General features: G+C 39.4%; 4 protein-coding genes across 11 annotated transcripts; 2 read left to right on the top strand and 2 right to left on the bottom strand.

Annotated features, from left to right (window-relative positions):
• Positions 1–23,685: 23,685 nt before the first annotated feature.
• NSUN3 (NOP2/Sun RNA methyltransferase 3) lies at positions 23,686–43,253 on the bottom strand. The gene is made up of 6 exons (XM_075169497.1): positions 43,152–43,253; positions 41,602–41,711; positions 39,667–40,010; positions 37,872–38,026; positions 37,220–37,341; positions 23,686–23,956 (listed from the first exon to the last, which is right to left on the bottom strand). Exons 1-6 carry the CDS (start codon positions 43,251–43,253, stop codon positions 23,695–23,697), a joined length of 1,095 nt encoding a protein of 364 aa, XP_075025598.1. The 3' UTR covers positions 23,686–23,694.
• A 6,479-nt stretch (positions 43,254–49,732) lies between these two features.
• ARL13B (ARF like GTPase 13B) lies at positions 49,733–102,483 on the bottom strand. Of its 7 annotated transcripts, XM_075169420.1 has the most exons (12): positions 102,235–102,483; positions 96,469–96,643; positions 94,644–94,714; positions 91,132–91,381; positions 65,622–65,727; positions 62,131–62,333; positions 59,640–59,739; positions 58,162–58,393; positions 57,565–57,681; positions 57,034–57,102; positions 55,317–55,360; positions 49,737–52,083 (listed from the first exon to the last, which is right to left on the bottom strand). In XM_075169420.1, the coding sequence occupies exons 2-11, from the start codon at positions 96,525–96,527 to the stop codon at positions 55,353–55,355; spliced, it is 1,215 nt and encodes a 404-aa protein (XP_075025521.1). In that variant the 5' UTR covers positions 96,528–96,643; positions 102,235–102,483; the 3' UTR covers positions 49,737–52,083; positions 55,317–55,352. The 7 variants fall into 7 exon arrangements, with proteins under 7 accessions (XP_075025512.1, XP_075025549.1, XP_075025559.1 ...); XM_075169411.1 differs by lacking the exon at positions 55,317–55,360 and having other exon boundaries at positions 49,733–52,083; XM_075169448.1 differs by lacking the exons at positions 55,317–55,360; positions 102,235–102,483 and adding an exon at positions 96,264–96,320 and having other exon boundaries at positions 49,734–52,083; positions 96,469–96,557.
• On the top strand, positions 69,006–82,191 carry STX19 (syntaxin 19). Its single transcript, XM_075169483.1, has 2 exons — positions 69,006–69,264; positions 79,400–82,191. Exon 2 carries the CDS (start codon positions 79,473–79,475, stop codon positions 80,349–80,351), a length of 879 nt encoding a protein of 292 aa, XP_075025584.1. The 5' UTR covers positions 69,006–69,264; positions 79,400–79,472; the 3' UTR covers positions 80,352–82,191.
• Positions 102,484–103,135: 652 nt separating the features above from the next.
• PROS1 (protein S) lies at positions 103,136–137,414 on the top strand. Of its 2 annotated transcripts, none has more exons than XM_075169399.1 (15): positions 103,136–103,309; positions 107,936–108,093; positions 109,142–109,166; positions 109,497–109,583; positions 111,994–112,116; positions 112,276–112,398; positions 114,300–114,425; positions 121,789–121,910; positions 124,428–124,546; positions 126,650–126,839; positions 127,827–127,994; positions 129,075–129,243; positions 130,934–131,082; positions 131,903–132,116; positions 134,980–137,414. In XM_075169399.1, exons 1-15 carry the CDS (start codon positions 103,231–103,233, stop codon positions 135,123–135,125), a joined length of 1,998 nt encoding a protein of 665 aa, XP_075025500.1. In that variant the 5' UTR covers positions 103,136–103,230; the 3' UTR covers positions 135,126–137,414. The 2 variants fall into 2 exon arrangements, with proteins under 2 accessions (XP_075025500.1, XP_075025492.1); XM_075169391.1 differs by lacking the exon at positions 103,136–103,309 and adding an exon at positions 103,329–103,607.
• The last annotated feature ends 6,765 nt before the right edge of the window (positions 137,415–144,179 follow it).

Genomic DNA, 144,179 nt, shown 5'->3' with positions numbered 1-144,179 from the left:
CAGGAATGAGAGCCTAATGGATCCTTTGTCATAAGGGTGAAAAGAGTAGGAAAATTATTAAACTACATACTAATTTTAAAGTGGATACAGACTGAAAATGAAAACAATACAAAAGAAGAAATATATATAAAAAACAGGAGTAGAGAATATCCAGAGAAAAGCTAATAGGAAAACTACCTGTTTGGGTAGAAATCTTCCCTCATTTCAGCAACCAGGTTTCAAGAACCATCTGGCATCTACAAATGGGAACCTCTCCAACCACAGAGTTTCAAGGACAAAGAAGTATAAGGACAAAAAATCATGATGCCAAACCTGTCTTTTATTATCTTAATAATATCCAATATCTTAAGACACCTAAGATAATCAGATATGAACACACAACCTTATATTGATCCACACAAGGCAAAATTTATGTTTATTGGCTACCTGGCTGACAAGCTCTTTCTTCTGACTTTTTTGTTCATGTAAAGGTACAACTGTCTCTCACGTCCAGTATTTCCTCATCCTGCAACTTCCACATAGCCTACAGATAAATTGATTTAAGATGCCTAAAACAGTTGCTTATAGCTACCAAGCCACTACTTATAATCTTATGCCTTCTCTTCCCCCTGAAAGAGTTAGGATTATATGGGGGAAGTCATTGATGTTAAATAAGTTTCTCTTTACCAGGTTGGAGATTATAAACTGCATGGAACCCTTTCAAAGCAATCTGTCAGAGTGCAATAGGCACAGGTTTTACTTCCCTCCAGCAAGTACTTGCTGTACTTACAGCCATCTGTCTTACATTCCTTGCAGAAGCAATTTCCCCATTCTGCCTTTGAAAACGGTATAGGGAGCTCATGTCAGCATTGGGGTGACACTGTCCTATGGCTTGAGACAAGCAGCTTTTCTGCAGTTATTGCTTTGAGCAGAGTGTGCAGTCTCACACTGCACTAAGACTTTGTACAGGAAAAGTGAGGAAGCATGGAAAACCAGCGGATGTCAATGGGAAGAAAGGGTTAAATAAGAGTGGCAGTGAGTGTGAGGTTTAGGAAAGGAGCAATGAGTAATTTGGGAAAGAACATCGTAAGTGTTGGTGAGGGATGTAGCCACATGAGCTTGAAGGAGAAGAAGGTAAATTTTCCACAGGTGACCATAAGAGAAGACAAGGTCACAGACACGAGAAGGAAGAGCACTGGGAAGACTGCTAAGCTGTGTAATGCCCATGGTAATTCCTCTAGTCCGGGTTCTGCCCTTGGGCATCTTTTTCAGAGCAGAGCTGTAGCCAGCAGGGGAAGAGAGAAGGACATCATGTTGCTCCCTTCTCACAGGCTCCGGGAGGCAATTACTTGGTACTTGGTATTCCAATTAGTATTAAAGTGAATCTATTTTAGTGCAAGTGAGACTACTATCTCCCAAATTGGATTTAGTCCAATGTTTCTAAGACAGAAAGCAGATGGTTTTTAGCTTAATTCTCTGACAAAAGCAGAACCTTTAAAATGATGCTGCGTAAGAGTCCTGTAAGACATTTTTTTATAAGCACTTTCCTAAATAGCACCGCTTATTATTTGAAGAAAACAGCATTTTTGCACTGTTCTCACCTTTCAAAGATAGGGCATCTGCTGCAGTCAAGATTCTTATTATTATTGTTTCATTATTTCTGCAGACATAGGACAAAACATTGACTAGTAGACTATGAAGCATCATAAATAATTAATGATATGCTATCACCGACAAAAAAGAGAAGGAGTATATTTACTGAAGTGGTAGCCATCCTTGTAAAATGATTTACTTGCTAGTGCACAAAATTCATTAGTGTACAAGTTTTTTTCATTCACTACTGCAAATTAGCAAAGACTTACTGTTCTGATGAAGAGAATGAAAATCATAGAGTACCAAAAGACAAAGGAAAAGTTTTTACTTTCAAAAGTGCCAAACCCCCACATTTACACATCAAAGTAGATGCCTAAAGTCAATGTAGTTGTTTTCTTGATTCAGCCCTTTCTGGATCACACATTATGTGTTTGATTTTCCGAAAGGCAAAGCACATATGTTTAATCATAGATTGTACATGTAGCATATAAATATGTAGATAAAAAATGAAGTGAAGATCTTCAGCTCAGACGGAAATCATATCTCAAATTCTGGTCTTTATATCTGATGTAACACATTCAAAATACAGTTAATTATACAGAATAACTAGTTATAAAAATTCATGAAGTAAGATTCTATAACCTGTATTGCAAATTCTTATATTAAAGGATGATTCCTTCAGTGATAGACTTTTCTACCATTTAGAATGTTTCCATTTACACATTTATGTTCATGAGTTTTAAAAGCAGGACGTGCATACATATCTTTTGTTAGACATACATGACTGCTCTCATTGTCTTTTGACTTCTTGGCTTCAATTTACAAGTTTTCTGACGAGACGTTTCAGTAGTAAAATCTTACTCTAGTTTAGCAAATGAATTATCCATTATCACACTTGAGTACAGCAGACTGAGATCGAAAATACTTAACAGCCTGTAAGCAACTCTTCCTCAAAACTAATTATCCTGTTTCCTAATTTGGTTTTTCATGGTTAGTTCAGAATACGGTAGAAAATTACATGAAAACAGATCTTGATGTGGGCAATAGCTGTCCATTTCATGCCATGGACACTATACTAAAAATCTGTGTTCGTAAGCTTTTGTGAACAGTTGGCAAAATTGATGCCTCAGGGAAAAGTGACAGCTATTCTAAGTGATCACACAGAACACCATTTTCCACAGTTCTTGTTATAAAATATAGACCAGGAGGCCTCTTTGTCTTCTCCCTCACATCGGGGTGGATCAGGAACAATGTACTGTAAACTGTTGGATTACCTTGACGTAGAATTAGTGGAAACGCTGAGCTGAGCCAAGGGACATTAATGACTACACAGCATTAAATATCTTCCAAAATCAGTTACCAAGACACATAAGGTTTCATAGTTGAAATGAATTTTGCAGTATCTCCATATTCTTTAGTTAGTGGTACATGTAACAACCCAACAGACTCAGGTGGTTCAGGGCAGTTGGCAGCCCCAGAAAGAGGATGGGATTCTTGCTGGAAATGTTCTTTAAGGGATTGTATATTTATGTATGTTCCAATTTAAGTTACCCTTTGGGTTTTCTAAAGTCTGCTCTCCTTAAAAAAGACAAAACAAAACAACAGCTAAAGAAGTAAAACAGCCTCACAGACTCCATGTTTATGCCAATTACCAGAAATGTCACCCATCCTTCATTGACAATGTGCCTAAGCATCGGTTTTCAAGAGCATGTGCAGTAAGCTGCGGAACAGAAGTATATTCATCATACAGCTATTAAACTTTAATCTGTTACCTATGTAAAATCAATTGCTCAAATCTCTAGGAGGTGTGTGAGGAGGGAAAAAAGGTTAATTCTTTCTATGCCCTTACTTAAAAGGCTTCCCTGTATTTAGAGAACAACCATTTAGCTAACTACTTTAATCATCTTAAACTTGAAGGATTAGAGATCCACAGAAAATGCTAGTGGAATTTGTATTAATATAACTGCAGCGTAAAGCTTGAAAACATGAACGCTGAAGATCTGAAAATCCACTAAGAAACCAATATTCAAATGTTTTTTAAAAAAACATGTAAGAAGGCTTAAGTCTCTCTTTTCTTTTTGAAGTCCAACTAACTCAAAATACTGACAGCTTGAGGCTAAGGGTGGGAGCAAAGGGCAGGCAGAACTGAACTGAGATTGCACAGCTGGGAGGACCAGGCAGTCTCCCTACCACCTAGCAGAGTTTAGCAGTGCTAAACTCATCCAGCATGGGATGGCTTTCCATTAAATAGAAGGAGGATCACACAACAGCTCTCTTTCTCGGACGCTTGGTTCCCTGTGTGTTCACAGGGTAGGTATGAAATGCATGTACATCAGTATTTTGCTTTGGATCTGGATTGCACTTTTGGAGCAACTCTGTCTCACCACGCTTCTGGTTCACATTATGGGGTAGTTTTGGAGTGCGAAAACTAGAATCCACCTAATGTTCTCCAGCCACCAACAGCCACCGAGTTCACAGCAACAAGCTACAGTTGACCCAGAGTAAGCTGTTGAAATACACAGAGCTGGGTCCTCAGCCCCAACTGTTCTACTGCACACATCTGCTTCTGTTTAACAGTACTATTTGGTAATACAGACGTAGCCATGACCCTGCTTCATTGAGACCTAGGTGCTTTAAGTGGTCTATGTCTTCTGAGCAAGCCTCTTCCAGCTACAACCATGCACTACTATTTCAACCTTCAGTGTGAGAACATGTTGCTAATGCAATCAATTAACACTGCTGCATTCTGCTGTAGCTCCATAGTGGACTGGAATCCATCCACCCACCCAACCATATTTATGATGCCAAAGGTTCAAAGCCTTTGCATCAGCACAGAACTCTAGTTTCCTGGAATACTTCAAGTTTTCTTTTCCCTGACACACAGAAGTGCTGCACTGCATCATATAATAGCTTGAGACCATCTGGCCTGCTAAGTCACAAAATCTGTAGAAGAGTCTTGCACTATGCCACAAAAGCCTAAGACGTGATCCTACCTCAGGGGAATGTAGAGTGCAGCCATTTGCATGAGTTTCTCCGAAAACAGTGTCTCTTTCCCAAGAAGATTTTACCTTATGGTCTTGACTTATGATAGGACAGGCTACTTGAATAAAAATGGTGGGGAAGGTAAGGTGAGGTGGAGAAAAATATGCTGTTTCTAGGAATAAGCTGGAGATACCAGTTTGAAGCCTGCCTATTTCTGTTAAGCCTTGGATAATCAACAACAAGCTCAATGACAATGTGTCAACCCATGTATACAACAGGTTTGGCTTACGGCTAACAGCTGTAAAAAGGACAAGGATATTTAATCAAAGCTGTAAATGTGCAGAACTGGGCATGGGAGAAACTTTATCCTTTAAAATGCAGAATGGACAGTCTTGCAGATAAATATTTCTTTAGCATGACAAATTATACACCTTAGTCTGCATTTTTCCATTTTTGAGTCATAATCTGTATTAGGTCATTCTCTCAAGATTAAAATTCTACTTGCTTTTGGCTCTCTTAAATGGAAATTCTCATCTTTCTTTCCTTGTTTATCCTCTTGCTGCTCAAAACTCTTCCCTACTTCTCACAGTAGCTTTGAACTCCAAGGTCATCTCTTTCTTGTCTCAATCCTAATGGCTGGACTCCAAACTCTCCTGTTTTGTACTCCTTGCTGAAGCTCCTTTCTAACACCTTTTGCACTTGCTTGACATAGACAAAATATTTAAAATGGAAACAACAAATCCAATATTCATGAAACTGTGTGTTACTTCAAGTGTTGGCAAATGGCCTTTGTTGTGTGTCTCTCTGGCCTTTGAATGTAGGAGAAAACTCTTGGTTCTTTCCTACTCACCCATGTAATTAAGGAGAGCATCAATCAGCAACTTATACATATAGAGGGCCTGGTGTTCAACGGAGGCCAAGTTTCTGGCTGTCCTGAATTCAGAGATATGCCTAGGAGAAAGCATGACTAAGCCACATCAAAAAATAACTTTATTAAAAAAATAACTTTATGAAATCACACTTTGCTTTGAGATTCAAAACCTTTTTCATATATTCAGAATTTCAAATCTTGGAAGGCTCTCCTTTCCTTTAGCAAAAATAATAGCATCACCTTTGAAAAGAAAGGGAAATCTTCTATTAGACTGATAGTTGCCATGGTATGAAAAATTGCCTTGTCTAACTGAAATCTGATTCAAATGGCTTGGATACCAGGATGCAGTATCTTGCATTCTTAACTACAGGCATAAAGATTTTTTCTACACAAATTCATCTGAGCAATGTGATTATTTAGGTGCAGATACAAGAAAAAAAATGAAGCCGATTACAGCAATGCTCACCTAACTGCACATTATCATGAATCTATGACGTGTATTTCACTACACGTATATTTCACAATATATATTTAGGAGTGTAGCTGTGGACCAGAACCCGATGATGTCAGACCTTGCAGAAACACAAGAAAAGGAGGACAGGATAGTTATCGCCCTGGAAAGCTCTCTGTGTAAATACAGTAAAAGGTTTGATCTTCAAAACCTGCTCTCTTAGAGTATGCGACTGTACTAGGTATGAAGACTTTCAGGTACCACAGCCTCCCATGGAAATGTCAAGGCCGCTACCCTTTTGTGTGGAGAAAGCAGAATGGTTTTCCTCAACACTCCTCAATCCAGACTGTCCTACGGGCTGCACTGGCTTCACTTTGTGCTCTGTAGTTTTATCCTGTGCAGTCTTCGATGCCATAATCTAGGCTCCAGAATGCCCCTCCCCTACCCTGCTTGGATTGCTTGCCTGGTCAACCTGAGACAGGATGGAAGACGGAAATCTGTAGCCATTTTGGGGTCAGTCAGGACAGCAAGAGAATGAGAGCAATGAAATACAGCTCAGGAAATAAGGCGGATAAACCACACCTGAATGCTTGGGTTTTCCCCCACACCATCACCTTCAACTCTCCTCCATGTCTCTGTTACATGTTCATACATCAGAGAACTTGCATTAAACCGGAAACGAGATGACCTGGGACTGAGGCTGAACATGTTTCCGTATTTGGTTGATGTTTCCCTTTTGGCTTAGATTTATTGACAGCCCCTTTGCTGCAAAATTCTTGGATGAAGGTAAATAAAGCTATAATTCAAAATATTCTGTGCAGCAATCTGCTGTGAAAAAAAATTTGTGGATTTCTGGTAGTGAAGAGTGAATGTACTAATAAAGATTTTTGGTTTTTTATTCATATCCAGAATGCATAATTTTTAATAACTTTAGTGAACAGAAGTCACAAACATGAGAGGATAAAAAAGAGACTACAGAAATTCAGCACCAATAGCAATTTTGTATTAAAATGGAGACTGTTATACCTTAACCACTAAGCTAGAAAAAATCCAGTTCACACATCTCAGCCTAGTCAAAAGAAATAAACACCAACAATAAGCAGCACATCTCTGACCCTCTCGACCTTTCGGATTTCTCTAACTAGTGCCATTTTATACCAATCAATATATTGGTAATATTTGACAAGCAGGCCTACTAATTACAGAAAAAAACCTGTGCCACCAAAAATACTACATCACTGAATATTCACAAGCGAGTGTAAATACCAGTTCAAGCACTGCTTATATTACATTGGCTAATCATTACTGGAGGAATCTATTAAAAACACGCTGTCAGTCCCAGAGATTCGATTTGGCCAAGTGAATCAGAATCACACATCATTTCACCTGTTTGAAATAAGCAAACAAACAAATAATAAAAAATAAATTGACCGGGTCAACAAATAAACCTTGTGGTCAACAAATAAAAGAGCCAGTAGCAAGTCATCTGGTCTGCTGTCCCCTCCAGAGCCCATTACCCACCTTTCCTTCCACAGCAGATGGAAAGAAAAAACCCAAGAAATGGTGTTGAAATTTTATGGTCAAGAAAGAGGTCAACTCTTCAGAAAAATTGCTCTCTTGCCAGTAACTTCTGAAGCCAGTATTCACAGACGTAATGCGGTGAGTAATGTCACCATCACTGGAAAACCCCTCAAGACCTTGTGGCCATGTGAATGATGAAGTGTACCAGAAGGGCCCCGGACTAGTGAGAACAGAAATGGAGCAAAACGAAGTGGAGATAACGCAATGCCCCAAGATCTGTCAACTCTCCCACTGGCCCCTGCTCCTCTAAAAATAGACAGAAGAGTGAAAGAAGAAGAAAAAGATTTGTGAATTAGCTGCAGTAGTCTCACTAAAAAGAACTCACAGCACTCATCGACTTTCCCCATCGCTCCATTTCACCATGCTTTCTTTTTTGAAGCTCAAACCTACTAGTAGGCTGTACATCATTACCCTCTTGATGTTTGTAGTGACAGACCAGGAAAGGCATTCAATATGCACATACCATAACCAATAGAAGAGCTTTCTTGAACTAATATGCACAAGTGATCTTTTCAGTTAATCAACAATGCTCAATAAACACAGATCTGTTCTGGTCAAGAGCCTATTACTTTTGCATTTTATACCACAGGTTGCTCTAGGACTTTAGCAAACCACAAGTAGAAGGCACTGTACTTCTTTATGGGAAGGTTTTGTGCAACCTAAAAAAAAGAATAATTGAAACAATAAAACGCCATAGAAATGCCATGGATTTATATAGAAATTATTGTGAAAACCTGTGGAATTTTTTAGCTAAAATCTTGTTTTAAAATTGTGTTAAAGTATCCTATAGAAATTAATGTCACAGATAATATTTTTATTAAACACTACAGTCCAATTTAAGATTGGAGCTTTTCCATTAATAAGACTTCTCCAGAAGACTTACTTGCAGTTGTCCTAGACCATATGCATGCCATATGCAATACTATCTATGTTTTTTACTTATGTAATATATATTATAATTTCATATTATATATATGCACTAAATAATGTATATATTTCTATTCCCACATTTTGGGCTGTTTTACAATGCAACATCCAACAGCAACTACCAGTACGCAAACAGCTTTATATCAGAAAGACAATAGGTAATTAAACTCTTACCTACAGTGGAACAGTCATAAATTTTGGCTGATTCAAAACACACTAAAAAAAAAAAAGGAATCCCTATTCTATGAAAAGCTACAGCAATTTGAGGTTCCAGTCTGTGATGCAGATTGACATCCAGAGACCAGCAGGAAGGTGGAAAGGAGGTAAGAGAGATGAACATTATCATCAATGGCAGAGAACAAACAGCAACAGTAAAGCATTGAATTTTATGTGAAGATATGAATCAAAACCTCTTAAATAGCAATGAAAAAATACAGAAATACAATATTAGAATTTAAACAAAGTCATTTATAAGAGAATATTTGTTGTATATTTCCAACCTACTGCAGTAGGAAAATTCATGAATAATATTAGTGGCATTTATGTGATTCACTTTCTTCCTGTACAGTGTTTGTCTAATGTAATGAGATCTGGATTGGCTGAATATAGTACAAATTTTAGACTGTTATACCTGAAACTGATCATGCATGTTAGCAGGACAAAAAAAAAAAAAAAAAAAAGGCAAATGGAGCATTTTTAATGCATATAATATCACGTGTTAATATTGACACTCAGCTGCACTAATATAGGAGGTTATTGCTACTGAATTAACAATTCTCACAAATTAACAGCCCTAGAAGCCCTACAGATTACACAGGCATCTTCATATAATTTTTTTTTTTTTTAATTCTTGTTTCTATTCAGGTCAAGGCCACAACATTCTAATTTCATTTGAACAATTCAAATCCCATTCTCTGAGGCAGACAATGTGGGAGAAGTATGACCGAAAGAAGATGGATTTGCTTTATTCTCTGAAATTGAAGTGAAAATTACTTTTGTGTCACTATATTTTAATACACTCTTCCCATGAATATACATACCAGTATACATATCTCTCTCTATATATATATATAGATGCAACTCATTACCATTCTAGACACTAAAAGTTGAGTAAGTCTCATTTACAGCTCCAGGAATTCAAATAGGACTAGACAAAAAACTTTCACTTTTCTTTGCAAGCACTGCGTAAACTATGGATAGTAGTTTTCACCAAGCAGACAGTATGCAAGTCTCTTCTACTCTGAGAATAAAGCCAGAAAATTTTAGGTAGGATAGGACTGAGCTTGCCGACAGTGTAAGTTAGAGAGAACTCTATGTTTAAAAAGGGAAGCCAGTCAGTAGCTTGTTAATTGTGGTCTTGTGTCTCTCTTCCCTTCATTGAGCCCTGTTTTCCAGGTTCTTACTCTTTGTGTACTACCACTTCAGCCACTTTTTGAATAGCCAGACAAATCCCTAGTAGCTACAAGCACGTTCATGTCTTCAGAAAGTTTATGTTTGTGGGGGAAACCAAGGGACACCATTCCCTTTCCTCTGAGAAGGAAGTGACCTTCAGAGGTTTTTTTTTTTTGCTCAAAGCACACTTCTTACACTTGATTAGGCTTGTATCCCCAGCCCATCTAGGGATTATAGTCCTAAACTAATTGCTAAGCCAAGGCGATGTGAAAGCCTGGATCTTGCAAGTGAAAACTTCCAGAAAGCCTTTCTCTCTCAAAGGATGGAGCAGATTCCCAGCCGGTATTGGCTACCACCGCTCCGCTGAAACTGCGGGAATTTATGCCAGTGGAGCATCTGTCCCCAGAGAGAATTTATACCTAATTAAAGATTTGCTCCAGAGTTTTGCTGCCTTGTTACGGTGCCAGTAGCTACAATCCCAGGAAGGCTTGTCTCGCTTAACATATAAACGAGCTACGTATTTTCCTCCATTTTTCAAGCACTCCCTTTATGCCTTCTCCTTTGTAACTGGAAAACTGCAGCTGACGTGTTATATTTGCCTCAGACACAAGGGTCTCAAGATAATTCGTTAACAAATCCTCGATTAGCTTGCGAGCATACCTGCCTACCTTGATAGGGGAAATATGGTGTGCAAAGTACAACGGGTCTGTAGGGAAAGAATACAGAGCAAAGGACCTCCTGACATCATAGACAGGAGATAACGTTTTCAGCGTGTAGACTCAGAACAACAGGGACTGCTACAAGGTAAGAGCAGTTAGGAAGTCTTCAAGTCTAACATATGTATTAACATCCTTTAATGGACTAGGTTTGTGAGATAAATGTGTTATAATGTTGGTCCTGGGAAATAGCTACGAGTTGAAATGAGTTGACAGGCCTGTATGCAAGGCTCAACAGACTCATCCTTCCTGGAAACAGGGAAGTGGAACTAAGCCAGATTAGATATCCAAATATGATAACAGCCAAGACAGTTCTTCTACAGTAGAGGTTGCAATAGCTCAGATCCAATATAAATTAAGCCAACGAACTGATGCCAAACTTCACTTTGCATGGATTCTTGAAAGAAAACCACCACTTAACTGTTACTGTTTTCCCATCCTCCGGTAAACTTACTAGGTTGGCATGCAAAATAGACTTTGCACTTTAGTGTAAGCATAATCATACCTTTTGGGAGAGGTGAGAAAATCAGTTATTCAACTGAATAATATTTAGATATTATAGAACAGAAAAATACTGCCAGCTGAAGTCTCTGAGAGACAAAATGTTAACGTCGGTTATGCACATCCTGATCTGAGTATGAGCGCAAAAGTTCAAAGAAGTCATCATAAACTTGCCGTTACAGAATATGAGTTAAAGACAGAAAGGGGAAAGAATGGGATCTCACTCTCACGTCATTAGGCTCACTGAACAAAACATACTTCATAAAACGTAAGCGATATTCTAATATTCTAACACAGTGATATTCTAATATCATTTGTACATTTGCTCACTTCTTCCTCCAGGATAGGCCACTGCCAAACTGGCTTTTTCAGATTTATCAATGCTCTAAAACAATGATTTTCAAAAGGGGAGTACACCAAAGAAAGAAGAGCAAAGATCAGGTGTACATTTTGCTGATTTGGAAGTACCATTGCCATTTTGAAGGAAAATCTTCACCCTTACTTCTTACCCACAGAAAATTGAAAACCAAAAGCAGCCTGGGATCATGATATTACTATAAATTCAATACGAAGAATAATTTTTCAGGATAATTTCATTTCCTTTAAATGTTGCCTTTTTTTTAGGGGAGAAGCATGTAAAGTGAGCCATCCCACTGTGAGAACTCCTAAAAACAGCCATATGTCATTGACCAGACATAGCTATGCAATACCTTGCCCCCCCCTTACAGCACAAAATGACTGCTGGGAGAGAAAATGCAAGAGAGTGCCACTTAATATGCTTTCCAGCTTCCCTAAAATCATAGAAGTAACCCTCGCCTCTGCTTCTGATCAAATGAATTTATTCTGGACGCTAATGTAACTGCTTTAAGCACTCGTTCTCTTCCCTCTCCCACCAAACCAACCTGCTCACCTCCATCCAGAGTTGCATTTGCCTCTCCTACAGTTCTTAAAGGTTTTCTTTTCACTTCCCCTAAAACTTCGGGTAGAAAGAAACAAATCAGCTCTCTTCACAAACGCAGAGGGTGCTGCACAAGCGCAATGTGCTGCAGAGAGTAAGAAGCAGCAGCAAGGTGACTCAGGACGGCTGAGCTTCCCCGTGTGCTGACTCCCGGGAGAGCAGTGGAGAAGCCCTGGAGGAGCGAGTGGCCATTCTGCTGGGCTGCACTTCCCTTGGCAGTGGAGCACGAGGAGGAAGTTGCTATCCAAAGGGATGGAGCTTTTCTTATGGATCTTACATTCTTTTGAAGGTGAAACCTATTTGTGCACTTATATGGGCTTAGCTGTACCCAGGCTTAAACTTTCATCTTCTTGGGGAGTGGGCTGTCAGGGTCCAAATACATGTTGGAGCCTGACTGCAGACATCAGCTGGACTCTTTGAAACATACTTCGCCCAAGCAACAATTTGCAGTCCGAAATTATCTTTGTTACACCAAAATCAGGCATTTGCATGCTGTCCTCTCATCCTAAAAGGATCCTCTTTGCAATGCCCTGTCACATAATTTGAGATAAACACGGACATAGAGGCTGGTAGAGACGAGCTGGTATGACGGCATTTCTAAGTTCTGCCTGCACCACCATTGGTATGGCAAAATTTCACACCCATTCATGCCTGGTCCTGCTTTATTCATCAACAATGATCAATTAAATAGTGTAAACCAGTTGCAGGTATTCCAACAAAACTTTATCTTTTCTTTTCCAAAACAAGGCTACACAATGTTTTAATTAAAATCCCCTACGGCAGATCAAATGCATTTTCCCATTCACCATCAGCAATAGCAGTTGTGTACCTGAAGTAACCAAGATAGCAGGAGGAAGAGCTGCCTATTAGAACTAACTGAAACTCTGCCCATTTTGAGCTTGAAGTTAACATTTTCAAAGTGCTGAAACGATTTTGAAAGCCTAAGTCTCCAAGGAAGTGAATATGACTTTGACACATAGGTCACTTAGCCACTGTTAACCGTACTCCATTTCAGACAGACTGAAGGTATCATGTAAAGAATGAAAGAGAGTTCTCGTTTTTCTTTTAAGGTAGGATTCAACAGAGGATGTGCTTTCTTAGAAAGCGTTTTATATTCTCCTTGTTTTATAGCCTATTTCAGAAACAGCAATTTTGCCACCTTCTTTTCTTTAACAAAAAAAAAAAAAAAGAAAAAGAAGAAACTTTGGAAGGCTTAAGATTTTTAAGATCTTTCTCCCTAGCATAGGTTTTTTTTTCCTTCCAATGTTCTGCTTATTCAAAATATATAAAAGAAATCAATAACTCAACAGGTTCAATAAAACAAAAAAACCCAAAACACACCCCAATGCATTTAATCAGCTTTCACTTCCATATCTCTGATCCCATGAACCTAATCACACTCTAGCTATTTGTAAGCATCTTTCAGGCAGAAGAGTCCAAGCTAAGAGGCTCTGCGTGTGTGTACAGGTGTGTGTAGTGGGAAGCTTTTTTGTTTGTTTTTTTTTTTTGTTTAAATACTGTTTGGACCATTTTTCACAGAAACACAGGTATTTCCTTCTGGCGTCAAACAAAGCCTATATAGTCCAATCTCGTCCGATCTTGAATGTCTGCAGAGTCACTGTCAAACACTTCAGAGGAAAATGTGGGTCCATTCAGTAGAGCTGGCAAAAAGCAACTCTGCTGTGTCGTCTTCCATGTAGTCCTCCAAGAGACTGCCCAATGCATAAGCTTAAAACAACTCATCCAAAGCTGGTCACCAGTAAGGATAACTCTGTCTATTCTGAGTCACAGCTTATTACGCCCTCATTCTCAGAAACATCTTCTGAAAACGAGCTTCCCGTTGAAACGCAGGGATTGCATTTCAACTTCCTGAATTTGGGAGTTTCCCAAGTTTTAATGATAAAGATCTTGCTGCTTGCATAGTATGAGAAGCTCCACATCTACGAATTTAGGCAAATTAGATGGTAGAAAGGGGACAAACCCAGCAGTTCAGAGTTCTGTTTTGTTCCTGAGACTCTTTTTTTCACTTTAAGCCAGTGATTCAAGTTTTCTGTCAAGATTTCTGTTTTCTTGAAAACACCTGGAAATAACTGACAAATTGGTATTCCAGACATTATGATCATTATCTTAATTTTCTTTTCACTCGTTCTTCCAAATAGTTGGTGTACTCTACAGTATTTTGGTTCCAGCATGGGAAATTTGGGGCTCAAAATCCGTCTCATGCATATTTTTCTATTTACCAGTATGTGTAATATGCATTCCAATCATAGCCCCTGCGTACTTCTTCAACTATAGTAATAAAATCTAGCATAAAGCCCGATAACTTTATTTTTCTCTTTAGTTCAACACATCTCTTCTCCTGTTCCTCCTCAGACATCCCTTCTTGTCAGAACTAGTATCTGTTTCCCCCTTCCAAAAAAACACTTCTGCTGCAAATCAACTCCAAAAGCCACAAAATGTTGCGTTCCTTTAAGCAGCGGAGTAGCCTTCAGAGAGTGAGCTTTGATAATGTCCCCTTTTGACATCCCCTGCCTCTGCAACCCAACAACTGTAAATGCTTTTCCAAAACACTTTCTCTTCTGCATTGGGAGCCAATTTGTATGATGCAACTTCAAGAAAAATAAAACATGCCCTTTGTGTTTCTTGGCTCAAGTATCAATAATTTAAAAAAGCAGCAGCAGCAAATCTCTGACTAAAGCAAAGCTGAGTTTAGAAGTTAGAGCACTTTGTATTCTGCAAAAAGAAAATGTAAGGGAGACAGGCTTTTTTCAGAAGCCCAGACATTTATGGGTTTTTTGTCTAAGAAAGAACATTTTGTATCTTTTTTGTTTAACTACTTTCACTTATTTTAATCTTTGACATCTCTGGAGTTCACAGGATACTGCCAACTGCCACTGTGACATCTACTAGAGAGGGCAGAAATAATTTGCAGGCTACTGACAGCTGCTGTGGGTTGCAAGACTCTGTCTTTTAAGAGGGGACATGGGAAGAAAATTTGTGGCAAAAAGCTTTCCTCATCCCCACCCTCTGCTATTAAAGCATTGTACATTCTCAGGAAAAATAATGAATCCTCTCATTAAAAAGTAGCCTCATACTTTAAAAAATAAATTCCCAGGTTAGTCAGCTTCTGGAAGTTGGTGGAGTCAGTCAGACCTTTACAAAGTAAACAAATGCTACTGGGCCAAGCTTGGCATTTGTTGCTCCAAGGACTGTGTGGCTCACGCGTACCTGTGAATTTATCCTCGCATCATTTCTATGAGTCAAACACATAACTCTCAGTAGACAGATGGAAAAATGAGACCTGGAGATTTTGAGGACAAAACACCAAATGTGCTTCAATAAGTCTTAACTCTGTTTTCAGATAAGTCAATAGGATTTTTTGATTTTGATAGCAGAGTTAGGCCTACACTAAGTGCTTCTAAAAATCACATCAGAAGCCATTTGCTCAACAGAAATCAATAGAAAAACTAGGAACGGAACTCTGACCTCCTGAACTTCAGGCTAGTGCTATAGCCACAACGCCAACCCCTCCACAAAGCCATAGTGGTGGTTTATAGGTGCTTTACAATGAATGGTGTTATGGTGCACTTGAGACATAGTTCTACGTGAAACTGTTTTCATTACTTGAATTCAAGGTCTGCATTCTCTTGAGAACTACATAAGAATATAAACCCCAGCCTAACAGTTCAAGTCAACTTTGTATCCATAACTTTTAAAAAAGACTACTTATATATTCAAAAAAACCCAAACAAACCTCTGAAAATACCAAGATGATGAAAACCAGCCAACCAAAAGCAGTTAATTCATGTGTGTCTTAGATAACTACTGTTTTCCAAGAGTGGCTGTAAGGGACTGGATGCAAGTGGACTGCTTGTACGTTTAGATGATGCTAATGTCCTTCAGAATGGTGGTGCTTGTCTGTTCAATTACTGTGTCACCCCAACACAGCACAGCTACTTAAATCAACACATTCATAACGAGACACTCTTCAATGTCATGGCGCTAACTAAAGGCAAGTGTACTTGGACAAGCTGGATATACTCTTGCATACGTCCAGTCAAGGAACGAGTTCGTAAATCTTTGCATAATCCAATTCCAGGACCTGTGGCCGCAGCAAGCACTGAGTGGAGGAGTGTATTGTACAATAAGGCTCGGTGATCCGTCACCTGCAGTGCAGTCTGCTGAATTATTCAGTCTCTACTGGTACATAACTCACAACTAAGAGTTTTAGTTAAACTGCAAACTTCCCATCTGAGTCCTCTACAAACCCTGTTCTCTCATTAAGCTGGGAATGCGACTGCTCTCCAACATACGTTATGGTGAAGAAAGGAAGCTTCTCGAGTGAAGACATCAGCCTGTCAAGCAATTCCATTTCCAGTATGCACATGCTGAATGCTGCTATGAATCCAGATCTTTCAATGCATAACCAGCAGGGTTTACAGCTACTAAAATATGGCTCATACATCGTACATTTTCTTTAAATAGGGTCAAGGATGATGGGTTCTGGAGGGAACAGACACCTTACCACTGTTTAAAATGTTTCTCAGTAAGAACACTAGCTAAAATATCCAAAGAATCAATAATTAAATTTTTTTTTTTTGGTTTGTACCTTGCTAATTGAGTGAGTCGCTACCCAAACAGATGCTTTCCAAAAAGGACCTTCCTTAGCCTCTGGTGCTGCAGACTGCTGTGTAATGTACTAACCCACTGATCCATGCTGCCTTCAACTTTCTTTGATGCTTCCTATTTTTCAAACGCTGAAGCATGTTAACCTTGCAAGCGTAACGTCTATTTCTAACATAGTTACCTCCTGCAATTTATATGGGCAAATTTTCCAAAGACAGTATTTTACACATAGAGACCTTCTACGTGCATACCGTGCCTAAAATAAATAAATAAATAGATAGATAGATAAATAAATGTCAACCTTTAAATCTCGTTTTGAAGACAGATCACGTTATCTTATCAGCTGGAGACTACATCAATGGTTGTGACTTAGCTGCTTTATAAAACATTCTCCGAACCTCAGATGAGAGGCACGTTATACACGAAAAATAGTGTGTGCAGGAAATATACATTGTATATCTACAAAATGGGCCATATCCCACTGCCATTAAAATTGATGGGAGCTTTGCCATTCACTTCAATGGGATCAGCAGCAGTATATAAAGATGAATTGGCTATAAGCGCACACACTGGCGCTTTATGGGCGTGACAATATAAAAGCCCTGTGTGAAGTAATGAAATGAATTATAACAGTGCTGGGTATGTCAATCTTCCTTCTTCTACTTTCAGTTACTGTATCAGGAACATTAAACATTTCCCTGGTTAGCCATAGAATCATAAAAATTACAGATAAAAAAGTACTATTAAGTCTACTTCCTGCCAACACAAAATCATTTCTCCCTGTACCTTTTCTAATCCTCTGTGCAGTCTAGTTTTACACCACGCAAATGTTCTGGCATCTTCTCCTCCCTGCAAAGAATTATTCCATTAGCCGCTTAAGCACACACTCAGCCAAGCTAGATTCTTCCTAGAAAATAAATCAACAAAGCAAAAAAACCCTACCAAAACCCATGATATATCACTCTGAATTTCCTCTTATCATCTTATTTCACTTTGGGACAATTAGAAAAATACTTTTTGAGTACTCTATTAGTTACATATTTCCCTGTTTTTCATAGCCCACCACATCCAAATGCAGGCAGTAGTAGCTGTTCATTTGTTACCGGTGCGATGGTGAACACCAGAAGCAGGCAGGGAGTTGAACTGCTCATTTAGTTCTCTGACTTTTGAGTAACATAACTCCAGAACTGCGTTCCGGTGGAGACAAGAAACCTGAAATCTTTGAGGTAAAGATTGAGCAGTTTATGGCAGGCATATCGGAGACTTACCAAAGCAGGGAACTGGCGATATGGGAGACCTCTTTTCAACAATACGCTCATAAGGCACACACAACGCCAAATCCCTTGATACAGGCAGTCCTTATTTTGTCAGCCAGATTGAATGAGGAGTTTGGGGCCACAGTTATTTCTGGGCAAAATCTAATGAAATGTTCAGTCTAGAAACCACCATTTAATTCTTAGTAACACACACTTGCTTGTCTTACAGTTCTCAATAAGGCTGAAATCATTAACCATGGAGCTATCCCTCTGTTGTCACTTTCATGTTGCCCCTTGCCCATCCGCTCCCTACTGCCTTATCACACTCCTGGGCTTTACCCTGTTTTAGTTAGGGCAGAGCGCGCCAGCCTCCTTCCTCTTGTAGGGTAGGATGTTTAATAAGCACTGAGTATATTTAAAAAAGGGAAAAAGTGCACCTAAAATCTATGCCACCTTTTTATATGCTTTCAAATCAAGGGACCTCGAGGAGGTTAAGATGCTACAAGAACACCTATTCAGAGACGGGAGTTTTGCCTTGTTAGTCTGTGCCATGCTGAAGTACATCAAAAGATGGTTTGAAAGCCATTCATTCACAGAGGCTCACTGAAGCAAGACACGCGCCTCTAGAGATCTCCCCAGTAGCAAAGAAAGTTACTCGACACAAGGGGAGAATCAGGAGGAGTCGTGTCAGGGCCCATCCCCGACGCAGGCGCTGCTGTACAAGCAGTACACCAGAACAGCGCGGGTGACCGAGACGCAGCAACAGGTAACCCAAATCTCTTTTGGATCGCTGAGAGCGCTACTCTGATGCTGCATGTAAATGAGCCGCTGCCTATTTTGACTGCTTTATTTGATTAGCCTTGTCAGAAGAAAGGTCAGGCCAAACTGTTATGGTCATTAAAGATGAAAGCCATACATCAGGGAAATCACTTTGTAAAGAACAAGGTAAGGATGTCACTAACCAGCTGAAGTGCTAGCCTCATTCAAATTTGGGTAGCTGTGCTGCCTTCTAGTGCTTCTATCTTCTTTAACAAAAGACTTAGTTCTGCAACATCTTTTGGAGCACTTCTTACTATAGAATTGATTATTACCTGTGGTTTTAGGGTAGCAGATCCGTTTCCTTTTCCTCTGTGACCATGAAGGGTTACTTACATCACCATGACACGCTGATAAGTCACCACGGTACCGCCACGTCCATGCTGCCACACTATCACAAAGTGAAACAGCGAGGAAACATTTATGTAAGTGACCACCCTAAACACAGCTGTAGGGAGTGGAAATTCTTCACTGAAATACAAAGACTGGCACAAAACCTAGGTTTATGTTCCATCCCTTTCTCTCAAGAGTAGTTGTGACTTTTTGATCGAGGCATTTTATTTTGGTACCACCTGAAACACGTTTTAAATGGAGCCATGGGAGCTTTGTGATGCTTGCCCCTGTTGAAAAGTATGTACAACTACTAAAAAAATAAAACCTTCCAAGACCATTAGGCCTTGACCTCAAATCTTAGGAGGCAGCCAGGAAAATCAGCCAATGAAAGCATTTTCTGACAAATGTTTCACAATTGCTATGATCTGTCTCATAAAAACCTATCTTTAGTAAAAAATGATGTGGTGGGGACACAGCAGCCCTGTCTAAAAGCTAAGACTAGTGACTGCGTATGCCCTGTGCTTTCTGATCCAAGTTTGACAAACTGATAACTGAGAGCTTAAAGTTTCACTTCTACCTGAGTTTTTACCTGGAAGTTAAGAGACTATACCAACATGTGCTGTTCAAGTTTCCCCTGGAAGAAAGAGTCACATTTATAGCCAATATTGCATAAAGTTCAATCAGCTTACCAGCAGGCCATATTCCATGACAGAACAGACTATTTAAGCCAGATCAGATTCTCAAAATTTCCTCCCACCAAATCAATTTTTCCAATAGGAACACTGCACTAATACAGCCTTTCATTTTGCAAGAAACAGGTAGCCACGCTCTATTTAAGTGCTCATAGCTAATTTAAATACTCTGCAAACTTAAAGCAAGCCCCCTGCAGTTTTCATGATTGATGTCCTCAGAAGACATTTTTCTCCTAAGACAGCCAAATGAACTAAGAGGATGCTCCCCACCCCAGCACAGGTAACTGTGGCTCCCACTGTCCCCCAAAGGGACCCTCCTCTCCCCACCAGCCATACGCTCACAGCTGCGCAGGGTGCAGCATTACTGCCTTTCCATGCTAAAAGCCATGGCATCTCTTCTCCAGTGTTTCATATTTTCCTTCTACTGCTGTATTCTTGATCTTTTCATTTTACCCCTCCTTCAGTGTGCTTCACCTTCTTTTTGCACGCCTTAGTAAGAAAGTCAAGAGTTTGCTAGTCCCCTCGTTGATTGTAACAGTCCACAGCCATTTGTGTATAATCTGTTTTTCCACTCTATTCCACAGTGGAGAATGCTTTTGACAAGCCGTAATTGAATTGCGTCAGATGTCACTGAATAAAGGATAGAATTTGGCAAATTCATATAAGGCCTTCATTTCTTATTGTGCCAACCCCGCCGAAACTAGTAGGGAAATGACTTTCTGTATGTTTGAAAAGTGAATGGCAAAAAAGCATGATAGTATTTGAGGTCCAGTTGTCTCTGCTGTCTCTGAGGTATACTGGCCCTGATGTGTGCTATGCATAACATGATTGTGAGTACAACCACTCTCTTAATTGCCTTCATTAGAGATCATGCAGATTTCTCTGGCTACTCGACCATCCAACAGAAATGGTCGTTTTCTTGCCCTCTGCTTGCTCACCTGCCTTTTCCCTGGGGCTGCAACTTCCTCTAAGTTAGAGCCTGACTTGTTTGCTACCCCATTTCCATCAGAGTTGCTTGTGAAAGAGGAGGCAGGATGTAGCAGAGGAATTAAATTACAATTCTCTGAGAAAAAGGTGTAAAAATGGAAAATGTTGCAGCCTTGTCCTGAAGGTGAGCAGAAGTCATCTTAGGACATCAGAAGTATCTAAGAGGCACCTGAATGGACACGAAAGCTTTTCAGGTACCCTTGAGTGGACGCTGCTTCCCCACATGTGCAAACCTTGCCCCTTACCTCCACAGCATCCTCCCACCCTTTCTGCCGTTCCCTTCTCACCCCCTCTCCCTCCATAGGTGCTTACCAAATCCCTGTCACCAGCCAGAACTGATTAGAACAGAACAAAAAACCCCCGCAGCACTCTGGACTAGCATTCATCTGCTACAAACCAAAATAAGCAGCACTTATTAATTAGCCTCGTTTTTTCCTGCCTTTTTGGTGTACTTTTAGACTAGTTGAAGAGAAACTCCAGGAGATCAGCAAAGGGTTATGCAGAATTCAGTGCAGCTTTGCTGCATAATTTAGGTCTAATGCAGTGCAGTTCACAGGGACTCGCCCATATGCTGAGAGTGAGCAAAGTTCCATAAAGGATCCCTTTATTCTTTCTGTGATTACCTAGCCCACCTTCTCCTCAACCATTCAGTTTAACCACATATTTTAATTCCATCCCTGAGTAAGTTACATTCTTGGCTTTCCATTTCAATTTCCACCGGGCAAATAAAACTGATGGAAAGCGTTTTGACAAGGGCATTGTTATTGCATCCAGTAGCCTGAGATGACTCCAAATCTGGATATTACATTTAATGTTTCTGGGACAGATGCTGTTAGGTCTTTTCATAGGAACACAATATCATCTGCATACATTAGTAACTTCTGTGCCTCAAGTTGCATACACTTTATATCCTCTAAAGTTTTCAGAGACACTGCTGACAATTTAATACTACAGGGGCACCTCAAATATTTTTTATCACAAAGTAAGGGAAAGGATAACCGTGGAAGTTCATGCACCAAAGGGGCAGAGTACCTTATGGTTTTATTTCCTTCAGCAAAAGGTGCAGCAGCGAGAAAAACTGCCCAACCCATCCTCCTCTTAGCCACAGAAACCTAAAGAAGCAAAGCTACTGCTCACAATCAGCATCTGCTTTCAGGCAACTAAGATTTTCTTCAGTTCAGGTGCTGTGCTTCTGAGTTCTGCCTTCTTACTGCTCTAGATACTAGGCACAGGAGCTTCCCAGCAGCCACAACACTCAGAGCAGGGACAAATGTTGAGTGCTCCGTGACCACGGGTGTACTGACAGAGAACTGGTGTGAACACAGAGTCAAGGCTCACCAGCGTAACAAGGTGAGCAGAGAATAAAGGCAGTGAAAAGTCAACTGAATTTTTCAGACAGAAGGCAGGTCAGTCACAGTTGTAACAAGTACTTCTGAGCTTACAGCAACAGAATCACTGGAGAATTTCATGTAGAACTACTGCATTTCCAGCGTGGTTACACAGCGCTCCTTATAGAAGACCTCAGGCAATCAACTTTATTCCTGCCGTTGTTAACGAGGTGCAGAATCACCAATTTGGTAGTTTTTCCGGTATTTACAAGTTGATATTCTTTTGTATTCAGAAAAAAAATCAGATCTGCATTAACGAGTCATGGTTGCGATTGCAAAAAACATAATTATATATATACACAGAGATGTACACATAAAACATACAAAATATATAAATGTACACAGTCTCACACACACACACATTTCCACACAAGGAACTCATCTACCAGAAAAAAATCTGTTCTTTAAAACACCATTCCTTAAAAGCAATTACTATAAGCTTCAATCAGGGAAAGGACCCCTCTTTGCTTGGAGAGGGATGAAAGGGCTCCATTCTACTTCAAGACAAGCATTCAACCTAATATATACACCTCTATACATACATGTATATACACGATCCACTCATAGGCATAATTCAAGCACTACTGGATCAGAAGTTTTTACACCTAACCCACAGGCAGTACATAGAAAAACACAGTTTGCATGTGCATACACATGAACATACACGTGCACATATGTCTATACATTTATCCATAGCATTGTGTAGCAGAATTGAGGGAACCTAAAAACAACATCAGTTCATGTTCTCACTGGGACCCTCTTTCCTTACACACCACAGATATGACACCATGAATTCATGTAACATCTCTTAACTCGGTGGATAAGCCACTTCTTCAGATTGTCTGTTTTTCTCGTCATGACTGTAATTATGTAACAAAACTCTTGAATACTGTGCCACTACACTGCATTATGCCACAAACTGAGTGCCAAAGCTAAACGCATCTAAATCCACTCTTTTAAGGACATTTCAACGTAATTTACTCTTTCAATTTATATTTTTGTAAGCTCCAAAATATAAAAACATAAAAAAAGAAAAAGCTGGTGTCGATATAGCTGCTGACCTTTGCGACTGTAAACAAAAGACAAGTTTTTAACCAGTAAACAACTTAGCAAATATGAAACCTGTTTTGCCAGTGCTTGGAATGGTCAGTGCTTAAGATGACAGACTCTGCGTACAAACCAGTTCTTACAGGAAAACAGATTTCTAGACGTGTTTGAGAGAGAATGCAGGATTTCCATGACTTCAGAAGCAGGCACCATTCAGACCATTAATTTTAAAATACACTGTATTAAAACCAAATCAGTAATTAAAACAGAACAAAAAACAATGCAAAAACTCACCACGCAGGCCTCTATTCTAGGATATAAATCCATTTAAGAGCATCACCTTGAAAATAATACAAAGCTCCCTTGACTTCATAAGGACTTCACAGAGGCCCAGAAGTCCACACTAGAAGACACATTCTGAATTTTAAGCTAAGCTAAGGTAAGTGTCTAGCTTCCTTTTTATTGGGCAGTAGCTGATACAAAACTGCAATGCCCTAAATTCGATTGCTTTGGGCATGTTCATATACACATACTATATTAGAAATAAATATTAATTTATCACATATCCCTTATAAAAGACTAACAGGTATCAGATGGACTACATTTTCTTTAATTTAGCTACATACATTGGACCCCATGCTCTCCCTTTCTCTGGGAGAACCAGAAGTTCATGCTGTTGCGTACCACTAAGAAAAGTGAATTCCTGAGAAACAGCTTTGGCCATTTCACTTATGTCTACAGGCATAACATTACTGCAGGAGTTTAGAATGAGATTTATTACATCGCTGTTTTCTGCCTTTGAAAGAGTGCACGTAGAATAGACCAACGATCCACCAGGACGCAATGCTTTAACAGCAGACCTGCAAATAACGAAAAAAAAAAATTCAGCGTAAGAAGTGACATACTGGGGGTGGAGGAACATGTAAAGACTTATAAATCTAGAGTTATAAATAGGTATAAATAAATATGAGAAAAAGAACATCATGAAAACGTCTTAGCAGTATATAATTGACAGTTCAGGAAACTACCTGCAACACATTTTTGCTTTCTCATTTATTAATATATTCTCAGTTAACTGAAGGTATTTTTTATACAACAGTGACAAGCAGAAAGCAGCATCCATTCAGAGTTGCAGAATATACTTCAAACATTTATATGCGCAGCACAACAGTGAAAATGCTGCAACTGTGCATACAAATGCGTTACACCACATCAAAAGTGCTAGTTATATACTTAGCTAGCTGCTTGCATGAACAAATATCAGAATGTACAGTTGCAGTAATAGCCTGAACTAATTACTGGGCTGTAATTTTACAAACATTTCTGCAAATTCTGCAACTTATTTAGCAGGTAAGAGGACTCGGGGGTTTCGCTGAGCCACTACTTTTCAACCTGATTTCCTAAGGAAATATGACTTATTGGATCATATTGTCTGTTTATGTGCCCTTCACCTATTAACCTGTTGACAAATTTTGACTAAACAAAGGCAAAATAGTGGCTTAAGATTTCAGGTATCCTGAAAGTATCCTTCATGACTATCGGTGGATGGACAGAACAGAGGTTCTTTTTCACCTCCCCACTGAAACTGAGTTTAAACAGACTGTTTACTTTCCATTAAAGCAGATCTGCAAGGTCCTTTTCCAGACAGATGAAATATAACCTATGAGACCACAGAAATGGGATATGTAATCTATATTCACCTATTGCAAATTAAACGAGTAAGGAGAAAAACCCCAAATCTTGCACCACAGAAGAGCATTCTTCAAATCCGGTACATAACTGAAAGAGGAAGCTGCCCTAAAAGTTCATTTGCTATTAAAATGCTCTCTTAAGGTAATCCCTTTTAATCATACACTTTGGAGCCTTCGAGGACATAACGGCTCAAAGACTGAGTTGTAAACTCGTATCCAAACAGACCACCTCACTGCTTCTGGAAATCAGATACTACTGGGCTGAAGCAAATACCACATTAAAATACAATTTTTCCCCAAACAAAACTTCTTTTGTTTAAAAACAAGAGAATCTGAACAGGTGAATGCTGTTACTCAGCTTGTGAATATCAGAGAGACAAGAAGGTAGGTGCTCAAGGGACTGCAAGTGTGTCACTGGGAATCTAGCAGGTGCATGAGGGCAGGACAAATACTGGAAGCACGGACTCGTGGAGCACAATGACACACACAGTCATGCTGTATGGAAAGACACTGAATAATCTTAGATTGGTAGATCTTACTGACAATACTGCACTGACCCAAAAAAAGAAAAATCTACAGGGAAAAATAAAAAGAAGAAAAAAAAAAAAAAGAGAAACCCATATCCTCAAACCAGATGAGGTGAGCAGCCCCCAAATGCAGTGAGCCTGATTCCAAGCCCAGATAAACAAACACAATGCCATTGAAACAGCAATTCCTCCAGAGGCAAGCTGAGGACTTGCTAAGGGTGATATCTGAACAAAAACAGTTGAGAAAGGAAAGAAGAAAATACAAGGGGAAAAAGACAAGTCCTTTTAACAGGATGGGGCCTTTTCAGGAAAAGAATCAATAAAGAAAAGTCTCATCACAAGCAGGATCAAAGCAGATCACAGATCAAAGCTACTCTGAAAGCCCTGTCTGAAATAATAAGGAAACACCAGAACAAATGACTGTTTCAGACAGAGATAATACAACTCTGTTCACCTTCCCAGGTGAAAACTCCTGCATATTGTACCCAATCTCTTTCTCTGGGGATTGTACGCGTTATCTTGTTCATTTCTTCTACGAATCTTGGTTACATTAATCAGCAAGCCAAGTACATATTTCACTGGAGTTTAGACTACTCCAATTTTAGTTACCGTAAGAGAACAGAGCTCTCTCAACAGATGATGCTTAAAGAAAAATCAGTGTTTAATACCTTTGTTGTATCAGTCTTCAGTAAAAAGATGGAGAGTGAGCAGATGGCTAGCACATTTAGCCTAAGTGAGTGAGCAGTTCAAGTTCAGCCTGTTATAGGTAAAGAACAGGTTACAGAGTACTTAGGTAGTCTGAATACTTCCAATTTAACTGGGCCTAATGGACTCATTCTAGGATACTTCCAAAATTAGCTAAAGCTATCACAAAATTGCAAGCTTATCTCAGACCTCTGAGTAGTTTTGAGAGCCTGCAAAAATGTTGAAGAATGTTTTAGATGCAGGTTGATATGGGATGACATTTACATCACCACCTTGAGATAGTAAAATAGAGCAGGTGTCATCCTAACGTCCCTTCCACATCTTACTTTCTAAAATTCCGCAGCTTCCAGCATCATGCATTTGAATCGCCCAGCTCCAGATATTCATCCTTCTTCCCCTCCGCATTCCAGCACACATATACTCCTTAGCAGGCTACAAAAGCACCATGACTGGACCTGAGGCCCTAAGCTGTCTCCACCGTCTCTCCAGCTAACTTCCTTGTTTGCAGCCGTCCTGCTGTGGCTGCAGCTGTCCATTTAAAAGGGCAGGGCTTACGCTGCTGCTCTCTGCCCTGTCTGAGCAACCACAGTGCGTCCAGATGTATGGAAGGTAACTATCGTAAAGCAAGGCAAGAATGTACAGCTTTCCCTTCTCATGCACAAGCCAGCAAGAGAACCGCACACTGACCCCCTGTCTCCTTGGACTCATACCAGTTCTGGAAAACATAAAAGCATTTTTCTCCCCGTGTAAGAGTTGCTTGCTTTCTAGCTTTCACATTAGAACTCAAAGAGAACAGGGCTTAAGTCTAAATGGGCTCTCAAAGTTGAGCTGATCTTCACAGTACTATTAGAAACTACCTACTTCACTCGTTTTCATAGAATTTCCCCCTCCAGCTACACCTTTTCCATGCATACGGGAATGCCAACCCATGAGAGGGCAGCTAGTTGACTTGGAAATGTGAAAGTGTTTTTTGCATGACAATCAAGATGTACTTTTAGCATACCTGATAACTTTACTCATAGAAGCAGATAACGGCAACTGCTTTCCTACCTGTAAGATGGATACTACATGAACATTTAAACAAGTGAGAAAATATTTTTACCGACTAAAGGTAAATACGAAGAAAGTAGATAAGCTACAGCTTACAGGGTTAAAAGCCTGGACACTTGCTAAGTGTCCTTTTCTTACCATATATAAAGTAACAACCATTCAAGACAACACTTTCAAAAGCACCGTGCTCCTACTGAGTTGCTGGGCAGTGATTCAGAGGAAAGAGCCGCACGGGCTTCTGAACGAATTCCTGAAAATCTCACATCAAAAAACCCCTAACTCTAAGCCTCCTTAGCTTGGGAATCTTCACTGGCCCATGACCCAAAAAGGTCAGGCTGCTCAGTGCAGTTATCTTTACTCTGAACCTAAATAATGAATTAAAATATCTAAGGATTACTTTACGCTGCAAGGTTAATCAATGTATCTATCCATCTTGTCAAGTTCAGCAACAGTTGTTTCAGTGGCTGTGTTCAAAGTCAACCGACCGCCATCCCTAATTAAGCCGTGCTTGGCTTTTGATAAACCTGCACTGAGCTGCAAAATTCAAAGTGAAGAAGTGCTGGGCTCAAAGACACAGGGTGAGACTGCACTGGGCTAAGCAGATTCAGGGAGTTTGGTCCCCTCGTCAACAGCATGACAGAGAATTCATTCATAAGAGAATTCATTCAAATAAATTTAAGAAACTAGTCTTCCTCTATAATCAACGGAGGGAAACAAGCTTATCCAAGGGATAGGTCAGAGCTGGAGCATAACTTACAGACATCCAGCAGAACCCATGACTGCTACTATGACTCCACCACCTAAGAATGTAAGATTCCTCTCACATTAGGCATCTTGATTATCCCCCAAATCCTTACTTAAAGCTCGACTCTTAGCTGAAGGAATTTGGTGCCTGTTACAAGGTACTTTGTAACATTCAAAAATGGGCTCCAAATCTAGAATGATTAGACAGGGTTCTAGGGCAGAAGACCCTAAAATAGTTTTTCAGCTTCCTCTTATTATAATACATTGTTTAAACATAAAACACATTACTTAAAGGTAACTAATCTGAAGTTATTTTTCTCTTAGTGGTATAGATGACCTTCATGTTTATTAAAGAACTAAAACTTTCAGTTTAAACATAGATCTAGTTATAATTATTCATAATTTTAAATTGAGGTATATACATTTACCATAATGAATTTTACATGTTACAGGCACTAATACTGCAGTTTCATATGGAGAAACATAAGAATACACATTAAAAGCACAGGAAACTTCTCCTGGGGCCTCATAACTTGTTCACCTTTCCCTACAACCATTTTTGTTTTAGTAACATGACAACCCCTTAGTACTTGCAATCAAGGTCCTAAAGAAGCAGCACCACTGTCGGCAGCTGACGTGTAACTCAAGCTTCTATGTTGCATGCTATCATACTACACCACTGCAGAAGTGTGAGGTTATTGTTTTAGCACCGTAAGATAGCCAAGGCATAGCAGAAAAGACTAAAATTGGTGAAATGCATGACAATCCATTAACATGCTCTATTTACCATGTAAGGCCTGTATACAAGATCACCAAGGTCAGTTCTTCCAGGAGACGATATAAAACAGCATGCAAGAGAAGTAATTACATTAAAGAACCGCAGGTACTATTGCACGTTTGTTACAAGACGATATACATGCTAAACTAAAGAAAAAAAAAAGTCAGCTCTTTTCTGGGGTTCTGAACACAACTTTAGTACATATCAGCATATCGCAATTTAGGAGACTTTAGTGATATCAAATAGTCCAAAATTTTAATGATATCTTCAAATCGTCAATAGCTAGGAATTACAATAGCTGGAAAACTGCAGGATAGAGTGAGATTCACTGGCACATTATTCTGAAGAAACTTGCCTGATGCTTCTCCACACTTGCTTTAAAATACTGACATTATCACTTTATAGCCACCGAATCCACACTTAAATCTTTCCAGCACATAAGCGCAAGACAAATCTGTAAGCTAAATGAAAGGGTGGTTGATGTCCATCCCATTCAGGAAGTACACTACAACAATTTAACACATGCAGATTGCTCCCTTCCTCATTCTAAATGAGTTTTTTTCCAAAAAAAAAAAAAAAAAAAAGTATTAGCAATACTTTAGATTTTTACCGGGTGTGTCTTTGGATACAGGTTCAATGCCACATCAGAGGTACAGAAGATGCATTAGAGTAATCTATCCTAACCCCTTGTATTACAGGAGTACTGGATGAGATTTTTAAAAGAGATATATTATTTTAAAGCAGTTTTGTTTAGTTTATTTCTCAAGATTGACTTTAAATCTAACAATGGAGAAGACGCTAAGAACAAATTAGGGAAAACAGAGTAGTATTATTTAATATCTGTCCTGGTTTCGGCTGGGATAGAGTTAAATTTCTTCCTAGTGCTGTGTTTTGGATTTAGTATGAGAAGAATGTTGATAACACACTGATGTTTTCAGTTGTTGCTAAGTACCCTGATAGTCAAGGACATTCAGCTCAAGAAAAACAAAACAAAACAAAACAAGCGTTGGGAGGGAGCACAGCCAGGACAGCCAGCCCAGCTGGCCAACGGGGTATTCCATACCACGTGACGTCATGCTCAGTATATGAACGGTAGGTGTGATCCAGGAAGTAGCGATCGCCACTTGGTTATCGGTCAGCGCGGGTGGTGAGCAATTGCATTGTGTATCACTCGTTTTGTATATTCTATCATTATCATTATTATTTTCCCTTTTCTGTCCTATTAAACTGTCTTTATCTCAACCCATGAGTTTTTCTCACTCTTACCCTTCCGATTCTCTCCCCGTCCCACTGGGAGGGGAGGAGTGAGCGAGCAGCTGCGTGGTATTTGGCTGCCTGCCAGATTAAACCACAACAATATCTCAGGCAAAAAAGACCACTCTAGAGCCATGTGACAACTCTAAAAAAAAAACCCAACTCTTACATAAAACCAAAACGTAGTTAGCCAGAACCCAAAAAGAGGAGTTTTCACACTTACAGAAAATTAAACATGATAGGCTGACATTTTGTTCATTCTAAAAATCTTGGTATCTCAAACATCCTTTTAAAAATAGGCAGACGATAAATATATATTTCATACTATAGGTAGCACCTGCACGTCCAGCCTACTTCTCCTGTGCTTGGATTTACGTTGCATGCCATTGGAAGGGTCAGCATTAATTATGTTAATCATTCAACCATTTTCAGTATTAAAGTAAAAAGATTACATATGTTTTAGGGCAATTTTAAAATAATATAACACTTCAACAGTGCCATCTTTTGGCAACTGGGATGTATTTCTGCTCAATATGCAAGATAATGTCTGATCAGAACAAAAACTGCCAACCCTTTTACAAGCTATTCAAGAAACAAAGCATCTCAAGATGCATTTGCTTTTATCCGCAATCCTATTCTTTTTATTGACTAAAGATAACACCCATTTCTTCTTCCTCTTACAAGAGTCCAGATACATCGTGGTAATATGGTCTGCATGTTAAAGGTTTTGCTTTTTTTTTCTCCAAACCAAGTCAAAACGATAAGTAAATTCCTCCTGTGTCAAAATACCAATTTTTTAATACTTTGTGATGGGCAGTGACAGAGGCGCACAGGAGACAGAGTATTCTCTCCATACTCCAAGCATGTACTCCCTCTGCTCCTCTCCAAGTAAGCTTTGCTACTATGGAGAGACATTGCGGTTCAGAATAACATGGTAGCAACAAGAGAAACATGCAGTGAACCAATTTTTTTCAGCATTAGATTGAACTATAAATGAAAGCAGACACAGCCACCAATAAAAACCCAAAACCCAAACACCACAAACCCAAAAAACCCACCCTGTTCTGCTCTAGCCAGAATTTGCCCCCAAAATTCTGACAAATAACATTTCTATAGCAAATAATCTTAAATTCCTCTAAAGCAAAGACTGAACCTTCAGTTCAACATTACTGAGATTTCTCCTCGAACGCGTGGTGAGTTCTGAAACACTCATCCTGTTAACACAGGGCTATGAGATATCCTCTGCAATACCAGAACAGCAGTGCTCTTGTAGATTAGCTTATTTCCCATTCTCAGATTTAAGAAGTGCCAACGCAATGCTCAAGAACTTTGCTTCCACTCTCAATGTTGCAGCTGCCTCGCACACGCACATGCTGGGCTTCCGCATGCTCAGTATCACTAACAGCAAGGCCGTTTCTAGCTGGCTAGCCTCCAGCAGCCAGAGGTAGTCCACCTGTCCTGCTGTGGCAAACCTTCAATCCTTCCGTCGTTTTAGTCATCCCAGAATTACCTTCTTACCTTATTACGCTCTCAGAGGTCCATCCCTCTTCCCAACTTAAACTTATTATTTACAAGAAGAAAAACATACATAGCCCAAGCAGAACTTTCTCAGCTACAGAAGGGAGAAGAAAAGACTTTTGAAGCCCGCTACAGACTTTGCCAACAGCTTTAATGTTTTTCATTACAGCTTATGAACCACAAGTATACATAGAAAGGACTGAAGGTGAAATTAAAGCAAAATTTGTGTCTGAACAGCTACCTAGCTGCTGGGTAGCTTATTTGTTTATTCGTGCATTTATTTATTAATTCAGTAAACTTTGTTTTGCAACATATCATAAGAGACTTGATCCGTAAGTTACTCACAGGGCACTGCCAAAGGCTTAAGGAACCAGGCAGTACTTAAAATCATAAACTATTTGTTGTAACATCTCTGCTGGAAGACAAAATGGAGCCACGACAATGGCCACAGCACTCACTCTTTGTGAAGAAATGCAAAACAACCATGAGTCTAAAAAACTCAGTAAAATGACTCATACCTCCAGCAATAAAGCCAACAGTGTTTGGGGAATGACACAGCACAAACATGCCACATTTAAGCATACGAAATTAGAATAAAAAACAAAAGCTCCCTGTCCAGTCAGCAGCTATCTAACTGTTTTCATCCAGAGGGGCAAGGAAGCACAGAGAGCGAACACGGTTGCACAGCAATACACCCTGAACAGCACACCCAGTTTGGAGCCTGGGGCCAGCAGTCTATATAAACTATTCAGCTTTGCCAAGATGGAAAGTGGTTAAAGAAGGAATCATCCACACAACCCACAGAGGATTTGTTGGTCCAACAGCTGCAATTCTAAAAAATTCCCAGTGGAGCTAGTTGACTAGACGGTTATGGATGACGAGTGGATTAAATGGTCCGCTACAAAAGAGCAAGAGGAAAAATTCCAGGGAAAGAGCTGAAAACCTGTGTGGAGAAGCAATCTTCAGTGTGGTTTTCCCAACTTTCCTATGTGCTTTCTTTCCCTTCTCCACAGAAAATGGCATCCACTTCACTTCCTCAGCTCACCTCTCCCTCTCTGGTACCGCGGTTCAGAATTCCCTCAGGTCACTCCAGAACGCCCCTGAAATGCACCCAGGGAGCTCCTGTGCAGGAGTCCAGCACGCTCTGACATGGAAATCGGTGGCACAAGGCGGCTGCCGTGTTTGTTAAGGGACTCCCTTGTGCTTCTCCTTCCCCCACGACATTCAGCCTTGCCATCCTTTTAATGCCTGACACTAAAACCCAAGCAACTTCTACAATGGTAAATTTTTTTAAAGGCTCAAGTCACTGGCTCTCCTTGCCTTTGCAAAGAACATTAAAGGCTGAGATTTTTTCATCAGTAGCAAATCACAAACAAAACTGAATCACTTTGCCTGGACAGGACAACTAGCTAATTGCGAGTATCTTCCTTTTTACTTCATCATTACAGGCCCATGCGCTACAAAGGCTTTTGTCTTAATCAAAGCAGAAATGGTAGAGTGGTACCATATGCTAAATATATGATGGTATATTTATAAAAAGCAATTTTTGCCTTCATTCTACAACAACAACAAACCCCCACAACTAAGAGCACACAATTCCTCTTCTAGTGGAAAACTCTACATTTCAGTGAAAACACAGAGGTGACACTGAATGCAGGAGGAGGAGCATCAGGATTTTTCCAGTAAATCACAGTATTTACTACACACTATGTGAAAAAGACTCTTTTTCAACACATAAATCTAAGACTATATGTATTCTATGAAACCATGTCACTAATTTTCACATACCAAAGAAAACAGAGCAGCTTGTAACTTAAGGTTTGTTATATTTGTGTCCTACGTTTTCACCAGAAGTTTTAACATTTATTCTAAGTAAGATATATTTTCAAAGGTCTGAACAGGAGAAAATAAAGCGGGTCCTGTAGCATGTAGATTAGCCTTTAGAGATTTAGATTGCCAATTCTACCTGATGACTTAAGGGAAAATGTCAATCTCATTTTACTTCCTATGTGTGTAGATTGGTAAACTACCATACAAAGTGGCTGCATGTTCAGCAATCTCTGCTCTGAGACAGAAGCAGCAAGACAAACACAGATCAAAAGCTTTATGAAGCCACTTGGACAACACCTGGTTACTTACATATGACATTAACTAATGGTTTAAGTACCCTTTAATTCAGAAAAATCGGTTCAGAATATTTGGGTTGAGGTTTTTTTATTTTTCCTTCCAAGTAAAAGGATGTGCACAACCCTCCTACCTCCCAAACTATTCAATAAGAAAGAAAAAAAAAATCCAAACTCAAAGCTTCTGGTAACCTTTTCTTGAAAAAGATCAGCAATTTCAAATACCATGTTATGATTGATATCCAAAGCAAAAAAGTTCTTTGTACAGAAACACTCATTTTATCTCACTATTGCATTCCACTTGCATAGGGTTTGTACGAGGAGATATGTATGTTATACAGAACCAGACACAGTTCCTTAAAAATCATATTTATAAGCAAAATAGGGATTGAAACATTTCATTAACTAGGAAGAATAAAGGGTCTTCTGGATTTCTCAAGGCAAGTTTAATGCTTCATTCTGAGTTCTTAAAAATGAGAATACATACAACTTGAAAGAAATCACCTAGGAAAATGAGCATTTTGAACGGCTTATTTTGCCACCAGTAATCCAAAGCACAGTTCAGACTTCTCTGAATTCCCCCAAATCTCTTAACTTTGTGTGTGCACGTCTTAGGTATTCAAAACAATCTCCCTTGTAGCTAACTACTTGGGAGAAAAAGAGTTGAAAAAGGAAGGTCAGCCAATATGTATCTTTTAAAGTTAGTCTGAGCTCCTGTGAACCAGAACTCTATTAAACACCAATTAGAGCTGTTTAATTACTGAGAGATGTTGTCTATAGAAGAGTTACAGTAGTCTGAATGTCTTTGCTGCATTTTCTAAATAGTATCCTGTTGGATTTATTTTCAGCTGAACCCTAACACAGTTTCTTTCAGCTGCAGTAACTGGTCTAGGAATAATTACCACATCCGTAACAGTTTCACCATTAAGTTATTATGCACTCGAGCTTAACCCAAAATTTAATTTCTATCTGAGAACTGATAACGTTGGTAAATTCACTTATGAGAACCACTGCATTTTGTGCTAGCATTCAGTATCGGGAAATGAACATTCCTTCCTTCCTTTGCAATTTGTTTTCTGCATGAACACTCCAAATAATAACAAGATTTGCAGTGTGTTCTTGGATTATAGCACTCAGCAGGGGATGCTTTGGTTTTGGTATTAACAATCATTACAGTCTCAATTTCCTTCAAATCAGTGGTGCCCTCACTGCTTATAAAATTTGCTGTTCAGCATTTATGCCAGTTATTTACATTTCACATTTTATTCAGACTGGAGTAGGAAGATCGTTGCATCAGTTTCAACACTTCTTCTAGATCTTCATTCTCTGAAGCCTCTAGGTACTTAATAAATTACACTGTACTGCATACTGCAAAAAATACTTTTCCTTCCTTCACTTCCTCTCTGATGTCCCCAGCTTCCCCCCTAAGCAGATCTGCTAAAAAAAAAAAAAAAAAAAAAAAGAGCACACAAGATGACCTTATACTTAATACTACTGCTAAACTGAAATAATGCTTGGTCCTTATACTTTAAGCTTCATCTTCAAATCACACAATATTTCTTACACTACTCTCAACAAAGTTTCTGGGATCCAGCTTTATACTTGTTTTTGTTCTACAGATACAGGAACCAAGGTAAGAAATAGCCACAAGCATAAAGCACCAGGTAATCTTAATAGATAAGCCAGAGGTACATCTACATGAGCTGACTCACCTAAGATGCAATACAGCTGGATTAATGTCGGTTCAGCCGTCCTGAATATTACTGGAAGTATCAGAGACGGGATTCAAACTCAATTTTTTATTTATAATTATGCACCCTAGCCATAAAACAAAGGCTCGAATAGGGTAGCATTCCACAATTTTAGTTTCGCCAAACTTCTAATGCACTTGCATGAATCATTTAGTATTTCCTTTTTCCCTTTCACATGGGATCTGAGATGTCTTTAGTATTGGAAATTCATTCTAAAGTGATCAGATAAAAGGAACAATAAAAATACAGTGGACAGCTATACCATTTACTAAGTATATGTCAAATATTCTACCCAATAACTTGTAATCTCTAACTCTTGAAACTAACCATTTATTTCATATGCTCCAAAATCTTTTAAAAGACAAAAAAAATTCCAGTGCACATAACAATAGATTGGTCAATCTACAGAACTACTCAGACCTATGTTGAGCAATGAAATTGAAATTACCATCCTTTTACTTCAATTTACATATCAAAAGTATTTTGTCCTTACAAATCTAATTCTTATTGCTGTTGCTATAGTAAAGTATACTTTCAACAGAAGCAAAGTTCTCTTCTTAATTGAGGAATAATTCAATTAAACCTGATTTGGGCTGACAGGAATGTCTCCTTTTTTTAAAAACAAAGTTCCTGCTGTCATGAGTTCTCCACTTCAGAATTACAATCTGGAGTGATTTATGCAAATTCTCAAAATTTCTCTGCATGATATACGCTTTCTTTTGGTAGGGGTTCACAAATTGGATTTTATATGTCAAATATTGAAAAGGGAAAACTGAAACAGGTCAGTGTTTTAAATGTGATTGATTTCTTCAAAGGAAATGGGTGACATGATGCATTACTGCAATAACATACTCATATTTCTGTTATAAATCATAGGCTTCTGCTAGGCCTTTTTCAACTGGAAGTCATGCAAAACTATCTTGAACAGCTGCAATGGGAACTTTCCATAAAAACTTTCTTTCTCTTTTTTATAATATGTTATTTTTCCCTCAATTTGTTTTGACAGATGGACTTCAGGCATGACTGTTACTTTGAAAAAAAACCACTGAAGTCTAGAAGGTATTATTGGGAAATCACTTTTTTTTTCCCCCCAACAAGAAAAACTGTAGAGTTTGAAATGCTTCACAAATGCTAGCCAATGGCTAGTATCACTAAAAAGTGTAATACATGACAACCTTGATTTGGATTATTGGATGGATGTTCTTGAAAAATAAACAAACAATCCTTCCTGCCCCACCAAACCTCATACTCTTTTACTTTTTTACCCTATCGATTATGATCAGTAGTCTTTCTGTGCTACAAATAGTCAAATGGGTATTAAATTCAAGCAGCATGTAAGAATGTGCAATAGTGGACTCAATTTCTTCATATAAACAGTGCAGAAAGCAAATTCTGAAGCAGCGTTAACTAATGACCTAAGTGACGGTTGGTAACCAGTCCTGACTTACAGCTCGGTTACCAAAAAGACAGTAACAAAGAAACGTAAGGGATAATTCTGTGAAAGAACAGCAACAACAAAAGGAGTTTGGGGAAGAATGCCCAGCTTGGCAGGTTTATATCTTACTTTCACAGATAGTTAAAAAAACACTATTAAAAATTATATGTGTGTTTTTGCTTCAGCTGAGGAATATATCTGAAACCATTTTAGCTGTGTCCACCAAAAATATTTTGATATGGTACAAGACTGTTCTGAGTCACCTGAAAATGGACATATATGTGAATAAGCGAGTTAAGAGGACTGTACAGCAGTATGGTAGTAGAGGACCTAGGCCTCACTGCTTATATTACCCCATATAAATTTCCATATTCACATTAACCTAGATCAACTGTTTATTCTAAACAGCATTGCAACAACATATTCTTCACATTCTTTTTACATGGTGAAACCTTGGTTTGGTTATTTAACATGACAAATCTTGCCTCCATGTAATTTTTAATAATTATGAAAAGCTCCTTTAATAGCTTTCCTTTGCACTTCTCACCTTAGCAGCTGGAATTGTAGAAATGATAACTCCTTCCTTTGTATTAGCCTAAGTGTGGCTTGCTGAAAATCAGAAGAGAATAGCCAACTTCTGTCATTTGAGCAAGGAGCATCAACCAGTACCTATACAATAAATAAGAGCAAATAAGACAATTCACAATAAAGATATTTACTTTCTGAACACTGTAAGCCAAAAATCTATTTAACTTACTTTTGCAAACACTTAGAACACCCTTTTTATTTTCATTTTAGGGGCAGAAATGATCTAATTACTATTTTGAGATGTCTTTATGGAGTTATCGAGGGGGGCAGGGGGATGGAGATAAGAAATTACTTCTCCAAAAGTACCCTCTACCTGAATAGCTCTCACTTGTTCCCCCCTTCCTAATTACATATCATGCAAAGAACACAGCTACAAGGTCTTCAGAATTCACTACCAAGGCTAAATGGGCAGCATCATCTAACACATGAATAAATGCACAACAGGTTTCATAAAGTGATTCCTGAGGCTCTGCAAATCCTGTACATGACCTTGGTTCCCCTTGATAGGTCAGATATTTTTGTGGGGGCCAGAAAAAAAAAAATTTAAAAGAGAGCAGCATAAGAAGAAGAATAACGCAGAAATGTCATTTGCTAGCCAGTAGTAACGTTACCTTGTCATATAATTCAGGCTTAAGATCTCCAATCTGCCTACCATCCAGCTTAGAGACCATTATTAAGTTAATCAAAGGATCCGGGATGAAGGATTCTATTGTTTGTTTCAACCATCTTGACCTCAAATCATCATATTCGTTACAGTGAAACTGACCTTAGAAAATAAAAAAAATGAAGTAAACACCCTAAAATAAGTATTTGTTTTTTCCGTTTTGCTTTTTTACAAATATAAAGGGTTACACCAATTTCAGAAGTTCTACTGTTTTGCCATGACTGCCATAAAGTTTACACCTTATGTGCATATGTTATTGCAGTTTTATAACACTGCTGAATTTTTATAAACCCAAGTAAATTTCAACATGCTCCTACAGTGCAATCCATAAATATTTACTAGCAAATACTTACTGTATTGAAATTTTACTTCCACAGTAAAACAAACTTTAAACATGATCCATATGCAAAGACCAGTGCTAAGTGAGTGCCTTTCTGGGCTCCTTAAGCCATTGTCTGAATGAAGTACATGCCCCTTATTAATTAATTAATTGCCTTTTAAATAAATAAAATATCAGTTTTGTGTATCCTAAGCTGAGCAGTCCAACCCCTTATTTATTTGAAATTTAAGCTAGAAGTGTTTTAACAAAAGCCTTTTGGTTGCACTTACTTTTAACAATGCAGCCAGAGTAGTTACCCCTTCAGAAGAAACACTGCTGTTGCTTGTACCCAGACCAGAAACAGAACATGGTATTTTTTCCTCTTAGTCCTGTTTTCTAATTTAGTAAAATTTCTATTTTCATGTCTCCACAGGTTGTCTTACACCATGTTTGCCACACACAATACGGTACATCTTAGCATTCACTGAGGTATATTAAGAATCAACTTCCTTACATCTTAAGTCCTCAGCAACAATATGGGATCTTCAGAAGCAGGAATGGGATAAAAATTGATTTTTTCAAACTTTTTGAAAGGGCAGGCCGTATTTAATTTACCTCACTGGCATCACCTCATTCCTCTAGAAGAGGGAGGGAGAACCAGCTGTAATCAACAGGTGCAGGTAGTTATAGTAATGGTCTGTCATAAGGTGCCGTGAACATTTTGAGACAATTACCACCCAAGCCTACATATAAACTTGGAAAGAGCAATCACAGCTTGCTTTAACTCCCCGGCCTGGAAGAACTGAGCTGCTGCTTGCTGTTGCCTTCTAAACACTGTGATTATCTTAGTGCCCTTCTGCAATACCTAGGTGGATTGAGACACAGAGCTTATTAAATACTGATACAGACCAATTCCTCATCATAAGCTTTCTCCCTCTGCCTAGATCTTGCACATTTAATTTGTTATGCTCTGTTTTACATCAGCACACTTAAATTTACTTATACTATTTGCATAGCACTGGCGAGAGAGGTAGCAGAGGAAAAGAAAAAAAGGAAAAAAAAGTACAAGTATTCTAAGATTGCAGATTACTTACCTCCCTGTGCCAACAAATCTATGTGATTTTAAGTAACTTCTTGGGAAGTAACAATAAGGGAACCAGTGGAGGAAGAAAAACATAGAGCTACTCCACTTTTGTCTGTCAGTCTGCAGTAACATATACTTAAATAGCCACTGCATTTTTCATCCTCTTTTAGATAAACAGACTTCATAAAAATCTTCCTAAAGAGCATGGAACTACTTGGAATATAAGTTGTTGTTTGTTTTTTTGCCCCCAATCCAAATCTTGCACAGAACACAGGCACAACTGAAATAGTCCAGGCACAGAGCCAGGGATCAGCTTCTAACAGCACCTCAAGACATTACCTGGATAGGCACACTGCAGTATGGCTACTGATTTACCCCCTGGTGCAGCACAGAGATCCAAAACGTCTTCCCCATCTTTCACTTCTAACGCCAGCACTGGCAACAGCGAAGCAGCATTCAGCAGATAATACTCTTTCAGTTTACCAGCCTGGTGCTTTTGTGCAGGGAATCTCCCAGGAGTTCTCCTGATGTAACACTTCAACGATGCCGGAAGATAGGGCAAAGGCCCTTGAAAGGCAGGGTGATACCCCTTCACATGCAAGGTGCTCTCCAGTTCAGCAGACTGGCTGAACTTGTTAAGCAGGACAGCGTACTGCCAGCACAACGGGTATGTGAGTACATCTCTAAATCGAAAGAAGGAAAAACTATTTAGTAACTCGGCAAACAAAATGAGCTTTCCATAGTGTAAGAAGCCTTTTCGTACATAAGGGTAACAATCTCACCATTGGATGATTCTGGTACAATCAAAAAGGAATCATTTTGATTACATATGATTAAGAAAAGTATGCAGGAAAATAATTTTAACAGGAAATCAAGCCACCGTTTTCTCTAATTATTGCATTTAAAACACTTCTTCTGAAACATGATGTCCTCTATTTTTCCCAATTCTTTAACAAATGACTGTAGAAGTTATAAATTATGAAGCATAATGCTCTTTCTGACTATCAAGTACTTCCCTAGGGACAAAGAACTGTAATATTAGTTGTAAATATCACAACAAAAAGAATCATATTGGCTTTGCAATGGTTATTCCAGCCAACACGGTAAAATGCAGTTTTTACAAGTGTTCTCTTCTAAATTTCCTTTTATGTTCTGCAAACATTGGGCCAGAAAAACTTAATCCAATAGATATTCCTGGAAGACAATAAAAAGCAGTGCCTATACAGTAGGAACTCACTTGTTCGTATTTCAGTTCACTTTTTCAGACCTTTCTTACATGGATTTTCCCCATTTTCTATTTGAATTTCTTTCAGTATTTTTTCATTTAGCCTCAAAAAATACTCCTCAGGAATATTCACTGCCTAGAAGAGAAATATGCATTGATCCAACCTAAAAGTGTTTTTAAGTTGATTCACTTAAACTAATGCTATACATCTATGCTTTTTTTTTTTTTAAAAAAAACAATGGAGGCACTTATTTTAAACTACTTTTTAATCCAAACAGGCTAAACCAAAGAGGTTACTCAGAGGAATCACATGGTTTCTAAGACTCTGATCACGTAAGATGCTTTTCCTTTCAAAGTAACGTGGCACTGATTATGGGAGCACTCCTCATGCACTTTAGGTCAAAGTCAACTGCTTTTGTTCAAATTCCTGTTGAAAAGTATATAAGCTAAGCAGTGAACTTCTCCAGAAGGGCTCTTCTGGTGGCTTTCCTACAAGTGACAACCACTAGCTAGCAGGGAAGGGAAGATGTCTTCTCTCGATACCACAGCCAGTTCTTTAGCAGCTGTGTGATCAAGGCTCATATTAAGTGATAGCCTTTTCTGTACATGTTGTTAATACCCAATTTCTTCTAATGAAACAAATCAGGGGATGTATTTCTCTCCTAACATCTTTGTCCCAGTCTCTCAAGATAATATAAAGCTGTAGGAAAAAAAAACCCTAACAGCAGCTGTTAAGTATAAAGGGATGCTTTTTGGACCATGTTTTTACAAAACAGTCAACAAACACATAAGATGGCAGTCTCCTTGCAATGCATATGCATACAGGAGAACAGAAGCTTCATCACGTCCAAAAGAATCATGTCAAGGAAAAAACTGAAAAAATCCAAGTTTTAGTCCTCTCTTATTTAACACTTTTATGCTAGTTCTAAACTGAAAACTAACTGAAGCAGGTGTTACAGTCCATGACTCTTTTCCAAATTATTTTATGAAGCACCTAAGAAATAACAGAACCTCTCTTCTCCCTTCCCCATCTCTCCAAAACAACAGACCTGACACTGGTCCATGTATCTCCCAGTTCCGTTGTGTACTGCTTCTCAAAATGATCCAGAACGACTTGACAAATCTGCTTTTGAAGTTTCCCTTTGGTTTTATTTTCCAGCTTCAGAAAAAGGAGGAAAAAATAAAAGCAGTAAAACCAAACAAATTAAACACTCCCTTGTTCTCACTGGAATTGTTAAAAGAACATTTTACCAATTTAAATCAACTTAGTATCAGTGATATTAGGATGCTCAAATATCAAGGTCCCATCACACAAGATCAAGACGTAACAGAAATTTCAGAGAACAAACAAGTTAAACTAGCCACCTCTTTTTCCCTACCTGTGAAGAGGTCATTCAAAGCTTGCTGATAATACCCCTCCATACCCACTATGCTAATAATACAGTGGTCCCTGGGACTCTACGCCAAGAGCAAAATAAGCAAGGCATGATTGATCCTGCACTACGATCACCTCTGCCAAGATGTACCCATGTGCTTAACTAAAAGAAATAAATTAATTTGAATCATTGTACAAGTCAGCTGGAGTTGAGCCACAAAGCACTGCAATAACTAATTTATTCCAGGAACAAGGAAAAAAAAAAAGGCTATACTTCTTGATTCTTTTTTTTTAACCTATGAAAATTTTATGTTTTATTGGGGGGGGAGGGGAAGAACTGTTGGTTTCTAAGCAAACTTGTGCTATTCAGAAGGAAAACCCCAAAGGCAAACACTAAATTTTGCTGGATTTCCCTCCCTAAGGATATGCAGCAGCGCCCCCCTCCAACCACCCTACCACCCTTCCTCCTGCTGCCCTTTCCTGCCGAACACCGGTCCCCTCTGAACAGAAACACTTAATTAACAGGAGGTAGCATCTGAAGGACCTGCTAAGCTCCGAGGTACTTCTGTTGTCTGTTAATTTCTCCATCAAACACCACAGTGCGTTTGTGGGTCCGGTTGTGGTATCTCCAACATCAAGCGACTCCTGTACAAGAGGGCCGCACCGCCTCACGGAGGGAGCTACCGCTGCACCGCGGCCAAGCGTGGGCGGGCACGGCACCGAAGGCAGAACTGGATACGAGGAGCTGTCAGCACAGAGTGCGGCAATCAAAGATATACAGGGGGGACAAGGGGACTACAGATAGGGCTTAACCGTTGCGGAGCGGGACCCCGACACTGGTGGCGAGAGGGTATCGGGGCGCCTTCTGCAGCTACAAACGCCCCCCGGAGCGTTAAAACACCCCAAACCGCCAACGCCGCCGTTTCAAGCTCAAGAGGCTTCGCTCGCAACAGATGGGCCCTCCGCGCTGCCCTGCTCGCAGGCAGGCAGGCGCCACGGCCCCTCTCGGGCAGAGGCGAGGAGGGGCCGCCGCCCCACGGCCGCTCCCGCAGGCGGAGGCAGGGCCCAGCGCCGGCGGAGAGGACTACTCCCGTACCGGTGTACGGGCCCGAGCCCGCGGAAGGGCACCCGCCAGGGACGCGCAGGAAGGGACCGAGCGCCCCTCCCGCCCCGCTTCCGGCTGCCGAGGCCGAGCCGCGCCGCCCCCCCCCGCCAGCGCCTCACCTGCTCCGAGGCACGGGCGGCCGCTCGCCGCGGCAGGAAGGCGGCCCCGGCCCGGGGAGGCGGTGGCAGCAGCAGCCGGGCCGCCGCGCGCAGCAGCCGCATGGCCGGAACCGGGCGGGGCGGCGGGACCGGGGCGCCCCCCGGGGGCCGAGGCGGCAGCTCCGCCGCCCGGCCCCGCCGCTGCCGCCGCCCTCCTTGTGTGCTGTGGGGCCCGGGCGGTGCCGGGGTTGGTCTGTTTGTTCTGTTGGGCTTTTTGTTGCTGGGCAGCAAGGAAAGCTTCTATAGGTACGTCGGGGGTAAAAGGAAGACTAGGGAAAATGTGGGCCCTCTCCGGAAGGAAGTGGGAGACCTGGTTACCCGGGATATGGAGAAGGCTGAGGTACTCAATGACTTTTTTGCCTCGGTCTTCACCGGCAAGTGCTCGAGCCTCACTGCCCAAGTCGCACAAGACAAAGGCAGGGACTGGGAGAATGAAGAGCCGCCCACTGCAGGAGAAGATCAGGTTCGAGGCCATCTAAGGAACCTGAAGGTGCCCAAGTCCATGGGACCCGAAGAGATCCATCCGTGGGTCCTGAAGGAACTGGTGGATGAAGTTGATAAGCCACTATCCATCGTATTTGAGAAGTCGTGGCAGTCCAGTGAAGTTCCCGCTGACTGGAAAAAGGGGAACATAACCCCCATTTTTAAAAAGGGAAGAAAGGAAGACCCAGGGAACTACAGGCCAGTCAGTCTCATCTCTGTGCCTGGGAAGATCATGGAACAGATCCTCCTGGAAGCTACGCTAAGGCACATGGAGGACAGGGAGGTGATTCAAGACAGCCAGCATGCCTTCACCAAAGGCAAGTCCTGCCTGACCAACCTTCTATGACGGAGTGACTACATCAGTGGACTTCGGAAGGGCTACCAATGTCATCTCTCTGGACCTCTGTAAGGCCTTTGATATGGGCCCCCACAACATCCTTCTCTCTAAACTGGAGAGGTACGGATTTGATGAGTGCACTGTCCAGTGAGTGAGGAATTGGTTGGATGGACGCAGCCAGAGGGTAGTAGTCAACGGCTCAATGTCCAGATGGAGGTCGGTGATGAGTGGTGTCCCTCAAGGGTCCGTATTGGGACCGTACTGTTTAATATCTTCATCAATGACATAGACAGTGGGATCGAGTGCACGCTCAGCAAGTTTGCAGATGACACCAAGCTGAGTGGTGCAGTCGACTCGCCTGAGGGATGGGATGCCATCCAGAGGGACCTGGACAAGCTTGAGAAGTGGGCCTGTGTGAACCTCATAGAATCATAGAATCATTAAGGTTGGAAAAGACCTCTAAGGTCATCGAGTCCAACCGTCAACCCAACACCACCATGCCCACTAAACCATGTCCCTAAGCGCCTCATCCACACGTCTTTTAAATACTTCCAGGGATGGGGACTCAGCCACTTCCCTGGGCAGCCTGTTCCAAGGCCTGACCACTCTTTCGGTAAAGAAATTTCTCCTAATGTCCTAATGTCATGAGGTTCAATAAGGCCAAGTGCAAGGTCCTGCACCTGGGGCGGGGCAACCCCCACTATCCAAACAGGCTCGGGGATGAAGGGATTGAGAGCAGCCCTGCTGAGAAGGACTTGGGATACTGGTGGACAAAAAGCTGGACGTGAGCCGACAATGTGCGCTCGCAGCCCAGGCGGCCAACCGTATCCTGGGCTGCATCAAAAGAAACGTGGCCAGCAGGTCAAGGGAGGGGATTCTGCCCCTCTGCTCTGGTGAGACCCAACCTGGAGTACTGTGTCCAGCTCTGGAGCCCTCAGCACCAGAAAGACATGGACCTGTTGGAGCGGGTCCAGAGGAGGGCCACAAAAACCATCAGGGGGATGGAACGCCTCTCCTATAAAGAAAGGCTGAGAGAGTTGGGGTTATTCAGCCTGGAGAAGAGAAGGCTTCAGGGAGACCTTATTGCGGCCTTTCAGTACTTAAAGGGGGCTTATAAGAAAGATGGCGGCAAAACTTTTTAGCAGGGCCTGTTGCGACAGGACAAGGGGGAATGGTTTTAAACTAAAAGAGGGTAGATTTAGACCAGATATAAGGAAGAAATTTTTTACAGTGAGGGTGGTGAAACACTGGAACAGGTTGCCCAGAGAGTAGTAATGCCCCATCCCTGGAAACATTCAAGCTCAGGTTGGACGGGGCTCTGAGCAACTTGATCTAGTTGAAGATGACCCTGTCCATGGCAGGGGAGTTGAACTAGATGACCTTTAAAGGTCCCTTCCAACCCAAACTATTCTATGATTCTATGATTTTTTTTTGGTTTTGTTTCCCCATGGGAGGCCGTACTGTCCTCCAGCCCCCTCCGCTCCTCCAGGAGAGAAACCAGGATTATGCAGTGACTGGACGCTCGGTTAATCAACTTACGAAACTGGTCCTGAGACCAGAGCCGTTCCAAGCTGCTGCTGCCATCCATGCCACCACCACCCCCAGACCTCTGCTAATGGCTTTTCACCAGTCCTTAATGCCTGCCTGGTCCAGGTTTATGCAGACTTTGCAACTGCTATTCAGCTGCTCAACAGCCTGCTCTAAACCAGACCAGAGAACAGCTCTAGCTTAACCTGCTGCTACTGCAAAGAAATATCAATAGAAACTTGGGAATTTTTCACACAAAGGTCTTGTGCACATTTTCAGATAACCCGTTCTCTGGGAACAGTAACCAGGAGAACCACCAGACCCCAGCTCGCCAACTGTGACTGGTTTAGCACCACTAAAATCTGAGGCTGCCGAAATGCTCAGGCAGTTCCTCTTCTGACCGCCTCATCTGAACAGAGCCACGGAGACCTGAAAACTCCTCCTATGAGAAAGCGCGTCTTGCTTTGTTGGCCATCTCTTGCTGCAGTCAACATGGCCTAGCAAAACAAAGTCACCACATACCCTCTCTCTCTCAAAAGCTCGCTTGTCCATCAGCGTTTGCTGACTCCTTCAGTAAGAGCAAGTGGAAACAGCAAGTTTGTTTAATGGCAGTTTTGATTAATGGTTGCCTACGCAGGTTCTGCGCGCCGAAACTGGCCTCTGAAATCCAGGCTGGAAAGGGGTGCAAAGGTAAAGGCAGGAGTACTATCATATAGATAAATATTTGAGTTTCAGGCACTGACTAATGAAGACTAAGAACACTTATGCAAACCTCATGCAAATTATCATCAAACTTGAAAGCTTATTTAAGATGTTTCAATCAGGATCCTGACAAAGAGCCAGTAGACAAAATGGAGACCTCCTACATATCAAACGTGAAAGGAAACCAGAAAGGCTTTTTGATAAATGAGTTGTACCAACAGATACAGAACAAAACTGGTGTAAAAAGTACAGTTCTCTGCAGCTGTAATTCTGCCAAGACCAGTAACATACAAGAAAATACATACAATAATTGAATTTTACTGTACCAATAAAACAAAAAAGTACGCTGAATGAGACATCTTCCCCTAAATCTAGGGCTATATACACTTGTAGATGGTGCTCTCAGTGTTGCTTAGTGTTGTCTGAAACCAGTAAGATTTGCAACACATCAGAAGCAAAGGACTTCAATTAAAGTTTGTTCACTAGCAACACCACCATCACGAACAGATGAACTGCAACAAAACAGTAAAAATGCTACTGCAACCTGTATCTCTCTCTTGTGCTACTGAAGAGATGGATTGACTCTGGGGCAATTAACTTCAGTACATTTTGAAAGGTAGGCTACTGTTCCTCTTAATAAAAAGGAATCCAAAACAATGCCATTTCTGTCACCTAAGCAACTACGCTTGCCATGGTGAGTGACCACATACGTTCCTGGATGCCCTGTTAAACCACAAACCAGAAGCTGCATCTCATTTCTGCAAAATCCATTGTGTCTCCACAACTCCACTATAACCTCAGTCCACAATTCTCTTAAGCTAACACATTTCCTTTAAATGTAGGTTACCTTATGTCAAACTTGTGTTTTCTAAGCATGTCCTTGCGTTCAGGAAAGCAAAGGAAGAGGACACAGTGTATGCCCTATTGTCCCCTGATACTTTCAAAGAGTGGAGGATGGATGAAATGTCTTAAAATTAGCGAGTCAATATTCAGAAATACTACCACCAGCACATCAACATCCTCCAAGCCTAGCAAACAGAAAAGACAGGCCATTACTGTGACTTTGCTGTTCAGTTTCAGGTGTCTACAGCTTTCTGGAGCAAGCACAAATTGAGTCTTCACCATTATTATATAGTAATTTAGAAATGCACAAGCAAACAATATTCTCCTTATTTGTTACATTAGGACAGACTTAGCAAAAGCTTCCTAGGTTTTATGGAGATCAAAGTCATGGATAGCATAACTTTTAGGATAAAAAATATGTAGATTAGAAGATCATGTAAATTAATGCTATTGGGATGCAGTACTCTTTGGGAAACTTTTTAAAGACTGTATTTTTCTGCATGATAAATTTTAGGACACTGCTTTTTGCAGTAGCAAATGCAAACATGGGAAGACTGATTAAGCATCAGTTTGAGGTCTGCAAAATCCACTACCTTCTGAAGAAAATTTGTAAGTGTATGTATATACTTCACAATCCTGAGTTTCCTATTCTTTCTCAGTCCTTCAGTCTATCATCTAGTTGCTTATCAGTGAAGCATTATTCAAACCTTATTCAGGCCCACCTGGTTTTGTTTGTCTTCACAAGTTTAACCCACATACTTGGCTTGATGCAAGTACTTAACTTGTTGTTACATCCTCACTCAACTTTTCCCTCTCTCAATCTTTCCATTTAGCACAGCAGGAAGAGAATTTGAAGTGATCTTAAATTCTTATTCACTGGAGAGTATACATAGATTGCTAATCATTCCATGGTCCATTTTCCTAAAATCTTCTGGAAAGCACAGATTCTGTTACCATAGGATTGCTCTGGCAACTGCTCTAAGTAAAAAAAATACAGCTTATGTGAACAGCAGGGGGAGAAAATAGGACCACCACCACTCCCCGCCACAATCCTCAAAAAAACAACCAAACAAGAAAAAACTTCTGTCCTAAGATAAACTTGTCTCAAATTACACTTACTTTTAAAATGTAGTTCCTCACTCCATTTAGAGATGCATCTATTGAAATACTGTGGGGTATGTTCTGTTCAAAATACTGAAGTACTTTAAGTTGAATGAATTCCAGAAGCTAGGAAGCTGGTAGACAGTATGGCAAAGTTAGTGGGTGGCATCCTGAAGTTACAGTACTCAGCTTTCAACTAAAATACTAGAATATCTTAGTGGAAAAAATACTGTTTGAATGTTATTTAAACAAACAAAAAAAGCACCTATGCTGCTTGCTTTGCTACTGTCCATCAATCTTTTCTAATGTGACATCATTATATGCAAAAATAACTGTTCGCAGGAAATACACTGATTTCTACTGGAGAAGAAAATTGTCATGAGACCACTCCCGGCAACGTTATTTTAAAAGTAATCTAAAATAGCAAAACTGAGAAATCCATTTTTAAGTGACAGATAGGCCTCCAGAGGATAGAGTTAAGGTTCTTTAGGTTTCAAGCAAAGGATAATCACCACAGCCTCTGTAAAGCTCATACAGAATTCACAGCCCAGAAAGTGAGAGAGAACATGGGCTTAAAGCCTGTTGCACAGGGGCTTCCGCGGCCCCACTGATAGCCAGCGGGGTGATCGATGTGCTTGAGGATTGCCAGTTACACTTGCCTCGCGGCCCTCTCTGCGGGTGCCTTGCTGCTTCCATCTCAATCCTCATAACCAGGGCTCACAAGAGGGCCATGAGAAAGCTGGCATCAGCTGTCTATCACAGGAAATTCTTTTAAAGCTTTCTAACTCTCCATCAGGGCTGTGGAATTGAAACAGAAATCTCACAAGATTATCAAATAGCTTCCTCTAAAATCACAGTGCTTTTGTCTCACCTCAATATGAGTGTCCCTTGCTTACTGTGCATTACCTACATGGAGACACCACGTCACAGATATGAAACTAAACCTAATGGATATCAAATATACCTACCTTTAATAATACAATTATAGTTATTCTTTTCTATTTAAAACCTTTAAATCTCTGAGTAAGGTCCTTCTGTGGATTCTAGGTTTTGGCTAAAAAGGAAGACAACAATGAGACTGACTTATTTTGAAGCATTGATTACATTTTACATTAGTTCAGCTCATGAAAATTATTATTCCTTATCTTAGAAGATACATTTAACTTACCTTTAAAATATTTTGTGTAAAATTCATTTAAAATGTTGCACATAGATAATGCAAAATGTTCTGCTTATGTAGCATATTGCTGTGTACTTACCACTCATGTATTTAATGAGTGGTAATACAAATACTCGTAGCTGAATGCACTAATACATTTTGAAAGTGATGTTATTGACAACAAAAAGCATCAGAACCTGACGAAATCTTCTAATTTATGCAAGAATTATTACCTCTCAACTTACAACTGTGCAACTTACTACCTCTCAAATATTAAGTACACTTATATGTGTACATATATACATAACTTAGTGCCAATCTATCAATATATTCTAAATTTGATCACATTGCAGTTGTAAAAATATGCAAGATTCTGTCTATAAGGTCTCTATTTTGTACCTTTTAGCAATGTACATTTTAGCAGCCATTAAACATTTATGACTATATTTGCTTCCAAAAAATTGTACATTTATGGTAATACGGGAAACATTGATGCTGTGCGTTAGTTTTATTCTATACATAAATGTCATCTTGAGCAAATAAAAAGTCAAGGTAGTATAAATTACTGAAAAAACTATTGTAGTAAATAATTACAGAGCATATTAATAAACAAAACTGTATGAAACATTTTTTAGTACTTTGGTCACATATTGGTAAAATTTATTTTAAAAGCAGAAACAAAACTGATACATGTCCACACACACAACACGCATAACACACATTTCACATGTAAGTATCAACATCTTCCGTTTCAGTTTCTCAAATTTTGTTTCCACAGCAGTATTTAGCTTTATTTTTAATAAAGACTTCCATTAATTTATTTTAGATTAGTGTTAAAATAAAAGGGTAATACATTTCTAGAAACTGAAGCTGTAAAAAAGTAAGCCTGCAAATTTAGAGCCTTTAAGCCAAAAATTAAAGTGGTAACATAGTTAAAGATAGTAAGGTTGAGATTGCACAAGTAAACTTTTACGCAACCCCCCCTCCACTTAATATTGTGTCTGTTCAAAGTAAAAATGACTAAATCCTGAGAATAATCAAACTGAACCATGTTAGACTATTAGAATACAACAAAAGTATTCTCATGCTGACAGTCACATACAAATTGTTTCATCCTTAGACTAAACTAGCAAACTTGGAATATTCCTCTCCACCCATTCCAAACTTAATATTCTTAAAACTGATTCCCCCCCCCCCAAACTCTTTAAAAATCTTAGTTAATAATTTCATTTCGATTAATATGGTTTATTTGTGTAACTCATTGCTGTAAGGGGTATATGGTAAAGATTTCTAATGTCAAAATGCTGAATATATACATTGCATTGTTCTAACAACTACTAAAATCTTTTGGTAATAACATGTTATGGAAGACGAGAGTGTAATAGAAAATCATCAAGTAATGCTTCTTCAAAAAACCTTTGAATGGGGGTTTCATCCTTGCTGTAACTAAATGGCATAACGATATACCTTTACACAATATACCAATGGCTGTCTCCAGTGTAAGAGGAAGAACAGCATATACAGAACATTTAAATAGAAATATATCCAACTGTAACCTTTGTTGTTTATGTATCACTTGTATGTGATTTTTTTTAAATGTAAAATTAACAGATTACACAGAAATAATATAAAAGGTCCTAAAAATCTGGAGTTTCTTTTGTTTTCAAGATGGTATTTTAGTATTATCGAGATTAAAAAGTGCTGGAGCTTATATGCATACTGGTTGATTCAGTTTTCCATCAGAACTGATGACTGAATTAGTGCAAAACTTTCACTATGTGCAATTTTCTTGCATGATGTAGTAGACAATACAATATTCAGCTCTACTTTTCCAACTGTATTTTTTACCTATGCCAAATTCAGTTAACAAAACAAAAAACAACACATAAGAAAACTTTCAGACAATTCAAATAGCATAATGTTGTATAAAATGTATTTATCTTAAACTTTCCTTTCTACCTTCCGTCCCCTTCAGATTGCCAGAAATACGAAATACACATCTGGTAATGTAATCCCTAATAAGAGGTATTGCTACTGTAAGAGAAACGTAAGAGTCAAACATACTCTACTTGTATGCATTTGACTATCAGCTTTCCAGTGCTTTCTACGTATCATTTTATTGGTAATAGGTATGCATGTCCACTCAAACTTTCAAAGAATTTTATAAAAAGTTAGAAAAATATACTCAGTATTTGTTGCATAACCTTCCTATATTCACTCTATCATACATGAATCTTACAAAATGCTTTAGAACCATTTATTATCTGCAAAAATACCAACCACTGTGCAGCACCTGGAGAAAGGTCTTGGTGAGAACATATAATCCAGTATTACATGATCTTGAAGGTATTTTTCTTCAGGTTTACAGGTATGTATTTTCACAAGTAAACCCAATAAATATTCAATACCATGTTCATATGAGTGTCCATGACACATAGACCTTTCTTGATTTCATGCTAAATCCTGAAGAAGAGCTGGTGATGTGAAAAGTAAATGACGAAGTCTGATCAACTAAATACAATAGAATGAACTCCATGTTTAATTGTCACCAGTTATTTTGCAACAAGCTGATAGACTGTCATTTTAAAAATTTTCCTTCAAGGGCAAAAAACGTTTCTGATATAAATTTTTTATAATGTTTTTTAAATGCTATTTGTTATCCGGTTAAGCAATGACATCATGGGTATCACTGTTGGGTCTTTGGCGTATAGTCAGCGGGGGCAGAGGCTTTCCATAGAAATCTGCGTAAGAAATGTCAGAGAAGAAAACCACATTAATCTGTTATTTACCATCTCCCTTGCTTAAAGGCTGTTTAAATAAGGTAAATTCTTGCTTCCTTAATGAAAGATAGGAAGCCTACAAGTTTAGAGCTAATTCCTAAAAGCAACTTTCAGACATAGTGCTAATTAATGTATGGAGGTGTATTGGCCAAAACAGGGTTTAATTACATTTTGTTACACATGCATTAGCATTTGCAAGATCAAGCCCAAAGCTAATCTGTAAACATCCCTAAAAATAGGAAATGAGACACCCAAAGTGTACAAATAACAACTGAAAAAATGAAGTATCAAAATGTGAATGTTGTGGTAGTCAAGTCTGCATTGCAATGAAGTGTTAAGTGACAGTAATGCTATGCAGCATCCAAAATTTTGGGACCTTTTATGCATGGCATCTATCATGAAAGCCATACTAACTTTCTAAAAGAACTATATTAAGAATTTTTACATAAAAGTGCAACATTTCCTTTTGTCAATAATGAATTTAAAGTAGTAAAATTGTTCAAGACGAAGTTATTAAGTACACCAGAAGAGAATAACAAGTATTCCCAAAAATTTGTAATGGATATAAAAGAAAAAAACCCATGCAGACTGGTACATGCAGTGTTTCACAAGCAAAATAATTAATGAAATATGGTAAGAGGAAACAGATAGAAATCCAGAAAAAATAAAAGCAGCTTTTTGAAGCATTCAAATCTCAATTTTGTTTATACAGACAACGTCCTCCCCAACAAGGCCTTGATGGCCTGCCAACACAAAATTCAGCTTTAATGAATCATAATTTTCCAAGAAAAATATATTCCACTTGTTCTACCTATGCAATAACTTGGGTTAAAATTGCATTCCTGAGCTAAAATTAACAAAAGTTGGATTACATTACTCTACGAATATGTGTACATGCCTGTAGGATCAAGGTTTTAGTTATCCTTACATTTAATCAGTAAAATAATAACACTTTTATATTATTGTTGTAAATCCTTTGATTTTAATAGAGCTAATTCAGTGTTACAGCAGCATGTGAAAAGCAACAAAACTGCAACAAATAATTATAGGGTAAATGAAAACCTGTATAATGGATGTTTTTATTAGTCAGTTTCTTGAGGTCTGGCAAACAACTTTAGAACTGGCAGGCAATTTTACCTCCTATAAGGAGAGAGGTTTATCATTCTTGACAATAAACAGACACTCATTACTTAGTGTTGTGCTAGAATCATTAGCACGACTGGAAAAACTGCAGTCTTTAGTGAAAATAAGTGTATAATTAAAGATTTATATAATTGACTCTACTGCTTGTTAACTCTGCCTAAACATCCACCATAATGTTCTCCGCTAAGAATGACACAAAAATGACTCAATATATATACTAAATAGCCTGCTCACTAGCACTTAAAATTTTCAGTTTGCACATTAAATCATTAAGACAGATTTATATCTCTGAGAACACCTAGCATTAAAAACCAGACCTTTGGAGGTTGTTTCCAACCTCACCCTATACTAATTTTATGTATTTCAGCAGCAAGGTCTACCACATATCTGTGACACTTTCAAAAAAATTACTTTTAAGACAAAACCAAAGGAATAACTGCTACCCTAACTGACAAAGACCTGCACTAGAATGCATGGGAATACTGAGAAACACCTGTTCCTATGTTTTTCCGTGGACTAGCAGAAATCAACACTACAAAAAGTCATATCTGTTTTGAAGCTTAAGGGGGTTCCTTGACTTACATTGAGGAGCTATCAAATGTTTCATTGATACACTCTTGGACATAGACTTCGAGAGTACTCCTGAAAATAACCTCTATGCATAACCAAGGCTCCTTAAACTTTTTTAAAGGAGACTGTTAAATACTTTTTTCTTTCCTTGCTCTTATGGACACTAACAATTTTACCAGGAGTCCTGACAAAAGCATCTACTGGGCATCCTACTAGAATTGAGGTTTTACAGCCTGGTCTACATGAAAGTAGGTGCTCATTAGCCCCATATACAAAGACTTTTCAGCCACTTGGCCAATAACAGTTTGTCAAAGCAAATTGTTCAACAGAATGCAGTATTGCTACAGAAAACAGTGCACTTCAGAGAATCCAAAAAACCCACAGAAAAGAAAGTCTTACTAAAGTCCCAGCTAAAGGAAATTAAAAAAAAATACTTTGAGCTTTCACTGCAAATTATGCCTTCAAGACATTTACATCAATTAATCATGAAACCAATAAAGAAACCAGGCCTTCTTATTTCACAAAGGTTGAATGGCTAAAAAACTTTTAAAACCATCTTTACAGTGAATTTTGGGCAAAGCTGGGGGAAAAAAAAAAATCAAAATTAATTTATTTCTCTGCTGAAGGGACAGCCAAAAAGAAGTTGATTTTCAGAAAGATACAATTCAGGGAATATTCTAAAAAATGGATCAAAGGTAGGTTCCACTGGTCTTAGGAAAACTCGAATGAGTTTCCAAGCAGGAGCAGGTTATCTGTCTCCAAAATATGTAAAAACTCATTGAAAAACACTGTTGCGTGACAGAAAACGGGCAAGGACAGATGGCAAGCTAAAATCAGTGCAAGATGGACTTGGTAGTGTTAGGTTAATAGTTGGACTCAATGACCTTAAGGGTCCTTTCCAACCTAAATGATTCTATGGATCTCAAATGGTCTGAGTAAAAAACCAACTGCTTTAAGCAAAATAAGTAATTGATGCTCTTTGATATCAGGACCTAAATAAAGGTTTGACAATGCTGGACCATGCATTTGAAGAACTTTTTTCATTTTAAATAGTGCTTTCCTAATAGATGTTTTCTTGCTTTCTCAGGATTTTCTGTATCTGTGTGAATCTTCTGAGTGTCTCAAAATTCCTGAAAAAAACAAATCTCAGCATGTAATGTCTTGAATTCAGCTGCAAAGTTCTGAGCACTCCAAGTTTCCTCTGATCTCAATGGTTACAGCTCTGGTCAAGAGATCGTTACCCTACCAACATGTTTTCCATTGTTAGATTCCAAAATACTTTAATTATTATCCTTATTTTACAAATGGACTAAATTAACACAGATCTCAGGTTACTAACTTACACACCTGTGAGTAGGGAACCTAGCTTAAGCATTTTTTCCCCTCTTGCCCCACCCATGCTCTTGCCACAAAATGCAACACCTCCCTTAGGCACGGATAAAAATTCAGTATCACTCCTTGACCTTTCTTCCCCTCCCTACCTCTTCATCTGGCTTTTCTTTCTTGCCGCCTTCTCTCTATATGCCTTTAAAAAAAAGAGCAAGATGGTTTTATGATTAAGACTATAAATTACACTTTATGCACATGAATTACACTCCCATGAAAATAAATATGTAGTTTTTAGAGATCTTAATTTCCCTTTAGGCATCTTTTGATTCTTTGGCAGAATCAGCTCCATATTCTGTTGCTTCAGAACTTCAGCAGGTATGTCCACATGGTGCTACACATCAAGTACTACATGATAGTAATACAATCAGTTCAACTCAGGGATCACTACAGCCACACTGAGCTCCTTTCTCTGTAAGTTCCTCAATTAACGTTCTCTTTCTTCAATTTGTATAAGTGTTCCCATTGCTTTAGTTTGGTTATCCTCCTCTCATATTACTCCAGATGTCTCCACTTGGCTTTTCAAAATTTGAAAAACAAAAATATAAGAAAAATGAAGAAATCATCATCTAAAACTGAGAAAAAGATGCAATATGGGCATATGAAAAACAATCTTCCATGGTCTTCCAAAAATAGAAAACAGTCATTACTGAAGAGAGAAATCAAGTATCTGCCTATTACATCTTGATATTTCCAGTTATTAAACTTATTTCTCCTATCAGTTTGTGAACTTTCAGGGACACTGGCTCTTCAGGTAAAGCAGCAGATCCCAATCTTTATCACTGACACCTCTCCTTGCAGACCAATAACCTAGTTTTCAGTTGGAAGTCTCACTACTTCTGCAATCAAATTTATGTTGGGCTTTTCATCATAGCTGGGATTGCAGTCCCTCATTTGGAGTTGCAACCATAATGCACTTAATTCAGAGATGCCCACTTCTTTAGCTTTCCTTCTCACAAGGGAACACCCCCAAATCAATTACAAAAATCTTACAGACTATGCTTTTAAAACCATATGGAAACAGTCTAAAATTTCTTCTATCCACTGCTACTATCTCAGGAGGCAAGACAAGGGGTCAGCTCACACACAGCAAATTCATCTGGAGGTGGGCTATGGTTCACAGAACTACAGAAATACATGGGGCCCATTTGGCTTCAGTATTGTGAAGCGATTAGCACTTCCAGAGCAGATCATAAGATCAGTGTGGAAACAAACAGGCAGCTTAGTGCAGAATCAGCCTGGATGTGGAAGAGCCGCTATGGATCCCAAATTAATAAGCCCTGCTGGATCTCTGCAGTCCTGCTTAGGTATTTCTGAAGTATCCTCTCTGCTGAGCACCTCAGACTTCTTCCAGGATCCAGGTAACCCAACTCCTGTCCCCATTGCATCGGATAATGATGAACTGTCTACATATGGACAACGGAAAAATTAACTCTGCAACTTTTATTTTGAATGCAGTATGTGTTTGGACACTTAAAGTAACTGGTCCTGTTACTCTTTCTGTATGGCACATTATAATATTTAGGTGCATGCTGCTGTGCAAATAACTTCAGATCATTAATAGCTTCTGATATCCTGTGCCACTTCAAACTTCATAAGGGAATCTAAGAGAACTTACTCTTTTTGGTAAAAAGAGAAGTAAGACTTGAAAAATCAAAAAGATGCTTTCTACTAAGCAAAAGGGTTAGCTTTTGGTCAATGAAAATTGGCATTAAGAAATTAAAAAAAGATGAAGAATGAAATGAATGTAGAAGTGAATAAACAATGGAGAATGCTTTAAAAAAGTGCAAAACCCAAAATATTTTCAATTACCAGCGTGATGTGTTTCACCAAGAGGCTCAAGTTTTCGAAGTCTATTAAGTTTGGGAGTTCCCCAGCCAACTAAAGGAAAACAAAGACAGTCAAAACACGCCACGACTGCACTCGATTCTGATGAAATGTATGGAAGCCAGTTCTCTTTGGGAGAAATCAAAGCATTTAGAAATGCCAAAAGTATGTAATATATTGTATATATGGTGAATAATGATGAAATACTTTAAAAATAAACTGATTTACCCTTAAAAATACTGATATTTTTAATCACTTTTTCATCAGTGAGCAGTCAAGTTTCTGACTCTTTTTTGTGAAAATAATAACATCTTCCCCCATAGAATAGATGAAATCAATACTGCTGAAAGTTCATACCATGAAGTGGGAAACTGCGTCAAAGATTTCCTAGAAAGTAAGGTTTAGTAGCATATCTCTGTATGAAGACCATTCCAGTTTCATCATTCACAAATGAATATTTAAAAGGATTAATAACCACAAATTGAGACATCGATTATGGTTTGTTAGTACACTTACCTGGTGGAAGTGCTGGTGGTGGTGTAGGATTTTTGGGAGCAGTGTCCTCTGCATTAATAGGTTCTACTCTGTGGCCCCTTTTTAATTTTGGTTTTTTATTTTTTTTCTTACTGTTATCTACACCAAACAGAAATAAAGCATTATGTATCATACAGTTATATTCAGAGAATCTCTTAGATCATCTTTTAATACAGTTGTTGGGGTGAGATACATCCACGTTTCAGTCCCAACTTAAACACAAAATTATGTGAAATGTAAAATTTACACAATATTTTACTACAGAAAATAAACTGTAAGGATAAAATATATGCAAACTGTATGTTTTAATAAAGAAATTCAACTTAGCTTGGTACTGATGGAAAGTGGATTACGTATTTGATTATGATAAAAATGAACCTAGTTTCAGCTATAGTATCAGTCACACCAACAAACATGCACTTTTTCGAAGCAGATTTTCCAATACAATAACCTAATGGTGCATTTTTATGTTTTCAATAGATTAAATTGACGTGTGGTATCATGAAAAATAATACAGACAGAGGGAAGAACTATGTGAAAAATAATATTAAATGACACATTAAAAGGAAGCAGTTTTACCTGAATCAAGGCATTCTGAGGCTTGCTGCTCATTTTCTTCTTCATGCTGCAAAAGCTGTGTAGTTGTAGAACTGCATGTTTCTAGTCTACTATCATTTGTATTTTGGCTACTGGTACTTGATAAGTGCTGGGCATCGATTTGTTCCTGCTCTGTTTGCGATTTCAAGACAATCGTAGCCTTTTCTGTCTCCAGCCTTTGCCGCTTCTTTTCCTTTTCAATTTGTTTTTCATTCTAACAAAAAGTTTAAGATTTTTTTTTAACAACTTCTAATACTGTAAACTGACTAATAAGACAGGAAGGTTATTTTAAAAATCAAAATTTTCCTAAAGTATTTTTCTGTCCCACATCTAGCATGGAAAATATTTTCAAAATAGGTGAAGAAATTAAATTTCCAGTATCCTGTCCAGAGGAAAGGGAAGAAAAAAAAAACACCACCAAAGGAATTAACAGCAAAAGAAATGCTCTTTAGGTTTATAGCCTGTTTTCTTTCTTTATTTTTGGCATCTGAAAAAAAAAAAAGCTAGCTATTTAAACAACATCAACAGTCCTGAGCAAAAGGTTAGAAAACTCCTAATTTCTTCTTTTTTTTTTTTTAATGTTTTAGTTAAAACAAAATACACATGCACAGAGTTTAAGTATCTGGAAAGTGCTACCATGATTTGATCAAATACCAGTTGTGTCACACAGACTCAATGATAGGCTGTTTCACAGGTTCTATATCACTAAATCACCATCTCTGCAATACTCGTAGCTATACCCTTCTCTTCTTACTCTGTATGTTATTATAAAGCGTATTATTGTGCATGTAGCTGACTTTACAAGATATATGGACATGGGCTCTTTTGTCCTGGAGAGAAGCAAATGTTTGAATTACTTACTGGAAAAGTCTCTGAGAGTTTATGTGTTTCTTGAGATTATGTTATGTCAAGTCAACTGAATAAAAAAATATGGTACAATAAATAAGAACTACCTGAACTTAGAAACACAGGTTAAGGAAACTTTATATATTAATATGCTTTTCATATTTCAAAGCTAAGAAAACTTCTCAATTGTCTCAGTTTTCAACAAAAAACAGGTTATGCTCAAAAATCTAAATAGTTGAAGTAGTCAGGGAGATTTTATGACTCTCTACATCACTAAAACAATTTACAAGAAACTAATAGACCTTGAATATTTTCCACTCCTGAATATCCAATAGTTTAATTATGAAATGTGTTCAGTCATCTGTTTACAATACCTTTAGTTACTGTGTCTACAAAACTTTTTGTCCCTGAATCAGTAATAGGGGATTTTCTTAACATGAAAGCATTGATTCAATGCACACAAAACAAGACTGCCAAGATTAAAAAAAAAAAAAAATAATGCTGTGTATACAGACTTAGAACAATTCTTTTAAATGAACTATTTTTCTCATTACCTCTCAGACATTTGTTAGTAGTAGGTCTAAAACGATCCAGATTTCCACATATTCTCATACCTCAGAGATTACAGCAGATATAGGCTGGAAGGGGTTTTCAGAGTTCCTAGGCTCAGGGTCTTCCTCATCAGGTACACTTCTTCTTCCTTCTTCTCTTTCCCTTTGTTGTTGTTGTTGGGTTTATGTTGTTGTTGTTTTAGTGTTTTTGGGGTTTGTGGTTTTTTTTTTTTTTTTTGGGGGGGGGGGGGAAGGAAGGAGGAGAAAGAGGGGGGATGAACATTATGAAGAAGCCAAGCCATAAATTTTACGTAATAGAGAACACTTATTAGGTCATCTAACTCATCCTCCAATTTATGCCAGCTGATTTTTACAATATGCTTCTGTATTTTGAAAAACATTCTACAGAAATCGCAATGACAGGCTAACATCAATAAAGCACAAGTATATATTATGGCAGAGGTAGAAACACATGCTGCTATGTGCCTGAATGTTCAATCAGCACTTCAGGAAGTAGAAGCAGTTTCTGAGGACAGGATATGTGACAGAATACAGCTGTAACTGGAAGGTTTTGATTGTTCAACAGTACAATCTTCATGCTGAAATTTTCACACTGCTAATCTGTTATAACAATTGTTTCAAGGTACTCTATCGTTTTAAAAAAAAAACGTATGTGGTGGGAAACCAGACTATCTAAAACCTATTCTTCCATTTTTAATACACCTCCATTTCTCATAATTCTAGGTTCTTCTTAATATACATAAGGGAGAACTGGTGCCAGACTGTTGAGTTTATGTAGTAACAGTTAGGGAACCATATTTGCTTCAACTAGACTCAGGAAAGTTCAGAAAGACACATAATGCTCAGTATACTCATGTTGTTGCACCAGCATGAGTTATTTTTTATGTACCGGATCTCTATGTAAGAAATACTAAATTATTATGTATTAAATAATATATCATTAATGAAGTATATGTTCCTCAAATACTTTTCATCAATCAATCTGATGGTACTTGCACATAGAAAGTCACTGTTACACCTACTTTACAGCTGCAAGTACTGAGAGAGGACGTAACCCCATTGTTCAGAGGCACAGATGGGAATGAAAAGGAGGTCACCGATCTACCTATGAAACCACACTACTTGGAAGGAACGGCCAGTGCTATGTTAAAACTTATTGGCGCTACCTCTCTCTCTGGTTTTCCGTTTGGAACAAGACGATTGCTACTAATATATTGTGGAGGAAATGCACTTTGAGAAAACATTCAGGGAAGCAAATCTGAACAAAAAGCAGTCTGGGGAATTATTAAAACACAGAATGAAACAGAATTACACTTGAATTGAGATTAACCTGTTTCTTACAGTAAGAAATCGATTTGATGCAAAACAGCAAAATGAGTTAATGCCATCTCTTATATCTGAGACAAGCCCTCACCTACAAGTAAAACCAGCAGAAGTTACTAGTTAGCTTTCCTCTAAGACACAAGTAGTTTAGTGGAACTGTAATCCAATTCAGACTCAACCAATTCTTCCAGTGAACAAATGCAATCAAGATCACTGAGTGGCAACAGAATATATGGAAAATGCCCATATCATCAGACAATCTCTTTGAGACATGTTTCAAAGGCAGTTCTCCTCGCTACACCTCTCAAGATGGCATAAACCCAACACAATCCAACATGGTCAGAGGGTTTTGTCTATGCAGAGACATCTGGCAGACTAACAGTGTATGAATTTTTTTATAAGTTTGTGAAATATGTATGAAGACCGTGTCAAATTCCAGGTGTTTAAAATGTGCTGAAGTAATTTACTTGCTGAAGTAAACCAAATCAGCAAGAGTACAAGCCAAGACACTTCACAGTAGCTTCACAGTTACTTCTCACAGTAACTGAGACTCGCAAATCTCTGCATATATAAGGCAGATAGGGGTGCTCAGCGAATTTTTTAAGAATGCCCCAGTAAAATGATTTACATCAGTCCCTAACAGGAACCATGGTGGGCTGCTGATGACCACACAGGGCTCTGAAGGGAAGTAATAAATCACTTGTCCTGCTTCCCCTCCCTGCATATTAAGTCTTCCATGCCTCACCTGCTGGATATCCTGAAGTTTATTAAGCATAGTGTTGAATAAAGTTGCACATCTAATCTTCGATATTCGCATATGGGGTTACAAAGTCTAACTTAAGTTGATAAAAGTTTATTTTGGAACATACTTGAAGGTGACAAGATTAAATGAGAGGATTTATTTTTTTAGGTTAGCCTCCTGTGAAATTATATTAGCAAGGCCAAATTTATTCCACAACTACCTTGCAATTCTCATTCACGGTACATTTCTAGCATAGAGTGAATAAAATAAAGGGGATGAACCAGGCAAAAACTTGTAGGTCTTAAAGAAAGGCTCTAGCATTCAGGTCCGTACTTTTAATATGGAAACTCTTGGCTTGTAAGCTTTAAATCCTTGATAGCTTGGTTCCCATAAGGTCTATGTACAGGAATGAATCAAGTATCTTAGAGAAAGGGAGGAAGGGGAGGTAGGAGAAACTACAGAGAATACCTTTCTTCTCGTATCCTTCTTACTCGCTCAGCTCGTTCTAGTTTCTTTTGTTCTTCATACGCTTTTTGTTCTGTAGTGTCTCTTTGGATGCGCTCATTTAAGGCATCAAAATCTTTTGCTATGATATGTAGAAGCCAATATAAACCCTTTTTTATTGATTTATCAATTTTTTTCCCACAGCCCATGATAGCTGAGCAAGGTTCCTGTAAATACAAGGAGGAGGGGAAAATTATTTGCAGTCCAGATCACATTCCTTGACTGAAAACAAGAAATCAGACAACCAATTGCTGTTTACTGTGAACCTCACAAAACACTGAGAAGATGGGAAATAAATTTGCATTTAGGTATTCTATGAATTTAGGTGCTTTTTTTGCCAAGATACAAATCACATTAGTTCTACCAAATTCCATTATTTCCAGTCCCATTTCAAAAATACTGGAATACTGCAGCACAGAAAAACATGTTTGCATGTCTATCTCTAGACATATATATACACCTGTTACATATACACACAGCTGTTACATAAACATCTGCTATGAGTATATATGTATATTTACACACCTGTTTCTATACACATCCATGTCTATGCATCTATATAGAAATATAATTTATCAACCCCAAATATGTATGTTCTGTTTTGCTGCTGGTTTATAAATAGTCCATGTTATATTTATCTAGTAAAATGGAAAAAATGAGATGCAAGAGAATCAGTTTAGCTTCAGTTCATGAAAGACATGTTCAGCTTGTTCATAAACACCTAGGGGATAAATAAAATGAAGTGTGAATTTGTCAGAAAAACTGTCAAACCAATTCAATTTTTTAGATCAGAATGGGTATTGTGGATAGGGGTGAAGCAAAATATTATGCATCTTGATTGGAGTAAAACTTTTGTCATGATATTCTCATCAGCAAGCAAGAGAAACATGATCTAGGCAAATCTACTGGAAGATGGGTGGCCCGTTGCTAAATTAGTTTGGAACACTTTGTCTAGCTCGGATGCAATATTTCAAGGAAGTGGATTGACTGGAGGGAATCAAGAGGAGCAAAGTGAGAAAAATCAGACAAAATTGGTTATGAAAACACATCTGGTAAGAAAATATTGAAGGAACAGGAGTCTCAAGATGAAACAGCTTCAAAGAGATATGATAATAGCCTTCAAAAACATGAGGCATAACTTCAAATAGGAAAAGAATAATTTGCTCTTCACGTCCATTGTCAGGAGGACAAGTATAATGGGCTTTAATTGGAACAAAAGAGATATGGCTTGATTCTAGCTTAGAACATGGAAAAGGACTAGATGACCTCTCAAGATCTCTTCAGAACTATTTTCCAGAATGTTTTGGAGCACTGTTTGGGTCTTTTAAACTGTTCTCTGAATAATAATTGAATAGATCCAGCTATGTATTTGACATGAAGAAATGGTATTTCACACTGATTGTGTTCAGGATTTGTGTTCATGAATGAAGGAAGATTAAAAAAGACTAACTTACCAATGTCAACACCTAAAAAATTCTCTGCATTATCTCTTCATTTGACAAGCATTTAAATGGCACCATAGTCAGATACGGTACATACAATTTACAACAGAAAAAAAAAATTCTGACCAATTATGTTCCCCCAGAGTGCCAAACCTAGTTTGCATTTTAATACATTCCTACTTTGTCTAAATTAAGGTTCAAATATGAGTGTTGTTCACTACAGAACATTACAATACTCTCTAGCAGAACCTAATCAGGGAGAAGATGTATAGGCAATAATACCTTGTTTCTCTGAGAAAACTAAGATAAAACAATAGACAGCACTGGGGCAATTTTCTTCTCAGTTTGCACCAAGATTATTGTTGCTGTAATTCAGTTATAAAATACAGAAATTTAGAAATACAGAATATACAGACATATTAAAAAAGAAAAAGAGGAAGGTCATTCTCACTGACAATGTGTGACAGTGAGACAAATGACTCCTTCCATTTGCTTTAAAATTTAAAGATCCAGAAGAAAACTAATTAAAAGAATAAGAAAAAATAAAAGGTTTTTTGGTTCTTGCCTAATTTTATTTAAATCTTGTTTCACAACACTCCTGTTTAAATTCACCCCATGAGTCATCATATAGAAATAACTTGGGACCATGTTTACCTTTAATGAGCCTAGTAAAGAAGCTGTCCATTTGAATATGTAAGACACTCAGCTGCTTTCAGCTAAAATGACTTAGAGTATGTGATCTAGTTTCTTTGCTGATTAAACCCAAGATACAAATGGAGAAAAAGAACAGCATTTTACTCGAACATGTCATAAATTAAGTAATTCTAAAGTATTGGAAAAATACACTAGAATCTTTCAGGTCTTTTATACTGATAATGTTTTGCAAGAAAATATTTTTGTCACAGAAGTCCCTTGGGAAAAAAACAGCAAACTTGCAATTTTTATTTTTATGATTGCTATACACGCATAGTGCAAAGTCCACTGACTGAAGAAAAGCACTCAAAGAGTCATGACATAATGAACATAGCTATGCCCTGCTATAACTCAACTTTCTAGAGAAAATAATAGCAATAGTTATCACCCTATGAATTTTGCAACTCTCCCTAGGGAATTAAATGTCTTTTTTAAATTTTAAAACCCAAATACCAGCTGGAATAGTTTTGCAAAATTGCCTTCTAATTTTGGTTAATAACAGCGTAACTCTCATTATCTTTTAAAATGTTTCTTATTGCAGTTAGAAAAAGATTATAAAAGTAAAGCCCACAAATAGTTAACTAAAACTAGTTGATTAAAACAAAGGCTTAAAGAAAACTTCAGGGACTACTAATTTGGATAAATTATCTGAAATACTGACAAATATTAAGCAGCTTTCATACAGATTTCTGGTTTTGGCTCCCCCCTGCCTTTTTGTTTGATTTTTTTTTTTTTCTTTAAACATGACTGTGAATACTACATCTGAAATGTGGTTGTTTTAGGACAAATATTAACTAGCAACTAGCTCTAACAGTGTTCTTTGGTGACTACTGTGCTGGGAATTAGATGCCCTAGGAATTAGATTAAGTTCTTACTGTTTGCCAGATGGTGACTCAGACTAAATGATGGTTTTAGCTATGGACAGAAATGAGACAAACATCATATCTGAACAGCGATCCTTCCTCAATGTCAACGCAGGCAAATTCTACTTCCTGCTTCTTTTTAAAAAGGTGGAATACTAAACTTGCTGTCCAATTAAACAAGTTTTAAACCACATCAGTAACTAATTATTCTTACATGGTTTCAGAATGGACCAGCAGGTACATTTTGAGGATCCTAGTTATAAAGATTTTTTCAACAGATCCAGAAGCAGAACATCAAGGTGAACAGTTGAATTACTTGCAGAACAGATACATGTACTGTATCTTTGCTGGGATTGCAGGGTTTTAGTTTCAGTTTTATGCTATGTGGCACAATCTCCTACCTTATTGCAAGCTTTACATATATATTAGAAAATGAAGCATCTTAGAATATACTTACAATTTGACATAGACACTTGTGTTCATTGACAAGCTTTTCCAGAGATAAGGACTCAATTATATCTGCTTCTGAAAGAGCTCCTTCTCTGTCCTGCTTATTTGCCAGCCTAGAGAAAAAATCAAAAGAAACACTTAGCACCCTGACACAAGAGAGATTCTCAGATCTCCAAAAGATAAACTCCAAAAGATAAACATCTGAAGTTTTTGGGGGAGTGTTGTTCTTGATCAGATTTGTCTTCCACATACTCTGTAACTGCATCCAACGCTACAGCCAATAATATGTGTTTTTTAAAAGACACAAAACAGATCTGATTTACCCCCCAAAGAATGTTATTCATTATTTCACACTTTAACATAGACATACACCCTGAAGCAGAGGCTTCAGGTGTTATGTTTCTTTCAACACTGTTATCAGTAACTTCTACAAAGATAAGAGGGCTGTCCAGAATTATAAACATCCCAAAAGCTTAAGTTCTTCACCTCAGCAAACTCCTGGTGATGTTCTAACCACTCCTGACCATGTTCTAACCACAGAAATGAAAGCTACTTCCTTTTATCAAGATTAATTTTTTAATGAACTCCTCTATATATGAAATGAAACTGGAAAAGCTTCCGATCTAAAGCCCTAAAAAGTACATCACAAACTATATGTAAGAAAAAACAAGGGTAACTGCCAAAACCTGTATGGAACCACCTCTCACAGAAAGGCAAAATCTTTTCCCTTACCGGGATTTCTCTCAGCTATCCAAGTAATGATTTTCATGAAACTCACAGGACTTGACTATCCTCGAGACCTCAACTTCTTGATTAAAATGGATTTAAATTGGTCAACATCCAAGAAGGTAGGATGGATTAACAAGGTAAGTTTATCTAAGTATTTAGGAATGTGTTAGCCAAGCAGATGTATTCCCTAAAAAGAAACTTAAAAAAGTAAACTTGCAATCATGTTGGTCAATGATTTTCTGAGTTCACTTACAAGCAAATTTTAATAACAAATGGAGAAATTTAGATAGAAATCCAAAATACATATTTTGAACAGACAAACCAAAATGACAAAAAGAAACACATAGGAAATCATTTGTGTTTCTTGAGGGTCTGAGAGTTTTATAAGTAATGAACAAAACTTCACAAAAGAGGTCAAGTCAAAAAAGAGTTGTTCCCATCTTCCATAAAAACTCTTCATGACAATAGGATATATAGTCTTTCCTTTCCCATTAACTGCTTTTAATTAAAAGCTAGTATGGTAAAACTCTAGGAACTATGAAAAGATATTAATATTTTACGAGCAATAGACTACTCCTGTTCAAAGTTACTATTTTTCAGCATGAAAACTGATACTGTTTGCTTTGAACCAGTGTGGACCATTTTGGAATGTAAGCATACAATGCAATCTTATTTTGCACTTTCTACCAAAGTAATAATCCAAGCTAAGTGCAAAAGCTGCAAAGAGGAGTATTGCATAGTATTAGGGAATCTGAAAACTGCACTTGCCTTTCTCTAATAAAGGAATTCCACTAAAATAATGTTGTTCTGAAATATAACAACCCTTCCGTTACATGAGAACTCTGATTCAACTTTCTGGATAAAATCACAAATATTTGGCTTCCATGAACGCAACGGCAGATGGTTTTGGAACCAGAGACCAGACATTTCTTCTGAAATCTCAAGTCATCACCATTAACTCAAATGGCTTTAGGAAATGTTAGGCCAAAGCTTGTACTTTGGATTTATCATACTCCTTGCTGGGAAGGAACAACGGTAAGAATTCACTCCATAGTTAGCAGAACTTGTCAGCACTTCAGTTTGATCTAAGATCTTATTCCTTCCTATTTCCCAGAATCGCAGTATGAGAACCTCAATTCTTAATTATTTTACTCCCAAGAGAGTTTTTAGCTTCAAAGAGACATTAAAAAAAAAGCTGTGTTGCATCTACAGCTGAAAAAAACCATTCCTTGTCACCGTTAACCTCATGCACTATGATTCATTACCTAATCTTTCTTTTCAAGAACAGTTTATGAAGGAGACCATAGAAAGACAGCTTCTTAAATGTCCATTCTCTCTCAATCTTCATCAGTCTTAACTATTCATGGTCCAAAAGGTTCACTTAGGTATCATCATCTTGGGGATAAAAATCCCTGCATCCTGCTGATAATCAAAACCTTGCTGACTTGCCTGCAGTGCTAGAAAGAGTGTAAGGCTCTCCTCCCTGCGCCTCCTTTGATAATCCATTCCCACTTTTTAACAAAAGGAGTACTTCTACAGTACTTTGTATGATTTAGCGCAGAGATCCCCTAACTGTTGTTCAATGCATATACAGAACATATGACATTTTCGATATGCTTATGATACTCTGGCACTATTCCTTCTCACTAACCAACTAGAACAAGTAATGTCCTCTCAGTATTTAGCTATGAAATAAGGCCAAAGCTAAACCAGGGAAAAACTGAAATGAAATTCAAGCAAGCTATGGAAAGTAATTAAAAGATTGGAAACTATTATCTCCACTTTTTTTTTCCCCACATAACCTATCTTTGTTACAGTCTGAAAATCCTACTGCACTGCCCCTTAGTCTCAAAAAGCATTCCTCAGCAGTGCTGTCAATTCATCTAGATCTAATTGAAGAAAGTATTTCTGAACACAGAGTTTGTTGCCACAGCCTATTCCTTTCTCATCTGAAGATTGAATAACTGCACTATTTACTATGTTATTGGACTGCACATTCTACAAAGCACAGCTGAAGCAGAATGAAATGTTGGTGAGCTGCATAGCTCAGTGTGAGTGTGACACTAACGTCCTATAACTTGCAGTAGCTGCTGATTTTTAAACTCTAATACCTTGAAAGGTGTAAGATTTGTCTTTTTGGTCAATTAGCTTCCATTTTCTCCACAGCACTCCTGTTTGAATACTGACTGTATTCAAAATATACAGCTGAGGTGCTGTATCTGAAAAGTAACATATCCAAATAGCTGTCTCCACCTTATGCTCCCCAAGAACTGAAATGGTTTTGCACAGGTCACACATTTCCTGCTGTACACCCCTGCCCGCTTCAGCCTTTAGGTCAAGCTTACAAAAGGAGTTAAAATATTTTTAAGGTACTGACTGTGATATAGGGTGTTATTATGCTGGATTTTTTTTTCCCCTTTCAAGTAAATGTATGAATGACCTAGCCTTGCTTCCTTTTTCCTTCGTGCTTCCATGTAGAAGAAAGCAATCCCTGCACTTACACTTGTGCTTCATAGGTAGGCAGTGCTCCACTTCCAGCTTCCCAGGCCTCTATCTACTAGGGAGCTGCTCCTCGCTGCTTCCTGCTACTGGGCAGCTCCAGCAGTGATCCGCCTCTCAGCAAGGTTGGGTTTCAAACAGGCAGAACCAGATTCCCCAAGAAGAAAGTAACCAATTTGCCTGTCTACTGCAGTTGCAGAAGTCAGCTTCTCTCTCACACACTGCTCCCGAAGATGAACCCTCGGACAATTATTTAAGAATTAGAAGCAGATGGCATGCAGAAAATACTTAATGGAATGCCACTCAAGACACATTACTTAGGCAAATATTCGAAACAATGTTTTTCAGATTATACTGAAGCTTACCCTCAGGAGTTCCTCTGTAAAGGATAAAACAGAAACCCACCAGCACAAGATTAAAAGGTAAAGACTTTTCTTTTACTTAATGTTTATAAAGTTGCAAATATTAGAAAAAGGCTGTGTAGTGTGGTTTAGAATGGAAATGTGCCTAAGTGTCAAGACATACAAATAATGGATGTCTACCCTGCCAAGAATTGGATATTTCTCTGGGTGAATATAGTCTCAGAGCTCTGCTGCTCATGCACAGGAATGCTAGGTTTTGAGGCAAGTTTCATGCATAAAACTTCCTTCTTTAGGGAATACGTCAGAGTTATCTTAAAGGATAGACTTTGATTTTAATTTTCCAAGTCAGCAGAACTTCATATATAGCAATTTTTCATGTTTAAAGAACTGTAGGAGGTATATGTCAAAACATACTTGAAAGCACGGGAGAGTGTCTGTTGGTTTATCACGTTAAGTTTGCTGAGTGAGAAGCTTTCATATATAAAATCATGCTTGACTTATTTCAATTTCACATAAAGTGTATTTAGAACCTTCTTAAGGTAACAAACTTACTTTATACAAGAAACAAAGAAAAGGTAGGCACCAACTGCTTTTATATCAAGTAGGATTTTTTTAAGCAACTAGAGAGCTTTTGAACTTTAAAGAGTCATGGGAAACAATGTGGAAAGGGAGTGTATGTGTGCATTGGCACAGCCGACATCTACAGTTCAGTAACAATATTTCTCTTAGAAGCCAGAAGACATGCCAGAGAAAAACAGTCTGAATGCAAACTATGTGTGTTCCTTGACCTGTTTCTAAAATGTAAATTACTGAGCAAAGAGGAAAAAGAAAAAAATAATCAATATTAAAGTTTACTTTACAATCCAAAAGATTTGGTGAAAAAAATCCAGTATAAAAAGGACACATTTGTATCTCAGAAGATACAATTACAATTCTGTAATCCAAGAAGTGTTACAGAAAGGGTTTATTTGGGAAGAGGGTATTTTGCATGAGGGTATGTGCGTGCCCATGTGTGTTTGTTTTCTTGTTTTGCAGACTTGCAGGTTTTTTTTAAACACTGTTACTTTCCAACTTACACATTTCTCTCCGCTTTTGTGGGATTCTCGTACAGAAACATAACACTGAAAACTAAATGGTGTAGAAGGTACACACTAGGGGGGAGTAATCTGTAAAAACGTCTCAGAGATGCTGCTTTTGGGGTTAAGTTTAATCAGAGTCAGTTATCACAAACCCAAAATTTTGGGTCAAACCTGCATGCTGGCCATCAAAATTAGCGAAGAGCAAAGCATCCCTGAGGTCAAAATATTAGAGCATCAGAACTATCAACATGATTAAAAGCAACTTAAGGAGAATGTATCTTTATGAGAATGATTTATCTGAGATCAAGAATATTAGTCTTTAAAGCTACTTCAAGAAGCCTTAGCTGAGTGACTGAATTAGCATTCCTGGGGAAACAAGAGAGAGAACCTTTGAATTTAACAGCAGTCTACACAAGGGAAGCAACAATGCTGTATTCTTCAGTCTACGGTCGATCTTCTATTTAAAAACACTGTTCTACCTTTTTTTCCTTCAAAAATTTAATCTCTCATCTATTAACTTTTTTCTTGGGCAATCCTATGGACAGCAATCAGTAGGATGTTTTATCCCATAGAAGCGAGGCCTCAGCAGATATACCAAGAAAAGGTTTGTTAGTCTCTTTATGTTTTGCTTATGTTAACATCCATGAAAGTCAAAGTCCTGATCCACAAACAGGCAGAAAGATGTCAGTTTGTCAGATTGTTTTGTTTGTTCTTTCCTCTTCAGTTACTGGCAGCTCATTAGCTTTTTGAGGAAGTCACAGAAAACAAAATTATTGATATTTTTAACAAACAAGCAGATAGCAGAACTAGCCAACAGTTTCAGGCCTCCTATGGAGACCATAAGGCACTCTAAGATTAAGCTCTGAGCCCCCTCTTTCCGCAGACCGTTTGCAGATTGCCTGATTGCCTGTAAAAGCTTTTAACTACACTGAAATAATCCAAATGGTGGGTGGTAACAGATTTTAAACTACATTCTTCTGTAGCACTCTAAGCCCCTGTGCCTTCTGGATTGTTGACAACAATTACAAACCCATCAGTAACTTTTTACTGATTGACACTAGGCTCTTTCTCAAATAAGCTGGTTTAGTTCATTTCTCTAGTTTGTTTTTCATGCCTTCAATTCTTATGCAAAACAATCCTTTGACTATTAGGGTAAGCTATAATGAAAAACTGGTGAATAAAGTGCTACAAGATTAACTTCCTGCAAACGTCAATTAAGAGTTTGCTTTCATGCAGTTGCAGGGAGATATAAGAGACATTTCTCTAATTCAGTCTTTTCCCTAAACAGTTCCTCCAGGTCACATTTAAATAAGAGAATAGTTAGAAATTAGATTCTAAACTCATCCTGTTTATAATATCTCTAGGCAACTCTAGAGAAACTTCATTCTCATACTACCTTTTGAAGTGGTCAGAAGAACGTCAACAATTATAATTTGTTTCATTTTGGTTAAATGGCCTCATTCTCAACTCAGGTCTGAATCATATTCCTATTTACTGAAAACATATTTCTCTGACAAACTCTGCTCTGCTATCAGTTTAATCATACCTATTGATCAAATGGGCTGCATCCAAAGAGATGTCTGAGCTCACATCAAGAATATTATGTTCAGCTTCCAGATGTGTAACTCCAAAAGCAGTAACAATAAATGATATTGCCATATATTTTTGTATGAGATTTAAAAAAAATTGTAAATATGAATTATTTTCTTATACTCATTTTCACCTCGATATATCAATACCTAGGCAAACGTTAAAGTTGTTTAGTCAAAGTTGCCTACAAGATATATCTTTAAAAAAGCTGCCTGGAAACCCTTACCTTTATTACAGGTGATTTCCAAGGCTGTGATACATAGCTATATGGTCTGACAGAGATGAAATGGGAATGTAAAGTAGGTGGGATGTTGCATAGTACAAATTTTGAGCCTGCAATTCTACTGTCAGGAAGACAAAAATCTTGAAACTGATTTATAGCAATACAAAGTCGTTAACTAGGAGTTCAAACTACATATCCTATTAAATGTAAAGAATTTCACCTGTCCTCTACCCTGTTGCAGCCCTTTCTCTCGCTCCTAAGTTATTTTCAAATACTGCTTTAAAATATATCAATATTTTGACCTTAATTATGTGATCTTTTGGCAGAGGAGATTATGATTTTCTTTCTGGATTTCTGTGACCTATAGGTGGCCATCATATTTGCACCAGCTTATTAAGTGAAGGTGCTGATTTCTAGTATTAATCTTGCTGGAAATAAACAAATAAACCCAGGTATCTACAATGTATACATTTACTTCTCTCTACTGCTCATTTCTGAGGTCTCTTAAAGAGCACTACTGACAGTAAATCTCTAATTTAATAGGTGAAAACACCACCATCAAAACATTAAATAAGTTCTTCAGTTTTGCTTTTAGTCAAGTGATACTCCATTCCCTTACCATTACAGAGAACAATCTACAGACTAACTGATTTGCAGAGCGAGATCATTGTTTTGTCAGTCAGGACTTGTAGGTGCAGTATGCATCACCGTAACTGTGACTTATGTCAGTGCAAAAGCATGAACTCACCACCTTCTATTACCTAAAGCATCATCAGTAGGGAATGTGAGAACTGCTGTCTGTACACATGGAAACGGTGGTAGATGCTTTTCCTCAAGTATTCCACATCTGCAGCTACACATTCATAACTAAGGTTCCAAAACTCCAAGGTACAATCTCAGATTTGCCGCTGATTCACTGTGCATCTTTGAACCAAATACTTCATAAAATAGCAACAAAACCACGTTTTTCTAATTGGAACGTAAGGGAAGTACTGACAGTTGTAGAGATTTTGAAAGTATAAAAGCTTGTAATACAGATGACTCACAAACTGCTATATTCTCCCACTCCACTAATGCTAAAGTCTATACCTTGTACTACTCCCTTCTCTTCTCTCTCAGGATTCTTTCCCGTATCACGCAACACCACACAATCAACACAAGACAACTACATCTCCTACAACATGATTGTGTTACAGATTTCTGGCCAAATGCCCAAGAACATCTGAATTATTTTAAGTAACTAAAGTCTATTTTCCCCCTCTACATCTCCCTTGGAGGGCTTGCTCCAGCAGCATGATTTGGTTACACTTTTCCAGCAACTTTGGACTCATTCTTACCCATCTCATGAACTCCTTGAATACTCAGACCTGCTTTATTCCATTTGAATCTCATGTTTTTACTCAGTATCACAATTTTTCCACCTCCCATGATCTATTTCACACTAATTAGAGAACTCCCAAGCTACCTTGCTTCAAATGCACCATTTCTATGCTCCTGCATTTCGGTCATTTTGGGTTCACTGGGTAGCCTTATGGCAGTTATGGTGGGTAACACTGTCTCAAGGGGACAAGCAACCAGATTGTATATCCTCAATGTTACGCAGTAGGCAACACGAGAAGCAATGTGCTACAAGTTATCTCCCAGAGAGAAAGGCTGACAAATACAAATGACCTTTGCCTATTAGTATTTTTTAATATCAAGAATGAGATACCCATTAACACTTAAGTAACCTGTGCCAAAAATGTTATGATTTTCCACTATCAAATCATATATACTCTGATAAAATTTAACTACCTTTCACATATAATGGCATCTTTTTTTAGGCTCATAACCAGGGCAAGCTCTCTGCTTTTGGTATTTTTCTGTTGAACCACTCCCACACTTCCCACAAACAGTAACTTAAACTTAGAATCATTTTAAAATATGTTTTTCCAAGGACTTATCATCTTAAGACAGTGATGCTTTAAGAAAATATTTTCATCCAACCACCTTGCTCTGTGATAATCCTTGGTTTAAGCATGTTTGTTTACAAGGTATTTAAGTTAAAGGAAAATTTTTAAATGAAAGAGAAAATAAACGTAACCTGTAGCAAGATTGCTTATTTTAGTTACTTAAGATTTAACTTCAGGTAATAGGGCAAGATTCCAAGACACCATGAAACAAGTTCCTTACTTTCTTGGGAGAATATACGAGAGCATAGCCTTTGGAGCAAACTGAAATTTCAACTCAGACTGAAATTTCAACTCAAACCCCTAGTTTTCCCCACAGACTACTATGAGTATCTTAAACTGTAGGCATTTAAATGGTATATGTGTCTCAACTAATTTTTTGTTGCTAAACTTAAGCCACTTAAAGCAGTAATCAAGTTCCAGACCAGAGTATGACTCCAAACATTACTCAGAGCCATTGTGTCCAAAAATAACAGTTATACAAGCTTGTTGGCACCATATAACAGAGCTATAATGTAACTTCACTGCAGCCTGGAAATGGATTAAAAGAAATAATAGTTTTAAAAAAAAAAAAAAAAGATTACTTGTAACCTGAAATTCCTCTGGGACACGTTTCCTGAAAGTGTCCTCTACCCCGTGCCCTTAATCGACTCATAACTAAGAAACAGGAAAACAAATTGACCCTTATTTTTGTTGCAATCATAAAAAAAAAAAAGTAGCTATTTCAGCAGAGGTGAAGAAAGGAGTATGATGCAGAACACAGATCATGCATCTCAAAGAGCTCTTAAAGAGAGAATTCTGTCCTTTGATTGTCTGCAAGTCCTCTTCTCCTGGTGGACCGCAGTATGTTAAAATGAACATAAGAAGGCATGCAAATTGCATCAAAGATCAAAAACAAACAGCCTTTTGTGTCAGGCATTTTAATGAAGGTGCTGAAAAACCAAGAACTAGTGAACAAAACTATGGAAATTAAAAAAAAACAGGAGTTTTTTGGTAAGTTGGGGAGTGGGAAGGAAATAAAACAATTCGTCAAAGCCAAAAAAGAAGCCATTAAATCTAATTACAACCAGTAACAAGAGTTCCATATGATCAACTTACCTACTTCACATATCCATTTATGCCTTTTAACTTAATGCAGCCCAAATCTCATTTTTGGATGTAGGCTCCCTGTTTACTGGGTCTACTGATAAATTAGATAGGTGGAAGAATATTCTATATGGCTGCTTTGCAATTAAGCAAAAGGACCTTTCAACTTCCCCCCCCTTAAAAAATGGGGGGAGATAATATAAAAATTTTCATTTCCATCAAATTCATTATCTTTCAGTTTAGGACATACTTTATCATCATGACAGATTAATAATAGTGGTCCAGTCATCAGGATCTATTATTCCCCTAGTCAATGTGCTGAGGTAATTGTCATTATAAAGACTTTTCCAGCCACATATGTCATCAGTTTCACTAGAGAGATTCATAATCCTGTTGAACAACACAGTAAAGTTATCAGAAGGCAAAGACTCTTGCAATACTCTTAAAATGTATTTGACAAGGATGTGAAAATGGTGTTCCTGAATCTGTTAACTATATAAAAAGATGCCTACCAGAAGAACAAATACAAACTGAAATGCTGCATGTGCATTCCTACTTTTTCTCCCCAAATATGTGTATGAAAGCACATCAATAATCCTTGAACTCCAAGTACAACTAAGGTACTGGACAAAACTGGGCCTGATTCTTCCTCCTTTCCCTTCCTTACTCCTGCCATCTCTTCCCCAAACCCATCCTGTAGCCGTCTGTTCTTTGGCTATATTTTCAATCTTACATTGCTTCTAAGTATGAACAGAGAAAGCACAGTGCTACATCAGTTTGACTAATTTATTGCAGCCATATTATTAGAGCAACTCCATTTCTACAGATTATCTTTTATTAAAGACCAGCTAGCTTGTGATTCTGGCGCCGAACATATGGTTTCAGCATCAGTAACAGTTCAGATAAAAAGATGACAAGCAGCATTTATGACTGAGGAATGGCCAGAAACATGGGCAGTCCTCACTGATGCTCTTCAGATTTATATGTGTAAGAGCATTTAGGGCCATTTCTAAACATAGTCAATAATTTGAAGCTACAGCTAATGCTTTCCCATCTACTGATTTGCTTTGCCTTTACTGCAGTCAGTCTCTTAGCTATTTTAACCCAAATTTTCCAACCTTCAATGAAGAAAAAGTCTGATAAGGATGTGCTAGGCTGTGCTACTTTATCACTTCAGAAGGATCATCTTTTAAAATCTTTTTTTGAATGTAGGGGACACACTAAGTCACTGGAGTGCTTTCAGTCCACATATCCCCTTTACTCAACTCTAAAAGAATAGGCATATTCTCCCTTTATTGACAAAAACTTCAAGGAAATAGATCTTTCATCTCAATCAGAAGAACAACAGGATGTGCCCCTATACACAAACACGTAGGACAACAACAAGGACTCAGTATATGAACAAAGCTTGTTGTGGAACACTCAAGAAGTCAAGCCAACAATTTCCAAGGTTATCTTTGTCATGAAGACATCCTTATTTATTTGAAACCAGCATGTGTTTCAGTTGCCAGTATAATCAACCACATTTATTGACAAGCACGTTCAGTGGCAGGTTTTGAAGGCAAGCCCGATAGGATATAAGATACGAAACTAGGGTTCAAATGCTTACATTCCACTCTTTAGTGAGACCGGTGTTTAAACAAAACAAAACAAAAAATTCCATTAACAGCAATCTTAAGTATTTTCTGCTTACTTCTTTGCAAGTTTGATAATTGAGAATATTTGCAGATTTGCAATTCTGTTGCTTTTTTCTTTTTTTTTCCCCCAAGGAATACAGCTATTTCAAGACCAATACATGCAAAATAGTCAAAAGTAGATGTGAAGATGAAGCCCAGTATAGTTCTTATGCTCCTGTGTTTAGCTTACTTTCAAACCAGGGGAGATTAATCATATGAAAAATTGGTAACTGCCCTTTTGAGAAATTGTACGGTGTTCTGAAGGAGTAACTGGATGACTGCACGTATGTTTTAGAGCTTTTCAGTAATTACTTGCATTCTCTTAGATATAAGAAAGTTTTGCCACCTCACATAAGCATTAATGGTGCCCTTGTAACTTTCTTTTAATCACAGGCTTGTCAAGCCATGCTAAATTAACATGGGTCAACAGATGTGTTAGGCTATACTAAAACAGATTTTCAGGTCACTTCTCTGAAGCCTTGTTTAGCACTCCTGGCTCCTTTCACATGCCCCAGAACGAACTTTCCCTGTGGCTGTCTCGGTGGTGCCAAGCAGCTCTGAAACATTCCTGAAGAATGTTATCTTGAAGAAATTGCCTGACTTCTGCTGTGGGGAGATACACAGCAAGTTAGGCAATGAAGAGCAATTACTGTAATAAAATTAATACAGGTTGCATTTTCCCCACCCCAAAGTAGTGTTTTCCAATAAATTACTTGCAAGCTTGCCTGATCACAAGTCTCAGTACATTACCATAACTTCTAATGGCTGCCAGGCTTTTGGGATTCTTTTGATGTGAATCAACAAACACTAAATTCAGGTATTAAGGCATTAAGTGGGGAAAAAAAAAGTGGTAAGGGAAATCTACATTGGGGTAGAGTATCAACATTTTTTCTCACGACTGATCTCTGTAGCATTTCAGGTTTTGTTTTCCAGCTAATCCTCCTGCAGACAGCCAGATTTAAGTCTGTGGAAGACATTTTCACACTGTTCAACTCCACGACTTATATTATGCAAAAATCTATTTAGGGACTTCAAATATGCATCAGGGATGAGAGATACCACAGCAGCATCATTTGAAGCTGTTCAAATGTAACAAAATCATTTGCATATCGACAGGTGACTGGATTGATCCTTTGTAGTTATCACAAATGCATCCTTTTGGATACTATAGAGAAATACTGCATTTGTTTACTAAAAAAAAAAAAAAACCAAAACAAAAAAAAACCAACAACAAAAACCCAAAAAACCCCCAAACTTTACAATTGGGGTTAAAGAAGAAATGCAACTATAAAACACTACTGTTTCAGAAGACTGCCCTGAAACCTCTGAAAACAGCCAAAGGATACTACTGTACTGTTTAACATTTATGCTTGTATAACCCCTTGAAAGACATTTGACTTAACCAGAAGACCCTAAGTAAAAATCCCATAATCTTCTAGTCCTGAACATTTTACTTTTTACTGAAATTTTCCATTCTTGATCATAGTCCAAGGAAAACATTCATGTAGAGTTTGAGGCAACTAGTTTCTTCCCTATAATTAAAAATAGTTGAACTTAGACATTTTCTAAAATGTACACAACAGAAACTTTGTCTTAATTATATCTTCAGTAAAGCTTGCACAACAGCTAGGGCAGAAAACAGAACTGAATCCACTTTCTATTAAATAAGATACAACACTGAATTGTATCCCACTATGGTGTACAAAGTACATTCGCATAAATTTTATGAAGACTGCAAATGACAATGTAAGAATAGATGACAGTAATCCAAAAAAGGCTTAGACAAATCTTCAAGCCGCAACATCAGTGATATGGATCCACCTCTATGAAAACTCAGACAATCACAATAATACATATTTTCATGCTAAATTATTATAGTTCTGTTGTTCTCTTTTGCTGTAGAGTTAACTGCTTCAGTTACTATCAGTTTAACTCCCCAGGCAAGGGAAGGCAAGGAAAATGGAGAAAGATTTGTCAGTGTGGCTAAACTAAAAGCCTAAAGTAGCTTATTCATGACAGAGTTCTGATTCATTAGATAGTCTATCACATAACTCAAAAGCTGAAGTGTGTGTTTCCTACTGAGAATCCAAAAATGCAGCAGCAGGTTCACTTCTATTTCCAAAAAGTTTTAAAAGTTCATTAAGTTTTCATCAAATAAGCAATTACAACAAAGTAAGAATTTGAGTTACTCCTCTCCTCCTCCCCAAAATAAAAGTCCTCTCCACATGCCATATTCCTCATTGTTCTAAGTTCTGGACCCTACACCACAAATCTACCACAAAAATGGCCTTGGGCTACAAATCACTGTATGTGGAAAAAACACTATAGTGAAGAAGCTGAGAAAAGACTGTTAACCATACCCATCTGAAGATAAATTAAAAACTTTAGGTTATGATTAAGTCCTACAGGAATTGGATTAAATGGTGGAGTGCACTGACACCACCTATCTCGTACATTTGTTCAGAATACCTACCATTTCCAATTCGCTGCTACTTTTACTTTACTTTTGTGCAGAGGGAAGTAGCTCTAATCTCCAAAACTCATGTATACAGATAACTGCTAACATTGATTGTTGTTATACTTTGATTACAGTGAAACAAGGAAAAGGATATTGGAGTTAACTCCCTGTGTTGCAAGAGGGGAAAAAAACCTGAACACAAAAACCATGAGAGACCGCCTCCAAGAGTTTAAACTGAGAGCTAAGGAACTACAGATAGCTGGAGAAAACAACGGTGCAACTGTACAAGAAGAAGAGCAGGAGGAGTTTGAACAGCAGGCCATTATTTATGAAAAAGAGCCCATAACTGAAAGGCACTTGCATGAAATCCAGAAGCTTCAGAATGAAATTAATAATTTGGTGGAGGAAGTTCATAAATTCAGTCAACAACAAAAAAGCCTAGTATCTTCAATGAGAAGATTCAGTGTTCTTAAAAAGGAATCTAACATAGCAAGAGAAATAAAAATTCAAGCAGAGCACATACGAAAATGTTTGGATGACCTGTCAAAAACAGTGAAAAAAGCTGAAAATGAACATGGGCCATCACGTGCCACAGTAAGAATTCTAGCTTCTCAGCACGCTTTCTTATCCCAGCGCTACCTAAATGCTATGCTCTCATACAACAATGCTATAACTGCTAAGCAAGAGAAATGCAGAAGATTTATTGTCCGTCAGCTTGAAGTAGCTGGTAAAGAGGTATCTGAGGAAGAAGTCAATGACATGCTCCAACAAGGAAAATGGGAGATTTTCAATGAAAATCTACTCACTGAAGTCAAAATTACCAAAGCCCAGCTTTCAGAGATTGAACAGCGACACAAAGAACTAGTCAATCTGGAGAACCAGATCAAAGACTTAAAGGAACTTTTTATCCAGATATCAGTTCTGGTGGAAGAGCAAGGGGAGATGATCAACAACATTGAAATCAGTATGAACAATACTCAAGAATACACTCAAATATCTAAAGAAAAATTCGGGCTTGCAGTCAAGTATCGAAAAAGAAACCCTTGCAAAGCGGTATGCTGCTGGTGTTGTCCATGCTGCAAATGACAAAAGAAATGAACTGTTTGAAATAGCAATGGTTCCTATTAGTAAACTGATCTTGTAAAGCAGTCTCAGGATCCCTCAATTGCTTCATTTTTCTTCCCATTTCCCCTTCCACACAGCTCTCAGGAAAAACTGCATCTGTTTTTCCAAACAGACTTAGAAGAATGCAAAGAGATCTTCATCTGTCCCTGAATTTTATGGTTTGCACAGAAACACATGAACTAAAGGAAAGGATCAAAGGACACAAGTGACACTTCTTTTGTTCTTCCATTCATAAGAAGCTAAACCAATGTGGCAATAAACTACCTGTGCTATTGGGAAGCATTGAAAATATTGTTAATCTCAAAGACAGGATTCGTAAGAGCAGTTTAGTTGCCTTTTATAAAATAATAATTAGTGGTTTTAATTGCCTTGTGCTTTTTTAGCACTCATATTTACTTGGTTCAAATTCTAATATTTTTTTCAGGAATTGTTAGTAGCAATCCAGAACCTGATGCCTAAACCACACAAGAAGTCAGAAAACAGTTATCAGGAGTGTTTCAATACTGCCTCTATAGGAAAAGTTACTTACAGGCTTACTTACCTACTTAACACCATGAAATAATGCTCATGTTATAGTAGGACAGCATGCACTGTCTTATGGAATGCAAAACAGACATTGGGTTATTTATTTTAATAACACCATTCTGTATTTCTTACAGATAGGTGTTGAGCTGATATTTTCTGAACACATTACAGATCACTAGCAGCAGAAGACCACGTCACTAAACCTACAGGGACATTTCTTAGCAGCCTGCTGAGAAGCCAAGCATTAGTAAACTGACATAGAGATATTTACATTATTTAACTATAGGCAGACCCCTAGCAGGTAAGGATAGGGGAATATGATACTTTATTACACAGTGGTAACACATGTTGTTACTGCTGCCTAGCCTATCTAAATATGCAGTTGCCTCTGCAGTCTCACTTTCACTAGTACAAAAATGAAGGAAAAAAATATAACAAAAAATAGAACTCCATCCTTATAAAAATAATCTCGAACCAGAGAATGATTTAGGTTGGAAGAAACTTCTGGGGGACATCCAGACCAACCTCTTGCTTAAATCAAGACAGGAATTTCCCTGGTTGCAGCTCTTGCCACCACTTCTCATCCTACCACCATGCCTCTGAGAAGATCCTTGTTCTGTTATCTCCACATCTTACTTGTAGACAGGAGGAAGATCCCTCCCTTAGTTTCTTCATCTTAAGTCCAAACCAATGCAGCTTTCAGACTCTTCTCATATGTCACACGCTCCAATACCCGAGCAGTCTTGATTCACTATAGTATAATCAACATTTGTCTTCATGGCCTTCTTGTAGTGGGAAGTCCAGAACCGGACATGGTATAGGACATGCATTTATTTCTACCACTACAGGAGTGGCTAGAAGAACTAGTCAAGGGTTTCCAGAACTCTAAATGGTTCTATGAAATTCTGCTAATTGTAGAAGCCTAGGATCCTCACGTAGGTATGCAAGACAGATGCCTAAAGTAGTAAATACGAATACCTCCCCTGAGTACCTAAAACAGAGCAGCTAGCCATTGGCTCAACCTGTCCCTGAAGATAACTTACGTGTTCTTTATGAAACAACTGAATTAGGAAGACAGGAAGTATACCACTGCTTTATTTTGCAGCAGCAGTTATTTCTGCAGTGAAGAAAAGCAAGCAGATGCAGAGTGCTTTTGCTTTCCATAGTCCCAATGGTGGGCTTCTGCCCTGTACTCAACCCCTTTTGGAACTGAATGAGAAATAGTGCTCTAATGCAATTTAACAGAAAATAACAATGCAATCGAGATAAAAAAGTTATTTCCAAAAAGAAAAGAAAAAACACCAAAACCAAAGACCAAACCAGGAATGTATTTCTGAACTCCTTTATGCTGTGCAAAGGCACAATCAATACCACCGTATCTGGATACAGTCAGGGAAGCTGAAGCAAATTGCACTGCAATTCTGCAACACATTAAGTGAGCTAGATACCTTTGATTTTTTTCCACTAGATGCAATTAATCTACTATCGAAAGGGACTACCAAATTATTTTCACATTGTGATATTTATAAATAGTTGGATTCCTTCCATTCCAGCTTAAAATTGCAGGTGAAATTAACTGTTATCAAAGTACAATCAGAGGTCTGAACCTTAAAGTGAAAAAAGATTGTTTACACAGTGGCAACAAAAAATTAAATCAGATAATGACACCGCTGATACTATTCCATTAAATAATCTCCCTTAACTGTTACATATATGGAAGCTACCTTTACATTCCAAAGGCAGAGTAGAAACTAGCCAATAAGCAATACAGAGAAAAAAGCTGCTGTGGCCAACATGTTCTTTCACATATATATATATATATGTATATATGTGTGTATATAAACATATATAATACACACAGAAATATGCACTACACAGAAACACCACCTCATCATCTTTTCCTGTTTTTACTTTTAGAAAAAACCAAAGGTACATAACAGATAGCCCTTTCCTTCTCTCCTGAGCCCTTAAAGAGAAAGGCATTACGGTACTTCTGTGAAGGATTATTGCAGCCAGCGCTGATGGAAGAGAAAACCAAAATACAACAAACACCACCTGTTTACACAGCATCCCCCATGCAGGAGTCTTCACACAAGCATCCTTATCTGAGAGAGAAATGTGTTCCTGGGATAGCCCTTCCTCCTCACACAACAGATATATTTCTTTGAGGTAAACATGGTCTTGTTAAACAAGAGCTCTGCTTTAAATCCTGGAAGAAAACCCGAGTTTCACTAATACTCAGGAAGACAGCTGCCTGTCCATACACAAATAAATAATTCAAGTAGTTTTCAGCTGTATATTGGTTAGAAAATGGCAAAACAGAAACATGCATGACATGCTGCAGAAGAACTGAGAAGAGAGAAAACCAGAAAGACTTGTGGAAAGCTTTTTCTTAATACGAGGTGCTATTAACTGAAAGTAATTAGTATTAACTACAACTTACATTGACATAATGAGAATTTGATATTGAGCATTCAAAATGATTAACAGCAGAAATTTTGCAGTAATCATTAAAATAACTTTCCAGTGTTTTTTTTAGCTACGTAGTTATGCAGAGGAGCAAACAAATTAAAGCAGAGTTGCTAGTGTTCTAATAAGAAATGTGAAATGTTAATAGCTATAATCCCTCATCACTAAAATAACAGGTAGAAAGTAGCTTTCTGCTAAAAAAAATACCTGCCCAGCAATCTCTCTGGTATAAAATTATCAGCCATAGCACATGGACTTGTATTTCCTCTTGCATGTGTTTCATGTCAAAGTAAAAAAAAAAAAAAACAAAACCAACAAACAAACGCAAAAGTAACTCCAAACAAAAACAGTACTTGCCTACATAATATGAAGTCTAAGTGTTCCTTTCTGATAAAAGGAAGGACAAAAAAAATTCTAAGAGAAGAAAATTTAAACTTGCATACCTATGTAAGTCTTGAGGATGCTGACAGAAGAATTGACCCATGAACCTAAGAACTGCAAGAACTCTTACTTTCTACAATTCAATTTCCCCATACATAACAGACTGATTAAATACTTAAACACTTGAGTGTTAAACGAGGCCTACATGAGCAAAGCAAACATGAATTAAGTAGTAACACTGAACAGTAAAAAAAAAAATCAAATATAAAGTTAGCGTCTTCAAGTAATTTGTACTAAGAGTCAATAACAGCCAATACCGTCAGCACTTTAGGAAAACTGTCTTAAAATGATACTGTGATACTTCCATGGGCGGTGATGGATAAGATGCCACAGTAGCAATTCAATTTGAAGCAAGTATCACACTGAACAATACCAGAACTCTTATATTCCCATATTACTGTAAGATAGAGTGTCTTGTACCAATCTTATGCCCCCATTGCACAATTCAGCCTATTCTCTTTCCAGGCTATTGGGCCTCCACTTCTCCCTGGATAGTGGTCAGGCTCGCTATCCATTCCTTTATCAGGGAGGATGAGGAGCAAGAGTTGTCTTCCCCTTTACTTTTTCTCTGTCAGCAGTGTATCTTCTTACCCCTGGCAAAAAGCAGAGTTGCCACATGTATAGGCATACTATCGGATTAGGGCATACCATAATACAATAGATTGGGATGGAAGGAAAGATGGCAAACGGAAGAGTGGGCCAGTGACTCCAACTCTACTTCGCTCTGTAATGAAGATTGCATCTCAAACTCTTTAGTAATGGATCCTTCATTGTGAAATGAGACCCACCTACCCACAATAATTTATGGTGATATCTTGCTAGCACTACTCACAGTATAAAGTTGATTACTAACAAAAGACATCTAAGACGACATGCAGTGACGTAAATTGGTATTAATTCCCAGTGCTTTTCAGAAAGGTCTGTTGCTTGTTTTGGCAGATGTAAAACAAAATAGGAAAAATATTCTGGGGAAATGTTCTGTTATTTAAAGAAATAATAGAAATAATACATTTACTAGGAAAAGCTAGCATTTAAAAAAACCCAGATTTTTATTTTAAGAAAAAAAGTTACTTTTTTCCAGAATAAAACACATACATTTTTCAAGGACCTACTCTTCTACTGGAAAGATTTTAAAGCATTTGTTGTGAATATGATTTTCCACATACTTCCTGAAAGAACTGAGGGCCTCATTTGCACACCTCCCTATACATTATGATTAAAACACTTTTACTGCACAGATCACAGTCCTAGCTAGATGACATATCCGAAATTGTTCTCCCACCTCTCCTCCCCCCCCATTTCCAAATACACACATTAATTTAGTTGCTCACCTGGGTGATAAATTATAACTACACTGTCTTTGTGGACAGTGCCAGAGGGCAAGCTCTGGCCCCTGGATAAAGTGGTGTGGACTTGCACCCATGTACGCTGTTTCGGGTGAAGAGCTTTTGGGGATCCCCTTCTGGAGAGGTCTGGTCACATCCACACTACAGTACTGGACCCCAGTCTCTTGTGGGCTGCCTGTGACACCCCTCTGGCCTTAGGACTTACATATATAAAATTATTTTATTTTTAATTCAATATGTCCAAAATAATGATCAGTGCAATGCATCTCATGAAAGAATTGTTCATGCTGATATCATATGCTTAAAGTTTTGGGACATAGCATGAGGGCATGTAGCACACAAGACCTGCTGATGCAGTGTTGGAGACCTGTCCTGGTTAGTAGGAGCTGAAGCTGGTATGGTCTGCACCCTTACTCTCTGACCAAACTACAGTGTTATACAGACATGTCCTCTCGGGAAGAGGGAGGACAAGCAACTGTTTCTCTCCAAGAAGGAGTAAGTGAATCAGCTACCACATACACAGTATGGCTCATTGTGGTGACAGCACCCAAAGAACAACAAAAAAAAGGAGGGAGGGGAAGGGAGTGAATGACTAAATCTCTCAGTATAGACAAACCAAATAATTACTGTGCTGTTCAAAACGGAAAAAAAAATGTTTAATTTGTCTATTTCATTAAGGACTGTGTGTCAAAGACTCCTAAGCCTTTCCTGGTGACCGTTCAGTGTATCACTGTTGAAGTTTGTTCCTATTCTTGGGGGGGGGGTTTGTGTGTGTTCTGTTTTGTTTTCGGTTGTTTGTGGGGTTTTTTTTTTTTTGGTCTTTTTTGGTTTGTTTTTTTTTTGTTTGGGTTTTGGTTTTGGTTTTTTTTTATTTTGTTTTTTTTTTTAGAACTCCAACTCCACATCAGCAAATGAGAAAATCCTAAAACTGAATGAATCTACAGAGTATTGAATTAATACGTAGAGCAGTGGACAAACCTGCCATCATGTAACAGCAAACAACTGGAGAATACTTCTATTTAAATGTTACTACCAGAGATGTTTTTACTGTAATAAACCAGACCCCATAGTTATAAAGAACATTACCTTTTTACAGGAAGAAACATACAGTTATCTAAATTTGGATATGTTATTTTCTTCTTTAAGTATTTAAAGATAAGAAGGAGATATATTTAGATAAAGGAACTTCATGATTCAGCATGTATTTTACTCATTACATCACATCAAAACTTGCTTACCTGAGTAGAAAAAGCTTTTTTCCCACTACTTTTCCGGACCATTTTTGCAAGGACAGTTAGCTCTTACAATCACCGTACTGCTGTCCTATACCAAATTCACACAGGTAGAAGAGAGATACCAAAACTAGTTTTGATTCATTCACTTCATCTATTCTCAAAGGCAACAGACAGCAGAGTACTTCAGTGTCGCACCACAACCAAACACAGCATGTGCTTACCCAGCCAGAGAGGAAATGCTGAATGGAGAAAGGGAAGAGAAGGCGAAAGAGGATAAGACTTCAGGAACTAGTGGGAGAGGTCAGAGTATGTAAGAAAAGGTGAGTATATTAGGGAATGTGTTTATTCATTACTACAGAGTTATACAAATTGTATTTTATTTCCTCTTAGTATTATTATTGAGCAACTGATTTTCTAAAAGTATTCAACAGCAGCACTCTTCTTAATCCAAATCCTAATGTTCTGAACACCAGGAACTCTACAAGTAAAACAGGATGAAAGCTCTAGTAAGCATTAATTTACCTAACAGAGAATGCAATTTCTGTTTCAAGTTTTCTCTTTATATATGCTGAGGTAGTCCATGGTATAAAGGCAGATGGGGAAAAGAACTCTGACAGATGAGAATTCTTGTCCAGAGGCAAATTCCTGCCTCCTTACCACTGCTACCACTCTAGTATCATTCCTTTCCAAGTTCTGTTAACTAATAAGGAAAATATGACAGAGCACAGCCACAAATATGACGCTGATAACCTGATAACTGGAATGTTCCTTTACATATACACAAATTTAATTGTCTGATGAGCAATGGTTTATTTCAAAGGTCCATCTTAGCTACCAGTCATGAAGATTTTATTTTTCCCCAATCCAACTGGCAAAATTAGTTTTGTCCAGAAAAATGAAAGCACATAAATGCAAACGAAAAAGGTAATTCTGTCTTTTTGATTATTATCTACCAGATGTATACAAAGAGAAAAAGGGAGGGGAGAGACAAAGTGGGGGGGAGAGACAAAAGCGGGGGGGGGACACAAAGTGGGGAGGGAGAGACAAGGGCGGGGGAGAGACAAGGGCGGGGGAGACGGGGGGGGGAGACAAGGGCGGGGGAGACAAGGGCGGGGGAGACAAGGGCGGGGGAGACAAGGGGGGGGGAGACAAGGGGGAGGGAGACAAGGGGGAGGGAGACAAGGGGGAGGGAGACAAGGGGGAGGGAGACAAGGGGGGGGAGACAAGGGGGGGGAGACAAGGGGGGGGAGACAAGGGGGGGGAGACAAGGGGGGGGAGACAAGGGGGGGGAGACACAAGGGGGGGAGACACAAGGGGGGGAGACACAAGGGGGGGAGACACAAGGGGGGGAGACAAGGGGGGGGAGACAAGGGGGGGGAGACAAGGGGGGGGAGACAAGGGGGGGGGAGACAAGGGGGGGGGAGACAAGGGGGGGGAGACAAGGGGGGGGAGACAAGGAGGGGAGACAAAGGGGGGGGAGACAAAGGGGGGGGAGACAAAGGGGGGGGAGACAAAGGGGGGGGGAGACAAAGGGGGGGGGGAGACAAAGGGGGGGGGGAGACAAAGGGGGGGGGGAGACAAAGGGGGGGGGGAGACAAAGGGGGGGGGGAGACAAAGGGGGGGGGGAGAACCAGTCGGGAAGCGAACGGCGGGGGGAAGCGAACGGCGGGCGGGGAAGCGAACGGCGGGCGGGGAAGCGAACGGGGGAGGGGGGAAGCGAAGGGGGGGGGGGGGAAGCGAAGGGGGGGGGTAGAGGCCGGGGGGGGGGGAGCAAAAAAGGGGGGGGCCGAGAAAAAGGGGGGCATAACCAGGAGGTTACTTGAGAGACAAGCAGATGCTAGATAGACACAATGATATACCTGATACTGCATATACAGCAACTTTTGCTGCTGCCTTCAAAATCCAGAGTGGACTTGCATTCAATCTTACAGCATACTTACATATATTTCATTGTACAAGATACTGCATACAGCACAAGTTAGGGTAAATAACATTAGACCAAAATTCAGTGCTACCACTGTTTAAATTTTGGTACATCCGTTCAATCTATGCTTAAAAGGAAACATGAATATCCAGTATAAACATTTTAATTGTTTCATTCTGATCAAGTCACCAATACCTCTTTCATCATTCTTCAGCACACACACACTTTCAAGTTATAGCTCACTCCTTTTCATTCAATTTTAGTTTCTTTTAGTAGTTTTTAAGATGATAATTGGTAATTAATAAAACATTAATGAATAAGCGCTTTGTATTTAAGCATACAAATAACATAGTAGAGAAATCTGTGCACCTACAGACAGCAGAAAGTAAACAAATTACACCTGTTTTTCTGCTTCTCCTTATTTCAAGTGCTGGAGGAACAAAGCAGTAGTCCCGAGACACACTTGTGGAGTGTGGAAATCACAGATAAGGAGTCTCTCGCCTCTGGTATGAAATTATAACCGTATTCTATAAAAAGAGAAATAGATTGTGCTCTGCATTGCAAAGGCACAGGAGAGAAGGGAATTACTTAAAGTAAACTTCAGCTTTCCTGGATTTAATACTCAGAGGTCACTGTATTGTTTTCAGTAAATACTGGCTGTCACACATACATGCATAGACTAAAATGCACTGATTAGAAACTTAGCAAGATATTAGGGAACTTATTGCTACATGGACACCAAGTATCTCGTTATAAAAAAAACAAAACAAAATAAAAACAAAACAAAACAAAATAAAAGCTGAACATCCTTAGAACAGGGAAATATTAAAAAAGGCTAACTTTCGCCACAACTTTGGAAATCTGCTGTTTCCTTTATTCTGCTCTTGATACATTTTCATTTTTCAGTTTTAGGGACTTAAGGAAAAAAAGTTTATGCCACAGAACTCTTATTTGGCAAGGAGAGTGACAGGGATTTGCATCTCCAGCCAAAGGCATCTTCAGGGGAAGGGAAGGTGCACGGGACCAGTTTAATCTCATTTGCTAAGCACTCAATTTCCATACCACAAACACTAGTGCTTACTGACCAAGCCTTCCTGCTTCACAACTTGCAGGCTTCACAATATAAGAAGTGCTTCAAATACTGGAACAAACTCTAGGTTTTACGTGATTTCAAATGCCAAGAGTAGCATAGCTATGCCATGAACACAGACACCAAACAGAAAACAAAGACAATACAGGAAAGAATTCGTAACTCAAGATGCAGGCTCATATAGGGATCATGAAACAAAGAACTACTGGATACCTCCACAGTACTGGGACACTGCAAGAACAAATTCTGTTCACAGGCTTGAGGCTCAATCAATTAGAAGAACATCAACAAACTTAGTTTAGTCACCGTTTGACTCGGTTAATACACTCTGCCTTCTGATTAGCTACTGACATGGATTGAAAAGCAGGATCAAGTCCCAGGGAAGTGAGTGGGCTCTCTGCAGGTACAGCCAGCCACCCAAATAAACTCTATTATGGGATTAGGGCATAGAGATTTCTATGAAAAAAACCCTAAAGTTGTATTTATTTAGAAACACTGCACAGTTGCATTTTCAGAACAGATTTTAGTTAAACTAGCTGCATTAAGTTGGTTTTACTGCCTTCCCTGTACTAATAACATTCAGATAGCAGTGGAAGTTAAAATCTAATCTATTTTTCAACATATACACTATTAGCTTGCTGAACTACACTCCACTTGACCAAAACAGATTAGCCAGTTTCACCCTCAAACCACCAGAGCATCACTTCTTTTTAAAAGAGGTCTCTCCTCTTAGCTTTACAGATTCTTCACAGTATCACAGAAATGTTGTGTAATTACTGCATTATGGAGGTCTTATGCCCACCAGACAAAGATATTGTCCTGATAAACCATTTTAAACTTTCATAGTTTATTTTGTAGCATCAAAAGGGTATTTGTCCTCAGAGACCTTTTGTGTGGCTGAATTTAATAAAATATGTTATTTCCAATATTTTACAAAACATAGTTTGGAAGCAGAGAAGTTCATGAATCTATCTGTTCTGTGAAAAAATGTCTCTAGACCTTTTGAAACTTTAACTTTTTTTCTTTTTAATTAAAACACATGCACTGAAACAAAAGCACATGCCAAATACTATTAAAGTAAACCTTCTTTAATGAGATTTTGCTGACCATGCATCAGCAGCACCACCATGTGTTAAGTGAACAAGACATTTATTGCCGAGAGATTACTGGTATTGCAGAATATAATCAACCATTTACAATTTAAGTAATTGATGTAGGCCTAAATAGTAACAATATTTTTACACCATGTTGCCATGCCAAACTTGCAAAGCCTTTAACCTATCACATCATTTTGAGTAATATTAGAATTTTAAAGAGTTTAAAAAAAAAACCTTATTATTTTTCCACTACTAATGAAAGAGAAGAGAAATAAATACTCCTGAGAAGGACTAAATAAGATCTAATGACAGATGCAGTGAATGGATTCAGTATATCACCATGTACAACTCAAGAGGGAAAGAAGAAGGGAAGAAAGAAAGAAAAAAAGAAAGAAAAGGCTTTGTCCACTAGTATGATACTAAGACTGGCATAAATAAATACTTCAGAAATACTGTAAAACTAATTGTAATATTGCTTAGTGCTAAAGTTCCAGTAGTATTAGTGTACTTTATACTTATGTTTATACTATACATAAATACTTCTTTAGATGTATGAAAGGTCAAAATTTACAAAATTTCAGATTATTATTAGAATATTTATTAACATTACTTACACTAACACAGGTTTTCCTGATATCTTAGGGCTGTTTAAAACTTCTATCATGGCTTGCTTTGTTTCTTCCATTCTTGCAATGTCACTAGAATCCACAACAAATATTACACCGTAGGACTCAGCATAGTAATTTCTCCAGATATTTCGAATTCGTTTTCCACCTCCTAAATCAAAGATGGTGACTTCAAAGCGTCCCTGTTTAAGGTCAATCTTGGAAAACCCAACTGTTGGAGCCACATCTTCAGGAGACTCTGCCAGAGTTGAAAGAAGAAAGCCTTCAGTAAAAAGCGTCCTTAGGTATTTAAAGAGGATTTTACATTGTGATTTGTGTAGCAAAATTTGTATTTTAAAAACATGGAGCAAACCCTCCCTGTTAAGTGACACCATATTGCTAACCACATATTTTTTACATTTAGAATTTTCCCTCTCCTCAGGTAATTTCAAATTAACGCACTAGTCTCTCAACCAGTTACTTTACATTAATTTAGACAGGAGCACCCTGGGGGCGGGGGGGGGGAGGGGAAGAGCCAAAAATGCAATATTTAACACCACAGTTAAATTGCAGTGGTGTTCAGTGTACTGCAGTTTTTACTTTTCCCCTCACCACCAACGCTCCCATCTGAGCAGTTATACAGCATTTGCATGGTATTAATCCAAGTTTGAGAAGGAAAACAAACAAAACAGTTAATGCATTATGACCTGGGAAGCCTTGTGCTCTGCCAAATTTATTCTTTATCCCTCACAGTTGCCAAAACAGCTTCAAAAGTTCAAACCCAGGGCTGAGATGAAGTGACTGAAACCATCTTCTTCTGAGATGTAAACTACTTGATTCCCTTGATCAGGTTTTGCCTTTTGTTTGTTTGTTTATTTTTATTTTCTATTTTTTAGTTTGCCATGCAATATGCTAAAAAGCTATAGCTTTATATTTAATACTATTGCTGCTGTCTCCCTTTCTGGAGGGCAAAGAAAGCCTGTACTTGCCTCACACCACTAAGCTGTCTCTGCAGGGGTGAGTTAATTGGATCTCTGCAACTGTTTTACGTAGCTTGGTAACACAAGGCAGGAGAAACAGATGTAAAACTCAGGTTGTTGAGAGGAAGAAATGAAGGCATGGTCAAAAGCACTGAGCTCTGAAGGGCAGTGCAGAAGCTCAATCACCACCAGCCTTCTGCTACCACGTTCCTTTTTTGAGAGAATCCTTCACACACAGCCGAGATGGGGATTCAGAACAGACCCCTTGGCCAGAACAGTGTAAGCCAAGACTCAGGAAGAGAAGGGTCCGGGACCCCCATTTGTGAAAACCTACAGCTTCAAAACTCAGCAGACTTTATTTTGAAGAACGTTTTGCACTGTGAGGCATAAGTATGTGCTCTTACAAGAAAGAACAATGTGAACATGAGGGTTGGTTAAGGGTGAAAGTTATTGATGGTGCTGAACGTAAGGGGATATTGCTGAAACATCTGCTCCTATTGTACGGTGAGGTCTCCCATAATAAACAGACTTCAATGTGAAAACAGGGTCTGCCATATAAGCTGCAGATCCATTTTGGCAAATATGAGTTTGGTGATTTGCTTAGGTTTAAGAGTCCTAAAAAATGAAATATATTTGGTTTCTGCTAAAACCCAGCAATCATAACTGCAGTCTCCTCCTACAGTCTGTATGACTGGTGCACAGCCAAAAATACTGATTTTGTCAACCCCGAAGACTAACTGAAGGTTCTAATCTCTGCAAGCTCTGCTAAGGAAAAAAACCAATTGCTTTCTAAGGCAAGCACTATTCGAGCCCTGCGAAACAGTCACAGAAGTCAGAACTATCTTTTCCTGGAGCTTCCCTTTAGAAATACCCATCTTTATTCCATTTTTTTCCCAGAAAAAAAGGACTTTTAGAAATAACTGTCACATTTAGCTGATAAAGGCATTAAAGCTGATTTTGAAACAGAATGGAAAGCTAAGTAACTAAGCACTCATGTTTTCAGGGCAAAGATTCAGGAATATAAATGAGAGAATATTCATAACTTTATTCACACTTTAGCAAGTCCGTGAACTTAAGTAACACGCGTAAACAGAAAGTCGAGGTGGAGTCTCCAAGTCTGCCAAAACACTACTAAGTACTCTCTTGTTATTACATAAGATGAAAGTTATTTAGAAAAACAATCGCACAAGGGAAAAAAAAACAGAATTTTTGTTTCCATAAGCACAAGTTTTTATCTCAAATTATATCCTGCTTGCATGTGTCATTGGATGGTGCAAAGTACCCTCCAAAATCAAGTGGTCTCTTACTGAAGTAAGTGCCTAGAAAATTGCTAGTGCTTTTCTGGTGATAAATAATGATATAAAATATGTATCACTAGAACCATCCTTTATGTTATATACATACACATGCAATTTCGGTCTTTCAAACCTTTTCCTCATTATACATATATACAACACTGATTTTTATACAAAGTTTACTGATGTATGCGCATTACTGGATGGTCACCTGAAAGCAACTTCAGCACATGCACACGGGGGGAGCGGGGGGCGGGGCGGAATGATCAGGTCTCTGATGTATACTAAGATGTGAAACACACCATTAAGCAGAATATTTTGTATCATCGCATTAATTCAAAGTAATTATTAATTAGAACGTGGTCTACAGCCTTCAGACTTTTTGTCCTACACTTTCTTTCACTTAAAGCAACTGATGGAGACAGACGGCTTGTTTGTAGTTACAATGTTCCTTCAGCTATTTATTGAACTACTGAAAAAACCTTCCTCTAGTCCAAAAATACGCTATGATGCTCATAAAATTTAAACAAGAACCCTGAACAGATTTTGTTGCAATTTAGCATTTTGCACACTTAACAATACAGTGGTCAACTCAAGGCACATAAGCACCAGGGTACTCTGAACATTTGGTCTTAGTGTTTCCAAGATAATTAAACACCTCTGTGGACTAATTTTTTCTGTCTCAGTGGACTAAGGGCTCTAATGCAGCATGGTGCAATGTCTTAAGAGGCAGCGCTCTCCATACTATCTACCTTGCCTCTACACCATACTATTACCTTTGAAAAATACGTAGCAGAACGGTAGCAACTTTGTTGAACTACCACTGATTTGGTCTACATTAGCTCAACATGATGTTAAGTGCAGTGGCCAATGCGCAAACACAGAGCTTGCTCTGCTACTTCTCCTAAGCATAAAGCACATGACCAGGAGCACCTACTTTTTAAGCCACCCTAGCACGACTTGCTGGATATCAAAAAACAGGATCTTTATGTTTCAAAGGTAAGATCCCTTAATTTTTCCTCTCATCCACAGGTCTTCACACAATGGGGTCTGTGTCATGCTCCTTTTGGCAACCACACTTGTACCACTTTTGGTGTACAATCACCAAAATTTTCTTTCAACTATATGGGAGGGAGAGATAAATTAAGGGATGAAGCAATATTTTTAGATTAAAATGATGGAAAATTAGTAATTATATTCTCTCTTTCAATGCTCCATTTAAATTATAAACAAATTAATTGCTTACCTCCTTGAATTCCTCGGACTGTAGCAGTTTTACCAGCATTATCAAGACCCACCATTATTAGTGTCACCTTCCTCCATAAGGAAAAAAAAAAAAAAAGAAAGATATTTCAAATCTTTTTTCCTCTAACTAGACATCACTTATTTTATTAAATTTTTTAATACATGCATAGCAAATTTACCACAAAGTAGTAGAAAGAATAGGTATCAAAATACCAAGTAGCAGGCAGTGTTACAATTGTGTATCTGGTGTTCAATATGTCAAACCATCTGATTAGACAGAACTGCAGAACTAGGTATGAAATGAGAAGTCTAACACTGTGCTGTAAGTTTCACATGAGACAATGATTTTGCTTTCAACTTGTTTTTGGCTGCTGAAACTTAATTTCACAGTACTGTAAATTTTATCCTTTTTTTTTGGTGTGGTCATCGTCTCTTTAACAATTTCTGTAATTTCACTTCTATTCCCCTGAATTTTTACCATCTCTCTGCCTCAAAGTTGTGCCTACACTAAAAATTTATCTCTGTCTCAACCAGTGCCTCTGAACAACACTATACAGTATATAACACTTGTGTAGACAACATCAGATGCTGTAAATAAGTGGCACTGGTGCTCATTGTGCCTTTGTTTCACGCAGGAGCAATCTAGACTGCAAATGTGCAAACCAGTGGTGTTGAGTACGTACAATATGTTAGCAAACTGGTATACAGGTTAGAATTTATACCAGGAAAGGATTTTAAGCAAAGCAATAGGAAAAACATATCTATGTGTATACCTCAATTGTTCCTCCTATTCACAAAGACTCAGAGGAGCCAAAGGAATTTGCTCAATTTTATGCCCCTTTAAGCGAAGGAATACTAAAAACATTGTTATTTCCAGTCTTAAAACTATAATAGCATCATACATGAAGTATAATTTATGCAAGTTCTTTCAGAAGAGCCAAAAAGTTCTGAGAAAAGAACCTAAAAATGAACAGTAGGATCATAGTAAATTATACTTCAACAGTAAGCTAAAATCAAAACAGCCATGAACATTTATAAACTCACAATTGTCTGTAATACATTGGTGGTGTCAGAAAGCTATTCAATCCAATATAGTTCTTTGAACAGCAGGACCTCCTGTAAAACCTAAACTATGTAGCATTGAAGAAAAGAACAAATCCTCCTACCTGAGTGTGAAGTATAAATAAGCGTGGTGTACCCTTTATTTCCCTTCCCCATAGTTTGTAAATAGTTTGAAACAAACTACGCACTATCTATGCATCTCTGCTAACTGGAGGGAAAAGGATGCAGGATGTCAAAGTAACAAAAACAAACGAGAACAGTAGAATTCCATAAGCGAGAATGGATCACCAGGCTACCCCCAAAATGCACTATTAAGATACTTAGATAATAGTAAGAAAACTGGTATTACACTGGGGTTACAGTCTACTCTTGACAACAAAGTGTTTTAACACATTACACTTCAGAATCTCAAAATATAGAAACTAAATCAGTAAGACAAAAACCAAATAAACTTTACATAAACAGTCTAGCATCACGCCATAATGCTCAACCTGAGGAAACAATATGCGAAGGACAATATTTTGAACTTGATACTTTCCTGGAGTCAGAAACAAAGTACCTGAATTACAGATGATTAACATTTCATTTTTAGGTTCAGAAGATGTATTGATTCTCTCTTGGAGAAAAAAAAGATGGATTGTGTCTCGGAATTAAAAAATACAAAAGAATGTTATATAGCAAGTAAAGTAAAACATAGGTGAGAGGACACAAAATACAGTTTGGGAAGGTCAGCACAGAAATGTCAAATACTTTCACATGTTTACCTGACAGGTTCCTGCCACCGTTTTAACCAGCTGCAGCAATTGGCCATTAGACTGAACATCCCTCTTCACTAGCCATCCAGAGCCACGAAAGCTACAGAAACGATGTGGACGGGCCAGAACAACCCAAGACGACTGGGAGAGAGACTGCAGAGACCCAGATGTCGTCTTGTCACTGCTAGCAAGGAAAAAAAAAAAACAAATCGCATAGTTAGCCCCTATGTATAACCAAGGCAAGCATTTCCCTAGCAGCAGCCTGTCTATTCAGAGTGTGTCATATTCAGTCAGACCCATGACAGTCTCATTATGTCTTTCACTTTTCCATCCTCTCACACTTCATCTGCCCCCATTTTACATATCTACAACACAGTACTCACACAAAATAATAATGCAAGACCACTGCACATAAGGAAACCTGCAAGTTAGAGCAGTACGACACATCAAGCTACGAAATTCCAGTGCTTGCCTCACTAACACATCCCGCAGTGCTGCTGATTGACAGAAAATAAGGACCAATTTCAAGCATGAGTAAGTCTTGTAAGAATATAACAGGATAAGACATTAAAAGCAAACAAAGAATGTCCTACCTGTTAAGTATGTTCATTTAACTGTCAATTTCTTTTACACAAAAAGATTCCACAACAAGTAAACTGGGTTCTCTAGTGAGTACTTTGAGGAACTGGCAACTTAATACCTAGTAATTGTCACTAAATTAAATAGAAGTATCAAGTACTTCCATCATTTTACAAGCCCATTTTCTACTCTTCAAGCAGGAGAAAGAAACAGGGAATATTCCTCTTTCTGATGTTGCTCTGTGGAACAAACAATGGAGAATAACTGTGTGATCATATGCATGTTTTATTTCTTTGTATTCACTTAGCTATGAAACACTAAAGCTTATACAAACCATGCAGTCAAGTGCACAAAGATACAAAAGCTTTAAAACTCCCTTAGTTATTCAGCTACAATAATCCTACTGCGAACAACAGTAGTCGTCCAGGTAAAGGCCTCTCACCAGCAAGCTTTGGGAAATTTTACTTCATGAGTTCAAATCCACAACCTCCCTGGTAGGATGACATACCAAGTCTGGCTGCTATTTTCTTCACAGCAGCCTGTATGGTGCTGTGCTTTGTATTTTTGGCTAAAACACTGCTGATAACACACAAATATTTTGACTGTTGCTGGACAGTGCTTGCACAGCATCGACGCTTTCTCTCTTTCCCAGTCTGCCCTGCCGCCCTCTCACCCTAGCCAGTAGGCTGGGGTGGGCAAGAGGTTGGGAGGGGACACAGCCAGCCCCAACCAACAGGAGCGTTATTCCATACCATACGATGTCATGCTCACCAAAAAATAGCTCAGGGAAAAGAGAAGGAAGGGGGAATGTTCATGGTTATTGCGTTTGTCTTCCCAAGCAGCCGTTAAGTATGCTGAGGCCCCGCTTTCCAGAAAGTGGCTGGACATCTGCCCACTGATAGGAAGCAGTGATTAATTCCCCTTTTTCGCTCAGCTTTTGCTTTCCTCATTAAACCGCCATTATCTCTATCCACGAGTCTTCTCATCTTCCTTCTATCTTCTCCCCATCCCATGGGAGAGGGAAGTGAGCAAGTCACTGAGTGCGTGTTTAGCTATTGGCCAGGGTCAACCCACCACAGCCCTCCTCTGTGCCGAACGTGGGGCTAAAGATAATGACAGCTTTGATCTGAGCACATTATAGTTGTTAATTGGCAGACTCCTGTGCTGGTCACTGAGCTTGCTTGTTTTACTGCGCATTACAGTCCAGCACTTGTTAGTGGCTGGAAAAGGCTGTGTAGGTTGCTCCTCCCTTGGCAAAAGGCAAAGCCATTTGTGGGATTACGTGTGCTGGTTTTGGCTGGGAAAGAGTGAATTTCCTTCACAGTAGCTAGTATGAGGCTGCGTTTTGGATTTGTGCTGGAAACAGTGTTGATAACGCAGGGATGTTTTCGTTGTTGCTGCGCAGGGCTTACACAGAGTTGAGGCCTTTTCTGCTCCTCACCCCACCCCACCAGCGAGGAGGCTGTGGATGCACAAGAAGTTCGGAGGGGACACAACCGGGACAGCTGACCCCAACTGACCAAAGGGATATCCCACACCATATGACGTCATGCTCAGCATGTAAAGCTGGGGGAAGAAGGAGAAAGGGGGGGATGTTGGAGTGATGGCGTTTGTCTTCCCAAGTCACCGTTACGCATGATGGAGCCCTGCTTTCCCGGAGATGGCTGAACACCTGCCTGCCGATGGGAAGGAGTGAATGAATTCCTTGTTTTGCTCTGCTTGCGTGCACGGCTTTTGCTTTACTTATTAAACTGTCTTTATCTCAACCCACAAGTTTTCTCACTTTTACTCTTCCGATTCTCTCCCCCATCCCACCAGGGGGGAATGAGCGAGCGGCTGGGTGGTGCTTAGTTGCTGGCTGGGGTTAAACCGTGAGAGTATGTTTGCTCAAGTGCACTTGGTGGGTAATGTGGAAGGATGGGGAAATGCAGTGTGTATATCTCAAGGAGATTTAAACTGGGGGGAAAATAACCCACGATTTGAGTTGGATGTTACAGGAACAGTACAGCAGTAACCACTTGAACCAAAGGAGGATGAGCCTTATGAGGAACCAGGCGAGTGTGGCAGTGACTCAACCCAAAGGGGTCTTGGCACTGAACGGTCCAACATGCCACTTCCCCTGTCCTGAGTGACCACCTCCAGAGATGGAGCCCCAAGTCATCAACTGTTCTTATTCGGGGAATCAGCATGGGGGGGAGCTATGGAATAGAGGAATAATATCTGTGCATACGTCATGGGACAGGGGATGGTGGTTAATGACATACCAATCTCTCCTCCAGAGATTATCACAACCCTTGCAGAAGGAATGTGCACTATTACCTCAGGTCATAGGCTCACATCATCTCAGCTCACATTTTGATCAGCAGCTTAAGCTAAAAAGCCCAACTGGATTCGTATCAGAATAGCTGAGATGTAGACAGATATTCTCTACTGCTAACTTGCCTCTATGAGCAGATTAACTGAGAGTAGTGACACTTTGAATTACCACAGCAAGTTTCCTACAGCTTGTTTCTCAAAACTCCGTTCAAAAAAAAAAAAAGACGACATTCCTTTCATATTTTAAATGATAACTAACCTCAAATTAAGGTAATTTCAAATGATGCAGACAACTGAATAATTAAATATGATAACTTTCCAAAGTTGTCACCTTCCCAATTTAGACCAATAAAAGTGGAAAAAAAATGGAGGAACTATCCCTAACAAACATATTTTGTCCCTAACAAACTATGATGGTTTAGATAATTTATATAGGTAGGAACTGAGAACTCCTCCTGATCTTATGAAGCCGCTGTATTCAAGGATGCCTTTGTGTGGATCTGCAATCATTCAGTGTCAGAAACAGGTCAGATTTCTTTCACAGCAGAGACAACAGATACTGCTTAAATATTTATATTCCATTATACAAGAGCACCTGAGAATAACTTCTCCACAGGAGAGCTTAGTTTGTGAAGAACAGAGAAGTTCCTGAAAAGGAGAGCAAGATGATTATAACTATTACAAGTACCAAAATCGGGCTCCAAAGAATCCAAAATCAAAAAAAAACTCAAAAAAACTCACATGCAGTGGAGTGTGGTGCCTCAACCCACAAGCAAGTACCAACAAAGCTAACTTTGAGAACATGGGTACACAAATTTTCAGCTAGTTCTGATGAAAAGCAAAATGTAACAGCTCAATGAACAATGCACTGACAAAAGTGTAACATTTTCAGTGCCTGAGCATCATCACAGAACAATTCCCATCCCATATTATACAGATTGTCAAGCTTTGCAAATTGTCACAAAATCGCTTTTAAGCACAGATATGGCCCATAGCATTCAAATGGGATTCATAAGATTAAGAAAACTTGTAAAAGAGTGAAGAGCAGAGAATAACTATGTCATGGCAGAGGAATCTTGTTTAAATACAAAACCCCAAAGGGGGGTAGGCAGGATGTGACAAATAAGATAAAAAAATTCCAAAACATGCCACTATAGAAAGAAAGGGCATTCAACACTGCTGAGAAAATTAAGGTAGGGAGGCAAATCACATTGTGTTATGCTATTTTGGAGAGACTGCATTTCTTGAACTAGTAATAGACAAAAAAATTGATCTCTGAAATATATACAGAACATACTACATGTATTTTATATGTTGCATTAACAACATTCAGAAGTTGTTCAAGATATTATATCTGTCAGCTTGAACTCTTTATGCTTGTTCAAGTGAAGCAAAACCAACATGCCCACAAGCTCAGAAATATGTAAAACTGTGTAGTTAAGCTAGTATACCATTTAGCTAGCAGGTCAGCACAAGTGTAAAGGACAAAGAATGTCAAAGATCCCATTTTTAGGTAAGAGAACAGAAAAAGTGTACTACAGAGACTAAGGAAAACATACCAGACAACTGCATTAACTCTTTACACTCTAGATTTAGATCAAGAGCTACTTAGCAGCCCATATGTTATGTGATCCAAAGTACTGGGTACCAGCAAGTCCAACATCCAAAGTCATATGATGAGTAAGTTTATCTACTTCCATATCAAAGTACAAAACAAGCACCTTTTTACATATTTCAGTGTCAGAGTTCACACTAAATGTTCTGCCTTTGGTTGAGGCTTTTATGGTAGAGAATTTTTTCACTGTCATATCAATCTCTCACTTTCCTTAAAATACACTTTTTCTTAAAACAAACCATTTAAAGCTGACCCTCCTCATAAAGTTTAATTATTTAACTTCCTACCATGATGTTTCTTGCCTGACTTGTTTGAATTTTATTGTAACAACATAGTATTTCAGTTGTATTGTGTTATATTTTGAACAGCAAACCAAGTGATTGAGCAGTGAAGGCAGCGTATTCAGCAAAAATCTGAACACCATCCTCTCTGCCAAAATTGCGGTGTAGTTAACAAGTGCATGAAGTGCAAGTGAGAACTGTAACATCTTGAAAGACTGAAGCCTACAAGTATTTGTGAAAAATAGCTCTAGGACCAACAGCTCTTCTGTAAAGAAAAGTTACTACAAGACTAGCAGTTCAAGTGAGTTTCCGCACTTTCCAGCTACCCTTGTGTTTCCAAAAAACCCTATGGTTCTTGTGTTTCCAAAAAAGAAGCAGCCCTAAAATCCAGTGACTTTGGTTCAGGCAAGTTTTCTCTGCTTGTCTCTTCCACTGTGGGAGTACTTTTTTTGTTTTTTTAAAAAACAACATTTCAGAGAAAATCTACTCTGTATTGCTTAAAGACTTACACGCAGGCTGCCAAACACCGACAGCCCGAGGCTGCCATTGCGGACACACACCTATGTCTTTTATACGGCGAGACTGGAGCAGAGCTGGAAGAAACTCGAGCCGAGCTCCGCCAGCCGGGAGCCGAGCAGGAGGCTCGGCCCCAGTCTGGCGGGGCGACCCCTCCACCGCTGCGACCGCATCCGTCAGCCCGCCCGGGAGATGCCCCAGCCCCGTCGAGAGCAGACTTACTCTGGACCCTCCCCGGCGGCGCAAACACCTGAAGAAGCCTCCCGTGGAGACCCCGGGCTGCCAGCCTCGCCCCTGTCCCGCGGCGACGCCGGCAGCCCGCCGCTTCTGGAAAAACAGGCCCCGGCGGGTCCGGGACGGGGGCGAGCTGCACAACCGCCGCTTCACACCAGCAACCGCGGCGGCCGGCAAGCCCCGGAGCCGCCGCCGCTGCCTGCGCGCCCCCCGTCCCCGCCCGGCGGCACTTACCGGTCGCTCAGCGGAGGCGCGAGGCGATGAGGCCGCACAGCCCGAGCGCTAACGGCTCCGCGCTGCCCGCCCGCGCCCCCAGGGGCTCCGCGCCGCGCAGCCCGTCCCCGCCACGGCGGCGGCCAGCTGGATGGCGTTACCCCGGGCGACGGGTAGGCCGCGGCCGAACACGGGAGCGGTGAGGGGCAGGCGGCGGCCGCGGCGCTCCGCTCGGCTCCGCCGCGCCGGGCCCGACGCAGCCGCTGCGGGGTCACGTGCCCGGCTCCCCGCTCACGCGAAGCCGCCCATTGGTCGAAGCCGAGATCTCCGAGGCAGTAGGGACGCGTAACCAGGCCGGTAACCCCTGGTTACCGCTAACGGGACACCGGAAAGGACAAACTTCTCCGGAGCGCGAAGGCAAACAACTCCGACGCTCGGGCGGAGAAGCACGAGAGGGCAGGCCTGCCGCTAACCAATAGGAGCGGGCGGCTTCTGCGGTGCCCGCGGAGGATCAGCCAATCAGCTGTAAGGGACAGAACGCTCCCCCCCGGGGCCCCCCGCCTGAAAGTAAACAACGGCGCGCGCGCCCGGCGACGGCGCGACCCTACAGTAATGCCCACCGGGCCCGCTTTGCCCCGCTCCCGCTGGTGCGCGGCCCTCCTTGGTTTGCGCCCTCCCGCTCGCCGTGCGCGGCGCGCCGGGAGCGGCTCCCGGGGGGGATGCCCGCGGAGCCCTGCGTGCCTGGCTCCCGCGGCCGCCGCCCCCAGGGCCGCCCCTCGGCTCGGCGCGGCCCGGCAGCGGGTCAGGCGCGAATCGCCCGCGGCGCTGCCCCCGGCGGCCTGCTGACGCTCCCGCAGGGCAACGCTGCCCGGACGCGGCCCAGCCTCCCCCCCACGCCCCGCTGCCCCTCCCTCCCGCCCCCAGAGGCTCGCCCGGCCCCGCCGCCCCGGCCGCCGCGCAGAGGAGCCGCCGCGCAGTCACGGCGCCCTGCCCGGTCCCGGCCGTCCCCCGGTAGCGATGAGGCCGCGCTGCAGGCGGTGCCTCCCGCTGCTGGCGGGCCTGGCGGTGGCCATCGCCCTCGCGGAGGCCGCGACCTGTGAGTGAGGCTAGGCGGGGGCGCGGGGGGGGCGAGCCGGGCCGGGGCGCGCGGGCGGTGTCCGTTAGCGCCCCTCGCGCTCCCAGCCGCCCGCCCCTCAGCGCCGGGAGCGCCTTGGGGATGGGGGCGAGGGGGCCCCGCGGCAGCTGCCGACCGAGGGGCCGGCGCCGTTCGCCGTGGGCGTGGGGACGGGGTGCCGCCGGCGGCCGCCTCAGCACCGAGGCGAGGGGCGGCCCGGAGTGGTGCGGTACGGGCGGCCCTCCCCAGCGGTCCGGTGCATCGCGTCCTCCCTTCCCGGGTAGGTGCCACTGAGCCACCGCGGTGGTAGGACGCCTTGACCCCGTCGGTTTTGGGAGCTTTCTCGAAGCCAGCCGTTGCTGTTGGGGCAGCTGAGCTGTAACTTGGGGCCGGTCGCGGCTCGGAAGCTGCGTGCGGCCGAAACGCAGCTTGCAGCTCAGGGGAATGTGTGCCTTCAAATAGCGCTTGATTGGCTTGGAAGAAAAATACTCGGTAGATCATAGTCTCAGGAGAGTGGCACTATTGTGGAGTCCAGGCAAGCAGCCCTGACTCTCTTGATGAGTTCAGACCTATCGGCCTACGTAAGAACTACTTGCTGTCACATATAGATTAAAAAAAAAAAAAAAATGAAAGCTTATGTCTTTGACACGAAAATCTTTGAGCTTAGTACTAAAAGAAGACAAATGTGTATCTGGAACAAACAGAATTGCAGCTCAGAGTAAGCCTGTTTCTGACGTGTTTTACTAATGATTAAACAGGCAGAAGAAAAACCTAATGTTTACTAGTCAGACTAGTGTTTGAATGCTAGGGATTCTGGCTATGAAAGGAACGGTATGGAAACATAAAAGTTCATTTTATAACTTATTTTTGAACAGGTCCTAAAAATAAATTTTCTAGTAAATCTTTTGTCATGTTCATTTCTCTGTTTTCATCACATTTTCTGTTCCATTTATCTCCCCCACTGCACACCTTGTCAGTTTTCTCTTTTATGAACAGTGGGAAACTAGAAGTTGTCCTACTCGTGCAAAATTCTGTGGCCAGTGTAGTCCAGTTTCCTATCCCTGGCTCTGAACAATGCCAGGGATTTCTGCGACAGGTAAAAAAAACCCAGAAAACAGAAAGATCTTAATAGTGTAGCTTGTACCATTCAGTAATTATAAAGGAAAGTTGCCTCTCTGCTAGTCTTAGTGCAGCTGCGTTTGGTCCAACATCCAGCGAGGGACAAGTTTTGGATAAGATGGAGGAGGAACAGGTAAACGTTAGTAGTTGGTTGGCTTTATTTTGTTGGCTGCTTAAAGCTTATGTCACTGATGGGCATTTCAGGAGACTCTAGTTGCTGGAATTATGGAGCTGATTGCAATGTAACAAACAGCTGCACAAATAAGATGCCATTTTCTACAATGGCATCACATTTCCTTTCTGTTCAGTTTATTGGGTCTTGTGAGTTTCTAAAAGAGAGCACTAGTAGGCTACAACTGCTTTCTGTGGCTGGGATATTAGGTAAGCAGCTCTAAGCTGTGCTTAACTAGCCCACTTAATACAGGTTTATAGTTGCATCTGCACTACAAAACAGCTGTAAGGAACCACTGAATCTCATCCTCTCCCCCCATTTTTTTTTCTTTTTCAGTAGCATTACTTCTAAACAAGTGCTTGATAAGTAATTACTGCACAGTGTCTGTACAACACCTGTTGAAATTGTAGCTGGGAGTTCCATCAGGCTTCAGTGGTAATCAAGTGAAACACACCGAGTTTGTTAAGGGTTAACTATTGGTTTGGCAGGGTCAAGTGTGCTGGAGTTTCCTGTAATCAAACTGGCAGCAGTAGCAGTGAGGATTTTTTTTTTTTACATAAAGGTCCTATCATAATCTTTGTAAGGAAAAAACAGTTGAATAAATACAGTACTAATTCTATGCATGTGAATTGAAATACTTGTAATAAAAATATGGAATTTGCATTGAGTTACAGGTCTTATTTAAACTCAAAAGTCATAGGAAATCAGCTTAAGAGAAGGGTATACTGCTGTGATGTAGAGGTGCAGACCCATTTCCATTACCCCACTGTATTCAAAACATGAAGTAGTTAGTGTTAGATCTGGTGTAATGTCCTCGAGAACTTGTCCTCCACTTACTTGGAATTTTCTTGGACTTCGTTTACTGAAAAAATGTGTCAAAATGAGAATTATGTAGCTAAAGGTCAATACAAGATTGTTTAAAGTCAGCTGTGAATTAGGCCTCATCTACATCACAGAGCATCTGCCCCAGAGCTGTGTCAGCATGCTTGTGCTGGTAGTAACCTCCAATGTAAACAAAATCAGCAGGTGCAATGCACAGTTTTACTATTTTGTTGTCACTCCTCTTGCCTCAGAACAGATGGACTTTCTGCATCCTTCTTATTAGTCTGCTTTTATATAATGACAAATACAGCCATTTACCCAAATGAATTAAAACGACACTGCTAGCAACACTTGGTGATAAATAAATTATCAAAATGTTTTTCTGCTTTCCAGTGCGGTTAGGGCTCAGAAGAGCTCTCATGAGGCCGTTCTTGTCCTGTCATCTCACAGTGCTTTTTACCAGTCTCCCAGCAGACAATATTATAGTGGTGGGCTCATGGATTGAGAGAAAAGATCTACGAGATCCACAGTTGCAGCAATTTCCAATTCATTGCTCCTCCTAGCTGCTGTACGAAGGATACATAACAACCAGAGAATCCAAATCCAGCTCTTGAAATACGTTGCTAACAGCCCTTGAGATGTGCTTATGATTTGTGAAAGTGGAAAACAGTAAAGAGGAAAGCAGGCTTGAATCGTTTCTTTTGTGCCAAGAATTTCTGGGAGTGGGGGCCCAGAAAGTAGGATAAGACTTTTCTTTCTCCAAGCAGTGTCCTTGAGGATCAGTCTTCACCTTACAGAGTTCTTTCCATTCTCCAGTAAGACCCCCATGTAGATCAACATGTAAATAAGAAGAAATGAATCCTCAAATCCCAGGCTGTTGCCTGCGCATATACTTAGTAGTGGGGAAGGGCACAAGCTGACGTCTCCTCCTTGCATTTCTAAGCAACTTGCTGGTTGTTCTCTGAGATAAAGGTGTGTTTCAAAACTTTGGAGGTATGCTGTAGTATGTCCACCTTATGCTCAGGAAATCTTACCTATTGCCTTACCAGAAAGATCAGTCTTACCAGAATGAAAGCAGGTAGATCAATTTGAAGTGACAAGCTTATCCCACGTCAAATACATTTAGGATGCTGTAACAGAAAGGTTTCTTCAGGTCATTATCCAGTGTTGCAGCACTTCAGAGTGCTTCAGTTGTGTTCCCTGTCACTTGGTAGAGACCTTTAATAATGTTTTTAGGATGGTGCAGTTTTAGTTACAACTGTTACCTGAAAGCTATTCTCGCTTCAAGTTCTGGGCCTCATTAGCTGCTCTTTCTAATAAGCTTTTTAAGTTTTTTCTGTCCCATTGGTGCACAGACATTGGGAGGCTGTTCTTTGACACCTGGCTGTCTCATAAAGATGCTCTGGGTTTGAGGTATTACATGCTCATAAACAGTACTGAATTGACTATGTCTGCTTGAATCGATCTTCTTCATAGACTAGTGATGAATATGTATGTACGCCGTATCTGGTTTGCACTGCAGGTGTCATAACCCTCACACAGTTGTGCTAGTCTGAGAGGTTAAGTTGTGCAAAGGCTGATAAAAGAAGGGCGGGTGTAGAAGTGTGGTGCTCTCTAGTTAACATATGTTAGCCATGCTCTTTAACCCTCTGAGCTGGACTTTTTCCAATTATGCTCATCCATTTTTCTCTTAATCACAAGGTATGTCCAGAAGTTAAACTAATGAGGCAGTCTAATTTAGTTGCTGTTCCTGTAGAGTTGTCTGCTCTACAAAGAATATAGAAGCAAACAGACATCTTTCATTTTTAATATAATTTCTCAACTCACTTACGATTCACGATTTGTGTAAAAGGCAGTAAAATGACAATAACCAAGATACATGAAAATTAAGTAATGACACATAACATGATGGATCTGAAATATAAAAGTTAGCTAGGATTGTATTTTATCTTGGTAAAAAATGAATGTATTTGTAGGTTGTTTGCCTTGATATTTCTCAGGATATCATTTTACTTTGTCTTATTCTTTAGAGTTCTGAAAAATAAAATAACATTTATGTTAATAACAGGGAGCTTGATTTTATAAGACACATTTCTGGACTCACATAAGTTAAATAAGATCAGAATATTTACTTCTAGATCACTGAAACAGGTAATATAAAAGGCTTCACAGCTTTTTGCCACTTATTTGTCACATACCTAAATATGAATATCCATAGCTAAAAAAAAAAATCTTGTCCTGAATATGACATTTAAATTATGCTTCAGGCATAGCATTGCACAAACATTTTTTTGGTGACTCAGGATTTTTTTGGTCAGAAACAGCTACCCCACATACAGAAAACAGAATCCTAGGATTTCTTGCCCATTTTTCAAAATGATAGCAAACAGCAACTCCTGAGTAAGCATTTAATTCAGATTTTTGTGTTAGAGTCTCATATTTGTTCAGTGTTTTTCAGCTGTAAATAACAACAGAGCTCCTTTGTTTCTACAAAGTTTTATCCCAGCAGTATGCCTCTCAGTTCCTGGTGAGGAAACGACGAGCAAATTCTTTTATGGAAGAAAGTAAGAAGGGAAATTTAGAAAGAGAGTGCATTGAAGAATTATGCAACAAGGAAGAAGCCAGGGAAATCTTTGAAAATAATCCTGAAACTGTAAGTATCTGATGAATATCTACAAGGTAGACAGTAGTTCTTTTCAGAGGGAAAGCTAGAAGTACATAGAATTCACACTGCAAAGCTAAAAAAACCCCACCATGCGGACCAAGAACTGGTTTGAAATTCTTTTGTGTATAGAACCTGCACAATTAATAATGAAGACTGTATAAGCAAAGAGAATAGTTGAGTGGATATTATTTTAATTTCAAGTACGGATCACCAGTTTTAGACCACAGTTGTCTGCAAGCATTCCATGTGGGGAAACTCAGTTGGCTTCAATTAAAATTTTACACAGAGGATGCAGTCCTTTTAATGAATGGATTGGACATATTACTGCGAGCTTTTTTCCTAGTGGGGAGAACTCTGTTCCTCCGTTCATTCCCACCTCACATTATTTAGTATTAGGTGTATTTTATTCAGTTTTATACTATAAAAGGGTTATTACAAAATCTATGTAGTTAAAACGAATTCTTGTTTTGCAAACTATGTATCAGTTCCATGTTCTTTCTTTGATAAAATTGCATGGTTTTGGATATTCAGCTTGTTAAGATTAAATCGTTTCAGTAATCAATAATCATTTGTTTTAACAATTTTTAACAACGCTTTTCACTTTATTTGGAATTAATTGCATGTGAGATGTTCGACCTATTCCAGGGGTTTTTGTTTATTTTAGGGTGAAAAAGGGAAATAAAGGAGGCTGCTCTGCATCCAATAACAACATTGGGCAAGATCCTCCCATTCAAAGAGACAGTTTTCAAAGGCATTTTGACACCCAATTCATTTTCATTTCCTTCGCTTTTAAAGTGTCCAATTCAGTGCAGTATCTTAATCTCTCTAGTCAGCCTTGTGTTTATTAAATAACCTGCTGCCTAAACAGCAGTGATGTATAAAATTTGTTCTATATTCTATGAGTCAAAGTGCCTTTTTCTTTTTTGCTTCTTTTACAGTTATAATACAAATATATTTTAGAACGTATTCAGAATTTTGCTGTAATTCTACCTACCTTAAATTTTTCTTACTCTTTATTTTTCTTTTCTTTCTGCAGGAGTATTTTTATCCCAAATATTTAAGTAAGTACAAAAAATCTGGACAACTCTAGTATATCATTCACTGGTCATCTTATTTGGGTAATACGAGTTTAGTTACTCTGCCCATAGCGTTTGAATGATTTCTGTGCTGATTATAATGCCTAGTAGCTCCTAGGCAGTTCAGTGTGCTTAGATCCTAGCAGAGACACTCAGAAGGTTGGTCTGTGATCAGCTGTCCTTAATATGCCCAGACAAGTTTCTAATTCAAGCTGTGAGAACAGACTCTTTGAAGATGCCATGCATAAGCTGTTGTAACTTCGGTCTAAATGAGTGTTTGTATCATAAGCAGATTGTGTGGGTTTGCATTTGCAGGCTGCCTTGCCTCCCATCGAGCAGGGGTTTTCAGGGTTACTGCAGTTACTCCAGATTCTCCAGCTGACCTGAGGGCTTGTGTCAATGGTAAGTGCTGCTGTTAGATACTTTGCCTAATGCACTCGGATCTAAGAACACACACGTACATGGCTAGAAAGCAGTTCACAGAAGCAGAAGAAGAGACGAATCTCCATTTAACTCAGGCAAACTCAATTATCTGGAACAGAAATTGACAAAAACATATTATTTGAAACAGCGTTTTCAGAGCAAGTGGTGTAAGTGACTGTTTTTAACTTTATAAAGCATGCTGGAAAGGAAACATAATTAACTGCAAAATGGAAGGCAGAATTCTTCTGGAAACATAGAAGAGTGTCCTACACCAACGCACCGATGTTCCCTAGGATGTCCTCTGTACTCTACCATGTCTTTAATAGTTATGCCTGACTCTTTGCATCTAGCAAGTCCTGTCAGTTAAGGGAAGGGACCATCTGGTTAATTCTCCTTTCTACCACTCTTTGGCCCATAGTTACACTGTAGCCCTTCATGAAATGGGTAACGTTACTAACTGAAAAATTCAAATATTAGCTGGAAAACAGTCATTGAATCCAGACACAAGAAGGTCACAAAGCATGAAACTTGTGATGTTGCTCAAATTCTTTATTTTTTACGCCTATACATTCATAAGTCCAGTGTGAATTGTGTTTTTCCTAGTAAATTTACAGGAAGCAATCTGCACCATATTTCCTACTTGTCACAGTTGAAACATCTCTCTAAACCTCTTAAACCTTTACAGTCTGGTTACATCAAAGAAGCTTTCAGTTAGTTTGAATAGGGATACTTATCCTTAACCATCTGACACGGTTTTTGTCATTGAAAGCAACGGAAGGCAAAAAAATTCTTAATAATTACACTGCACATGGTCATGGATGAACGTATTTTCCCGATCACTTGGCCAACGTGACTGCTGTCACAAACTAAAATGTATTTGCATTCATATCACTCTTTCTCGCTCTCATTAGAGGTCCTGCGAGGAGAGGATTTAGCAGAGTTGTGTGAATGTGCAGTGTTTCTGTGTTATCCAGTGAAAACAACGAGATTACTTGATAGTCATTGTATTTCTCCATTAGGTTCACATTATAAAATCAAATTTAAAAAACTGTTACTGTTGGTCAGTCACCAGGATAAAGAAGAAGTAAAGAGAGTATGCATAAAATTCTCAAGTGTTTCTAAGGCTTAAATGTTCAATGAAATTTATGCACATTTCTGGAAAGGAGCTACTGCTGAGAAAGTGGAATTTAAAATTCCCATTAAAACTATATAACAATTTTTTAAAATGTTTTCATTGCGACAAAGATATTTGTGATATTAACATAACCCCTTTGTTCATCAACTGCTGTCCATCCTGTCTTGTCTTTTTCCTCTAGTGTATTTCACCAGCTCTCCTTTTTTCGTTCATTGGTTTCCTCATTTTGCCCTTTATATCCTTAATTCACCTCATTCCATCTACTTGTGTTTCACACTGCCAACCCAATCCATCATCTCTCAGTTCAGACTCTCGCAAGCCATCACTGCCTTTTTCTCAGAAACATTTACAGTCAAGTTTGTTCCCCAGTTGCACACTCTAAGGGTAACTCCTACAGAGTTTCAAATACTATGTTTTTGTCAATTTGAAACAGCGTTTTCAGACCATAAAGCTACCAGCATATTCAGAAGACACAAATAGAATGATGCCTTATGTGGTATGCCGATATAAAATTATGAAAATGGTGGCAAAAGTTGAAAGAACTTTATGTGTTTTGGTTAGAGCAAAAAAAGCAGTGAATTCTGTGTTCTCTGCCCCAACCTATGTATTTTGAGCCTTGCTTTCTGAGGTCTTGCCAGCATGTATAGTCTTCAGTCGCTCTTTATGATGCAAATTGGTTTGTCATTGAAGTTGATATTTGTAAAAGGTAACAGTATTAGACATTGATGTATCCAGTCTACCCACAGGACCCGGACAGCCAAGGCAACCTGAGGTGTTAGTTTCTCTGTAAACGTGACCCTCCTTGAACAGGGAAACTGATCTGTGTAATCTTGAATTCTTGGTAATCTTGAAACTTTGGTATTTCTAGTGAAATTTGTGGTAATATGATGGGGCAGAGCACTGTTCTTTAAAAAGTGAAATATGTCCTTAAAATGTAGTGAGAATAGTATCAAGTCTGCATTTGGGCACATCTTGCAGCGATTAACGTGGCTTAGTGATTCATTTGTTTTCTAGTTGTTTTCTGTCTGACAAAGAAAAAGTACTGGTGGCTTTGTTTTTTCTCAGTCACTTGCAAATTCTTGCTAACAGAATTAGTAGCAAGGTGGTTGTATGGGTACTTGATGTTATGCATCAAGCTCTTTCCTATTTTGTGAAAGGTGAAAGGTACCTGTGGGAAGAGAAGAAAGACTAAACTGATTATTGAGGAAAAATAGCCGCAAATAACAAGTATTTCCAATGTTTTCCATCCCACAGAAATTTCAAACCAGTGTAGCCCTCTGCCGTGCCATGAAGATGGATATAAGGATTGCATAGACGGACAAGCCAAATATACATGTGTCTGTAAACCGGGATGGCAAGGAGAGAAATGTGAAGAAGGTATAGTCTCTAATCTCATTATGATGTTAGTTCTCAGGAACACAATTATAGTTCTACTATTATTGAATAGTATCAGATCTTTAAGTATACCTACCCCCACACAGTTGGTCAATGAATGCCTTTTCCTGAGCAGAGATTTTTATTTTGTTTTTCTTCTAGATATAAATGAATGTGAAGACTTAAATGGAGGTTGTAGCCAACGCTGTTCCAATTTACCTGGAAGCTACCGTTGTTTATGTGAAGATGGCTACTTCATGCATTCAAATAAATGGGATTGTGGAGGTAGGAAGTGAGACTTAAGGAGAATACATGACAGCATATTGACAGTTGACTAGAGAGGAAAGAATTTAGTCCAGTAGTTCCATAAATGCCCTAAGTCAGCAAAAGCTTGCATTGCCTCTGAAAGATGCAATCCTGCTTCAGCCTGGCTACTCATTCCACCTGCAGCCTTACACCACTGCAAGCATTTGGGCAACCGTATAGTGAACCAGATCAAGGAACTGGGGTGGGTTGAAATCAATTCAGGAAAAAAAAAGAAAAGAAAAAGAAAAAAAGAAGAAGAAAAAATAGGAAGACTGTATATTAGATTCTGCTTCCTTACTAGAGCTCTGTAAAGCTCTGTTTTGGTCACTGACCAGTTTCACATACCCTTTAAGCATGCTGAAACAAAAATCTAGAGTGGTGTGACCAGCTAACATTGTTACCATGGAAATCCTGTCTGGTACACAGTGGTTTAGGCTGAATCACTCCTAATTAGTGATGCTGCTCTGTAGGGAGTTTGAAGTTCATTGGAGAAGAAACTATTAATGAATCTGAAAATGCTCTTAATGGAGAGAAAGATTTGTCTTTTACTCACCCAGTGTAATTTTTTTCTGTACATGCTTGTGTCTGTTATTATTGGCCATGACCTACATGCTTCATTCTAGTCCAGATAAAGACTATGTATTAACATAATTAGCAATTCTTACTGCGTAGTTAGAAAAAAATACAACCTCATTCGGTTTTAATGTCATATATTTTATCGCTGAATTATGCCAAAAGTTTTGGATAATGTCAAATACTATAAGAGGCCAGACTTGAGGGCCATCTCCTGCTGACATTTCCTTTAGTCTACTTTTTTTTTTGTGAATGAATAATTTCCAAAGAAATTCCAGAAGAACAGAAGATTGCTGTTTTGTCGAAAAGGGCAAGAAGATAAGTTGGTTAGAAGCTCTGTAATTCTTGGAAAGATACTGGAAAAGTTGGTTAAAAAAATACACAAAGATAAAAATAACTAATAGACCTTAGTACCTAGAGTACTAGTTTGGTCATTTGGATTTAAGTGTTTCATTACATTCAACTACAAAATTATAGACCTAGGAGTTTGGAGTACACACAGCAACTGTAGAGAAGTAGGCCGAATTCAGGACAGCTTTGACTTAAAAAAACATTTTGGGAGTCCTAGCAAGCCAGTGGCAGAATCTGTTCTCCCTGTGCAGCACCATTTCCACAACTACTACAAAACCGCAGAGAAAACTAGAATGATCCCTGCACATACAAGTGGGAATTGAAGTACTACTAGGAATCTGGTATTTTTCTGTCTACAAGATATTTAGTAAGACTGATACTATATGCTGCATGCAGTTGTCATATCTGCATTTTGAAAATGACATTGAAAGCTTGGAAACAACACAGAAGATATAGACACTAAAATGGTTTGAGGGATGGAGAGACAGTGAGGGACTTGAACACCTGTCAGCATAGCCAATTAAAAGATGATTGTGACGTGAATGGATCATAGCATGTAAGAAACTCCGATAGGATTATCTCTTGTCTTTCTGGATGTCTTTTTCTAAGATAGGATTTTATTATGCAGTCTGGTTTAGCTTATAGGAAATCTGCAGGCTATTTATCTCTCTGCCTTCCTGGACATGCATCCCTTTTCCTGTTATCCACAGAACACATGAGAGAATGAGAAAGACAGGCAGGCAGAGAATATGTTTTTCACTGAGGGCGTGCAGAAGTGCCTTTTAGAGACCTCTGGAAATCTTTACGGCTATAGCTATAGTTTGCTATGAAAGCATGGTAGACCTAGGAAGAATGAGCCAGTTTGCTAGTCTCAGTTTGCACAGTTTTGGATAGGGTTAGGAAAAAATGGTAAGCAAGAGAGTGACTTGTTTTTAATAACTTGTTTGTATTTCTAGATATAAATGAATGTGTGTTACATCCAAACATCTGTGGGACAGCCATCTGTAAAAACACCTTGGGGAAATACGAATGTGAATGTGCACAAGGCTACACATATAATTCAACGTCTAAGAACTGTGAAGGTAGGTCTTTCTCCTCGTCCTCCTTTTTCTCTTTCTTTTATCTTCCCTTTTTTTTTTTTTTTTTTTGAATCCACTGCTATACCAAACTCCAGCATCTCATCTAGCGGTGTATTTATTTATCTTCATATTGTCTATTACAATACGACTCAATTGTTTGTTCTTTCAGAGGTTTGGTCAGGCTATATTACATGTAGTGTATACAGTTGCAGTGACTTACTCCCGGACGTTGTAGGGTTTTATGGTATACTCCCGTGTCCTGCTGTATGCCAGATAACTTCCTCAGTTCATGGGAGCTCTCCTGTCCCACTGTAGAGGGGACCTTCTTTCCAAGCTCTCAAACCAGCTAGCATGTTTCTTTCAGGTAACTTGGAGCAATGTGTTGAGGATCTGGACATTTACAAGAGTGTCTTGTATCTTGTTTTTAAGCATCATTACAGTTGTAAGGATGGAATATTTGATGTCAATCAGTTTAATATATACGCCTATCTCAAGACAAGTTACAGCAAAAGCAATTAAAAGTACTTATTTGGTAATTCCAAACTGGGCAAGACAGCTAGGAAGATTTATAAAAAGATAATTGCCAGAAATGAAAACCATGCTTAATCAAGTTGTCTCAAAAACCTAAAAAGCTTGTCTTTATCCATCTGATAGGCTGTTTAGGTGCTTATTTAGCCCTCCATGGCCAGGGGCTCAGTCTCTGTCCTTAGATCTCAGATATTGGAAAGGGCTTTTCACTGGGGACATTGAATCCCATTTAAAATAACATTCGTCTAATCCTTCCTCGGGGTATCTAGTTATGCTAGAAAATAACAGCATTAGAGTGAACTGATCTCCATTCTAGGCTGGAAATGACAGTATGACAGTTGTATAAAAGATTTTGTATAAAGACCCCACATTTAGCATAAAAATGTTCTTAAATATCCAGAAAAGGAGCTATGAAAAAAGGAGCTGCCCCAAAAGAATCTTTCCTCAGGAGTATTCTTTTCTGAAATGAAAATCGGGAAGAAAGAATTTCAAAACAAAAAGGTTTGTAACAATCATAGCAAATTTGAAAAGTACTGATAGCTAGCAGTAAAGCAGCAAAAAGCCTTTCATACACAGACCATCACAAAATAACTTGTTCAAGTATTGAAAGTATTTGCATAATTGTCCTAGAACGTATTTTATTTCTCTCTACTTTTTAAAGTTTCTGTTTAGTACAAACATCAGAAATTAAATTTCAGTTGTAGAAGAGATATATAAGCTTTTAGAGTTTTACTATGAAGAGGGATTTTCTACATTGCCAGTTTAAGAAAAATACATCAGTGACTGATTTTTATTTTAAATCCTACCTTTATGTTATTGTTCAAAAGGACACAAAAGTAGCTTCTTGCTGGCTGTGAATCTTTTGTTCCATGGCTTTTCATGGAGCTTTCTTGTGACAAAGCTTTGCACAGTGTTAATGATTACATATTCAGATGTCTACTCTTTGTCCAGTTACTATGGGATTAAAACGTTACTGACAATTTTGTGTCCCTGTGTACACTGAAATGAGAAAAACTTCACAGTAATTAATCTAATTCTCACTCCTCTTAGTACTTTCTGCAGATACATGGGTTGCATCAAATTTAATTTAAGTATTGTTTTTCTTCTGAAACATGGATTCCAGAAGGTTGCAAGATGAGGACATTAAAACGAGCAAAGTCTTACTTCCTCGAAGGAGGATTATGCTGCTAAGATTTCAGACCTTGTTGTAACCACATTAAGTGAGTCACCAAATCCTATCTAAGGACAGGATTGTGCAGACTGACAGGAATGTAGCCTTACAGAAATATAAATGACATTAGCTTTTCATTGTCATATTGCATGTAGGTGGCCAAATTCAATTATACTTATTAGAAAAATCAAGTTTACATACATTTATGCACAACTATCTCTATGATGACAGATACAATTAAAGCGGAATAGAAGAGGGTTTGGTTTTTTTCCCTCACCCATTCCTAGGAGAATGTTGTTACAGTTCTTCATCCCCACCTTTTAGGAGACACTATCAGTGGAAGATATCTGTACAGTCCAGTCTTTGTTTCATAGAAGCCATATAATTTTAGATACAGAATTTGATTATCTTCTTCTCACCACCTTTGCAATTTCAAACACCTTGCCAAAAAAAGGGGTAGTGGGAATGAGTAAGCATGTTTGTTGTGCTAGAGGGGTCTGTCTTGCAGTCAGTGTTGAGGAGACAAACCAAGCTGAACCCATATTTTAAAGAATGACCTAAGTTTTGGCATGTCTTCCCCCATATTCTTCTTCCTTCTCTGAAGGGGACTTCTCTTAAAGAAGTGACTGAGCCAGTTAATCAAACAGCACAGAGTATGTCTGTATTTCAGGTATTAGTCCCTCCCTAGCACATAGTCTGAAAATTTGAGACAAGGAATCAGGGTTTCCCCTTCCCACATGAATTGTTTAACACACACAAAACCCTGCCTACCCACATCCATGCTCTGAGGAAGTCACCATATTTCCCTAGCATATAGAGTAGCTCCCTTCTAGGACATGGTATGCAGCTCCTTTGTGGCTGATTTTATCATATCTTAGCAACTTATCCAAAGCAAGCTATTTTAGCCTTCCACTAAAAGCAGCTGTGTGAACCCAGGATGCTGCTCAGATTCATAGGTTTGCACGAATAGCTTCTGCTGACTGTTTCATGATGTGGGACTGACATTTGGACATATCTGTGGGAAGCCTTTGAAATAGCTCAAACAAACATGCAAAGACGCTGACTGCAACTTGGAAGAAAAAAAAAGCAGGATAATTATAGCATAAATGATTAAAACAAACCTCTAAAGAACTTGGTCCCCTCCAGCCTGTGTATGTCAGCATTTCTGTAGCAAGACAATTAGCTCCGCATGGGGAGATCCTGCCATTTGGACTGATCAAGGATTCCAGAATGTCTGCTGAGGAAGGAGACTTCGTACCTATCCAAGAAGCTTCCCTGTCCCTCTGCTGCTATAGTACGCTCTGGAGAGACCTTACCCTTGAGCCATAGGTTCATTTTGGTAATGGAAATTTACACCCCCGCAAGACTGGTGCAAGTCTCAGAGTAATTGATTTAATGATAGAAATTCATCTGTCAAACTGTGTGATAAGCTTTCGTAATAACTTCCTAAGTCTCTGTTTGTCTGCAGGCCCTGGGCCTGAGGAACATGCTCAAAATTAACTGCTGCTTTCAGAGATTTCAGCACTTAGATTTGCTCTAGTGCTACTGGTTAACCAGTGCTTGTCATTTTACTTTTGTACTGCTAGGTGCTCAAGTACAGGATCTTTCTCAGAGAACAATGCCTCCTAAAGCATCTGCATAGAGTCGTGCTCCTCTGGGAAGGGTGTGGAAAGAGAGGTGCTTCTCAGGGTCTCTCTACTCCAATTCCTCTCGGGAGGTGTTAAATTTTTTATTTCCCTTTACATCTCCACAGTGAAGCGGGCTACAGAGTTGATTTGTGGGTTTTTTTCCTTCTCTCTGTGTGCTTAGGCCTACGTGGATTTCTTGGCCTTTTCACATCCCAAAATGATCATAAACGGAATGAATTTTTTATTTTTTCCCAAAACAGGCAGGATAGGAAAGGACACAGAAAGTGTTCTCCTCACCCATAGCCTAGCCATTGCATAGTATGGCTAGGCTACATTTTGGATTTTGTCATTGCCTTATTTGCATGTTTGCTAGGATGCAAAAACAACAGTGACAAAAGCAGCTTCACGTTGTAACACATCATCTTATAGTCTTCTTTTAAATAGACATCAGATTTCCAGTCACCAGAAATTATTAGGAAGTGACTTTCACAGCAGAATCCCTTTCACCAAGCTGAGCTTGCAATCTACCATCAAGCAACCCCCATCAAGACCATGAACAGTTTAATGATTTCTAAATGGAAAGGAGTACACGTGCCAAACAAAAGAGTAAAAGGTAATCTAGCTATAGCTGGAGGAAATGGAGGGGTCAATCAGTTGTACATATGCATCAGTAAAATATTTCTTAACAACTGACCAAATCCTACCACGTGACTGATGTGCAAGCATTATCTCTGAAGCGTATGGAAAGAAGTTTGAATAAGACTCCAAAATAGACTTAGATGTTGCAACCCGCCCTTGTATCTTACTCCCCTAAGTAGTACTACAGGTGACAGAGGCCATAATGAATGAAATAGGAATTAAACCATGAATAGAGGGTTGGTAATTTACAGTTGCAAGAGTCTATGCATATGTGCATACATATATACATGCAGAGTAACACTTTTTAATAGGACAGCTTTCTCAAATATGAGCAATGGTAAAACTCAACACTAGCAAACATTCACCTCTGAAGAGACTGTAATTTCAGACACAGTCACAATTTAATTTATATGCTCATTATTTAAAACTAATTCAAGTTATGCGGATGCAACACAGAAAACATTTGCAAAATGTCAGATCAACTTGAAGAAACATCCAGTACTATATTTCTATATTAACAATTCCTTTACTCACTTAGCTGACATTTTGGATGGATGAGACACTCGAAGGAGTAGAGAGAAGCAGAAGAATCTCCTATGTAACCTTTTCTGCAGCTATGTACCTAAGACCAGTTAGAACTTGAACAATCCAAAAAGCCAGTCGTCAACTCTCCAGTTATAGTTTAGGAACTGTCTTCCAATATATATCAAACCTTTCCCCAGAACAAGAAAACAATTCTAGCAACACTTGCTGGTCAAAGGCTTGAGGTCTTCCATGTGTCTTTATGACCCAGTGTATCCTCAGAGAACCCTCCCAGGACAGGCGGTGGAACCATGTACAGAGCAGTTGGTTTGAGCTCACTATTAGTGATCTAATAGGGATGAAGAAAAAGCAGAGGCATTCTATGCATTTTTTGCTTCAGTCTTTAATAACACTGATAGACCTTGGGCTACCCAGTCCCCTGAGTCAGAGGAGACCACGAGTGTAGGAACAATGACTTTCCATTTGTGGACACTGAAATTTTATCAGCTGAATGTTCACAAGTCCATGGGGCCTGATGGGATTCATCCCAGAGTTCTGAAGGAGCTAGCGGATGTTATGGCAGAACCTTTCTAAATCATCTACCAAAGGTCTTTGGAGTCTGGGGAGGTCCCTGCTGGCTGGAAGCTAGACAATGTTATTTCATTCTACAAAAAGGGTGTGAGGGAAGACCCAGGGAACTACAGACCTGTTAGTCTATCCTCAGTACCTGGAAGAATTATGGAGAAGACCATACTGGGTACTATTGAAAGGCATTTAAAGAATAATGCAATCATCAGGCACAGTCAACATGGATTCACAAAGGGAAAGTCCTGTTTCACTAATTTGATAGCCCTCTATGATAAGGTCACTTGCCTAGTGGATGAAGGGAAGGCGGTGGAGGTAGCTTTTCTGGATTTTAGAAAGGTTTTTGATACTGTCCCTCACAGCATCCTTCTGGACAAGCTGTCCAACTGTGGGATGAGCAGGTACACGGTGCTCTGGGTGAAGAACAGGCTGAAGGGCAGGGCTCAAAGGGTTGTAGTGAATGGGGCTACATCTGGCTGCGACCGGTCACCAGTGGTGTTTCTCAAGGTTCAGTTCTAGGGCCAGTGCTGTTCAATATATTTATCAAAGATCTGGATGCAGGAGTTGAATGCACAATTAACAAGTTTGCTGATGATACCAAACTGGGAGGTGCTGTTGACTCTCCTGAGGGATGAGAGGCCTTGCAGAAGGATCTAGATAGATTGGAGCATTGGGCTATGATTAATGGGATGAAATTTAACTGCACCTGGGATGGAGTAACGCCGGGTACAAGTATAAATTGGGAGAGGAGTGGCTGGAGAGCAGCCCTGCAGAAAGGGCTCTGGGGGTTTTGGTCAACAGCAGGCTCAATATGAGTCAGCAGCGTGCCCTGGCAGCCAAGAGGGCAATCCGCATCCTGGGGTGCATCAAATACAGCATAACCAGCCGGACAAGAGAGGTGATTATCCCGCTCTATTCGGTGTTGGTACGGCCTCACCTTGAGTACTGTGTGCAATTCTGGGCCTCAACATTTAAGAAGGATGTGAAGGTCCTTGAACGTGTCCAGAGGAGGGCAGCAAAGCTGGTGGAAGGGCTGGAAAGCATGTCCTATGAGGAGCGGCTAAGGACTTTGGGCTTGTCCAGTTTGGAGAAAAGGAGGCTGAGGGGCGACCTCATTGCTCTCTGCAACTTCACAAGGAGGGGAAGTGGAGAGGGAGGTGCTGATCTCTTCTCCCTGGTATCCAGTGACAGCACACGTGGGAATGATTCAAAGCTGCACCAGGGGAGGTTTAGACTGGACATTAGGAAGCATTTCTGCACCAAGAGGGTGGTCAAACACTGGAACAGGCTTCCTAGAGAGGTGGTAGATGCCCCAAGCCTGTCAGTGCTTAAGAGGCATTTGGACAATGCTCTTAACATGCTTTAATTTTTGGTCAGCCCTGAAGTGGTCAGGCAGTTGGACTAGATGATCGTTGTAGGTCCCTTCCAACTGAAATAGTCTATTCTATTCTATTCAGATTTTTAAAATGCACACATTAGTACAAAATTGTTCATTCCCACTATAGAAGGACCATTTGTTTCAAAACAAGTATTGCAGTTTCTTTAATCTGAGGCCCAAAATCACCCTCATTAGAGTCTCTTATCCAGGAAAGATTTTGTTTGTTTCTATATTAGAAATGTAACTGTTACATTGGCATTTTACACAGCCTTTTATTTCTAAATTATTTATGGTGTACGGCCTACTAAATAGAAAATGAAGTTGCTTTACTTGGTTTAGCTTATTCATAGCTCAAATCAGATTGGTCTCCCCAAATAAATGCTGTCTGAAACTTACTTACATATGAGATTATTGTATGTTATTTTAAAAGTATTTTGCCTTGAGATCATTTTGGTTTTATGTGAATAAAGCATGTCCTTTCTCTACATACTTGCCATATATACTTTTAATACTCTAAATTCTCATGACATCTATAGGGAAAGGAAGAGATCTGACTCAGAACAGCATTTCTGCCATAAATGGCAGTGATTTATTGAGGTCTCTCTCCCTAATTCAGCCACCTTACAGCTTAGCTTCTTACTGCCTCGCAAATCACACCAAATTTTCTCCAGCTCTGCACACAAGGCCTCTATCAGATTACTAGGTCTTATACACCCAGCAGGTAATTCTGGATTGTAAATTTTACATAGGAGACATCCATTAGCATTAGTTTAGCTTAGCAGCAGTCACCTAGTGGATTCATGTTATGCCAGAGAACCCATCTTGTCCATTATTCCATTAATTTATTGTGTTTGTTTTCAGTCTGTGCCATGAATAATCCGAATAAGTCTTTCTGTATGCTTCCATTTCTCCTAGATATTGATGAATGTGCTGAAGATGTTTGTGCTCAACTCTGTGTAAACTCTCCAGGAAGTTATAGCTGCTATTGTGATGGCAAGAAAGGGTTCAAGCTCTCTAAGGACATGAAGAATTGTGAGGTAAAACTGCATTATGTAAAATTCCATGCGGAAAATCACATATTTCTTGACGACAGGATTAGATTAAGGAAAATAGGAAGCTATTTGAGAACTGACTTAAAATTTCTGAGAAAGTGCTGGGGACTCTGAGCTGTGGTTTGGCTCACAAAGCAGAGCCGGTAGGGATTTGGATGCCATTCAGTTCATGCATGCTCATTTACAGGAATCCTGTCAAGAGAAGCTTGCCTTAGCCAGTCATCTTTATTCCCTGCTGCTTCCAAAATAAGCTCCAGCTTTCTCCTATCAAACAAATAATTCCTGTTCAGCTTACTCAGAGCCAGAATACTCCATTTGTCCATATGTTCCGAAGTTTTTCTTAGGCTGCACAAAAGTTTTCACTCACTCTTTCAGAATTACTCTATGCTTTGCCTGTTCGGGTTGAACAAACTGGGTTGTTTTCCACAGTTCTCATCTGCCATAGCTTAAGAAAAAGCACTTAGTAATACTTGCCAACTGAAGAGCATCTCACGCCAAAATGGGCTGTTCCTGCTCAGTTTGAAAATTTACACTTCTTAGTAGCAGAAAACGTGGAACTTTGGAGAATCCCAGTGCAAGGATTTTCTTGTGAATGGTTCTCTGTATACTTTGAAAGGTTCAGGCAGGCTGAGACTTGTTATACGAGGTGAGCTCAGATAACTGCCAACAAAAAAACACCTCTAACACAGTATAACAAAATTGGGCTTAACTTGTAGGAAGAAGGTCTGACGCAAGTTCTAGCATGTATGTATTAGATCTTTTTTGTACTTTCTGAAATTTAATATCTGAACAACACTTGCAGTCATTATATTTCATTTTGCTTATTCATGAAATAGGAAAAGCATCTTCTAGCCTCATTACATGTTATTTTCAATACTGTTGTTCAAAAGTGATTAACTCTGTCTGGAAGTTAGTTTCAGGCCTTCTAATTGGAAAAAAAGTGGTTTAATTAGCTGAAAATATATGCAGTCCAAAGACTAGTGACACTAGCAGACATAAAATAAAGTAGCCAGAAAATTCAGGATGAACACCTATATGTTTAATGAAACTGCTGCATCGTGAATACAGATGACAGAAAGTCAGAGTTTGGGAACTGCATTGTTAACTTTTACCAAAGTACAGCATGTCTTGAGAACAGAAAAGCCCTTCACACCTGTTCTTGATCGTTCTCTTCTGTAGGACTACTATACTGCCATTATATAGAAGATATTCAAGGGCTGTTTTGAGGGATAACTTTAGATCAAAGAGACTTTTAGGCTCCTACTAGTGAATGAGAGAGGTGCTCTAAACCACATTCTGGAAGAGTCTTCCCACCTCTCTCCACATGCAGAGCCTAGTTCCCTGTACCTAAAGGAAATGAGTGCTTTACTTTTAAAACAAAACTGAAGATACTACTTTAATTATAACATCCCGATTTCAGAAAACAGAGAAGTCAACAATGCCTTAGAATGGGTACCTGACATTTGTTTACTGAATGTTTTACTAGTTTAAACTTGCACCACACGTAAAATAAACATTATTCCTGGATATAAACATCTTTGTTTAAAACTTCAGGTAGATGAATACCTGAAAAAATATGCACCATTTTTTTCCTCCTCTCATGGCAATTGCAGTTGGCTGACTGTGATTACTCACATTGACTTTGGCTAGAGCATTAGGATTAATCCCAGTTTCACATACTGTTGTAGGCCTTTCAGTTGGCACAGATACTTAGAACTTCTTTTACAGTTTTCCTGAGAATGTAGTCTTAAGAGCTTCATATCCCCACTAGCAATTCTTAGAAATATTAATTCAGTGCTATTCCAGCAGGAATCGTGGTGGTGATTTCATCAACATTCCTTTCCAGAGCTCAAATAGGACAAGTACATTCAAGGAACAGCCAGATAGAAACATTTTCTTTTAATCTGTTACTTAATCCACCTGTAAATTGTTACTTTTAATTCCAGGTAAATTATTCTAGTAGTACTAGAGATTGTTCAGCTATGAGTAGTTGTACATCAATATTGATAAAGAAAATAAAAGGTGATTTTTTTTTTTTTTAATTCTCAAGACACAGCTCTGGCCTCATTCCTTTCTAACACCTGATCAGGTTTAAATTCCAGACAACTTTAATAATGGAGCCTGGCAGGACCCTAGTGGGGGGGTGTCACAGGTCCTGGTGAAAAGAAAGTGCCTGATGAAAGATATGAATTCTTGATTCAAATAGTAAATATTTGAATATTAGTTGCAATCCACCAGAACTGTGTTTCAACCTGAATTATCCTCCAACAGCTTAAATAAATGGACATTTCAAGCAAAAAGAAAAACACACCCCTTCATTTATACATAGGTATTCAAGTTTAAAAAAAGGAAAAAAAAAAGAAAACACAGAGGTAAGCCATTGTTTTACAAAAAAAACAAAAACCAAAAACAAAACAAGACAGGCTAACAGCCAACAATAGGAGTTGCTTCATGAACTATCACAATGCATTAACAGCTTTTTTTATTCTCTACCATTTTCAGTCTGTTACTGCATGTATCCCACTGAACCTTGAAAAGAATTATGAACTGCTTTACCTGGCAGAGCAATTTATAGGAATTCCTGTTCTGTACTTAAAGTTCAAATTGCCAAATGTCACGAGGTAAGCATTTGCTATTGATAAAAGTATGCATTGAAGTTATGGACATTTGTTTCCATTAATTTTCTGAAGGTTTAGTAACAGTGCTTTGCATGCATAAACTATATCACCGTCTCCCCACTGGTTAAGATACCTTTATATGGAGAATGAATTAACTCGGGTTCCTACGTATACTAGCACTCACAGGAAGCTGGAGTCATTTGAAAGTGGACAGGCAAGAGTAACGTGCCTGGCGTCAGTTTACAGCATCTCTTATCGGTTGTACCGTGTCCTTGAGCCACCTCATCACTATAGACAGCAGCTCTCTTACATGGCAAAACTAAAAGGTCAGCAAGTTTCTTCCAGATACCTCAGAAGCAAGTAGGAGGCAGGAGCAGCTGTGTCCCAGCCAGGAGACAGTGCACAGCTGCGGCAAGACATGCACCCTTGGCATTCGGCTGTGATCATATCTACGAATAACAGAGCTGGAGTCTTCCACCCACTATAGTCCTGGTTACCAGTGCTGTTGTAGGGAGAGGTGTATGGACTGGGAGAAAGAGTTCAGAGAGATCCAGACTTGAATGGGCAAAAAAGAAAGAGGATTGAGGGCAGTAAGTTTAATAGGCAGCAGGTCCCATTGGTTTGTGGACAAGAGAGCAAAAGGATTGGTGCTTCCTCATGGCAGAAGCTTACTCTTCCCCTGAAGGAAAGAGTAAGAGGGGCTGGGGAAGGTGGGAGGCAGTGATACAGATATAGGAAGGCATTTAGAATTCTCAACATAAAATTCAGGTGTTATAGGAAAATAATTACTGTACAGCTTCCAGTTACATATGGGAATGGCTTTTGTTTGGATGTTGCTGCTATTTCACTTCTGCTCTAGGCAGAAGCTGTGACATGCTACACACACACTGCTGAGAAACAAAACCAGGCCAATGCTTCCCCCCCACCTCCGTGCTTCCTTTCACAGGGTGTTCCAAGGACACTGATGGAGCACGGTGCCTTGTCTAGAGCGTCGTCTGTATGATTTCCTTCACAGCTGTCAGAACAATTGCTAATGGTAGTGACCCCTTTATTACTCTTGGACTTCTTCACTGCGGCAGCTGAAATTGCAGCGTTCCTTGACTTAGTGACCGAACAATTTGAGGGTAACAGGAGCAGCAGCTGTTGAGCTGGTGATCCCCAGAGCCTCAGAACTTTACAGAAGAACATAAATATTGAGAACTTTTTCCTCTGCCTCTATTCCAAGTTGACCAGGCATTAATGCTCTCCTGAAAGACCTTTCTAAGATGATAAATGTTTGAATCTATCTTAATAGTCTCTGTGTAAATACAGAATGATTTTTCTGTGGGTCTGCATGAGAGACAATGACATCTAGTGGACAAAGAACAAGACTGAAAGCGAAAGCGACCCGAGTTCTTAATTACGGCTCCCTTACTTGTTTCTTTTGTTGTCTTCATCAAATCTTAACTTCCAAATGCTTTGTTTCCTCCTTTCACCCTTAATCTATTTTATCTGGTCCAAAAGTTCTAGGAGGCAAGGACTGGTTTTCGGTATACATATACTCTCTCTCTTCCACTGTGCGGGTACTATAATGTAAACCATAATTTTGCTACATATACACGTTCAACCAACTGCCAAGATCCAGACAACAAATCCTCGAATTAGAGAATGACATATAAAAGGCAGCAGTGACCAAAGCAAATTGCTAGGTTATAACCGTTGTAGGACAGTACTTGGCAACCCTGTTGTACTGAAGCACATCATAGATCATGTATTTTTTCTGCATTGCATCTCCACAAAATGCAACAGGAATATTACATCTATCTTTTTACTCAAGGGGGTGTGATATCCTTCACATGTAAAGCTCATAGCAGATTTGGGAACTGAACCAAGGCTCTTTCAAATCCCAGCTCAGGGCATTAATCTCAAAACTTTTCACTGGATTCGGATGAACAAGGCTTACATTAGATTCTGCTTTTGGCTAATTGTGTGCAAACATCACAACTGCTTAGATTCAGCGTTACCAAAAGGTAATGAACTTCTTTTTACCCTATTAAGAGTTATCCTAGGCTATACAGTATTTCATGTTTCCTGTCTTCTTATTAAGATCCCTTCTTCACAACACAGATTTACAGCAGAATTTGATTTCCGGACATATGATGCAGAGGGAGTTATACTTTATGCAGAATCCCTTGACAATACAGCATGGATCTTGCTTGCTCTTCGTGATGGGAAGATTGAAATTCAGTTCAAGAATGAATTTGGAACAAAAGTCACCAGTGGAGGCAAAGCCATTAATGATGGACTGTGGCATATAGTAAGATGGATTTTCCTCTCCCCTTTCCTTCCTTTTACCCACTATGGGAACATCCTGTTTTGATAAGTAAAGTAGGGAGAAACTAAGCAACTATTAAAAAGGCTTAAAATGATGCCCTCAAATCCCAGATTTAAAAGTCAACCAGGAAATGCACAAGAATGCCTTACATCTGGGAAATTGTGGCACCTGTTTACGATCGAGAAAGAGGTAATTACCACTATCTGGCAACATAGGAATTACTCTTTGTAATCATGAAAAAGGAAGCAGCAGAATATTAAAAAGTGTGATTGCATGGTCAAGTGCATAGTTATTAGATACTTTGTCTAGAGAGCAAGTTTTACATTTGCTAGACCAGAAATCCATCTTGTTCTTCAAGCTTGCATACCCAAGATGAAAGGCCTTGCTCACTTACACCATCTATAAGTCACACCAAATTATTAACATGTTAGGGTTGGTTTGTTTGTTTTTAAAGGGGGGCAAGAAAAGCTAGAATTCTGTGTAGACCTCCTGTTTCAGTTCAGTACAACTTCCTTGAGATTAAAAATCTACTTTGATGCCTAACAATAGCGGGAGCAAGCATTGAACCTATTTTGTCTACGTCCCATCTGAAGATTCAGTCCTCTGTAGCAGATTGCAGTGGCATGGAGAACTGTATGCCAAATGTGGATTGGATATAGAGCAATTGTAGAAATCAGCTTCTTGCAAACTCTACAGCGCATAAAGCAAACTAATCAGCTGCATGGGTTTTCCTAGGGATAGGGTGAGGGTGGAATGGAAGATCATCCTCCTGTGGGTGTCCATGAATATGGACAGTTGTCATGAATCAAATTTAAGTACACTGTAAATGTTGACTGCATTAAAACTATTTTACAAGTTAGATGTTTAGAGAAACATTAGTAATGCTTCATATAGGTATATGTAATTAGTATTTAAAATATTCTACATGTTTGTGTGTGTATATATGTGATTATTTGTATTTAATTCTAGATATCAGTTGAAGAACTAGAACACAGCATCAGTGTAAAAATAGCTAAAGAAGCTGTGATGAGTATTAACAGCCCAGGAACGCTTTTTAAACAATCACAGGGTTTCTTGGAAACTAAGGTGTACATTGCAGGATTACCTCGCAAAGTGGGCAACACTCTTGTTAAACAGGTAACTAAAATAATAAGAGTAATGTTGATTAATACTGTTGTGTTATTTGTTTGTTTTTGTATTGTTTACTTAGTCACAGAGGAAGGAAGAGTGGCATGGAATCCATTTAGAAAATGAAAATCAGGTTATTAAACCACTGTTTTGAAAATAAACATGCCTGAAGCTTTGTAGTCTGTCTTCAGTTAGGCTTCAGTTATAAAAACACAGCACTTACGATCTAATCTTTCAGGATTCTGTAGCCCGTTTCCTAATACAGCTTTAAGATTCCTTAAATCACCACCAACCACTTCTGCTGCGAGAGCATTTCAGAGTGATTCATGTTTCTGGTGCTGGCTTTTGCTAGGCTCTGAATAGGTATGGAATTCACTGTGCAGGCAGCACAATGAGCTTTCATTTTTAATAGGTTTTATAATAGCCCAGGCTAGACAAGGCCCATGATTCTTTCAGTCTTCCATCCTCAACAGCTCTGTCTTATGCTGGGGATGGGTACAGTCAAGTTGTTGCAATTATCTGCTTCTCAGTCCAGGAGCCCTCAAACTAATCGGCAGTCTAAACAGAGAGGCAAAAAATAACTGTATAGTAGAGGCTGCACCCTTTTTTTTTTTTTTTAAATCCATTTTTGCTCAAAAGTGAAGCAGAGAGAAAAAATGTGAAGCAAGACAACAACATCCCCTTACCCAATGGAAAGTAATTCCAGAAATTTCTTTGTACTTTGGTACAAGGAGAAGATGATACCTTGAACAGGGAACAGTGCTAGTGATCATTGTCTTTCAGCTACAGGAAAGCTATTGTGACCTAAACAAAAGGACAGCACGAGCTTTAAAAATTGAAGCAATCTATTTTGTACAGATCACTGGCATCAAAATGGGAAATGTTATTAAACCAGAAATACCTTTTTGAAGGCTGAGGTACTAAATGCATGCTATTTGTTTTCTCTCAGCATCAGTGCTGTAACCTATAGCATTGATAAGGCTATTATTGGCTACCCAGAAATAAGTTGATATGTAAAGTAATACCTTATTATTAACATTTTTGAAACAACTTTGAATGCAAACACCTAGTGCTATAATTCTTCTACAGATTAACCCTCGGCTAGATGGGTGCATTCGTGCCTGGAACCTGATGAATCAGGGACATTCAGGTGTAAAAGAAGTTATTCAAGAAAAACAAAGCAAACACTGTTTAGTAGCAGTGGGGAAAGGATCCTTCTACCCTGGCACTGGAATGGCAAAGTTTCAGATAAACTATAGTAAGTATTTTTCTGTCTATTCCTATATTTTTTGCTGGATCGGTGATGGAACTGATGAATTATTAAAAAAAAGAAAGAAAGGAGACACACATACAAACTATGCTATACACCATGGCATCCAGCAATGATTCCCGTAACTTCTGTTAGAAGTTTGCTTGAATGAGAATTCTGATCCTACTGGTGTCATCCATTTAATTTCTGAAGTGCGTTAGGTTAGGAAGCATATTCTTTATTTGCAAAGCATGGGCACTGTTGAACACATTCACTTTCCAAAGATCTAATTCTGTCCCCTGTTCATCAATGGGGAAGGCTATCATATTACTGAAAAAATAAGATTGGGGATGAAAGAAAGGATTGCTGATAGTTTTGTGTATGCAATTCTGCTTCTAAACGAACACCCTATCTAGGGGTTTTAGGTGCATGTCTTCCTCCTTCCTGAACTCAGAACTTTCTTGCCTGACCTCCTGCCCTAATTTCAAAATTTCCAGTCCAGGATCTCCTTGTGCACACCTGAGAGCCCAAAATGAGACATCTCTTGAGCATCATCCCAAATCCTGATGTCATTATACTCTTCCCGATCCCAAATGCTATGCTACCCTTCAGCCCTGCTCTGATCCCCAATCCTCTTCATCCCAGGCCTTTTCTTTAAATTCCCTAACCCACTTCAAAAGATTTCTCCAGCTTTTTATATTCTATGCTTCCAACCAACTTATATCAGAGTTTCCTAAGCGACTCAAGGGTCCTCAACTTTCCTCCCATTCATTCAGTAACACCATGCTGCCATGACTCCTCCTGACCTTTGTGTTTGGGGCTGCTGCCATGACTTCACCCCCTCTCCTTGCTGTTCTCACACCCCCCACCCCTCCAAATCCGAGAGGCTGCCCACACCTGCAGCTGCCCTTCTATGAGCTGTTACAGCCCACTGTCTCCCTGCCCATTTGGCTTTGTGTAGGAATATAACCTCACCTCATATTTTAGGATTTCTGCTTCCTCAAGAAACTCGTAGAAATCAAGAAACTACTAGATTTGACTGGGGAGGCAGGGAAGACACACTGGAGGAAAAGATACAAAAGATGACAAAAACCTCTTTAAATAGTAACTTTTATATTAGCTTCACTATGAATGCATCGTATGAAATTATATTTGCACCATCTGCATATTTACTTTACGCACCTGCATATTCCCCTTTTAATAGTGGAACTGCTTTGGAATGTAAAAGTGTATGAGAACTGCCAATCTTCTACTCAGTGGCAGCAATTTATGAGTAAATTCGGGTTTTGGGTTTAATTTTGAACTGACCTTTAATGAATGTGGCACCTGTTCCACGCCAGAATGGAGAAAGTAGCAGAAAAAAAAAAAGTCCAATAAGTGCATAAGGTTAGGGAAGATGCAGGATTAAAGTTTTGGGTTTGTGTGGTGTTTTTTTTGTTTTGGGGTTTTTTTTGTGTTTTGTTTTTTGAGGGGGAGGGAGTATGTATGTTTGGTTTTGGGGGGTTTTTTTGTTTCGTTGGTTGGTTTTTTTTTTTTTAAACTTACAGTTCTTTCTAAAAGTTCCAAAGTTCACTGTTTTTTCTGGAGATTAGTACTAATTTTTCCACAGCGGGAGCAGATTAAATACTAATTTTTAACACCGTATTAATTTTTCATTAGCAGATGGATTTATTAGTTTCAATTATTCTTTTTAAAACAGATAATCTTGACAGTGCTGAAGATTGGCTAATAAACGTGACTATGACTATTCGCTCATCCACAGACACCGGTGTTATGTTTGCCTTGGTTTCTAATGACACAGTGCCTCTTGCTTTGTCCATAGTGGACTTCAACTCTTCCGACTCACAGGTGATCTTACAATTATCATAGCAGCTGATATGCATATAAGTCACACTTCTTGTTTTTGTCTCACTTAACTTACTACTCCATTTGTGAAAAATCAAACTAAAAAAAGCTACTTACACTTACTTGAAGTGGAGCTGGTAGGCTGAATTAATATTTTGAAAAGCACTTAGATCATATAGTGATGTGCAGAAAATATATTACTATTAACGATTGCTACAGCAGTGACTAAGCACTAAGCGCTCTTACGTCAGGCACTATCCCCATTACATCATGTTTCTTTAACCTTTCCTTCCAAATGCACAAAGCAGGAAGAGGAATATGACAGAAGTAGAATGATGATGATATAGTAATGGCATCATGTTAGTTTCAATTTATAAACAGATGTTTTTGTCCTTAAGTTTCCATTCACATCTGTTTACATCAGGCATCCCAAGATAGAGCATGATTATACACCATGGCTAATACATGCTTTTGCCCCAAATAAGAACCTATAGTGAACACTTGGTTACCTTTGAAGCTGTAGCAGAACTCCTTTTGCCTTTAAGAGAAACAGGATTTCACCTCAGAACCACAGCCAAAAATTTTTTACAGTCAACATTCTCACTTTTAAATTTAAGAATATAAATGAATGGCATTCATCACCAAAGATGATGATTATACATCAACTTTGGGAACTTTTCCAACTTAAGGTACCAGTTTTTAAAATGTGGCTCTAACATTTCCTTTTCTTCTACTTCCAAATATAAAATGCATCAGAACTAAGTAAAATTGTGTGTTAAAGTTACGTGTGACGTCTTTTGTGACCTACCACTCTTCCATTTAGAAAATCATTGTGACCATTGGAAACATCACTGTTGCACATCTGGAATCAAAGAAGTTATGTACACCCAGAAAAGTGCTGGTTGGACTTGTTGTGACCAAACAGCAACTTGAACTGTCTGTTGATTCACACACAGACAGAAGCAATTCAGAGCAACTGTCTATCCTGCATCAAGCAATGATGGCAAATGTTGTTACCTACTTGGGCGGCCTGCCAGGTGAATTATACTTTCTTTTCATTAATTTGATTATTTGTACAAGCCTGCTTTTCAACATTAGCATTATTAGGCTCGTTAAAAGGCATGAGTCTCTCTCTAGAGGTTTGCATTTGGAAAACGTCTTGATTTTTGAGCTGGGGAGGAGTGAGCATTGCATATTTCTGAAATGCCACCAGCTGGCACAATTTAGGAACTGCATCAAGCATGTAAGAAAACCAGGCATTTGTAAGTAAATTAAGTGTCAGAAGTGCAGAAGGAGAAGTCAGGAATATGGTTTCAGCAATTAAACTCTGGGCAATAGATGGCTGGCAATCTTTGAGACAGAAAATGTGTTGAAACAGCAAATATTTTGTTTAAAGCAAGCTGCAAGTGTATCCCTAGTCTGAAGACATGTACAAGCGTTGTTTTGTACAGGAAGTGTACACATGCTTGTCTACAAAATAGTTTGACTTCAGGGTGAATCATGAAGAAAAACAGCATTGCCACAGATGAGGAATTTTCAAAGCCTAAGATCCTCAAACTTGAAAATTGGTAGAGGAAAGACACCATGGTTACAACATTACTACTGGCAGAGCTTTTCTGTATCCTCTATTAACATTATTTTAGGGAGAATAAGTCACAATTCATAAGGAAATTCTAAGAGTTTGACCAACACAGTCTTGAATTGAATCCATTTTACATGTAGGCTGCAGTGTCACAGCACTGCCCCAGATATAGCTGGTCTTTCTCTGCAGTGTGATTCTTCTGCAGGAGACAAGGGTGCACAGGAGTAGAAGGAGGGGAGGAACTGTGTATCCATTGGAGATGATCTCTTTAGGCATTTCTTCCAAGGTAGCGTACACAGGGGAAGTTGGAATTACAGTTCCACCCTCTAGACTTGCTTGTCAGAATAGAAGCAAGGTGTTTAGGGCAGCACTGCAGGTACCACAGCCTCTGTCTGAAGTGGTGGTTCCCTCAGTACCTAGGCCCATATGTTGGAACTTACTTGTTCTCTACAAGTCTTCATGCATGGGTAATCAAGGATGTAACAAGATTTAGCCACCAAATATGACAGTTTCTCCTCTAATCTTGTTTTTGAATGGATATGCAATATCTTGGAAACCAGATAACCAGGTGAGTTCCATTCAAATTGAATGTGTAGAATGAGAAGAATGCACTAATGGTGCAGTACTGTCACATACCACAATAGGTAAACATCAGTGTTTTTGTAATACCTGCCCACTTTGAAGAGAGAGATGAAGTCAGTATTTACTTAGTAGAGGTGAGTCAGTAGGTTAACTGAGCCATAGTAACTTAACTAAGATTCCGGTCATTTTTCAGACCTCTTCATCTTTGTGATATTTAAATGATTCTTTCTAGTACATTGCTGGGCACAGAGTAATTGGCATCTTAAGAGCTAAGACCTTGGCTTCAGTCATGCATCCCAAATACATAAGAAGCAAGTATTAGTTACTTGCTGCTGCTTAAAAGTAAGTAATCTTCTTACTGAAGGTTAAAAGGTATCTTCAAGATGCAAACTAACAAAAACACTCTGTATGCGTAAACAGTTTCTACTTAGAGGTCACAAAAAAGCAACAAAAAACCCCACATTATCCAAAGAAGCCTCTTCCACAACAGCCTCTGTTACCAAAGAGAGAAAAAGTAATATAGGAAAAGAACTTTAGATCTCTGTATACAGCCAGTTTGGCTTACACCGATTCATTTACTCACTCTAATTCACCCCTGAAAAGCGTCTGGGATTACTGAGCAGTATAAAAAGGTAGGTAAGAATCCCCACACTGAGCTACAGTGCACAGAACTGTATGGTGAAAAGGCACCTAACAAAAATATGCATTTCCTGAAGACCAGAAGTCCCCATTTTTGATACACATTTCTTCAAACTAGTAACAGTGTTGGGAGTGTGCCTCTCTGTTAATTAATTCAGCACAACCAGTCTAGGATAAATGAGACTTGCACAGTTCTATGACAGCAGCGTTATCATCACTGGAGTAGAAAGAGCAGAAGGGCACAATTCTACAGGACTGTGCAGTACCTCAGCTTACAGCAAAATAAAATAACAAGAAAGCAACATTTCGTGTTCCCCAGTCAGTCGAGTCCATCTTCTAGGAGGGATAGGATGATTAACATCTGAAAAAAAAGATGATGCTCTTGAGATCAGCTTCTAGGCATCCTCATTCTAGTTGCTGAAGGTACTTGGATCTTCTGTCTGCCTTGTAAGAATCCAGTTACACCCTAAGACCTCGGAGCAATGCCTGCTTTATTTTGTGCTTAACGTATTGTTTCCTGGAAGTGTATCCATGATCTGATGTTGCCATAACCCAGACGGTACCTAAATGAGCAACAGATATAGTGAGTCTTTTACAGGGAATTCACTTTGAAGAAGCAGTAAGGAAGCAGTAAAATGAGTGGAGTTCCCAGGGGTCCCTTATCTGAGAACTTGCAGATTTGCATCCAGAGTAGCTTTCTGGCAAAAGCAAGATGGTTCTTTCTGAGACCTCTAAACCCATAAACATCTGTTTGTAGGTCAGGACACGAACAGTGGACTCCAGGAAACCAACTGTTGGTTCACTGTTATTAATACAGAAAACGCTACTATGAAAAACATTCATGTAGTTAGGCTTCTGGATGGGAACAGACTTCTAACGCATATTTCAAACTTTACTGACCTTTCTCAGCTTTACTGACTTTATCTCAATCTTAAAGAAAAGGGAGAAGAACTTAAGTGTTTTCTGCCAAATTGCTCTTTTCTCCCATGGCTGACTAATGGACAGGGAATGGAGTATTCCCCATGTTTTTGCTAATCTGAAAAATACATACGAATTTGCATGCCTTGGCCTAATAAATTGAATATGTTTCTGTGCAGATGTTCCTCTGGGTGCTACGTTAGTAACCGCTTTTTATAATGGCTGCATGGAAGTGAAGGTCAACAACAGACAGCTGGATCTGGATGAAGCCATTTCTAAACACAATGATATTAGATCTCACTCGTGCCCACTGATTATGCAGTAACCATTCAATTCTTAATTTAACTTTTTTCTTTCAGATATAATTTGCGTAATTAGTCTCATGCCATAATGAAGACTGTGTTATTTTATTCAAGATGTGCCAGAAAATAATCAACAGCATGTTTTTCCTCCCTTTTATATAGAATGGGGGAAAAATCCCCTCTTTTTTCAGCTGTAAAGAGACAATCAAAATCAAAATGCTGTAAAATGTTCTTTTATTCATATCAGTGATAAATCTTATAGTTAGATTTATCTTCCATGTTCATAGTATGCCCTTGGTATATTTCGTTTGGAGAGAAAGTTCAAGAAGTTACGTTTAGAACCAATTTTATTTCTTATTTTTCATATATCAGCACAAAGTTACAAGTTGCAAATTTTGGTAATGTATTTGAATCTAAACAAAACCAGTCTCATTAAACTTTTCCAAGCATAACATACAAAGAGAAATCTCTACAGGTTTTGTAATATGTGCTTTTGGTTAAGGAAAAATACCCCGGAATCCGGAGACCAAGCTCTCTCTGAATATGTTTACAAGTTGTATCAATATCGGTAAAGCAGCTTCAAAACTGAAATGTTTTTGTAAGTAGCTCAATTTTTGAAAATAGCTCTTGTTATACTGTACCAGCTTTAATTCTTCTATCTTAAGAACACAGCTTTAGACTTTTAACAGAGTTCTGGATTAGGTCAGGTAATTTACTTTCAAAGTGGGTTAAAATACACCCTAGGCAATTTTGGAAAACAGAGGAGATGGCTTGAAAGAAGGAGCTCTGGTCTTCATCACAGGACATCAATCTGGAATTTGCTAAGTAAGGCTAAGAAAAATTGCAGCAAACATTTCTTCCATTCGTGACAAATCTAGCACTCCTTAATATGAGCACCCTGTAATGGTCCATCATATTCCCTTTATTTAGGTCAACCTTGCATTCACAGAGCCCCAGAAGAGATTTATTTGTGAGCCCTGTTGCAGTTGTGTTTCTGACATACTTGAAAGCCTAAATTTTGCTAGTAACATCAGAATGTAAAGCCATATTCTGCTCAGCCAACTTTAATGGAACAGGTAATTAGAAAAGTATTGTTTTCCTCAGGTGTGCTCATTTCAAGCATTTCTAATATTTCTTTAACATCCTTTGAGTGTTCTTTCCACTTCCAAACTCATTTTCACACAACCAGAAGCCTCCCTGTGCAGCTCGCCTAGTGGTTTTGTTAACCCCAAACCGAATAAATAGCAAGAGAATTGCTGTAAGCAATGAATATATACTCTCATCCATCAACCAGAGAGACATTTATCTGCCAGGATTCTTGACCTGAGGTTTGCTTGCTTCGCTTGAGACATTGAAGTGGAAATGTATGTACAGAAGGATGGATTGTGACAATATTCATTTTGAGCATTGCCTTTCTCCAGAGATACTCCCAGTGACATTAGTGAGGTTTCTTTCATTGTTGAGTACTAACATTAGTACATCAGTATTGCAGAATCTGAACCCATCTTTCAACATTATTGCTTTGTCTGAGGTTATTGTTAACTTCACTTCCCATTTGTGTACTGTAATACAGGATTTGCTCTGACTTTCACACCAGCCAGCCTCAGTACAGTCTCCGAATCTGTCCTGCACTGGTTCATACGTAGCTGCTTATCAGCAGGAACACTGTACGGCTGACACCCAGGGGCTAATTGCCAGTGAACTACTAGTTCACTTTTCTATGATGGCATGTAAAAAAAAAAGCTTAGATTTCTCCAGACTCCATGGAGGAGAGAGAACTGCAGGAAAGCATCCCTCCCTGCTCTCCTCCCATCCCAACACACACATTCTTCATTTGGGCCTAAGTTGAAGAATAACTTGACTGAAATAAGCAGGTTTTGCATGCAAGGCGGAGCTGAATTGGGACTTTTGACATCATTTATAGTATCTCAGCAGCACCACTGAATTCTGGAAAGCCCTTGGGTCAGCCTCTTTGCCTTGTACAACACACACAGAAATGATGAGATGAGGAACACAAAGTAAAGTGTCAGCATACTCTAAATGCTTATGTTGGCCTGTGCGAATAGAAGAAAAGGTTTGGTTTGTTTTGTTTTTTAGGTTTTGTTTGTTTAAGTGTAATAAATGGTATAGAGGTGAAGTTAAAGAAAACAAAAATCACTTAATTTTCCCACACAGACACCATTTCTTTTCATGGAAGAATATTTTAGAGTATTGTAGTTAGAATGAAACCACTGCACTTCTTTTTTTTTTAATGTAAAAGTGCCTCCCTATTGTAAGAATTAAATAAAGCAGCATTTGCAAGTTTCTTTTCATTTTAAGTTGTATTTGCATATCTTTGTTCATTGTCATTGTGCAAGACTTGTTCTAGTGGTCAGGTGGCTTACTCAGGAGATTGTGATAATCTTCAGCATCAACGAAAAGAATTGGCTCAAATAATACACTATCCAAATAGGCATCCATATTCTCTAGTTAAATGTTTAAGTTTATTAATTGTTTAATATTACTTAAGGAAATGAAGCATTGCTTAAAACTACTGGAACAAAGGAGATCAGTGAAAGTTATTGATTCCTATCTTTTCTCCTTCATCAGATGTATTTAATTGTATTTTTAGGGGTAATCGTTTCAGCAAGGGCCATTGAGTGTTTATACAGAACAGCTGGACCTGCTCTGTGCTTTTTCAGCTCCTGTGCACCAAGTGTTACAAATCAGTATGTCCTAATTTCCTTGAAAATGAAATCTAGTCGTGGAATTGGTTCTCATTTATACTAGAGCAGCTTCCTACTTATATGCCTGATCTAAGCTTACTTTACATGCTTTAATGCCTGCGTGTCTCCTGGTAGAGATAACTGGCTAGATTGTGGGCAAACACCTTCACTATTGATATTCAAGATTAGCTCTAGAGCTGTCAAAGAAAGAGAGGCCAAACTCATTTTCAGTCATTCTAGTCCTGCTTATCACTGAACAATGCACTGATGTTGGTCCTTCGATGTCATTAGTCATAATGTACATGCTTAATATTTTGCTGCCTCAGCAACCTTGTTATATCAAAATAATCACCCTGATTTGGGAGCAATTTCATGTTTCATCTGCCAAAAGTAACAGTTATGTACCAAAAAAATTAGATACAAGGAAAACCATAGGAGCTAATACCAAAGGCAGGTAAGGCAGGCATCACTTTGTGAATAAAAAAGAACTGAGATACTCAGACTCTGGTTTTGTCCCACATTCTTCTCCTGACCACAGTCCTGCAGCAGCAGTTCAGAGCTAAATGACCTTGGTTCCTGTCATTTTAGCTTATTACCCGACATGTTGGTGCAAAAGTGCCAACAAGAGGGAAATACTGTAGTGCTATCATTGGAAATCTAAAGGAGCGTCTACAAAAACCTCCATCCAAACTACTTAGGAAAACTTCATAGTAACAGGGTTTACCATTTGTGTTTTTAAAAAATGCTTCCGATCCACAAAATGACTATACCTCTGTTGTTACACTGGTCATATCCTTTTGCTCTAAGGGTAGTTACGTTTCAATAGGAATACGTGAATAAGCAGCTAAATCATAAGCTGGTTCCGAGTAAGGGAGCTAGTATGTTGCTTACAGACACTTGTATTGCATCAATCAGGTGGTTCCAAATCAACACAGCTATATATAATTCAGGACTTCATTTTGTTGCTTTTTTAAAAAAAAAGTTTGTGGTTTTGTTTGGTTGTTTTTTGGGTTTTTTTGGTTTTGGTTTTTTGTTTTGTTGGGGTTTTTTTAGGAATTTGTAGCGTCTCAACAGACTAGGAAAGTGGAAAAACCACAAGTAACAAGAAACCAGTATCACGCAATATTAGTTTGTGAAGCCAGAGATTTGCCCCACCCCGGTCATTCAGGATGAGGACCATGGGAAATGCAACAACGTGTAAAGCAAAAAACACACACCACCCCCGCTCTCCCATAAGCAGTTAGGTGCATTTTGGGAAAGTCAGACATGTGCAAAAATACTTTAAAAAGTACTGTTGGCATAATTAGCATTTTCATACACAAACATTAATATAAAAGCATCCTAGGCAGCAATCTGTGCCAGAAGATTTTCAAAGTAGCATGGTGCTTTGTTTCTGTCTTTCAATTTTTGAAGCACCAAGGCGGCAGCAACCCAGTCCACCTTGGTGCGCTGGCTTCTACCAGTCTAGCTGAGCACTTGGGGGAGGGACACACACACAAAAAAACCACCCCCATTCGAAACAACACTAACCAAAAAAAAAACCCAAACACCCCACAAAACAACACACACCAAAAACCACAAGGCACTTTGATCCAACAGATGTTTTCACCTCCTTCCCTCTGTCTTCCACTCTACACCCCTCCAAACACATAAACACCTCTTTCAAAAATTGCAGCTCACTTTTTAACCTCACTCGGCAATTTTACATCATCCAGCATGGCAAAAGTCAGGGCTGTGTTCCCCCCTCCCCAAGGTCAGCTTTACAAATGCGTGTATCTAAACAGGCATGCTGGCATGTAAGCTGGAGCTTAAACAAGGACTTCAGATTGCCCTTGAGTGTCTGTCATTAGAAGAGTAACCGAAGACACTGAAAGTGCAAGACTCTAGTTTGTGATGTCAGACCTGCTATAGATCACGTCTCTTGCTGACCTTTCCTGATAAGCAAAATAGGTCCTTGAAGCACTTGTGAAAATCTTGCTTTACTTTTGCAAGCCTTAACAGTTCCAAAGTAGTGCTTTGTTTCTTAATGCTCATTAAGAAGCTGTGTTTTCCTTCCCTCCCATCCCCCAGTTAAGAGGTAAATAAAACCCAACACGACAATACACTACTCCGCAGTAACAAAAAGCCATATAATTAGCTTTTCTAGAGACAGGGCCAGAATCAGCCTCATTCTTCTCTGATCGGGCCAAGCCTCCTCTGCTGAAGGCCCACCGCAGCGCTAGTGGGGGAAGCAGGTGCTAACAGCAATGCTGACCCCCAGCGTAAGTAACCTGAAGACGCGGTGAGGGCCACAGGACTGGAGAGCAATGCTTCTAGAACTTACTAGTGGTTTTACTTATGATGTCATAAATAAAATATTAATTAAAGGTAAGGCCTTAATTAGTAGGACATAAGACCACTGAAAGACATATGCTAAGTTATATGTGAATTGTTCCAAGTTTTGGGTAGCACAGAAGATACAGAACAAAAATGGCTTTGCTTAAAACAAACCCCAAGAAAAAGTTCATGTATAAAGCAGCCAATATTTCTGACTACCATTCAGCAGTAGCTTACCTTTCCAGGAAAGGTTTTTCCTTTCTTCAAGTTCTGGTATGAGTCCCATCAACCAAAACTCAGGGTTGTTTTTTTTTTTTTTTTAAAAAAAAAAAAAAAGCTGTCTTAGAGCAAGCCTTACTCTTTGCTAGCCTGTGACAGAGAGCTTGATCATTCCCACCAGCTGGTCACAGACTCCTGCTAACGCAGTCCATTGAAAAGCAATCTTCTCTTTTAAATTTGGGCGGAAGCCAGCCTTTTGCTTAAAGGGTTTCTTCTGGAACAGGAGGTCATGTAGATTTAACAAACCTGGTTGCCTGGAACAGGCAAACCCTATCACCTTGTAATTCATGACTTTATATTACCACACTGGGCAATAGAGGCACTAAGCAAGCTGCACAGATGAACTGAAGTTTGTGTCTTGGTGAAGGTTTATACACGCTCTCACAGTCTTTCAGAGGATTCATAAGGAGTGCATTGGCAGCTTTACAAAATCCTCATAGTGAAGTCATTACTCTGCATTTGCTGTTTTCCACAGATGTGAACCAGGATGACAGCAGGATCTGCCCCAAACTGTCCTTCCATCCGCTGCGGTGGGCCAAAAACCCCAGTCCTTGGGGTGCTCCACCCCGTACGGGAAATGAGATTAGTCTGGGTGAAACAGTCAAGAGAGGGACTGGTGTCCTATCTTCACAAGTGAAGGCTGCTTTTGTAGGCACTTAGCTTTTTAGACAAAGATAAATTAATAGTATTTCCAAGCATGCTCCGTATAAAAAAAGATTGTCTCTTTAAATACATGATGGATAAAAACAAACATTTCAAGTAAGATGAGCACAATTACTGTAGGTCCTTTTAAAGCAAGATGAGCCTTGCATTATCATTTTCTGAACTTTATTTACATGGGGAAAACTTTAAAGAAATAAACTGACAAAAACTAGAAATACAGGCTGAATTTTTTTCAAACAAGTAGACAGAATGTAATCACAATAATTTGGGGCAAGATGGGTTGGTAAGTTCTTTACATGTCACTGAAAAGCCCAATCATTGATTTAAATGACGTGAATCTTCTTGTCACATTTTGTTCCTGCAGAAAATAAAATGGTTTTTACTGCTGTTGTAAAGGAGGTAACTTAAATGGTTACTCTCTCACCTGTTAGCACTTCATAGCAACTTTCTTCAGAACTGGCTTTGGACTTTTATCAAAAGGTGAAGATACCAGGAGTCCCAGGTCCCCCACCACTAACGATATTAGCAGCTGATGCATTCAGCAGTTGCTTGCTCTGTTTTGGGTGGCAGTGGCGTCATTAGCTGAAGCTGGTGAAGCAGAGCTATGACCTATGATCTCAGGGCTGAAAATGTAGTTTAGCTCATCTATAAGAAAGCAAGAACAAACTTTGCCAATATTTCAAACGTCTGGCTACTGCCAGAAGCCTGAAGAAACTGTTGCTAACATAGAATCACAGAATCGTTTGGGTTGGAAGGGACCTTTAAAGGTCATCTAGTCCAGCCCCACTGCGGTAGGCAGAGACATCTTCCACTAGATCAGGTTGCTCAGAGCCCCATCCAACCTGACCTTGAATGTTTCCAGAGATGGGGCACCTAGCACCTCTCTGGGCAACCTGTTCCAGTGTTTCACCACCCTCATCATTGTAAAAAATTTCTTCCTTATATCTGGTCTAAATCTACCCTCTTTTAGTTTAAAACCACTCCCCCTTGTCCTGTCACAACAGGCCCTGCTAAAAAGTTTGCTGCCATCTTTCTTATAAGCCCCCTTTAAATACTGAAAGGCTGCAATAAGTTCTCCCTGGAGCCTTCTCTTCTCCAGGCTGAATAACCCCAACTCTCTCAGCCTTTCTTCATAGGAGAGGCGTTCCATCCCCCTGATCATTTTGGTGGCCCTCCTCTGGACCCGCTCCAACAGGACCATGTCTTTCCTATGCTGAGGGCTCCAGAGCTGGACGCAGTACTCCAGGTGGGGTCTCACCAGAGCAGAGCAGAGGGGCAGAATCCCCTCCCCCGACCTGCTGGCCACGCTTCTTTTGATGCAGGATACAGTTGGCTTTCTGGGCTGTGAGCGCACATTGTCAGCTCATATCCAGTTTTTCATCCACCAGTAGCCCCAAGTCCTTCTCGGCAGGGCTGCTCTCAATCCTTTCATCCCCCAGCCTGTATTGATACCGGGGGTTGCCCCGCCCCAGGTGCAGGACCTTGCACTTGGCCTTGTTGAACCTCATGAGGTTCACATTGGCCCACTTCTCAAACTTGTCCAGGTCCCTCTGGATGGCATCCCATCCCTCAGGCATGTCAACCGCACCACTCAGCTTGGTGTCATCTGCAAACTTGCTGAGCGTGCACTCGATCCCACTGTCTATGTCATTGATGAAGATATTAAACAGTACCAGTCCCAGTATGGACCCCTGCGGGACACCACTCGTCAACGACCTCCATCTGGACGTTGAGCTGTTGACCACTACCCTCTGGCTGCGTCCATCCAAACAATTCCTCACTCACCGGGCAGTCCACCCATCAAATCCATACCTCTCCAGTTTAGAGAAAAGGATGTGTCAAAGGCCTTACAAAGGTCCAGATAGATGACATCGGTAGCCCTTCCCAAGTCCACTGATGTAGTTACTCTGTCACAGAAGGCCACTAGGTTGGTCAGGCAGGACTCGCCTTTGGTGAAGCCATGCTGGCTGTCTCAAATCACCTCCCTGTCCTCCATGTGCCTTAGCATAGCTTCCAGGAGGATCTGTTCCATGATCTTCCCAGGCACAGAGATGAGACTGACTGGCCTGTAGTTCCCCGGGTCTTCCTTTCTTCCCTTTTTAAAAATGGGGGTTATGTTTCCCTTTTTCCAGTCAGCGGGAACTTCACTGGACTGCCACGACTTCTCAAATACGATGGATAGTGGCTTATCAACTTCATCCACCAGTTCCTTCAGGACCCACGGATGGATCTCTTTGGGTCCCATGGACTTGGGCACCTTCAGGTTCCTTAGATGGTCTAGAACCTGATCTTCTCCTGCAGTGGGTGGCTTTTCATTCTCCCAGTTCCTGCCTTTGTCTTGTGCGGCTTGGGTGGTGAGGCTTGAGCACTTGCCGGTGAAGATCGAGGCAAAAAAGTCATTGAGTACCTCAGCCTTCTCTATATTCTGGGTAACCAGGTCTCCCACTTCCTTCCAGAGAGAGCCCACATTTTCCCTAGTCTTCCTTTTATCCCCAACGTACCTATAGAAGCTTTTCTTGTTGCCCTTGATGTCCCTGGCCAGATTTAATTCTGTCAGGGCTTTAGCTTTCCTAATCTGATCCCTGGCCGCTCGGACAATTTCTCTGTATTCCTCCCAGGCTACCTGTCCCTGCTTTCACCCTCTGTAGGCTTCCTTTTTTTGTTTGAATGTGTCCAGGAGCTCCTTGTTCATCCATGCAGGCCTCCTGGTATTTTTGCCCCATTTCCTCTTTGTTGGGATGCATCACTCCTGAGCTTGGAGGAGGTGATCCTTGAATATTAACCAGCTTTCTTGGGCCCCTCTTTCCTCCAGGGCTTTGTCCGATGGCACTCTACCAAGCAGATCCCTGAAGAGGTCAAAGTCTGCTCTCCTGAAGTCCAGGATAGCGAGCTTGCTGTGTGCCCTCCTTGGTGCCCTAAGGATCTTGAACTCCACCATTTCATGGTCACTGCAGCCAAGACTGCCCTTGAGCTTCACGTTCTCCACCAGCCCCTCCTTGTTGATGAGAACAAGGTCCAGCATAGCACTTCTCCTCGTTGGCTCCTGTACCACTTGGTTAAGGAAGTTATCATCGACGCATTCCAGGAACCTCCCGGATTGCTTATGCCCTGCCG

Source organism: Calonectris borealis, chromosome 1 (assembly GCF_964195595.1).
Source record: "Calonectris borealis chromosome 1, bCalBor7.hap1.2, whole genome shotgun sequence".
Taxonomy (NCBI): Eukaryota; Metazoa; Chordata; class Aves; order Procellariiformes; family Procellariidae; genus Calonectris; species Calonectris borealis.
This window is presented reverse-complemented; position numbering and strand designations above follow the sequence as displayed.

Excerpts from the sequence above, each read along its gene's own strand:
- PROS1 (XM_075169391.1), top strand. The coding sequence starts at position 103,430 with ATGGGGGCGAGGGGGCCCCGCGGCAGCTGCCGACCGAGGGGCCGGCGC. Across the intron at positions 109,167-109,496 it reads TTTTTATCCCAAATATTTAA|GCTGCCTTGCCTCCCATCGA; the intron begins GTAAGTACAAAA and ends TTGCATTTGCAG. Across the intron at positions 112,117-112,275 it reads AGGAGAGAAATGTGAAGAAG|ATATAAATGAATGTGAAGAC; the intron begins GTATAGTCTCTA and ends TTTTTCTTCTAG.
- STX19 (XM_075169483.1), top strand. The coding sequence starts at position 79,473 with ATGAGAGACCGCCTCCAAGAGTTTAAACTGAGAGCTAAGGAACTACAG.
- NSUN3 (XM_075169497.1), bottom strand. The coding sequence starts at position 43,253 with ATGCGGCTGCTGCGCGCGGCGGCCCGGCTGCTGCTGCCACCGCCTCCC. Across the intron at positions 40,011-41,601 it reads GATACATGGACCAGTGTCAG|AGATGTACTCACATACCCGT; the intron begins GTCTGTTGTTTT and ends CTTTCGATTTAG. Across the intron at positions 38,027-39,666 it reads ACTGCAGTGTGCCTATCCAG|GTCAGTTTCACTGTAACGAA; the intron begins GTAATGTCTTGA and ends TTATTTTCTAAG.
- ARL13B (XM_075169411.1), bottom strand. The coding sequence starts at position 96,527 with ATGTTCAGTCTAATGGCCAATTGCTGCAGCTGGTTAAAACGGTGGCAG. Across the intron at positions 94,715-96,468 it reads CGGTGGCAGGAACCTGTCAG|GAAGGTGACACTAATAATGG; the intron begins GTAAACATGTGA and ends TTCCTTATGGAG. Across the intron at positions 57,682-58,161 it reads CTCAGAATGCCTTGATTCAG|ATAACAGTAAGAAAAAAAAT; the intron begins GTAAAACTGCTT and ends TGTTTGGTGTAG.